This window comes from Melanostigma gelatinosum (assembly GCF_949748355.1).
Source record: "Melanostigma gelatinosum genome assembly, chromosome: 18".
In the NCBI taxonomy this organism is placed as follows: domain Eukaryota; kingdom Metazoa; phylum Chordata; class Actinopteri; order Perciformes; family Zoarcidae; genus Melanostigma; species Melanostigma gelatinosum.
Window position 1 is genome coordinate 1,897,396 of NC_136651.1, and position 140,094 is coordinate 2,037,489.

At 42.4% G+C, this 140,094-nt stretch overlaps 13 protein-coding genes across 25 annotated transcripts in view; 7 read left to right on the plus strand and 6 right to left on the minus strand.

Annotated features, from left to right (window-relative positions):
* The window catches only part of ptpn11a (protein tyrosine phosphatase non-receptor type 11a), a 16,505-nt gene extending 14,480 nt beyond the window's left edge, over nt 1-2,025 (minus strand). Inside the window, exons 1-2 of one of the 2 annotated variants that reach the window (XM_079289570.1) lie at nt 1,761-2,025; nt 94-216 (exon numbers count right to left, since the gene is read on the minus strand). In XM_079289570.1, coding sequence (XP_079145696.1) covers nt 94-216; nt 1,761-1,774 — 137 coding nt within the window. In that variant the 5' untranslated portion in view covers nt 1,775-2,025. The remainder of the gene's footprint in view (nt 1-93; nt 217-1,760) is intronic. The other variant, XM_079289571.1, reaches the window with a different exon arrangement.
* Nucleotides 2,026-2,725: 700 nt separating this feature from the next.
* tmed2 (transmembrane p24 trafficking protein 2) lies at nt 2,726-6,151 on the plus strand. 2 transcript variants are annotated; one of them, XM_079290087.1, is made up of 5 exons: nt 2,726-3,094; nt 3,752-3,944; nt 4,132-4,149; nt 4,471-4,578; nt 4,663-6,151. In XM_079290087.1, the coding sequence occupies exons 1-5, from the start codon at nt 2,915-2,917 to the stop codon at nt 4,785-4,787; spliced, it is 624 nt and encodes a 207-aa protein (XP_079146213.1). In that variant the 5' UTR covers nt 2,726-2,914; the 3' UTR covers nt 4,788-6,151. The 2 variants fall into 2 exon arrangements, with proteins under 2 accessions (XP_079146213.1, XP_079146214.1); XM_079290088.1 differs by lacking the exon at nt 4,132-4,149 and having other exon boundaries at nt 2,730-3,094.
* A 937-nt stretch (nt 6,152-7,088) lies between these two features.
* On the plus strand, nt 7,089-12,534 carry ddx55 (DEAD (Asp-Glu-Ala-Asp) box polypeptide 55; the record flags this gene model as incomplete). Its single annotated transcript, XM_079289167.1, has 14 exons — nt 7,089-7,264; nt 7,339-7,389; nt 8,046-8,132; nt 8,281-8,372; nt 8,687-8,749; nt 9,676-9,825; nt 9,941-10,133; nt 10,337-10,419; nt 10,938-11,069; nt 11,157-11,249; nt 11,462-11,576; nt 11,716-11,884; nt 11,979-12,271; nt 12,361-12,534. The coding sequence occupies exons 1-14, from the start codon at nt 7,157-7,159 to the stop codon at nt 12,532-12,534; spliced, it is 1,803 nt and encodes a 600-aa protein (XP_079145293.1). The 5' UTR covers nt 7,089-7,156.
* Nucleotides 12,535-12,545: 11 nt separating this feature from the next.
* On the minus strand, nt 12,546-17,134 carry eif2b1 (eukaryotic translation initiation factor 2B, subunit 1 alpha). 2 transcript variants are annotated; one of them, XM_079289169.1, is made up of 9 exons: nt 16,815-17,134; nt 16,623-16,724; nt 14,961-15,097; nt 14,675-14,791; nt 14,304-14,416; nt 14,156-14,224; nt 13,992-14,067; nt 12,810-12,935; nt 12,546-12,740 (listed from the first exon to the last, which is right to left on the minus strand). In XM_079289169.1, the coding sequence occupies exons 1-9, from the start codon at nt 16,825-16,827 to the stop codon at nt 12,585-12,587; spliced, it is 909 nt and encodes a 302-aa protein (XP_079145295.1). In that variant the 5' UTR covers nt 16,828-17,134; the 3' UTR covers nt 12,546-12,584. The 2 variants fall into 2 exon arrangements, with proteins under 2 accessions (XP_079145295.1, XP_079145294.1); XM_079289168.1 differs by having other exon boundaries at nt 12,546-12,935.
* Nucleotides 17,135-19,601: 2,467 nt separating this feature from the next.
* On the plus strand, nt 19,602-25,482 carry bcl7a (BAF chromatin remodeling complex subunit BCL7A). Its single transcript, XM_079289969.1, has 6 exons — nt 19,602-19,714; nt 21,887-21,968; nt 22,076-22,172; nt 23,722-23,871; nt 24,893-24,996; nt 25,178-25,482. Exons 1-6 carry the CDS (start codon nt 19,623-19,625, stop codon nt 25,250-25,252), a joined length of 600 nt encoding a protein of 199 aa, XP_079146095.1. The 5' UTR covers nt 19,602-19,622; the 3' UTR covers nt 25,253-25,482.
* A 2,215-nt stretch (nt 25,483-27,697) lies between these two features.
* clip1b (CAP-GLY domain containing linker protein 1b) lies at nt 27,698-51,605 on the minus strand. The gene is made up of 23 exons (XM_079289687.1): nt 51,487-51,605; nt 47,660-47,844; nt 47,124-47,504; nt 46,909-47,039; nt 46,308-46,432; nt 45,994-46,195; nt 45,666-45,863; nt 45,412-45,515; nt 45,260-45,320; nt 44,023-44,127; nt 42,239-42,400; nt 41,992-42,087; nt 41,058-41,115; nt 40,827-40,912; nt 39,007-39,081; nt 36,210-36,316; nt 32,828-32,867; nt 32,593-32,636; nt 31,754-31,859; nt 31,509-31,674; nt 31,367-31,419; nt 31,181-31,293; nt 27,698-30,967 (listed from the first exon to the last, which is right to left on the minus strand). The coding sequence occupies exons 2-23, from the start codon at nt 47,766-47,768 to the stop codon at nt 30,730-30,732; spliced, it is 2,760 nt and encodes a 919-aa protein (XP_079145813.1). The 5' UTR covers nt 47,769-47,844; nt 51,487-51,605; the 3' UTR covers nt 27,698-30,729.
* A 1,175-nt stretch (nt 51,606-52,780) lies between these two features.
* LOC306792004 (hydroxycarboxylic acid receptor 3-like) lies at nt 52,781-54,128 on the minus strand. The gene has a single exon (XM_079288979.1). It carries the CDS (start codon nt 53,922-53,924, stop codon nt 52,923-52,925), a length of 1,002 nt encoding a protein of 333 aa, XP_079145105.1. The 5' UTR covers nt 53,925-54,128; the 3' UTR covers nt 52,781-52,922.
* A 193-nt stretch (nt 54,129-54,321) lies between these two features.
* Nucleotides 54,322-60,038, minus strand: denr (density-regulated protein). 2 transcript variants are annotated; one of them, XM_079288983.1, is made up of 8 exons: nt 59,882-60,038; nt 58,953-59,065; nt 58,343-58,362; nt 57,909-57,993; nt 56,104-56,184; nt 55,658-55,774; nt 55,423-55,562; nt 54,322-54,648 (listed from the first exon to the last, which is right to left on the minus strand). In XM_079288983.1, the coding sequence occupies exons 2-8, from the start codon at nt 59,053-59,055 to the stop codon at nt 54,604-54,606; spliced, it is 591 nt and encodes a 196-aa protein (XP_079145109.1). In that variant the 5' UTR covers nt 59,056-59,065; nt 59,882-60,038; the 3' UTR covers nt 54,322-54,603. The 2 variants fall into 2 exon arrangements, with proteins under 2 accessions (XP_079145109.1, XP_079145108.1); XM_079288982.1 differs by having other exon boundaries at nt 56,104-56,192; nt 57,908-57,993.
* Nucleotides 60,039-64,340: 4,302 nt separating this feature from the next.
* Nucleotides 64,341-75,820, plus strand: hip1r (huntingtin interacting protein 1 related; the record flags this gene model as incomplete). Its single annotated transcript, XM_079288981.1, has 33 exons — nt 64,341-64,421; nt 64,695-64,747; nt 65,348-65,498; nt 65,584-65,640; nt 66,042-66,122; nt 66,208-66,284; nt 66,368-66,429; nt 66,936-67,076; nt 67,170-67,227; nt 67,316-67,391; nt 67,668-67,805; nt 67,898-67,990; nt 68,066-68,249; nt 68,729-68,817; nt 68,888-69,004; nt 69,107-69,208; nt 69,446-69,640; nt 69,787-69,897; nt 69,984-70,178; nt 70,268-70,415; nt 70,654-70,740; nt 70,960-71,067; nt 71,168-71,304; nt 71,579-71,689; nt 71,773-71,831; nt 71,917-71,947; nt 72,056-72,118; nt 72,282-72,382; nt 72,487-72,592; nt 73,973-74,096; nt 74,193-74,254; nt 74,596-75,543; nt 75,635-75,820. 33 exons carry the CDS (start codon nt 64,341-64,343, stop codon nt 75,668-75,670), a joined length of 4,182 nt encoding a protein of 1,393 aa, XP_079145107.1. The 3' UTR covers nt 75,671-75,820.
* Nucleotides 75,821-76,881: 1,061 nt separating this feature from the next.
* rilpl1 (Rab interacting lysosomal protein-like 1) lies at nt 76,882-89,074 on the plus strand (the record flags this gene model as incomplete). Of its 5 annotated transcripts, XM_079288956.1 has the most annotated exons (9): nt 76,882-76,963; nt 77,064-77,406; nt 79,584-79,731; nt 80,172-80,290; nt 80,579-80,824; nt 81,622-81,798; nt 82,807-82,961; nt 83,044-83,148; nt 85,447-89,074. In XM_079288956.1, exons 2-9 carry the CDS (start codon nt 77,119-77,121, stop codon nt 85,577-85,579), a joined length of 1,371 nt encoding a protein of 456 aa, XP_079145082.1. In that variant the 5' UTR covers nt 76,882-76,963; nt 77,064-77,118. The 5 variants fall into 5 exon arrangements, with proteins under 5 accessions (XP_079145082.1, XP_079145081.1, XP_079145083.1 ...); XM_079288955.1 differs by having other exon boundaries at nt 76,888-77,406; XM_079288957.1 differs by lacking the exon at nt 81,622-81,798 and adding an exon at nt 82,658-82,711 and having other exon boundaries at nt 76,888-77,406.
* Nucleotides 89,075-89,447: 373 nt separating this feature from the next.
* kmt5aa (lysine methyltransferase 5Aa) lies at nt 89,448-97,213 on the minus strand. The gene is made up of 7 exons (XM_079289197.1): nt 96,542-97,213; nt 95,582-95,726; nt 95,163-95,457; nt 94,954-95,041; nt 94,284-94,343; nt 93,693-93,883; nt 89,448-93,139 (listed from the first exon to the last, which is right to left on the minus strand). Exons 1-7 carry the CDS (start codon nt 96,548-96,550, stop codon nt 92,929-92,931), a joined length of 999 nt encoding a protein of 332 aa, XP_079145323.1. The 5' UTR covers nt 96,551-97,213; the 3' UTR covers nt 89,448-92,928.
* Nucleotides 97,214-98,628: 1,415 nt separating this feature from the next.
* Nucleotides 98,629-118,919, plus strand: sbno1 (strawberry notch homolog 1). 5 transcript variants are annotated; one of them, XM_079289659.1, is made up of 35 exons: nt 98,629-98,909; nt 101,383-101,502; nt 101,594-101,692; nt 101,820-102,047; nt 102,125-102,257; nt 102,665-102,762; nt 102,886-102,982; nt 103,216-103,376; nt 103,707-103,840; nt 103,929-104,019; nt 104,104-104,265; nt 104,411-104,546; nt 104,659-104,764; nt 104,860-105,013; nt 105,118-105,300; nt 105,904-106,001; nt 106,078-106,220; nt 106,336-106,536; nt 106,630-106,794; nt 106,883-107,052; nt 107,135-107,266; nt 107,943-108,078; nt 108,181-108,293; nt 108,385-108,456; nt 108,535-108,634; nt 108,788-108,862; nt 108,979-109,125; nt 109,325-109,419; nt 109,533-109,619; nt 110,166-110,303; nt 110,386-110,462; nt 110,863-111,056; nt 116,893-116,993; nt 117,489-117,615; nt 118,285-118,919. In XM_079289659.1, exons 2-35 carry the CDS (start codon nt 101,383-101,385, stop codon nt 118,350-118,352), a joined length of 4,341 nt encoding a protein of 1,446 aa, XP_079145785.1. In that variant the 5' UTR covers nt 98,629-98,909; the 3' UTR covers nt 118,353-118,919. The 5 variants fall into 5 exon arrangements, with proteins under 5 accessions (XP_079145785.1, XP_079145781.1, XP_079145783.1 ...); XM_079289655.1 differs by lacking the exons at nt 116,893-116,993; nt 117,489-117,615; nt 118,285-118,919 and adding an exon at nt 111,594-113,563 and having other exon boundaries at nt 102,122-102,257; XM_079289657.1 differs by lacking the exons at nt 116,893-116,993; nt 117,489-117,615; nt 118,285-118,919 and adding an exon at nt 111,594-113,563.
* A 727-nt stretch (nt 118,920-119,646) lies between these two features.
* Nucleotides 119,647-134,968, plus strand: mphosph9 (M-phase phosphoprotein 9). The gene is made up of 24 exons (XM_079289664.1): nt 119,647-119,727; nt 120,732-121,003; nt 121,405-121,546; nt 122,037-122,126; nt 122,210-122,685; nt 123,402-123,570; nt 123,693-123,765; nt 124,428-124,531; nt 124,630-124,746; nt 125,149-125,603; nt 126,618-126,767; nt 127,317-127,404; nt 127,759-127,974; nt 128,578-128,625; nt 128,714-128,778; nt 129,905-130,006; nt 130,256-130,483; nt 130,593-130,756; nt 131,584-131,868; nt 131,970-132,090; nt 132,328-132,416; nt 133,207-133,391; nt 133,672-133,740; nt 134,094-134,968. Exons 2-24 carry the CDS (start codon nt 120,768-120,770, stop codon nt 134,193-134,195), a joined length of 3,774 nt encoding a protein of 1,257 aa, XP_079145790.1. The 5' UTR covers nt 119,647-119,727; nt 120,732-120,767; the 3' UTR covers nt 134,196-134,968.
* The last annotated feature ends 5,126 nt before the right edge of the window (nt 134,969-140,094 follow it).

Genomic DNA, 140,094 nt, shown 5'->3' on the forward strand with positions numbered 1-140,094 from the left:
CTTTCATTTCTACCGTGCTTCCCCACTAGAAAGTCTATTTTTAAACTGCTGACACAGCGTCACACTGTATCCTGTAGTGTGTGCATCACTCACCGTACTGAGAGGGTAAAGTCTCCCGGATTACTCTTACTGGGTCGGGCTAAAAAGCTCCCATCCACTCCTCGAGTCAGCAGGAGGTTTTCAGCCTCCACTCCTGTGATGTTGGGGTGAAACCACCTGAAAGAGAGCGGAGGAGAAACACCGATCAGCCTCCGTGTGACGAGCACGGCTGCTTTCACTTCTATGAATAACACGTTTGCTCCTTTTTCATCTGAAAACAACTGATGGATGCAAAAACTGGAGCTGCACCATAACTTCACCTTTCAACTGAAATACAACATATGAAACATAGAACAAACATGAATCATATCACGTGTGCTTTTCTGTCTTTTTAAGTCCTATGATTCTTTTGAACAGAACTATCTTAAGACTTTTCTCTCTCATTCTTCCCCCCCCAACACTGTTTGTCTGTTTGGTTCATAATATCTGTGTGTCATCCTCCAACACACTCGGCCAGTGTTTCCTTCATCACTGTCCTCACACTGCATGTCGTCTTCCTCTCTGTGTGGAACATAGTACCCGTCAGTGTTGTGTGTACAAATAGTCCGACCTCTTTCCACGTCTTCAGTACTTGCTTCTTCATTCTCTCTCACTACGTGTATCATTATGCACCAAAATACCACAGAAAATGTCCTTGTATGTGAAAACCTACATGACAATAAAGCTGATTCAGATTCATGGGGCTGAGGAGGTTTAGTAATCTATCATATATTATTAATATTTACGTTAATGATATGTTTGTGCATCTAGCCAACATTTTCATTCTACTTCTCCATCGTAGTTGTGCTACTGGAATTACTTTCTAATGTGTATAAATGACAGATAGTAATAGTGTTTACCAGTGGTGGACAAAGTACTCTTCCCTGAAATACAAATTAGTACCACAGAGTAGAAATACTCTATTACAGGTAAAGAAATCCTGCATTCAAGACTTTACTTGAGTAAAAGTACAGATGTATTAGCATTAACATGTACTTAAAATAGGAAAAGTAAAAGCACTCATCATGCATAATGGCCCATCCCATAATCATATACATTATATGACTGGATTATAATCATTGATGCATGAATATGTTTAATAATAATATAAATATAAATAAATTTTACTTAAGCTATAATAATACCAAATACTTTATTTGTTGATTATATTATGCAAGTAACTAACAACTTAAATTCACAAATAAAAGTAGAGAAGTGAAAAGTAAACACTACCTCTGAATTTGTAGTAGAGTACAACTATGAAGTACCTCGAAATTGTACTTAAATACAGTATGAGTTACATTTCTACCACAGCTTGTGTGTGAAAACCTGCTGATTCTTTATTACCATTACTTATAAACTAGTATTTCCTTTCATTATGAGTGTGTGCTTTATTTACCTAATATTATCATTCTGGTTCTCCATAATGTAACTACTACTAACGTTATTGTAGATCTACTCAGTGACAGATAGTAACGGTGTTTACTAACCTCAACATCTAACTTAACTTACCAGTGTGTGCTATAAATGAAGCGCTCTCTAGCTAACTAGCTATTCAGTTGTTGTTGTTTTTCCAGAACAGTCTACTCACACAGAGCTTGTTTACAAACACAATCAGCTGAGTTTAGTTAAGAGTTAGCTTCCTCTGCTAACATAACTAGCAGACATTGTTGTCCTCTTACCTCCGAGATGTCATCTTTTTCTCGTCCCTCCTCACTTCCTCGCTGGCAGTTAGCAGTTAGCTACAATTAGCTAGGCTAACGTTTTCCAAACCTTTCCGCTTCGATCACAGAATAAAAGTGCTTCATCGGTTTCACACCCGGTTTTTAAAACGGGCACCGAAATCCAGGCATGGAAACCAATTTTTTTTTGTGTGCGTTACAAAAAAAAAAAAAAAGTCTCTTTTAGGCCTCGGCCTCGGAGACTTCACAGCAAAGTCGCTTATTGGGACGTCACCAAACATGCGACAAAATAGAGGGGCGCGCGGATTGTTTGGCCGTTCTTCGCTGCCGCTTTTCCGTTTTTTTAAAATAAAGCACACAGAGTTCGGCCAGTCCGGCAAACAGCGAGGCACAAATTAAAGAGTCCTATCACTTTCTCTTCGCGCATGCTCAGTGGCAGCATATTTTATGATTCCAGCGGCACGAGCGGTAAGCGGTAGCGTCTACGGGAGGTTTTGCCGTGGTAGCGTTTCAGGGAGGTTTTGCCGCGCTAGCGTCAACAAACGCAACATTCCGCAGCCCACCACGGAGACCGCACAAATCACGTGGTCTAAATGTTAATATAAATATCCAAGCTGGGAAAAAAACCGGAATACTCTTATTTAGGATGTTAACTTCGTTACTTTAGTTACTTTACTTAGTTACTTACCATCACTGTTTTTCTGTATGAATGATTTAATACAAGGAATAATTATAGAAAGAAAACATAACTAATATTATTGAGAGAAAAAATTAGCCAGTTTTGTTTTTCTTCATTTTTGATACTACAAGTACTAGACATCCTGATCCACACTCCATACCAGCTGATGGCGGTAATGCTCAAATTCATTGTTTGCCAACCGCCAATAAACCTCAAAAACAAAGAAGAAGAAGAGCAGCTTCATTTTGACAAGTATTTTGTGCCGCGTACTCTCTCAAATTTGGCCCTCGTCGGATCCCGTTTAAGCCTGTACGTGGCAGTCCGAGAGCAGTGTACACAGCAGCCGAGGCTGGTGCTGCTTCTACAGACTGACATCCTGCACTTCTTATAGGATACACTGAAGCGAGGACACTCCGAACAACATCCCAGACTTTTGTTGTGACACCCCGCTATATAAAACATTAATTCAACAACCATGTTTACCGTGTCGGAGCTGATGGTCCTGCTGGCCGTGCTATCTGCCACCGCGTCCGGCTACTTCGTTAGCATAGACGCCCATGCCGATGAGTGCTTCTACGAGCGGGTCAACTCCGGCACAAAGATGGGCCTCATGTTCGAGGTGGCCGAAGGAGGCTTCCTGGACATCGATGTGGAGGTGAGAGGACTTCACCAAAATATAAACTAACAATCTAACGTGGAGAAATGTGGTTTTATTACTTAAAACATGGTTGTGAGACATAAGGCCTGTGCTAACTAACGTTAGCTTCAGATAACGGCTCTCTGCGTAACGTCAACCTAACTAGTTATCCAGGTTAAAGGCTATTAACTACATTAAATATTCAAATGTATATAGTATAGTATCTTAGTATTAGTCGGCCATTTTTTTCTGTTAACTAGTACGTTAGTGTTAATTTAATTATTCATAAGGCTACAGGAAGTGCAACATTAGCATTATCCGGCTAAGTTATGCTAGCTATGTAGTCTACAAAATAACATCTTTTGACTTGTTTTGTGGAGACTTTGTTGTAGTTTCACGTGGAACTAAGAGCTAGTTGCATTAATTAATGCAGCAGTAATATTAAACCAATTTAATATATTTTTATATATATATTCTATATATATATTTGATATATGACATCTATACAACATTATATATTTGATATATATCTATATGTGTATATAGAACTAAGTTCATCTGAGTGTTTTGTGTGCCCAGATGTTGCCGCCATATGGTACAGCAGTGCCATCGTGTTTGAGTCATGCAGCTGTTGTCTTTACACAGATGTTGATGTTTTTTGTGTGTTCTTCCCAGATAACGGGGCCTGATGGTAAGCAGATTTACAAGGGCGACAGGGAGTCCAGCGGGAAATACTCGGTGGCGGCACACATGGACGGAACCTACAAGTTCTGCTTCAGCAACAAGATGTCGACCATGACACCCAAGATCGTCATGTTCACGATTGACATCGGAGAGGCCCCCAAAGGCCAGGACATGGAGACAGAAGGTAGATAAAGGAGCATATGTCTGCATACAAAAGAGAAATGAAGGAATACCATATCTCCTATACAGCCAGCTTTTCCCCCAGATAGATCACGCAGAGTGTCTGTATTCTGCTGATCTTGTGTCATTGTTCTGTGATAGTTTGATTCACCTTTTTGACTTTATTTTGAACCCTCTGTTCCTCTTCGTAGGTGGTGACAGCTGGGATGGTAGGGCACAGGGCAATAGGCTTTTATGTTTGTGATGCACTGCAGAGTCTCCTCTAACCAGTGTTTCCATAGTTTAAACTAATAATGTGCATTTCTACAACACAGAGGAAGTTGTATTGTTTGTGAATGGCTTGACGATTTGCACAGTGAGAACATGTATGATCTATGAATGTCTCTGGTGATGGGACGGCATCACCTGCGACATGAGTCACAATTGCAGAGTTGTTATGCATGTATTGCATACCTCCATGCATGTTTTGTTTTTGGCGCACATCCACTGTGTTGTGGCCCGTTACTTAAGATGACCTTTGCCTGTTTCAGCCCACCAAAACAAGCTGGAGGAGATGATCAACGAGCTGGCAGTCGCTATGACGGCTGTGAAGCATGAGCAGGAGTACATGGAGGTTCGCGAGAGGATACACAGAGCGAGTGAGTCCAGAGCCAACGACAACATGTACGGCATTCTCATCGTTTGAATGGAAGTTCTAAACTGTCATCTTCTCTCTCTTCCAGTCAACGACAACACAAACAGCAGAGTGGTGCTGTGGTCGTTCTTTGAAGCTCTGGTTCTGGTGGCAATGACACTCGGACAGATTTACTACCTGAAGAGATTTTTTGAAGTACGGCGAGTGGTTTAGTGCGACTAAATGATCCCTCTGTGTCCTCCACTGATTTCTCCCAACACCAAGACAGTTATTTACACTCTGGAAACGAGACCGGCAGATTCGAGTAAAGCCTACATATGATTGGATCTCAGATGTTTTGTTCTCCTGTTACCTGTTTGTTTCCTCCTTTATAAATGTGATTCGTGTTTGTTTGGAACGAATGGCCAAAAGATTCTGGGATAGTCGGTTTGTTAGTTTCTTTTTTTCAATTTTTTGGTTTGACAGATTTTTCTTGCCCACTGTTTGATAATTAGTAAGTGCAAATTCCTTGCCAGTCCAGTTTTGCCTTGGGCTCATCATTTTATGTAAAAGCAGTCTGATGAAAGAGTTTCCACATGAGAATGCAAAGATTTAGATGGGACCCGTCTCAAATAATGAAACTTATACAAACATGAGAACAGAATGTTGGATTATGTTTAGAGATGCAGGAGTTTGTTTCCAGCGTCTAAGCCAAGTCCGATAATATACTGGTGGATACGTGATATCTGTTCATTGTGTTCATGCTCTCAATCAACAAATTGCCCTCCTGGTGGATATATCTGAAGGATTTACACTGCAGCCAATCTTTTAAGGGAAACCGTACGGCTTCTAGCTCCGTCTGTTGATTCACAGCGATCCATGCTGCAGGGGGGGGGGGGGGAGGGAAGGGGGAGGGGGCGTGGCTTCAGTGTGATTCCCTACTAGTTCAGAAACAGACGAGTGGTTTCTTGGCCGAAGAGTCAACAAGTTGATTTAACTTTTACACTTTAATTTGACGACTTCCGCTTCGTAAGACCTGGAAGAGCCGAGGCAGAGGTTGATTTTAAACTGAACTAAGTGTCGAGGAATGCTGAAATACATGTTACATGTTGATTGACGCTGGGTGGGTATGGGGGGGGGGGGGTCTGATGCATAATGACTGCTGTGTGCTTTAGTTGCTTCTACTATAGTTCCTGTGTTGGTTTAGGGATTTTAAATTATGATTGTATACAGTTTTGAACAGTTTGTTTTCCGTGGAGCATATCCTGTGACATGCAACTGTTTGGATGAGGCCTTTCAAATGTCTTCTACTTGTTTATTTCCCCCGTCGAGGTTAAAAATTAAATAACTTTCGTCCAAGGCAGTAGCTTCACATCGAGCACACAGCTGCAACATCACAAGTGTTGCATGTCGCTGAATGTGTTCCAGTTTTGTATTAAAAACAATCTTCGGTGAGCTCTGGTGGGTAAACTGCTCTGTACACAGTCTCCTTTTTTGTGATTACACGCTACTAAATCTGATGAAATGGATCTGTACAAATGTAGAACCGTTGTCTGTGGAAAAAGCCCCAGGTTTCATAATAAAGCCAATATTCTGTACATTTACTTGATGTCTTTAAGCAGGTTTGACTGAATCATGTAGTTTAGTGGTTTGTGAAGGGGGTGTATGTAGGACTATTGTTTCACTGTAGTCATAATTATAATGTATTTATATACATACACAGCACTTACAAAGTGCTTAACATTGAACCAAGAACAAAATATATTCAAGACTACAATGAGATCAAATCTATGGAAGCCCATTTCATTAAAAGTTAGACTTGATAATAAAAACATCCCCATAATTATGAGATAGAAAGTCAAAGTTATGAAATAGAAAGTCGAAATGATAGTCATAATGATGAGATACTTAAACACAACAGTCATAGAAGCAGCTCATCATAGGTTACTCTACAGTTGACATATACATGGATTGTGAGTACATCGAAGACTTCTTTAAACGTGGCTTTACAACAGATGAAATATTTCAATAGCTTGATGTTTCACATGGATTGGACTGAGCAAACGCACCCTTGAATAGAATTTTAAGCAAGAAGCAGCTCTGGAGTATAAAGAATAAAACTAATGTGGCTGAGGTGAATACCTTCAATAAACAGCAACTGGAACTTTTGTTTCCTTTCTTTCTGCCAGCAAAAAAATGGAAATCTTTTTTTTGGGTTGATTTTTTTTTGGGGTGGATTTTATTTTTGCGGTGTATTTATTTTTAGTTACCCTTTTTCGGCTGGTGGAAATGGGCTTCCATACAATTTCAGACAATTACAACAATACAAAAAATACACTACCCCATAGTTGTATTTAAAAATTAAATAAAAAGCTGTAACATATATTCTTCTCCAACTTTTTTGTATCTACTGCAGTATAAAATAAAATAAACGAAAAATAAAAATACATCGGTACGCGGAACAATACTGGGGACCGCGCTTCAGCTGCCACCCGGGTTGAAAACATCAACGCACCCGGAAACCGGAACAGCGTGGAGGAGACGGAGCTGAGCGGTGGCTAACAACGTTAGCATTAACCTCAGTTTAGTGTTCCACTCTCAACATGGATAACTCGACAGAAGGGACGTGGGACAGTTTACCGATTCAACTCACTGAAGGGATTCTACAAACGCTCGAGGAAGTGAAGTTCACGCACATGACACCTGTACAGGTAACTTTACACTACCTCTCTTTAATCCCACTGTTCAAACACATCATTGATATATTATTGTTTTTTCTTTGCAGTCTGCTTGTATTCCGCTGTTCATGAGGAACAAAGATGTGGCTGCTGAGGCGGTAAGTGTAACTAACTGAAGTAACGTACTGTAACGTTACGTAGGTACCACTTTGAGGTACTTGTACATAACTTGAGTATTTCCATTTCATGCTGTAACATTAATATGATGAACACATTCATGAATCAATAATTATAATCCAGTAATATGTATGAATCTAAAATGTGCCGTTCTGTATAATGACTTACTTCTAGCAGTATTTTACACACTATAGTACAACAGTTAAACCAAACATACGGGTACTACTTCTAATTAACATAATAGGTGTATGAGCTATAACTAATAAATCAGTTATAAAGACATCAATAAATATAAGTTTTGGGTTGCCAGGTTGTCAACAATCCTCAAACACTCTTAGCACTACAGCTACCAATTTTCCTTATTGATTAATCCAACAACGAGTTTTCTTCATGAATTGTCTGTAAAATGTCAGAATGTGAGCGTGTTTTATTCAAGCAACAGTCCAAAATAAAGATTCAGTTTTAATATAAATTACAGCGTGATACAGAAGTTGGAACGAGCTGTTTTTGGGCATTTCTACTTCAAAATGTGACGGTTAAATGAATCCTCTTTTGATTGATTGCTACTTGTCTTCTGTAAAACGGTTCCAGGACACGTGGAACTATTTCTTCATAATTTCCTGTCGTATCGTTGTAGGTGACCGGGAGCGGAAAGACGCTCGCTTTCGTGATTCCCATCATAGAGCTGCTGCTGAAGAGGGAAGAGAAGCTGAAGAAGAAGCAGGTGAGGCCGAAGGCAACGCTCCAGAGTCTCGTGGCGGCTGAGAGTGACTCTGTCCAACGTGTAGAGGGGGGTACAAGGGGGGTACCGGGGACATAAGGGGGATTCGAACACCCGGCTGAAGCTTTAAAGGTTGTTTTTTCTCCTGCAGGTTGGCGCTCTGGTGATCACGCCCACAAGAGAACTGGCCCTTCAGATCAGCGAAGTGATGGAGATGTTCCTTCGGAAGTTTCCACAGTTCACGTGAGTACAAGGTCACTCTGACCCGTTTGAATAGTGAAACATCTTAACTCACGGTCCGCTTGCTGATTTCTTCAGGAGCTTTCAACCACATCTCAGTTAGAAAGATTCAGACGACTGTGAGATGTAAATAGCTCCAGAAAAAGTGAGATATGTTAAAACTTTGGTGTGTTAGCAATAAACCAACATGTTACACCTTTTCACTGGAAATGACAATATTGTAATCTTTCTTAGAAACATTTCCTCATTTGTGCTGAACGAGCAGCGCCCTCCTCCTATTTCCTGTCAATGAATCGTGTTTTTTGTTTTGTTTTTAGGCAGATTTTGCTGATTGGTGGCACCAACCCGATAGACGATGTGGAGAAGTTCAAGGATAAAGGGTAAGACTTAATGCGTGTTAATTAGGGGCTAGTAGGCCGTCTTTATGCTAAGCTAAGCTAACAGATTTAATTTTCTTATCAACGGACACACGTGACAGTGGCATCAATCTTCTCATCCATCCCAGATATTTAGAGGAAGAGTTCATTCGATTCATCGACATACAATCAATCACGTCCACTAAATCCACCGAATTAATTCAAATTAAGAGTCCTGATGCCAAAATAAGATATCCAAGTTGAATAACTTTTTAAAGAGGCGATGAGCAGGTAAGTGGCAGTGCCTAAAAAGGGTTAAATATGAGTGGTGATGCATGTTAACGTGAGGAGAGTTACAGGAAAGGAGACTTATCTCAACTTGTAGATCCAACAGACACGAGAAGTCCACAGCTGATTCTGAGCAGATAGTTTAAGATTCAACCAAACCTGCTCCAGATAATCCCGCTTCCTCTGTTGGACTCGTTTCTACGTGTGAAGACGTCCATGAACTGGACTCCTGTCTGTCCTCCTCCATGCTGCCGTTGTTAGTTCTGTCCCCTCCCCCCATCTCACAGGTGTGTCTGATTTATCTCCTCACCTTCATTTCCTGTCACCGTTGAAAAGGGATATTCTGCACCTTTTATTTTACCACTTTCTGCTACAAGCGTACCTCTCAAAAATGTCAAACTATTCCTGTAAAAACAAAAACAACTGCGGACACATTTGCATCGCCGCCGCCGACTTCAAGACGCAGGGCATGCTGGGAAACGCTTGGCCGTCACCTGATCAGAGAGCTGATTGGCTCTTAAAACACCACGTTTAGCAGAAACAATCCTCACTTCTGTGTCATTTTAATTTCGAAGGCGAGATTGTTGGCTGTGAGTCTCTTAAAGCAGCGGGCGACCAGGACGAGTGTGACGAGTGTGTGTGTGTGTGTGTGTGTGTTTCAGGGCGCACATTGTGATTGCGACACCGGGCCGTCTGGAGGACATGTTCAGGAGGCAGGCAGACGGTCTGGACTTGGCCAGCGCAGTGAAGAGTCTGGATGTTCTGGTTCTGGACGAGGCCGACCGACTGCTGGACATGGGTTTCGAGGCCAGGTGACGAAGAACCTTTTCATTGTTGCGGGAGAAGAAATGAGCTCAGCGTGTCCGGATGAGTTTTAATCTTCCTTTAGCCCGTTGTGCCGCTAACGGAGACTCTTTGTGTTTCCAGCCTGAACACCATCTTGGGTCACCTGCCCAAACAGAGACGGACGGGCTTGTTTTCAGCCACTCAGACTCAGGAGCTGGAGAAGCTGGTGAGGGCCGGCCTCAGGAACCCGGTACGCATCGCGGTGAAGGAGAAGGGCGTGGCGGCCTCCGCCATCGTCCAGAAAACACCGTCCAGACTCTGCAACTACTACACCGTGAGTCTCACACGGACTGCTTCACCTCAGTCCGGGGGGGAGGGGCCTATTATGTTTAGTTTATACGATTTTATACGTTATGCTGCATTATGTAGTAAAACAAGTCGTGCTTTGTGTATTAATCTGATTAAATCAGTTTCACATCAATCAGCCGCCAAAAATTTAATATGACACAAAAACAACCTTTTTTTTGCTCATTTCAGATTTGCAGAGCGGAGAAGAAGTTCAACAACCTGGTGGCGTTTATACGGCAACACAAGCAGGAGAAGCATCTGATCTTCTTCAGGTATGTTGAATGTTGTATTGATCTTGTAGGTTGTGACCAGCTGTTTCTAATCCGGCCAAATCAAACGAATGTCAACACAGAACCAGCCATCGGGTTCGTCTACTAAAGTTAAAACAAAGGAGACGACCGCGTCCTCAAAACTGGTGACACAAAGAGGAAGTCGGTGTTAATTTGTCGAATTATAATGAGAACCAAAAATATGGAGCTTTGCAGACGATGTGGTGTCTCTTTGAGCCACAGCGAGTAGTTAAGAACGGATCTTCTGTCAGCAGCCTTGAGGGAAACTGCTCAGACGAGAATAAAACAACTCGAACTGATGCGAGTGGACAGAAATCCAGCTGATCGTCCTGCAGCCGGATCGCTAATCATTCAGGCAATGAATCAGCTGTGACTCCTGCAAACTGCACGAACAGGCTGAAATATGGAGCAAATCTAAAATGAGTCCTAATCCCGACACGATGCCGTCCCGGTTGTTTCGTCCGATCTTTCGTCGTTGACGCGTCACTGTCTCCCACCAGCACGTGTGCCTGTGTGGAGTACTTCGGTCGAGCTCTGGAGACTCTGGTGAAGAAGGTCACCGTCCACTGCATCCACGGCAAGATGAAGAACAAACGCAACAAGATCTTTGCAGACTTTCGGGCCCTGAAAAAGTCTGTGTGCACGAAACCGCAACAATGACTCAATAAGAGGTTTGTGTGTATGAGTTATGAGTCATGTGTTCATCCGTTGTGCTGCAGTGGGATCCTGGTGTGCACAGACGTCATGGCCAGAGGGATCGACATCCCCGACGTCAACTGGGTGCTGCAGTACGATCCTCCCAGCAGTGCCAGGTGAGGGAGAGACAGAGTCTATGTGTGTGTGTATATATATATATATATATATATCTACACTTTATTTATAAGCTGGATGCCTGTGTGGAAGTGACTGGGATCTCTTTGTGTAGGAAAGCAATGTTGTCTTAACTAACTTAACACATAATGTAACAAGTAAATGCCTAGAAATAAATATGTATTGTGGTTTTTATTTTTCCTGCTCGTCTCAGTGCGTTTGTGCATCGATGTGGACGTACCGCTCGTATCGGCAACCATGGCAACGCCCTCGTCTTCCTGCTGCCGATGGAGGAATCCTACGTCAACTTTCTGTCCATCAACCAGAAAGTGAGTTTGCAAAAACTTGTCTAAAACCATCAAGTGTTTTCTGGCTGCTCTACTCCTGGTTGGGTCCATACACCACTGATAACACTGCAGATGTTATGTGATCACAGGACGATGAATTGGTCTCTTGTCGTGTCCTCAGTGTCCCCTCCAGAAGATGGTCCTCACAGGTGAGGTTGTGGACATGCTGCCTAAAGTCAAGGCCATGTCTCTGGCGGACCGAGCCATGTACGACCGCGGCATGAGAGCCTTTGTGTCGTTCGTCCAGGCCTACGCCAAACACGAGTGCAGCCTCATCTTCAGGCTCAAAGGTGAACAACAAACCGCCACTTCACATCTTCTCTGCAGTTCTTCACGAAGCACAGACGTTAACCTTTCAGCCGCTGCACCGCTTCCTCCGTCTAGATCTGAACTTCGCCACCTTGGCCCGCGGCTTCGCCCTCCTCCGCATGCCCAAGATGCCCGAGCTGAAGGGGAAGAACATTCCCGGTTTCACCAGGACGGCGGTGGACACGGACACCATCCGCTACAAGGACAAGAACCGGGAGAGGCAGAGGCAGAAGATGCTCATCGAGCTGATGGAGAAAAGGGTGACGCCCATGCCTAAAAGGAACTACATCAAGAATAAACCCTGGTCCAAACAGAAGACCAAGAACGAACGCAGGAAGAAGAGATCCGCCAAGAGGAAGCTCGAGGAGGTATTTCTGTCATTTTGAAATCTGCTGAGGAGACTTCAGATGTTTGGGTTCATTCACGACTCCTCATTGTATTTGTTCCGTGTCTGCAGGGCTCCGACGTGGAGGACGAAGACATGAAGGAGCTTTTAAAAGACACTCGCATCCTCAAGAGGCTGAAGAAAGGTCAAATCACAGAGGAGGACTTTGAGGAGCAGATAACGAGCGGAATAAACGCCAAACGCAGCGCAGGAGGAGCGTCGAGCAGCTGTGTTGCATTCAATTAAACGCCGAGACATTTGTTTACCTTGTGATGAAATGGATTTTTTTTATTGAGTTATAAATAAAGCTTGATGAGCTCGTCGCTGACGGCAGACGGGGTGAGGACTCCCAGGTCGGTGAAGAGGAGGGTGATGAGGGACGGAGGCGTGTAGTCGATCATGGGATGCTCCTCCGACAGGTTCTTCACGGTCTTCAGCGTGGCCGCTTTGTACTGCGGAGGCCAGCAGGACGTTAGTAAAGACAATAGAACGAAACAAAGGCGTCCTCTGTCCTTTCTTACCTTAAATTTATCGGGCACGTCCTGTTGGTTGAGCGGGTAGATGCGGACGAATTTGAAGCTCTCTGCCACGACGTAGAAGGGCTTGTTGTGAGCTTTGGAGCACACGGCCGTCTGATACGTGCCGATCTGTAAACGGCAACGGTTAAACATCAGCTCTGTGTTTGTGTCGCGATCACGAGTGGAAAGCAACGACGGACAAGTTTGAGGTACTTGTATCTTATGAGAGTACTTCTACTTTATACTTTTACTCGGCTACATATCAGAGACGTTATTTACTCCACCACATTTGTAGATGAACATGTTGAAAATGCCTCAAAAACATTAATTGAGTCTTATTTTCTGCCATTGATGAGATGATTTCAACTTGTTTATGAATTTCTTTAAATAAAGTGAGGTCCCTTCTACTCTAAAGCAGTGATCCCTTATTCTGTCATTTTTTAAAGGGGACATATCAAGAAAAACAGACTTTTTCAGTACTTGTGCACAAACATCTGGAGTTCCCACAAACTGAAATAAGACGAGTCAGTCAGGTTTGATCTCCCTCCTTCGTCACCTGCTGACTCATGAGAATATACCGCCCACGGCTTGAGAGCTACCTTTGCTACGGTGCACCATATTTTTGGGGCGTGTTTTCATCGGCTAGTCTTAAAGAGACAGGCGCTAACACGGAGCACTTCAGACTAAGGTTATATATATATATATACACACGCAGGTAGATTCAGACAGTATGAGCATAATATAATAAGATTCACTCACTACTTATGTTTTTAAAACAGGTTGTTTTCTGTCATAAACAGGTTGAAATAATCCAGTAGTTTAATAATCTTTTAGAACTAAATCACTAATCTTGACTTTGATCAACTCACATTAAAATGATTAAATATGTTACACATTAAAACACAGACTACTTTTACTTTTGATATTTGAATTACATTTTGCTGATAATACTTCTGTACTTTTACTTAAAGCTACCACAGTGAACTGTCATTGTATGTTGATTCTGGCGCCCCCCTGTGGACGTAAACGGTAGTGCTTCTGTGAGCGCGTTAATATCCACAGCTGCCAGACTCCATGTAGAAAAGCTTTCATTTTAGTGCAGCGGGTGGAACTTTACACACAGAGTAGTGTTGATACTTGAGCTTGTTTTGTAATAAAGGCTCCGGACGATTCACTGAAACTCACCTTGTTGATGATCCCTCCGCTCTCAACGACTCCCTCCGCTCCAACAATAACGAGGTCTACTTTCTCCAAGACATACCTGAGGGGAAGATATGAGAAAACACAGCTTTAAGGTCACGCTGATGAAAGTAAGACACGGATTTTCACTTCATGATGAATGTATTTACCCGACAGCTGCATCCAGGACCACTGTTACCGGGACGTTGAGCTTTCTCAGGGCGTCCGCCATCTCTCGCCTGCACGGAGAAAGAAACAATGAGTGTGTGTGTGTGTGTCCCTTCACAATGAAACAGTTTCCTGTCGGTGTTCACTCACCCGGCTGAGTCGGGCTGTGACTCCGTCACGTACACAGAGAAGCGTTTTTTCTCGGCTGCAGCTTTTTCCAGCACCCGGAGGACGACTCTGGAGTACGAGTGAGTGAGGATTTTCTGAGAGAGGAACATTTAAAAACATAAGTCAACGCCTTAAAGGGCCAGCGCGTATTTAGTGCCATCTAGTGGTGTGGCAGAGGTCTGCGCTCTCCGAGTGAAACCTAATAAATAAATAAAGCTGTGGCGACATTCCCAGAATTAAATACTGTATAATAGTTCTTCATTGAATACAAATTCTCCTTCAACCAGGACTGAAATCTTAAGGATTCCCACTTTGAGTAAAAGTAGAAACACTGCATTAAATAAAACACTTACAGCTCCGTCTTTGATGAAGGTGTGACAGAGTTTAGCCACTTTGTTCCTGGACATCGAGATCTTCTCCAGAAAAAGTTCTCCTCTCTCCTCCATCACCTTCTTACAGCGAGACAGATCCTGAAAGACAAAAGAGAGACAAAAGTTAAGAGTTTGTCTCGTGATCACGAGACAAATAAACTCTCTCGTTGGTTCTCCTTTCATCTCGGATCACTCATCATTTGCCTGGATTTCCTCCAGGGAGGCAGTCTTGTGATCAAACGACTGAAGCCGCACGTTGTCCGCTCACCTCGTTCTCCAGCGATGTGAGACTTATGAAGCGCAGGAAGAGCTCTCCTCCAGAGGACACGGCCACAGACGAGTCCACTCCGGTCAGGCAGTCTGTGGCCCACGTCAGGCTCTCCCTCAGGCCCTGGATGGTCTCACCTGAAGGGGGACAGCTGGTCAGATAAGAGGTCCTAGTTCACCAGGAACACAGGATGCTTCTAAACGTTGTACTTTTTACTGTACTACATCTCAGAGGTACATATTGTACTTTTACTCTAATACATCTCAGAGATAAATATTGTACTTTTTAGTGTACTACACCTCAGAGATAAATATTGTACTTTTTACTGTACTACATCTCAGAGATAAATATTGTACTTTTCACTGTACTACATCTCAGAGGTACATATTGTACTTTTTAGTGTACTACACCTTAGATAAATATTGTACTTTTGACTGTACTACATCGCAGAGGTACACATTGTATTTTTTACTGTACTATATCTCAGAGGTACATATTGTACTTTTTACTGTACTACATCTCAGAGGTACATATTGTACTTTTTAGTGTACTACACCTCAGATAAATATTGTACTTTTGACTGTACTACATCGCAGAGTTACACATTGTATTTTTTACTGTACTATATCTCAGAGGTACACATTGTATTTTTTACTGTACTATATCTCAGAGGTACACGTTGTACTTTTTACTGTACTACATCTCAGAGATAAATATTGTACTTTTTACTGTACTACATCTCAGAGGTACATATTGTACTTTTTACTGTACTACACCTCAGATAAATATTGTACTTTTGACTGTACTACATCTCAGAGGTACATATTGTACTTTTGACTGTACTACATCTCAGAGGTACACATTGTATTTTTTACTGTACTATATCTCAGAGGTACATATTGTACTTTTGACTGTACTACATCTCAGATAAATATTGTACTTTTGACTGTACTACATCTCAGAGGTACATATTGTACTTTTGACTGTACTACATCTCAGAGGTACACATTGTATTTTTTACTGTACTATATCTCAGAGGTACATATTGTACTTTTTACTGTACTACACCTCAGATAAATATTGTACTTTTTACTGTACTACATCTCAGAGGTACATATTGTACTTTTTACTGTACTACATCTCAGAGGTACATATTGTACTTTTTACTGTACTACACCTCAGATAAATATTGTACTTTTTTACTGTACTACATCTCAGAGGTACACATTGTATTTTTTACTGGACTACATCTCAGAGGTACATGTTGTACTTTTTACTGTACTACATCTCAGAGGTACATATTATACTTTTTACTGTACTACATCTCAGAGGTACATATTGTACTTTTTACTGTACTACATCTCAGAGGTACATATTGTACTTTTTACTGTACTACATCTCAGAGGTACACATTGTACTTTTTACTGTACTACATCTCAGAAGTACACATTGTACTTTTTACTGTACTACATCTCAGAAGTACACATTGTACTTTTTACTGTACTACATCTCAGAGGTACATGTTGTACTTTTTACTGTACTACATCTCAGAGGTACATATTATACTTTTTACTGTACTACATCTCAGAGGTACATATTGTACTTTTTACTGTACTACATCTCAGAGGTACATATTGGATGATGGAGTGAATGAACACACACCTTTGTCTCTCTTGAGGAACTCCAGCAGAGTGCGGATAGCTGCCACAGCGGAGGCCATGTCCGGGTCTGTCCTCATCTGAGCCCTGAAATACTCCACCAGCTCTGACCGGGGACACAAGCAACGCGGTTCATGTTTAATTACACCAACCTTCAAAATATGAAAGAAAAGGGGAAAACGTGAAACAAACGTACCTTCTTCATTCATCCTGACACCTACACGGGAGCCTAAAAGCTGCAGTCTTTCGTGTGAAAACAAAATAATGTTTACTGAATTCAATCAGACCCAAATATTTTGGCACATGCCAAATACTCTGCTGACTCTGTGTTCCTGCAGCCTTCGTTTGAATCAAATTCTACACTAAAAAATTTAAAAATTCAGTTCAAAATCAACAATGTCAGCTACACTTTTCTGAAAGCTGCCTCAGATTAATCCTCAGTGTGTGTAGAACGTTGTATTGTCACTATTGTCCGAGTTGCAGTGCGTTACGAGCTGAGAGCTACGTGTTGACGTGTCGCGGAGAGATGACGTAGACGCTTTTTTCCATGCTGAAAGTCGTGCCCTCTTCAGGCGCTGTCGGAAATATTGAGATTCATTTACATTTTCGTGAAAATATTTATGCTGAAATTGTTTATACTTGTGTGTCTTGTAATTTAGATGAGGAAACACCTTTTCTATTATTATTAGTATTGTTAATTGTAATACTTATTATTATTATCATTGTTACTATTAGTATTATCTTTGAATTTTCACTCTTCTACTTTGTATTGCAACTGCTCCACAGTAAATACAGTTTTGTCTTATTTATTTGGGTAGATATGAGGCAGATATGCAGTTTTATGAGTTGCATTAATAAAAAAAGGTAAAACACTTTAAGTCCCCCGACTTAGCATTCATTAGCATAAAATAAACATTGAAATAAATACCCATGATAATGTAGTTGTAAGCAGAAGTGTTTTTATGAATGTATCTGTCAATAACTCCTCCTGTGGGCATCCGTAAATGGAGGCTGCTGGACTAACATATAATAAACGACAATATTGTAAAACACACATGAAATAATATATATTTCCCAACATCAGGGGCCTAAGAAGTGAAAAGTGCAGAGTGGCTTCATAGCTAGACAAGATCTGTGGGCGGTATAATACTTTTATTTATATATTTGTTGGAATGCTGTTTTTTTTAAGCCACAGAAACTGTTCAAATATCAAAATGTTCAGCTCTTTCAGGAGAGGTGTGATATGACTTTTCATATTTGTAATCTTTAAACTCTTTGAATTATTAAGCTTTTTGCAATTTGTTTTTGAATTGGATATCTATTTTCAGCAATGTTTTTGCCATTAATTTCAGTTTTCAGCATTCCAACGCATTTTCAGCAGGAAATGCTTTTTCTAGTTCGTCTTGTTCTCCAGTAAGTCACGCATTATTCTTTTTATAAAATGGTTTACCTTGTTTTTTTAAATCTCACAAGGTCCTCCATCTTCCCTCAATCAGAAATCATCTGAGCTGCAACTTAATATAGACAGGAAAGTCACAACGCGGAAAATAATTCAACCATATGTTTTGTTTTTGTTTCGTGTTTAGGAGTCTCAAATATGCACTCTAAATCCATACAAGTAGTGATGTATCACAAAAATATCTCTCCTAATGTGTACCGTTAATTTTATTATTATGCTCATTCCATCACACGCTTCAAGCTTATATTTAGATCATAATATATGATTCTTTTATATTAATATTTAACTTCCCCCATTATGCCAAAAAATCCTGGTTAGAAGCAGTTATCCCTCTAATTACACAACATGTGGTACACGGCGATGACGTGACTCTAATGAACCAACTCTGCAGTCCACTAATGAATTTGTTTCTTAAAGGGCCAGTGTGTAGAGTTTGGCGACATCTAGTGGTGAGGTTGCAGATTGCAACCAACCAAAGCTTCTCCCGTATGCCAAGGAAAGGCCAAGAGAGCTACTGGAGAAAGATGGAGGAGCGCTCAAAATAAAAAGAATGCAAGAGAAGCCTGGAGAGGACTGAAGATGATCTCAGGTCACCGCAAACGAGACTGGGACTGGGACAAATAAACTGAATATGGTCTTAAAACAGATACGATTCTGCTATTCCTCAGTTATTTTAATAAACACGGTTATTTGGGTCGCGTCACATCCTTTCTGACATCTTACACATGAAGACAGGTGAGATTTAGGCCTTTCCAATGAGAATATAACACTATAACACACGCTTCAAGCCTTCAAGACAAGGCCTCCTAGAGAAAGACCCTTCATAGGATTACAGCAAATAAACGAATGCGGTGTTTACTGTATTTAAAGATAGCGTTGCTGCCAATAGGCCACAACTTTAGTCTACATGCTTATTTGTGCTTGAACTAATATTTACAAAACACAAGTTTGGTTCAGTATCACCTGAAGAGGCAAAAACGAGGAGGTTCACAACCAAAAGTCTGGAGCTGTGCTGTAATTGTATTGAGACATAATGAGCCTTTGGGATTTTAGAGTCTATTTATTCATACGTCTCCTGCTGCATTAATCACAATATTTTCCATTCAGATAGATATTAAGTCATTTGTTTAGCAAAAAAGGCCAAAACACTCACCAGCTCCAGCCTCTAAAATATGATAATTTGCTTTATATCATTTTAAATTTAATATCTCTGGGTTTTGTTGGGACAAAGCAAGTCATTGACGATGTTATAATTGGATCAGGGAAAATGAAATGGCAGGGTGATTTTTTTTACCAAAATAAAGCATCTAAGCCTGAAGTTTCACCCCAAACTTCCTGTAGTTTTTAGTTCTTTGTTCTCCTGCAGACACACAGCAGGGAGACAGAACTGCAGCTGCAGCTCCACCTCTCTCTCTCGCTCACTGTGCTCTATCAGTCCGCGCAGGCGCAGTAGCTCCTCTGTGCGCTCTGTACTGTTTGCATTGTGTCTGAACTGCCGGCGAGCTTTTAAAAAAAAAAAAAATATTATACCAAACCGCGGCAACAATGTCGGGCAGGTCGGTCCGAGCGGAGACCCGGAGCAGGGCGAAAGATGACATCAAGAGGGTTATGGCCGCTATTGAGAAAGTACGAAAATGGTAAGAGTGGAAAAAGAAAAGAGGGCTTCGTTATCTAACAACGAGGAGAGAAAAAAGGCTTCGGCTTGTTGGGGGGGGGGGAAGGAGACGAGAGTGAGGGATGAAATTAAAGAATTTGGGAGATTCACGGCAGATGTACTTGCAGCTCAGGTGCACCGGGGCGCACTACAGTGCGGTGCACCGCCACAGCTCCGTCGTCTGGCTGCTGACATACAACATGTAGCCGTTTTTCTCTCCCTCTGAACGGCTATAAACGGGTTGAACCCAGAAGCCATTTCGATGCAGTCACATGAAGCCATTGCTTGTAGCCGTTTTGTTTTCGCGTGAAGCGTGAAGCGGAGGGTGTTCTTTTTTACCGCCTTCCGAAAACCTCCAAATAACTGTTGACTTGGAAACAATTTGACGACGGCGGAGTAGTTTAGTCCGTCTGGGAGTTTTAAATTAAGCGCTTTGAGTCGCCCTTTAGGTCTGCTAGAGGAGGAAGGTGGGGGTTGGGAGAGAGGAAGTAGGCTAACTGAACACGTAGCGACTCGGTCCTGACGTTTAACACTAAAACACACTTTATACACACGTATCCGTTCAATTATACACACGTTTATGTCGAAGGTGTATTGATTTATTACATTCTAATAGAATGTAAAGAAGCTACATTCTAATACAATGTAGCTTCTTTACATTCTATTAGAATGTAAAGAAGCTACATTCATTGTATTAGAATTTTTTTTTCTAAAGATAGATTTGATTTTGTAGCGAGTAACGAAGGTTTCAGGGGAAATGTATCTGAGTAAAAGTATCAGTTTTCTTTGCAAAATGTAATGAAGTAAAAGTAAAAGTCAACAGAAATATGAATAGTAAAGTAAAGTACAGATATCCAAAAAAACGACTTAAGTACAGTAACAAAGTATTTTTACTTCGTTACTATACACCACTGCTTCAAAGTTATTGTATTTATGAACTCAAGAAGTACATTTTTAATATAATTGTACTTTACTTGAGTATTTCCATTATATACTACTTTATACTTTAATTTCACTACATTTCAGAGTACACATAAAATATATTGAAAGGAATATGAAGTGTTAAGTATTCTACCATCATAATATAACCTAGTTATCAATTGTTCCACCTCAACTAAATCAATGTGATAATAATAAAACAATATTATATCTTAAGTGCTATTACTTTGATACTTAATGTACATTTTGCGAATCTTACTTTTACTAAGTGACATTCTCAATGCAGGACTTTTACTTTAAATGAACAGTTTGATTAATTGTCATTTCTTTAGGCCAAAGTTTCACCATTTCTGACAGTTGATTGAACAAAATAAGAGACTTTAATACGTGATTGGTAATTTTCTTTGTTTCTGATATTTTACAGACTAACTGATCATTGGATTAGTTAAGAAAATATCTGTAGTTTAATCAGTAATGGAAATACACAATGATGACAGCACGAATCACAGCCGTCCTATATCGACAGAATTCAACTTGATTAGAAAATTAAATTGGCAAACATTTAGTGAACTGTAAAAAACAAATAAAAAAGAGCAATGCTTCTGGTTCCAGCTTCTCTAATCTGAACATTTGCTGGTTTTCTTTGTCCTTTAAATCATTGAACGGACATTTAAAGATGTCAAATTAGACTTTTGGGAAATTTTATAAACCAAAATATTTTAGTTTACTCCCTAATGATTTCCCTAATTACTCGTTTTGGTCTATAAAATGTCCTAATGTGATGCTTTAAATAGTATTGTATCTGCTGTACTGTAATTGTATTGAGAGACATAATGAGCCAAGTCTATTTATTGTTAACGTCATACGTCTCCTGCTGCCTGAATCACAATATGTTCCACTCGCAGACAAATATTAAGTAATTTGTTGAGCTAAAAGGCCAAAACACTCACCAGCCTCTAGAATATGATAATGAGCTTTCTATCATTTTAAATTTAATATCTGAGTTTTGTTGGGACAATAAAGTAATGTGACGATGTTCTAATTGGATCTGGGAAAATGAAATGTCCATTTTAACTAAGTGGTTAATGAAAGAAGTTATGAAGAGAATAAATAATGAGTTGCAGCCCGTAAACTCGTATCAGTATTTGTTTTGTTCTATTTCTACAGAAGTGTGAATGGTAACATTGCGATGTGCTTGTTTTCCTCTCTGACACAGGGAGAAGAAGTGGGTGACTGTTGGAGACACGTCCCTCCGCATCTACAAGTGGGTTCCAGTGACGGAGCCCAAATCAGATGACGTGAGTTCAGCCTCTTCATCACACTATGTGACCTCAAACTGGAGCTTTATCTGAAGCATGATGAAGACAAATGAACATTCAACACTGTTCTTTTTCTCTCGTTGTAGAAGAACAAAAATAAGAAGAAGGGTAAAGATGAGAAATACGGCTCCGAGTTGACTACTCCAGAGAACAGCTCCTCTCCAGGGATGATGGACATGCACGGTACGCACCGGACGCCATGCTGTCATTCTGTGTTTATACTATCAGCAACAAATCCCATGAAATGACCCAACGCTCATTGGTCTCAGCTCCAGAGCCCTTTGGTTCCTACTGAAGATACAACTCTTTAAAAACACTGATACCGTACTTTCCGGACTATAGAGCGCACCGGTATATAGGCCTCACCAGCAGATTTTTAACAGAATAAAGAATTTGTACATAGATAAGCCGCACTGGTCTATAAGCCGCAGGTTATAGCTTCCCCGTTGAACAGCAAGATGCTTTCAACAGTACTAAAGTTGTCTTCTTCTATGAACATCATAACATGTCGCTAGCTTCTAAACTAATTTTAACATTACGGCCAATGGGGAAATGCTAACCGCGATTAGCATTTGCGAATATAATATATATTCGTACATCTTTTCATGCAGACATACTTACAGACTAAGGTCTCTCAAGGCTACCAAACGGAAGAAGTAAAACGAAGCAGCGTGTCTTCTCATTAGAATCTAAAAGCAACGAGGCAATAACTGTTGTTGCTCGTAGCTCGTAGCTTCTGAATACCGTAGCTGTTGTGCTAGCAGCTAGCAGAGTTACGAGCAACAACAGGACTCAGGACAGTAGAGTTATATTGCAAACCAAGATGATTTATTTCTCTCACTCAAAAACACGCACACAAAAACACGCAATAACTGTTGGACTCTTTCACCCTGCTCCACGCTGAGAAAAAGCTGACCTTCTCATGCAGCGTGTCTACGTTGCTCATAGCTCTGAATAGCATTTACGGCTAACTGGCTTGGCCAGTTGCTGCTAGCACAACAGCTATTCAGAGCTATGAGAAACGTAGACACAGTTATTGCCTCATTGCTTTTCGTTTGGTAGCCGTGAGAGACCTTAGTCTGTAATGCAAGTATGTCTGCATGAAAAGATGTACATAGATATATTATATATTCGCCAATGCTAATTGCGGTTAGCATTTCCCCATTGGCGGTACTGTTAAAATTAGCTTAGAAGCTAGCGAGTCGAACATGTACTGTTAAAAGCATCTTGCCGTTCAACCTTTTCTGTTAACAGTCCTAGTGAGAGGTAGGTCAAAGGTCAAAGGTACTTCATCCATATTGTAGCGACCCTGTCAGTAACATCTGGTAGCAGAGGGGTTGCTGGTAGCAACTGTTCTGTGTCGGGAGCTAGTAAATGTTGTGTTAGACCGGAACCGGAAGTTGCGGTTGTTGTTGTGGCGGAGAAAAGCTACGGAAAAATCCGTATATAAAGCGCACCGGACTATAAGCCGAGGCCTCAAAGCGTGGGGTAAAAAGTAGCGGCTTATAGTCCGAAAAGTACGGTATATGGTTTCAAAGAAAGATTCTGTAATTTCCTCAAACAGCAACAACAAACATTTTCATCGGTGGATTAATACACACGTGGAGCACACAAAATACTTGTTGGTCGATACATTCAGTGTTGGTTTTAGACTTTTCATGGTAGTTATAGACAAAAGCTATTTAAAGAAAGGTAACCTAAGTGCCTCCATCTCTCTCTCTGTGTCTTCTAGATGACAACAGCAACCAGAGCTCCATCGCCGACTCGTCTCCGGTGAAACAGGAAAACAGTTGTAGCACCAGCCCGGCCCCGGAGCCCGCCGCCACGTCTCACCGCGACAGCAGCGAGGCCAAGACTGACCAGAGCCCCGACAGCAAGCAGGGTCAGACACCAGCGCACACACACACACACACACGTAACGTTACCACGGGTCTACGTTCTCTCTCAGTGGACGTCTAGCCAGTGGTAGTTCAGCAGCTGATCGGCCACTTCCTGTTTTTGTTTTGCCAGTAAAATCTCACCTCAGTCAGAACAGGACGACTTCCTCTTCTTTAAATACAGCTTCAACTTTCTTTCTCTGGTTTCCTCTAAAAGCCCCAAAAACATGTTGGAAACTTAACATGTTGGAAACTTAACATGTTGGTCTCACGTCTTTCAACGCGAGACAAGCTGTCAGATTAACGTAAAGGAAAAAATCCACAATCATGATCTCTTGTGTAGCAAAAAATGAAAACCAGTCAAATAAATAAATAAAGAAAGACTGCAAATGGAAGTTTTTGAGATTTTTCTCAAGTCCAAAATCATCCCTCGTACAACCACGACAGTATCAGACCACCCGTCTACTATTTAGCCATTTATTCCAACTGCATGAATGAATGAATAAATATCCAATGTGTGAGGAAATAGGACTTAAAGTGAAGCTGATAAAAGGAACCTTTTTATCTTCTGTTTATCTTGTGATTATTCTCTTGATGAATCTTTTGATTGGAGGAATAAAATGCCCATTACAGGCTCCTGAAGGAAAAGGTTCCTGTCTTCAGATTGGACTTTTGGTTCAACAAAATATGGAATACTACATAATCCCACAGGACGGAGAAAACCAGCAGGATTTCAGTTTAAGAAGCTGGAACCTGTGGATTATTTGTGTTTTTGCTTTAAAATTGCTTTCAATGAGTCCCATCGCAATATATTATGTTGTGACACTTTTGCACTGTCAAATATTTTAAGATAAGCAGCAGAATTTACGATCTGATCAACTGTTTGGTTTCGGAAATGTAAGAATATTCGAGTCTCTCTGGCTGACATGCAGTACCTCCTCACCACCACACGGTGTCACTACCGTGTCAGACAACACGTGACCTCTGTGATGTCTTTACTAACACACTGTATGTTCCCCTCCTCAGCTAAGACCCCCCCTTCATCAGAGTCCTCAGAGAGAGCACAGAGTGCCAAGAGAGACAGTCTGTCCTCGGGGGACAAGGACTCTTCAGACAGCAAAGCCTCTCAGGTACCAACACTCCCGACCCCCTGGGCCTGTTGTTCAAGAACCGGATGAAGTGGTCCTCACATGATGCATATGCAGTCGTGGAAATGGAGCTGATCTAGTGGAGATTGTACAAACTGTACTCTAGTTTTCACAAAAGAAGTGTGTATTAATATTTATTTTGTTTTCTTTATTTTCCCTGTAGGACCAAGAGGAGGAGGCCCCGCCCACCAAGAAAAGCAAAGCGGAGTCTTCGTCTCAGGACTTTGAGGAGAGTTAAATGTTTGGGGTCGTTCCTCTCCTTCACCCTCCTCCCTCCCTCTGCACCTCCCTCCATTAACTCTAGATAAATTAGGGCTAATGGACCCCCCCCCCCCCATCACACTCCTCTGCCACAATATTACCTCTATTCGCTGGTCCCCCTCCGTGCTTCCTTCCACTTCTCCACACTTCTTCTACCACCAATGCCAAGAGAAGCTCCCCTTTGTGACCAGGTGTGTGTCTGTGTGTGTGGGGGGGGGGGCACAGTCCCCTTTGTGACCAGGTGGGGGGGGGGGGGGGGGGTCAGCCACCAAACCCTGACCTGCATCTGTGACCAGAGAGAGTCAACACTGGGGATCTGAGGTCGATCCCGGCCGCTGCTCTGAGAGCGTTTGTTCGCTCAGGACACCCGCGAGGCTAACCTGGTCTCAGATCAGCGGCGGGGGGGGGGGGGGGGGGGGGGCCTCGGCCCTAAAACGACCACGTCACTTCAGCCCTCCCGATCCGCCTCCTGTTAGTCTGATGTTCTATATTTGTTTAGGAAACGTTTAGGGTTTTGTTCTCAGGAGGGTCAATGCACTGTTATGGTTATGTCACAATCGATCACAGATAGATTTTTGCTGCTGTCGTGGAAGTCTTTTTTCTCTATCCATGAAGAGTTCTCCATTCACATGTTGATGTTTTTTATTTTTAAAGTTAGTTTGTGGTTCGTAGAAGAAGACGGTACTGGTCAACGCGAGCTCTTGGATAAGTAGTGACAGGCGTCGGTAGCGTAGCTCCTGAAGCTGTGCCTTCAGTTGCTACGTTTCAGGTCAAGCAGGAATTTAAACTTTGGTGCCATGTTTTGTTTGCCTTATAATCATCACTAATTAGTATTCTCCAATATTTATAATCAACTGCAACGCTTTTTATTTGAAGGGACAGTTCAACATTTCTCGACACCACTCTGGTGTCGTTAGCTTAGCATAGAGACTGGAAATAAAGGGAAAAGGCTAGCCTGGCTCTGTCCAAAAGAACCCCTCCCCCAAAAACAGCGCCTAACTTTCTGTTTTTATACGGATTAAACACACGCGACACAATTAGCTGTTTCCGACTTGATGCTAAGCTAAGCTAACCATCCCCTGGCTGTAGCATCATGAAGCTCCCCCCCCCTTCCCCAAAACCTGCCGATCTATCCCTTTTTAGAAACAGCTGGAGACTGGAATTTGAACACTACCCAGAAGAACTTTTACCTTCTGGACATTTGAAACGTCTTCAAACCTCGTAACTCAAAGTTCTCCCTCGCTGGTTTGTTTCTACTTCCGCTGGCTTTTGGTTTGTTTCCCTCCTGAAGTAGAACCCGCCCGGTGACGGGGACCGGCCCCGTCTGGTCCACCATCATGGCGTCTCATCTCTGTGCATCACTGCTTCTCTCTGACAGAAGAGTCTTTCAGCTCATTGGTTCCGATCCTCCTTCAAGGTGCTGTCTGCCGGCTGAATCGCGTGGCATCGAGCGCCCGGTGTTTGTGCAGATTTGTGCAATTTACCTGAACTTTATATCCATGTATGTTTATATATATGCATGTATATACAGTGCGGATTCAGACCTGTGAACTCTAATGTACATCCTCACCCACGTTAGACGGAGTTTCATCACTATTAACTCGTGAAGATGGAGTGAAACCAATGACTTCATGACACAACAGGGGCTATTCAGAAGTACTTCTACGACGCAGAATTACTTGATCAGATTTCAGAGAATCAGCATTCACGTGGATGGAGAGAAAAGAAATAATAAACACACAACTGTCTCGGTTCAGAGGATGGATTAGCATATACCTCATTCCCAGTCCAGCAGCGCTGGAACTTAAAATGCTATCGTATCGACATTAACGGTCATCAAAAAGCATTATGTACACTCGGTTTAAAAAAGAAGAGAATAAAGATCTCACGTCGTAGCTTTCACCTGATTGAGCCGATTGCTTATAGTTTGCTCATAACTTTAAAAAAACAAAAAAAGAGCCGTGAGATGTTAAATCTTGTATTATTATTTTTCTTGGGACCATTTTGTTTCTTTGGATCTTTGTACAGATTTATGGTTTGGTTTGACTTATTTATTCCATCAGTAGTGCTCGGTTTTTATCATGTCCAATGGTTTTGTTTTCTTAATAAAATTCACAAAAGTTGTTTGTTTGTGTTCAGTGTTTGGAGCGAGTTAGATAGTACAAATATTCACCCTGAGTACTGATGGAAGTACTAGGTTTTGAGTCAGCATAAGGTAACCAGAGGTGTGTATATACATGCATATAAAAACATACACACACAAGGTTGCAGAAACAGGGAAGTTGATGCTGCCGTTAGTTAGACACTTTCAATTTAAGAACATTTTAATTTTATATATTTATATGTATATAAATGATGTATATTGTGGTATTAGTGCTGCTGCTAGAGCGACAAAAGGAACCGTGAACACAAGCTTGTTTCTTAGTATTTCTATTGTTCTGCTCAGGAGTACACAGCACATAGAAAACAGTTTACACAACGTCAACATCTGTCAAATAGTTTAGAACCCACTCCCTACATGGTGCCTGAAACAGTTACATATATAAAACATGACACTGATAATTAGACGCATCACTCAGAAAGTACACAATGTTTTAAAGTCTTTACAAATGGGCTGTTTCTCTTCTCCGTATACAACGTGAAAAATAAAATGTGGTACACAGAAAGCTACCGCTGGTCTCATGGCACTGTGTACACATCTCAGAAGGAAGCCTCCGATTAGTATTTACAAAGACTCGTGTCAACGGTTAGTCACATCACGTATTATATAATACACGGTTACACGAGAAGATTCAATATGATCCAAATACTGTGCTTAAGAACGAGAGCGGTCACACGTTGATTCAAAGGAAGGCTTCGACGTTTTAGGGAAACACGCTTGTTTGCTTCCTGACAGTCAGTTGAGATGATAGGTGACTAATATCAGGCCGTTAATTATTCATAGATCTATCAGTGCACTCAAACTCAGGATCAAGTAGAAACCGATGCTGCAGCGCCAAACATATAGTGCCAGGTGCCTACATTACCCACAATGCCATTGGACTTCGACAGGAGATTCGCGCGCTAGTCGCTAGCTTAAAGTAGTTCTTACTTTTTTCTAACTCCACACAGTTTTTTTTGTTTTATTTTATTTTCAAACTTGAACCCACGCTGACTCGAGTGACATCACTTGAGTCAACTCATCAGACTTACCGCTGCTCCTTCTGGAGACACTAAAAGGCGTCGATAGAACTTCTTTACACCTATTTTGCATAACATTGGTTGAGTTAAAAACATAAGATGACGTCACACCGCTATGCGTTGCTAGAAACGTGTCGCAACACAAGAACATTGTTTTTCGAGCAATTGTTAGCATAAAAGTAACAAATGTACCACTTCCTTCCTGTTTTGGTGCCGGTAAATGTGGTAGCAACAGTGTGAAAACGGCAAAAATATCGACATTATATTACAACTATATCGAACTCAATAGCACATAGCGACAAGAGCTAAGAACTAGCCGTTTTCTCCCCGTTTATAGACTTTGTGCTAAGCTAAGCTAACCTGACTAGCTTCATATTCTGTGTACACACACGAGTGGTGTCGATCTTCTCGTCTAACTCTCCGCCAGAAAGCAAGAAGTCGCGTGTTTCCCAAAACGTGAGCATCGTCTTCAAAGAGGACCGCATGAAACGTGACCGCACGGAATAACCTGCACAAGCTTTACCGTTAAAATCCCTTTTCTTTCAAAGTTATTTCGTTTTACTGCTGAATCTTTTAAAGTGGACAGTGCAAACCTAAGTTAGTAGAGCTTCTGTAGTTTCTATCTGGTGAGTTTTCATTAAAGTTTCATTAAAGCCCACCTGTACTACAGTAGTCCCAGTAGACTACACACCTTTACATCAGCGCGAGCTTATGTCCTGCAGCAAATATAAATCACTGGTTCGTGAAAGATCAGACAATAAATAACGAAACTTCATCATGAACGACAACGAGTCCTCGAGGATATCAACCTGCATGCTGATTCATGGAAAGTGGTCCTTTAGTAGCTGCTGAGGGAAGCTGCAGAGCAACTAATAAACCGACCTTTTGGTGAGATTATTTTGTTAAACACAAAAATGTTGTAAAGCCACTTGATAAAAAGCTAAATGTACTTCAATGAACTGACCTCTTTCAGTCGAGGTCCACTTCTTCTCCTGAGTGAGCTCCACTGAGGAGGACAGGGAGATGAAAGCTCTGGAAAAACAAATGCCAGAAACTTTGGAAGCTACAAAGTGGAGACTGAACTTCACTGGTTTCCCATAAATGAACATTCAGGTTGATACGACAGAGTATTAGGGCCAATAAGAAGACACATAACTAATCATTTTAAGAAAAAAACTGTCATATTTTGTTGATAGAATAAAGTTGTTATATTTTGAGGATACAGTCACAATATTTCAACTACCGGCACTAACTTGGGATATTTAAATAAAGGTCTGAACCTTTCGATGATAAAGTTGTAATATTTTGGAATCATGTAATCTTAAAAGTCAAAAATAAATTCATATTTTGAGAAAAAAAGTTGTGTTTATTATTATTTTGAGAATAAAAAGTAAATTTTCAGAATGAATTTGTAATATTTAGAGAAATATTGTACTAATTATAATATAATTAAATATAGTATGTAAATAGTAAGGTACAGTATTTATAGACCGTCAGGAAGTTATAAAACGTGCACATTAACTGCTACAGAAATGGCTCGAATAAACCCTGAAATACTCGTGTTCAGGGAAAACTGGAATTATTGTTTAAGTTCTTTGATTTCTACAGTACTATATACTGTATTAACTGTTTACTGTGATTCATGAATTTGTTGTTGGTGGAAATCTAAATATTAATTTCCTGATTCATTTCACCCCTTTTCCTCTAAATTGTCAAAAGTTTTACTCTGAAAAGGTTGCCTCTTACTTCTTGAAGTCCTGCGGCCCGAACACTCCGTCGCAGGTCGACCGACTTGAAGACTTGAACTTTACAACATTAAACAGCAGAACTGACATGGCAGTGTCTCTCTGACTGGTCTGCAGCCGTACCGACCGGAGGAATGCGATACAGAAGACGGGAATGTCGAGTCGAAGAGGTGCTTCGTTAAGTTGCATCATTTTTCCCCCGCTAAATTTAAAACACTTTGTTATTTTTGTAAACGAACGACAAAAAACGACGAGTGCAGCGGACGGATTCCTTTTTTCGCGATAAACATCAATATTGCACCGAAGCAGCATATTTGGACGAGCGTTCTGCATTTGAGTTAATCTGTAGAGAAAAGAGCTGCAGGGTAAAGGAGCTAGACGCTACCGGTGATATGCATAAATACAGTATAAAAATACAATGTGGAGCAGATCTGCAGGAGGCGAGTCGGGCTGGTAAGAGGCGAGTTGTGTTTGAGAGGAGAAGGGGAGGAGTTAAGATGCAGATGAAGAGTTGATGTTGTTGGCGCTGCTAGAAGGTCTGGTCGTCGTTGCAGGACTCCGTGGCGTGACCGAAGGCCTCGCAGATGTCGCAGTAGGGCCTCTCGGCGGCCGGGTTGCCGTGGTAGGCGGTGTGAGGCACCGAGTCCGGGCTCTGGGCCTGAGTGGGACAGTCCTCCGTGTCGTGGAGGTCGAAGCAGTCGCAGATATCGCAGAACAGACGCGGCGTCGCCTTCTTCTCCCTTTGCTTTGACACGCCTTCCACCAACCTGTGCGACAGAGAGAAGAGTGTTCTGTGTGTGTGTGTGTGTGTGAGACACATCTTGTTCCTCTGCAGAGGTGCAGAGGTAAAATATGGTGTTTACGTCCTTGATTTGTTGTTTTATTTGACCAGCATCCCAGAAACCAAATGTACAACTTACAACATAAAAACTGCAGAACATGCATCACAGTATATTTCTGTTATTTCATATCTTTCTTACCCGTCCGGCCCGTCGTCGCCGTTGAACTCAGCCAGCGCCAGCTTCTTCAGTTTGATCTTCAGCTCCTCGTTCTTCTGCTGCAGGTCCACGATCACGCTGTTCAGGAAGTTGATCTGAGGGAGACACGGATCCCCTTCACAGTGGGCACAGATACGGACGTGAAGGTGTGTTTTGTGACAGTCTCACCTGCCCCTCAGCGAACTCCTTCTCCAGCCTCAGCTGCTCCAGAGCTGCACCTCCTGCACAAGCATCGGAGAACAAAACAGTTGACAGAAGAAGAAGAAGAATGTCCAGAACGGCGTGAACGCTCTGATCCTCGTCTCCTCACCTGAGGGTGGAGCCTCCATGTCTTCTCCCTCCGACACCTGCGTTCCCATGAGCCTTTGCTCGAGACCGTGAACGCGGCTCCGCAGCTTAGCTTTGTCTCCCTCCAACGTCTCCACGGCCGCCTGCAGCGTCTTGGCCACGGCGTTCTCTCCTCGCAGCGCGGCGATCTGCAGCCACGGATTCAAACGGTCACAAAACACGGAGCCAAGTTCAAAAATAAATGATGAGAAAGTCACGAGCGGGTACCTCGTTCCTCAGAGTCTCCAGCTCCTGGTCTTTGTCTGAGATTAAGACTCCGGTGGATCTCTGGAAGTTTGCCTCCCCCTCCGTCCCCTGATTGGAGACGCTTTCTCTGAGGACAGACGGAGCGATTCAGAGTCATCGTGTCAAAAACAGCTGAGCGGTGAACCCAAATATTAATCAAGTGAAATCATCTCTCAGAGACGTGATTCTATGTTCTCGGTCGGTCCAGTTGTTTGTCCACAGGGTACTTTTATTAATGCATGTAAATATATAGTGTATATACAGTACATTTGTTTTCTACTGCAAAACATGAGACTTTACTGGAACATTTCACCATAAATACAATTTTAAGAATGAGAGCCGTGCAAAACACAATGTGTAGAATGACGTGTTTTGAGTGAAACTTCACGCTCATTACAAAGTTGATGCTGAATCGATGTATTGTGCAGCCTCGCGTGTGCACAAGATACAAAGAAAAGCCACTCAAGCGAGGCTTCATAGCGCTACGATGGTAAAAACAAACACCTTCAATGTTAAAGCAGGTAAATATAGAGCTTTTACATTTGTTTACGTCTGTAAAACATCCTCCTGACTTCACTAAATAGTATCCAGGTTCCAGAATAAATACAACTTAAATCGATAAATAATGCCGGATCTTTACATCAACACAACTCACTCACTCACTCACTCACACACACACACACACACACACACACACACACACACACACACACACACACACACACACACACACACACACACACACACACACACACACACACACACACACACACACACACACACACACACACACACACGGAACCCGTCTGCCGGTGTCTTACCTGGTCTTCATGTCTGGCTGCTGACTGTTGCGCTCCTCATTGTGCTGAGAGGCGAACACACACAGATATAGAAGCATTTAAATAGAAGCTGAACCCGTCTGAGCTTCAAGAGTTCAGTCACAGCGGGAAGTAAATCCTCGCTGTGACAAAACCCATCAATCAATTCACCGTTTCTGACTTAAACTCTGACCTCGAGCAGGCTGACGGAAGTCGTTTCTATAATAATCATTTTTACCTCGTCAAGAGACTTCTGGGAGGCCAGCTTCAGCTCCTCACTGAGAGGAAGGAGGAAGAAGAGAAGAGACATGAGACCCAAAGGAAGAACAGTCTGTGATGCATCTGAGTCACCATCGCTGCTGTACGCTCCAATCCGGTCATTTATAAAACGATTTAAGATCAATATCCGGCATCTTTTAAGTCACTTTTTCAGCAAAAATTTCAGAATTTGCGAAAACAAGAAGATATATTCTGGCTTTTATAGACAAAACAAAGCATCGATTTAATGAAGAAAATGATCGACCAATGAACCGATGATGAAAAGACGAGTACATTGCAGACCTAGTTTAACATTGCATCCGATAAAAAGAGTTGCAACTATCTTTAAAAGAACTGGAGAAATACTTTGTCTCCCTCAGTCGCACCTTTAAAAAGAGAGACAGCAGCGTTTAGAGACACTGCGACTGAAGCAGTGACACAAACAAATACAGCAGACTGCATCGTTTGCATCCAGATGTTCAAGACAAAAAGCATACGCCGCTGATGTCATTTAAATGATGCTATCATCACCTGCAGATTCAGTACATAGAGTTTTTGGCCACATTGGGAAACTTATAAAGTGTTATTTACACATCCAGCAGGACCAGAGCAGCATTAGCATCATTAGCAGCATTAGCATCATTAGCAGCATTAGCATCATCAGCAGCATTAGCATCATTAGCATCATTAGCATCATCAGCAGCATTAGCATCATTAGCATCATTAGCAGCATCAGCATCATTAGCAGCATTAGCATCCACCTCCTGAGGGAAATCTCTGCCTCTTTAACTGCTGAATGCTCCACCATGTTCAGCATGTTTTTATATTGTTTGGCTGGAAACAGCTGCCTGCAGAGTCTCAGAACTAGAGTTGAGCTCTTTCACAGAACACAGACATTTAAATATTGATGAAAGCCGCTTTAGAGCAAACAAAGACTCCTGAATAACGCTTCCTTTTACATTTTATTCAGGTCAACTCCTTTTTCATGAGCATTTTTAAAAGCAGTGTTTGGACGACATTCTGAAAGTAAACGTACTCTACGCTCTTTCTACTGATGTCATCCAAAGGATCCAGAGCCATCTGTTGGTCTGCATCTGCTGCTACATCGTCCTATTTTAAACATCTTAAAGGATTTACCAGCGTAAAAGCCCACCGTGCTCTACACACTCTGCAGCGGTGACGCAGCACGCAGCCATGAGGAACCATCAGGATGTTAGAAAGACCAGAAACATCATCACATTACAGCCACAGACAGCCGCACAGACTGTTGTCTGGGAATGGATGAACCTGGATATTTTGGGATGCTGGAACCGAACGATTTCTGCGGGAGGAATTGAAATGAGCTCCATGTAGGTCATGCTTCGGATTTGTGTCAAAGGAAGACGCTATGTGTGACGAACAGCTTCTCCTGGCAGCAGCTGGATGAAACGTCTGTCTGCCGGCTGTGTAATTACATCGGCCATGCCTCCATAGCATCCCCTCAAACACAACAGAGGAGTTTAAAGGCAGACAGACAGATGTGTTTCATTACACACGTTGTAAAGCAAACGTCAGTGCTGCGTCGCTCGCTCCTCTTCTCTCTGAGTGAGCAGCTGGGCGCCGCTTCTCCAATTGGACTTTGGAAATGTATTCGTGCATCATCTCTGATTTCACAGCGGATTCCTGTCGTCTCAGCAGAGAGAATTGAAAACGAAACTTTCATTTCTACACCAGAACACATGGAAGAGTTTGGTCTGTTTGAACACTTTGGTCCAGAATTGTCGGATGGATTGTCAGAGAATCTGGTGCAGAGATTCACGTCCCACAGAGGATGAATCCCAGTAATAGTTCCTTCAGTGCCGCCATGAGGCCAACATGTTTTTAGAGAAACATCTCCACAACTTTCAGATGGATTGCCATGAAATGTCCCTTTCAGGATGAAATGTAATAAATGTCCTTAATTACCAACTCATGGTGTTAGTTACTGTTCAAAACTAACAGAGTCCCATCAGCCCTTTGTGTTTACTGCTAATGAGTAAATGTTAGCATGCTAACACGCTAAACTAGGTTGGTAAACATGACGCCTGCAAAACATCAGCATGTTATCATTGTGAGCTTGCTAGCATGCTAACGTTAGCATTCAGCTCAAAGCACATATAGTGTGAAAGTGCAGCCTGTCGACTCTCTTTGACAGCATAATGTGTGAGTGGAGAATCATTCTGACTGTGAAACAAAGGCTTCATAAACACCGCAAAACAATATGAATTATGAAATATTTTTGGGGATATTAACATGATTTTAACAGACAAACCAACACACACACACACACACACACACACACACTCTCTCTGATGTCACAGTGAGAGCAGCCGCCATGTTGTTGCCAGGCGGTCCTAGGAGGAGACACGGCGCGATTACATAACAGCCGCAGACTGAGGACGGATGGAGGAACACATGGTTGAGAGGAGAACGGATGTTTAACGCGACTCCTCTTTGTGCAGAGCTTAAAAAGAATAAATTGGGCATTCACAGAGATGCAGACGCTGCTTCTGTTTCAGCGGAACTCAAGATATTTGTTGACAGCTCCATCTGCTGCTCCTCCTTCAGGACGCGACATACATGATGACTATAATTCAGCCAATTAGATCCATCTGGAGCTTTGACGTCACAGCTCGGGGCTCTGATGACTCAGGGGAGGTGTGGCGGGACGATGTAAAGACACCACACGCACACACACGCACACACACACACACACGCACACACACCCACACGCACGCGCGCACGCACGCGCACACGCACGCACGCACACACGCACGCACGCACACACGCACGGTCTAGAAACAGGCCTCGACATCCGGCCGGAGATCCACCAAAGACACACCAAAGACTAATAAAAACATGCTGTAAAGGTATTTTTACCTCCCATCAAAAACAGCTCAGCGATCAGTCAAAGCTCTGCCGGTAATTACAATTTCAATGACTTTGTTTCTATGCCAACAGCCATGAAAGGAGTCGGTCATACATCTCGCTGTTCACAGAGGTCTTAAAGGACTTTTACATCAAATCATTTTGCTGCTTTACAGGTGTGAGTGCATTTAGTTTTCCTTCATTCATTGTATCTCTATCGGAGCTCTTGAGTTGTGTCATGCGTCACACAGAGAACACATGAGGACCCTGCTTCTCCTTCTCAGTGCATCATGCACAGATGGAAGGAGCGGCACAAACAGGCCGGAGGTTCACTCACAAGAGGCAACACAAAGTGAAATCATGTCTCACACGTAGGGCCGGATATCAGCGCTCGACAACAACCGGCACCCAGTCGTGTTGTTGCTTCTCAGTCACCTTCAGGAGACACACAACCCAACAGGTACGCCGGTACTCACATCTCCTTGCAGAGGACTCCGATTCGCTGGTTTTCTGAGCCGCTCCGCTCCTTCGACAGGCTGAGCTCCTCCTGGTGTTTGGAGTTCTGCTGTTTTAACGCCTCAAGCTGAAGAGGAGCACACACACACACACACACACACATGCACGCACACGCACACACACACACACACACACACACACACACACACAGGTTTACGTTTCCTCTTTTGCTTTGAAAATATTCACAGCTGACATATTGCTGCACTGGATCCGCTCGAACTTGATTCATTGCTCCGGGGAGGTTTGGGAGAATTTAACATCTTGCTGGTCAGCGATTGTAATCCCATGCGGTACGTTTTCATGTACTTTTATTGAGTTTGCCAAATTATCTATTAGCAGTTCCTGTTTGCAGTGTAGCCATGGATGTACAGACCACAAAACTGGATGATTTTGACACGAAGAAAACTTAAAAATGTGATGATTCTCACAGTTTGGAAGCGTCTTTTCTTTCTATGAGTGTTTGCGACATTAGAGAATCGCACTGAACGATATCAATACGCTCCGTGAGTTCTTCGAGAAGGAGTGCAATTTTTGACTCTCCTGTAAAAAGCGTTTTGTAAAGACGTCCGTGGATCCGGAGGAAGCTCCCACAGACTTCAAATGTCTTATTTTGTTCTACGAAGAGTACAAAACCCAAAGATATTCAATGTTGCTGTACAAGATAAACAGAGGCAGAACATCTTCATGTCACAAAAGCTGGAACCAGCAAATGTTTGACTGTTTCAACCTGAAGTTTCGGGATTAAAACGCGGAAGATGAACCAGAAGGTTGCTGGTTCGAGTCTCATCAGAGACCCTTTGTTCCATGATGTCTCTCTACTGTCGGTCATAAAGAATAAACATGTTCCCCTTCCCCCAAAAACAGCTCTACTCTTCACCATGAACACACATTCAACATCAGATCCCGTTGAACCGCATCAGAAGAGGAGCTGCAGTCAGACGAGAGGAGTTCTGGGTCACAGACTGAAGCTGCAGTTCATTCTTAAAAACACGACACATTGAAGTGTTTTTGGTGAGTCAGCAAAGAGCAGAATTAATCCACGTGAAACGAACAATAAAAGCTCCAAAGACGTCACGGCCTCCGACTTCTCCTCGTGCAAACCTTTACTTTCTCATTGACTCATTCAGATACGCTCCAAAAGAAAACACTTCTCCCGGATCATCGCCCGGACTCGTGCAGCGTTCAAACAGCAGCCGTCAACAATGAATGAGGAGATCTAGTCTGCAGACACACACACACACACACACACTCTCTCAAGCCTGCAGAATGTAAACATTATCTGCTTGGGTCACGAGCACAAAATCTCACATCAAACACCGGTACGGATCCTTTCGGAGAGCTCATGAGAGAGGAACAGCACCTCTTCCTGCTCAGAGGCTGAGCAGAAGCACTTTCATCTGCTGCACTGATCATGTTTACATCCTGAGCGTGGAACAAAGACGAGCCTACCTGGCAGCGAGGCGAGTAGATGTTAGCGGAGTAGCCCTGATGCAGAGCGGCCACGTCCATACCTGCACCGCTCGCCACCGCCGGAGTTCAACGCTATGTTCACCTGTTTAACAGCAGCAGTGATGTCGCTATGCACCCCCCCCCCCCTCTCTACAGCATCACACACACACACACACACACACACACACACGGACTAAAACACTAAAACAAGCTGAGCATCAATAAACCAGCAGCTCTCATCCCCCGCCGAGCTCGGCTGAGAGGGAAATGGAGAGCATGTCGCCTCTCTGTCTCTCTCTCACACACACACACACACACGCACACACGCACACACACACACACACACACACACACACACACACACACACACGGAGCACTCCCATTATGTAACTCAGACCAGAATAAGCTCCTCCCCCCCCCCCCCCCCCTCCATGCTCACAATCTTGTTTCCTGACTTTCTGACAGCGCATGTACACACTCCTCTGAAAGATGCTCCTTCCATTCCTTGTTGAACATGAATCACAGCAAACAGCTGGCCAGTCATGCTGCAGTCCCTGATACTGGGAAACACAATCAACGTTTATTCGTCCTTCATATCGTCTCTGAACTGTTTGACTGATGTGTTTGAACATAAATGACCTCACTGAGGCTGCAAACTAACAATTATGTTCATCATCAAACAGTATGTCAGTTATTTTCCAGATGAATCGTTTGTTCATGAAATGGAGTCTGTTTCCAATGCTCGTCTGTCGATCTTTAGTCCAAAACCCAACGATGTCCTATCCACCCTACAAATAATAAGAATACATCGGCTATATATATATATATATATATATATGGAATATTGAATATGAAATCCCTTCAGGCTACAGATGTTGAATTATGTACGCGTGTGAATCTTTTCTTCCACATAAAGTAACACACGTGCCAGCGAACATGCAGCTTCAGGTTTCCTGCACACGATGAAGCTGTGTGTGTGTGTGTGTGTGTGTGTGTGTGTGTGTGTGTGTGGTGCTGCAGAGATATTTAAGAGTTTTTTAACCTTTCCAAAGTCAAAAATACTGTAAGGAAATGCTTATACAGTCTGTTTGTCTGCTACGAACGTCTAGACGCCAAGTAATTATAACAATTATAATGAAGTATCATCATTTTTCTCCATTATTTTGTGGGTCTTATTTTAAAACGAGTCACCTGGAGGCATTAAAGAGTCAACCTTAGAAGCACATGGCGCTGACGAGGCTAAGAGAAGAAGACTGAGGAATAAAATACTTATAAACAACGACATGTGACTTCAGGCCTTCTGCTCACCTTCGTCTCCAGCGTCCTGTTCTCATTGGTCAGCTGCTCGAGCGAGGACGACGTCCTCTCAGACTTTTCAGTCGCCTGAAAAAAACATAAAGATGTTCATAATACTCAGCTCCACACGGTGTGAGCAGCTCACTACATCAGTGTGAAAGGACCTTCTTTCAACTTATTTCAGTATGTTGTGTACATCTTATGGTGCCGTCTGTTCTGTTTCTTGTTAACAACAAATAAACTGACTCTTATCTCCAGAATTATCCACTTTTTCACATTTGTAGCAGTTTATAATTCATAGAACATCAATTTAAAGCTGTATTAACGGATGTTTGGCCACCTGGGGGCAGCAGAAACAAGCTGGAAACACAACATCAGCTTTATAAGGTGATAACATGCTTATGTCCACATCCAGTGGTTACAGAGCAACATGATTATCAAGAGTCTCATGTTTGTGTTTATCTGCAGAATGTAATATATATATATATAACACTATTCTCTCTCCAGAGGGACGTATCTGTGTCTTTAGCTGCTAAATGCTCCGCTATGTTCACCAGCTCACAGGTACCTGTACTTCACGTGAAGGTACCTGTACTTCACGTAAAGGTACCTGTACTTCACGTAAAGGTACCTGTACTTCACGTGAAAGGTACCTGTACTTCACGTGAAAGGTACCTGTACTTCACGTGAAAGGTACCTGTACTTCACGTGAAAGGTACCTGTACTTCACGTAAAGGTACCTGTACTTCACGTAAAGGTACCTGTACTTCACGTAAAGGTACCTGTACTTCACGTAAAGGTACCTGTACTTCACGTAAAGGTACCTGTACTTCACGTGAAAGTACCTGTACTTCACGTGAAAGTACCTGTACTTCACGTGAAAGTACCTGTACTTCACGTAAAGGTACCTGTACTTCACGTGAAAGTACCTGTACTTCACGTAAAAGTACCTGTACTTCACGTAAAGGTACCTGTACTTCACGTAAAAGTACCTGTACTTCACGTGAAAGTATCTGTACTTCACGTAAAAGTACCTGTACTTCACGTAAAAGTACCTGTACTTCACGTAAAAGTACCTGTACTTCACGTAAAAGTACCTGTACTTCACGTAAAAGTACCTGTACTTCACGTAAAAGTACCTGTACTTCACGTAAAAGTACCTGTACTTCACGTAAAAGTACCTGTACTTCACGTAAAAGTACCTGTACTTCACGTGAAGGTACCTGTACTTCACGTAAAAGTACCTGTACTTCACGTGAAGGTACCTGTACTTCACGTGAAGGTACCTGTACTTCACGTGAAGGTACCTGTACTTCACGTGAAGGTACCTGTACTTCACGTAAAAGTACCTGTACTTCACGTGAAAGTACCTGTACCTCACGTAAAAGTACCTGCACTTCACGTAAAAGTACCTGTACTTCATGTAAAAGTACCTGTACTTCATGTAAAAGTACCTGTACTTCATGTAAAAGTACCTGTACTTCATGTGAAGGTACCTGTACTTCATGTGAAGGTACCTGTACTTCATGTGAAGGTACCTGTACTTCATGTAAAAGTACCTGTACTTCATGTGAAGGTACCTGTACTTCATGTGAAGGTACCTGTACTTCATGTAAAAGTACCTGTACTTCATGTAAAAGTATGTGTACTTCATGTAAAAGTACCTGTACTTCATGTAAAAGTACCTGTACTTCATGTAAAAGTACCTGTACTTCATGTAAAAGTACCTGTACTTCATGTAAAAGTACCTGTACTTCATGTAAAAGTACCTGTACGTCATGTAAAAGTACCTGTACTTCATGTAAAAGTACCTGTACTTCATGTAAAAGTACCTGTAGCAGCTCTGTCTCTCTGCTCTGATTCTCCTCTTCCAACGATTGGAGGTATTTCTTTGACTGCTCGGCACTCTGCTCCAGCTCTGCCAGGAAACAGGAGGACGACATCATTCATCATCATCATCATCATTCATCATCATCATTCATCATCACTCATCCTCTTGAATACGGTGACACACTTTTCTAAATGAGCACAAGAGTCGGCTGAGACGGGTCCGGTGCGTTTACCTTGCATGGTCCTCGCCGTCCTGCTGCTCTCCTCCTCAGCTGTCTCGAGCGTTCGTCTCTGAAATGGAGAAACATCAGCGTGACTCTCGAATCACTCTCACAGTAACATTCTTGTTCATTGAGCTAATAATGACCGGGCCCAGAAAGCAGGCGAGGTCTGTGGCTGAAATAACCCTTTAATGAGGACGCGTTCACGATGCCCACGAGCTAAACACCTCACAGGGGGAATAATTAGACAAACAAGGCAAAGCTACACTTACAGATTGGACCCTCGCAGACGTTAAGTTCTCACAGAAATGTGTTTGAATGAACCCTTAGAGTCACTTTTCAGATCTAATCTCACTTCTAGAGCTGAAACATTGATGGATTGATTGATAAACTGAACATTTATCAACTCTTTCTCCTGAGGTTTGCCGTGCTTGTTCTGAGGAGCAGAATACAGCTGCAGATTGTTGGAAGATGTGCAGAGATTTCCAGCTTTCAGCACAACATCGTGCATGAAGCCACATAATGAATAAGTGCATGTTTAAGATCCTCTCTCAAGATTCTTATTTCATGTGCAAACATGAAAAAGCCAACTGTGGAAAGGAGGCACATTTCCATGCACCTGTTTTTATTCTTATTTTTTCCATTTGCGCATAAAATAACCGGAGGGAAAGAAAGCTTTCACGCTTGGCTGAAAACATGTTTTTTACAAAACTAAACAAGCAGTTTTGTTGCCTTTTTGTTTCAGTTCGTTCGTCATTTTAAGGTTCCTGTCGAGACTTTCACATAAAAATCAACTTAAGATGTTGAGACCGACGTGTAAAATACTTCCACAGACAGTTGAAGTTGTAGATTCATCGTCTGCGGCGCCCTCTTTTTAAACGGCACTTCATCTCTCGTCTGTTTATTTGTGATCATTATGAACATTACGAGTTTCCTCTTGTCTTACCAGGCTGGTCAGCTGCTGTTCCAGCGAGTTCTTATCCTGCTGCACAGACTGAAGCTCTTTCTGTTTGCTCTCCACATCGACGCTCAGCTCACTGATCTGTTGAGGACACACGGTGCAGGACATACAGTATCTGAGCAGAGCCGTAAATGACGGTGCATACGTCTATTTACATTAGGGACTAAAAGGAGGGTTGTAAATAGAAATGACACCAACTCCAATGATGCATAATGTCAGTGGGCGGCGTCACCTTCCTCTCCTGAGACTGAGCCTGGGCCTTGAGGCTGCCGATCTGCTGCTGGGACAGCGACGCGGCGTCCTCCTTCTGCTGGGACGCCCGGAGCCGGAGCTGGAGGTCGGCCACCTCCCTCTCCAGCTCCATGATCCTGGAGCGCTCCGACACCGTGGCCACCTGCACGGGAGAGCGCAGAGAGGGAGGCGTGAGGGCCGAGAGGAGGCGACCGCGGCGCTGCCAGAGGAGAGCAGACGTAGAAACGGCAGATCTGGGTTGTGTCGACTTTCAGCTGATTATATCTGAGATTCCACTGTTTCAAAATGACTCAAAGTAAAGTTTTCAGCCACAGTGGTGTGTGTTGAGTCACTGTGAACATCACCGGGCTGTGACTAACAATTTCAAATTATTTTTGATTAATTGTTTATGTCTAAAAAACACGAATAAAACAGTGAAAAATTGCCGTTAAATTTCCCAGAAGCCAAGCGGACACTTGATAAAAGTACGAGTAAAATAAAAAGATTCTATTTTATTTTGTAGTATTCTAATAGTTGGACTGTCCTGAAACATTTTAATTCTGGTTCAACAAAGTAAAGCACTTTATTTTGAAGGGGGCTGTATGAATAAACTTTATTATTAAAATCGATAAACTGACATTTGTTTCAGCCCTAAAAAGAGACAATAAAATGTACTTATTTTATTGCCTAATATATATATTCAAATATGTTATTACCTTACTGAAGTAATTCTACATTTATTAGTTTTATTTCCTGTTATCGCGGAGAAGTGAGTCTAAATGACAAAATGAAGCATTTAGTACGCCGGTAAGACGGTAAGAGCCGTCATTACATGACAAAGAGTTTGAGCTTTTAGTCGTAAAGTTTGGATGTTTAAATAAACCAAATATAGGAAATATAGTTGTCTACGTTCTATATTAGAATACAACTATTTATGTTTGACTCCTGAACATTTCAGAATAATTAAATAAACGTTAAACTGACAGACATCACTGCATCTGGACAGAAACAGACTGAATTAGGAGCATTACGATTCTGAAAGAAACGTCCCAGAACTACTTTTCGTGTGGATTTAAAACACGCACAAATAATAAATTCTAAATCCTGAATTTGATCCTGTAAAGCTCACATCGTCCATCGAATATGGAAACAGGCTCAAATAAACCGGTCTTGTATTTAACGGAGACAGAAGAAAAGGTTCGGACCTCCGACAGAGAACCTGGATTCACGCGTCAAAGCTCTGACGGGGTTCCACGTTGTTCTTATCGTCAACAAGCCCACGAAAAAACAAAACCAACAGCTCACGTGTCGTGTGTTTCTAAAGCCTGACATCTCCTCAACACTGCTGCCACAAACACTCACTACAGCACCAAGAAAGCTCAAACACGTTGAGCTTAAACGTCATCAACTGCTGGTTCTTTCTTTGAGAAGCAGCTGCAGAACCTCTACTTCCTGAGTACTTTCATGCTATTTGCATAAAGCAAAAGTATCAAAACATCGGATCAGATTCAAGGTTCTAATGGTCCTCAAACCCTGAATTCTAAGCATTCATCAGTTTGATGTTAAAAGAGAAATCAATATTGTTTATAACTGTTTAATTACTATGTTAGAATTGGAAAGACAGTATTGTCTGTTATGATTTGTTCTGGACTCGGTCTAGAATTAGTCGAGACTCCCTTTGGACTCAGACTGGACCTGGACCTGGTCTTGGCCCTGATTAAAAGACAAAGGAACACATTGGGGGGGACACATCACTCAGCCCTGCTGGGGGACTGCCAGCATTACCCTCGTGTCCTCTAAATCCCTCTGCAGCTTCTCAGCTTTGGTCTTTTCAAAGAGCAGGCTCTGCTCGAGCTCCTTTATGTGGGCATGCTCCAGTCGGGTCTGCGTCTGTTAGTAAGACAAGAGCAGGAAGAGAAGGAGAACAACACCAACGCAACACTGACATGCCAGCTGTGTGAGCCACGGACAGAGAAGACGAGCAGGTACGAGAACAACCGACGGGTCCGGTTACACCAGCTGGTCGTGAACAAAAGGGAAGAATCTGCTCTGAGGAACATCAGGAGCTCATTATCTCAAACTCAGATTCCTCACTTCTATTTGCTTCTATCCCAGAACTTAAATAAGAGGCCAAATCAGGCGCCAACTTCCTCTGAAGAGTGAGGAAGATGCAGACGAGAGAGGAAGATGAGAGCATGTCAAGAGGACTGAAGGAGCGAGAGATGAAAACAGCTTTCAAGATCAGACGTGTGGATGAAGGGATGACGGGCGGACGGCCGTTTGAGCGCTGCAGGCGGGTGGAAGAGTCTGAGAGGAGAGGGTGAGTGAATCAAGCATGAATGAATGAATGAGAGGAGCGGGAAGAGAGACGCAAATGAATGATTCAACGATGTGCGGGAAGAGGACAGGAAGCTGAGACAGAATGGTTGATGGGATCATCAGAGCTCGGAGGGAAATGCAAAGCAGACGTTCAGTGTCACTTCAAATATGAACAAGAAAAAACCAAAGAAATCAAACTCAGGTGATCGTTAGAAAGCAGAGGGTTCACATTAGTGCTGACCGGATTCAATATGCGCGTTAAAGGGATGTCGTGATGTTTAGAAGTGTGTTTGTATGAAGTTCTTCTCCAGAGTCAGATAAAGACAAACGAGAGTCGAGTGTTCTTTAAGAGAACGTAGATAACTTCTTCAGCTCCGTCAGACAGGTCTGTCTGACAGCAAAGTGAAGCGGTGAAGACATTCTAAACACAACGTTCACTTGAACGGATATAGATTCCTTTAGCAGGCTAGAATACGTCCACAGCAGAACATCTGCTGTAGTAGAACACCGACTGTGGAGAAGAACCTCCAACACACACTTTGAACATCACGACTGTCCCTTTAAAGTAAGATAAGTTATTCAACTTCCCATCGAGTTTGTCAATAATTCACACATTTCATAACTAAATAAAGCCAGAGAGACAGCTGCAGTGAGTGAGAGGATAATGTCGAATTGAGAACCAGGTTATATAACCGAATGTTACCTCCAGGTCTCCTCTGGTGATGCAGGCCTCCTCCACACTAAACTGCAGATCTTCCACTTTCCTGTCACACGGGCACAAAGTGTCTTTGAACATGTCAGACAGTCAACATCAACGCTGGGCTCCATGAACAGCAGCGAGGTCGCAGGCCTCACCGTTTCTCCTCCTCCAGCTGGTTGAGCAGCTCCACTTTGTCCCGGTCAGCTGCCTCCACCAGCGAACGCAGCTGATCCAACTTTGCCTCCATCTCCACCACATACTGTGAACACACAGAATGAACGACATTCATCAACGAGATCCCATCGCGGGCATTCGGACCGCCGCTTTCCTAAAGACGGCTGGAATCTATTTTCAGTCTGTTTTCTTTTGAGCTGAATGGGTTGTTGGACTGCAGATGATGATGTCTGACCTGATCCCGTCCTCTCCTCAGCACAACCATCTCCTGCTGCACCTCCCCCGCGTGGCTCGTAGCCTTGGCCACCGCGCACCTCTCCAGGTCTTGCTCCGCGAGCAGCTGCTCGATGTGCTGCTGCTTCTCCGTCAGGGCCTCCTGCAGCGCCGTGGTGCCGGAGATCTTACGGGCGTAGCGAGCAGACGTCTCCGTCAGCTGCACAGATAAAGTGAAGGGAAACAACCCAGATACACGACTTTAGACTCGCAGGCCGGTTTGGGGGATGCGTTTGCATGAGCAGTGAATGAACCTCCGCAGTGTTGTTGATAACAGCACGGAGTCTTACCAGTCCTGCTCGGCTGGGTTTGCCGCTGATGGAGGAGGTGGCGGAGCTGAGCGAGCTGATGGAGGAAGCACTGGGGCTCCTCTTGAGGGCGGACATCCTCCGCGAGATCTTCGCCTTGGTCGGCGTGGTGCACGGGAAGCCGATGCGCGTCACCTTGTGGGCTGGAGCGAACAGACCGTACCGGGACAGGCACTGGAAGTACCTGAGAGGAAAGCGGGTCAGGCACCAACCGAGCCCTCGGCACTGACCGGGGACTTTTCTTTACAGGTTACTAAATGTTACAACAGACGTTATGCTGAGTCAGCGCTCTTTACCTGGTCCCTGTGACGGCGCCATCATTCTTCCCGAGCGGTTCATCCAGTTCCACTCCACACCAGCCTCCCTTTGCGAAGTCGGTCTCTCCCAGAAAGCGCACTACTCCTGCCTTGTTACCACCAACCTACGCACAGAAAAACAAATCAAGGCAGCACACAGGGGACTCCATGCAGTAAGAGTGGAAAAGAAAGACAATGGACAACGGGAGCAGAGAGATGAAGCACACGAGGAGACAACGAGGGACCGGTGAACCTCGTGAAGGACGGGGAGGACAATCACACAGGTGGGAGACAAACACGAGGAGAAGACTTTCAAACTAAAACAGGAAACGCACTACAATGAAAACACTTGGACCGTGACAGAAAGACGTCCAGCTCTGCAGGGAGGAATTCTTTCTTCTTTACGCACCAAAAGCTGAAGCTGGTGATCAAATCTCACAGATGTGCACGATGTCATGAACAGATGTTGAAATCAGCAAGTTTGTGCAATCAAGAGTTGGCTGAATCGCACTTGAAAAACTTCTTTTCGCATTAGAAGACAAATAAATGTAGAATATCATCACGATGAACTCCGAGTACATCAGTGACGTTATACTCTTACCAGCACGCGGTCTCCCAGCCTCAGCTCCCTCCTCTTCTTCATGGACTCTGTGTCTGAGACGTTGGACACCGACTCGCTGGATGTGAGCATTCGGTTCAGTGCAGCACTCGTCTTAATGCCGGTGCCCTGAGCTGAACGAAGAACAATAAAAGGCCTTTACGTGCCTGAGAAACAGACAGTGAATAAGCACGTCGAACTGATGAATTCGCTGGTACCAGTTGAGGTAGAGCCAGCAGGTGCAGGCTCGCTTGTTGCAGGGGCTCCTGGTGCAGGACTGGCCTGCCCCCCGTTCACCTCCGTCTCTGGCAGTGCAGTCTTGGACAGCTTTGAAGGCCGTGTGAATATCCCCTTCCCGTCCTCGCACCGGAAGTACCGGACGCCGGCCACCGACCCGTCGTTCTTCCCGATAGGCTCGTCCAGCACGATGCCCGCCCAGTGGCCGGGAGCGAACTGCGTGCCCCCGATGAACTGCACTTGGCCGGGCTTGTTGCCGTTGACCCAGACCCTCTCGCCGACCTGGAAGTCGGCGCTTCCATCCTGGGTCGGGGAGGTCGCTCTGCCGGGGGACTTCTCCGGAGGAACCGACTTTGGAGCGCCTGCAATCACAACCAATGCTTTATTTAGTTTATGAAAGGTGTGTTTCGTTGCTTTGTTTCCCTGGATAGTTTGCTGCCATGGTTGTTGTCATGGCACTGAAACGAGTCCACGAATGCTTCCTCCCTAAATATAACGTGAGTAAATGCTTTCTTACCGGAGGACGGAGACGTCTTTGACGGCACCCCAGATGGACGGACTATTTTGCTCGGGGGTTTGAGCCCGCTGACCTTGCCTGGTGTACTCATGGCTCCCTGTTTGTCCATTGGCAGGGTTGGGGATCAAGGTGGGGGTCTAGGCCTTCCCCACCACCCCATAAAGTCCCAATGTGATGGAAGGCAGCTGGAAACAAGACAAAACTCCATGAAATCATTTCAAAATCAAACAGTTTGGTGGAATAGCAGAAGAATAGAAGTCGTGTTTGTTGAATGTGTGTGATAAACTGAAGGATGAAGTGTTTCCTTTATGTGTTGATGATGAATGTTTGTGATAAACTGAAGGATGAAGTGTTCCTTTATGTGTTGATGTTGAATGTTTGTGATAAACTGAAGGATGAAGTGTTCCTTTATGTGTTGATGATGAATGTTTGTGATAAACTGAAGGATGAAGTGTTCCTTTATGTGTTGATGATGAGTGTTTGTGATAAACTGAAGGATGAAGTGTTTCTTTATGTGTTGATGTTGAATGTTTGTGATAAACTGAAGGATGAAGTGTTCCTTTATGTGTTGATGATGAATGTTTGTGATAAACTGAAGGATGCAGTGTTTCTTTATGTTGATGTTGAATGTTTGTGATAAACTGAAGGATGAAGTGTTTCTTTATGTTGATGTTGAATGTTTGTGATAAACTGAAGGATGAAGTGTTTCCTTTATGTGTTGATGTTGAATGTTTGTGATAAACTGAAGGATGAAGTGTTCCTTTATGTGTTGGTGTTGAATGTTTGTGATAAACTGAAGGATGAAGTGTTTCCTTTATGTGTTGATGATGAATGTTTGTGATAAACTGAAGGATGAAGTGTTCCTTTATGTGTTGATGTTGAATGTTTGTGATAAACTGAAGGATGAAGTGTTCCTTTATGTGTTGATGATGAATGTTTGTGATAAACTGAAGGATGAAGTGTTCCTTTATGTGTTGATGATGAGTGTTTGTGATAAACTGAAGGATGAAGTGTTTCTTTATGTGTTGATGTTGAATGTTTGTGATAAACTGAAGGATGAAGTGTTCCTTTATGTGTTGATGATGAATGTTTGTGATAAACTGAAGGATGCAGTGTTTCTTTATGTTGATGTTGAATGTTTGTGATAAACTGAAGGATGAAGTGTTTCTTTATGTTGATGTTGAATGTTTGTGATAAACTGAAGGATGAAGTGTTTCCTTTATGTGTTGATGTTGAATGTTTGTGATAAACTGAAGGATGAAGTGTTCCTTTATGTGTTGATGATGAATGTTTGTGATAAACTGAAGGATGAAGTGTTTCCTTTATGTGTTGATGATGAATGTTTGTGATAAACTGAAGGATGAAGTGTTCCTTTATGTGTTGATGAATGTTTGTGATAAACTGAAGGATGAAGTGTTCCTTTATGTGTTGATGATGAATGTTTGTGATAAACTGAAGGATGAAGTGTTTCTTTATGTTGATGTTGAATGTTTGTGATAAACTGAAGGATGAAGTGTTTCCTTTATGTGTTGATGATGAATGTTTGTGATAAACTGAAGGATGAAGTGTTCCTTTATGTGTTGATGATGAATGTTTGTGATAAACTGAAGGATGAAGTGTTCCTTTAGGTGTTGATGATGAATGTTTGTGATAAACTGAAGGATGAAGTGTTTCTTTATGTGTTGATGTTGAATGTTTGTGATAAACTGAAGGATGAAGTGTTTCTTTATGTGTTGATGATGAATGTTTGTGATAAACTGAAGGATGAAGTGTTCCTTTATGTGTTGATGTTGAATGTTTGTGATAAACTGAAGGATGAAGTGTTTCCTTTATGTGTTGATGTTGAATGTTTGTGATAAACTGAAGGATGAAGTGTTCCTTTATGTGTTGATGTTGAATGTTTGTGATAAACTGAAGGATGAAGTGTTGCTTTGTGTTGATGTTGAATGTTTGTGATAAACTGAAGGATGAAGTGTTTCCTTTATGTGTTGATGTTGAATGTTTGTGATAAACTGAAGGATGAAGTGTTCCTTTATGTGTTGATGTTGAATGTTTGTGATAAACTGAAGGATGAAGTGTTGCTTTGTGTTGATGTTGAATGTTTGTGATAAACTGAAGGGTGAAGTGTTCCTTTATGTGTTGATGATGAATGTTTGTGATAAACTGAAGGATGAAGTGTTCCTTTATGTGTTGATGTTGAATGTTTGTGATAAACTGAAGGATGAAGTGTTTCCTTTATGTGTTGATGTTGAATGTTTGTGATAAACTGAAGGATGAAGTGTTCCTTTATGTGTTGATGTTGAATGTTTGTGATAAACTGAAGGATGAAGTGTTGCTTTGTGTTGATGTTGAATGTTTGTGATAAACTGAAGGATGAAGTGTTTCCTTTATGTGTTGATGTTGAATGTTTGTGATAAACTGAAGGATGAAGTGTTCCTTTATGTGTTGATGTTGAATGTTTGTGATAAACTGAAGGATGAAGTGTTGCTTTGTGTTGATGTTGAATGTTTGTGATAAACTGAAGGGTGAAGTGTTCCTTTATGTGTTGATGATGAATGTTTGTGATAAACTGAAGGATGAAGTGTTCCTTTATGTGTTGATGTTGAATGTTTGTGATAAACTGAAGGATGAAGTGTTTCCTTTATGTGATGATGTTGAATGTTTGTGATAAACTGAAGGATGAAGTGTTCCTTTATGTGTTGATGATGAATGTTTGTGATAAACTGAAGGATGAAGTGTTCCTTTAGGTGTTGATGATGAATGTTTGTGATAAACTGAAGGATGAAGTGTTCCTTTATGTGTTGATGTTGAATGTTTGTGATAAACTGAAGGATGAAGTGTTCCTTTATGAGTTGATGATGAATGTTTGTGATAAACTGAAGGATGAAGTGTTTCTTTATGTGTTGATGTTGAATGTTTGTGATAAACTGAAGGATGAAGTGTTCCTTTATGTGTTGATGTTGAATGTTTGTGATAAACTGAAGGATGAAGTGTTCCTTTATGTGTTGATGTTGAATGTGTGTGATAAACTGAAGGATGAAGTGTTCCTTTATGTGTTGATGTGGAATGTTTGTGATAAACTGAAGGATGAAGTGTTCCTTTATGTGTTGATGATGAATGTTGATGTACATACACAACATACACATTAATGCAGCAGAAACATCAGAATAAGGAAACGTTGAAAGGGAACAATCAGTACTTTTACTTGAAGTAAGTACAGCTTGATGGTACTGACTTTTTCTTTCGTTTTGAAGGCAGGACTTGTACTTGTTGTGGAGTATCTCTCGTGTGGTAATACTTAGTAAAGGATCTGAATACTTCTTCCTCCACTGACAGCGCTGCAGGTGCCCAACCCCAATATGTAACTTAGCTGGAATCTTCTCAGATTTCCATCCCGACAAAAACAAGCTTTATTTTATGGTCTTCGTTTGTCTTAGTGCATATGTTAAGACTCAACAGTTTATGGAAGGGTTGCAGTGTTTCAGGCTAATCTCAATGCAAATGCGCAGGTAACATGAGACACCTCGTCTGCTGTAACATTACCTCAATAAGCTGCAGCCAGACCAAAACAAGCACACCCAGAGCTGTCAAATCCACATCCTGTATCTCAGCTTTACCACTTATTAATCTTTAGCCTCACACAATCAGACAGCAACCATTAAATAGTACAAATCGTAGCTGCAGCTTTGTGAATATGCCCAATAGATGACGATGATGCTGGCCCGTGTTGTGTCTGGGATGAGCTCATTCTACTCTCTGCAAACATGTACGCCCTGTAATGGCGATATTAAAGCTTAAATGGAAGCGGACAGGTGTGTGAAGCTTACTTGGTCTCTGTTGGAGAGCTGAGTCTCAGTGGAGGACGTCGTGGCTGAAGTGCAGCGTCTCTTTTAAACCGTTATCTAGTTGCATGTTTCTTTTTTTTTCTGTGGCTCTTCCGTCTCCCAGCCCAGCCCCAGCATGACGTCACCTCTGGGAGCAATGCTGCCTTCAAGGACCAAGCTCTGAGCTCGGACATCCGCGTATCAATATTAGAAAATACGACTTCGGGGAAAAGACTCGGAACACAAACTGATTAAAAGGTCGATATGTACCAGTAGAAAAATCTGATTAAAACGCAATGTGACTGAAAGAAAAATATCCGGCATGTTATTCTACTTTGTATAAAATGATTTATTATTACAAAGCAAAGTAGTGACTTGGTATCGTGAAATAAGGATTTAGTATAGCAAAGTATGACTAGTTCTCACAAAATAATGACTGAAACCTAAATAATTACTTAGTATCGTAAATCAAAGTGAATTAATGTAGCAAAATTATTATTTAGTATATAAAAGCATAATGACTAGTTTTGATGAAATAATGAATTACCACAAAGCAAAATAAATTAGTATTTTCATGTTGTTCGGTGAAATAAGGACTTAAGACATCAATCTTATGGGTGAATGTATTAATTGTTGACGTGGAATAAGAGTCGCTCCTTTGGTTTATACATTTCACATTGAAAAAGAAAAGTACTCCGATACAGCAAGAATTATTTGTTGGGAAATACTTTGTATCTCGTCTGATTTAAGTTTGTTATTTTAGAAGTCTTTACTCTGTGATCGTTTTTTAATACTACAGTATATTTTAAGTAAGTTCTTGTTTTGTTTCATGTGTTCAATAAAAATGACAAACAGTAATATGTCATTTTTTGTTGCTTATTCTAATATTTATTTACCGAAACCAAAACTCGACAGGACACAAATATTGGCAATGCATCTATCTGCACACAGTGACAAAAGAATATACGGCTCTCACGTTGTTGGTTGGGATTACCTGCATGGTGTCTCAGTACATGTTTGGTTTGTGTGTTAATAGACAGTTAACACTGAAGTCTTTATAACCTCCTTCTGGCTGTTCAACTGATTTTTATACTGTAAATATTCTACTTGGTAGCAGATAATCAGTGATCGACTCTGTAAAGTATTATGTGAACAAATAACTGGATAAAAACACATCACATATCTGATCGTTACCGTTAAAAGCATTTGCAGTACGTTAGACGAGGAAACCATGCAACTGAAATTTTCTATCATCGTTAAAAATAATTGCTCTAATTAAATCCCTCCCAAGGGTTTGTGTTGGATGTGTACAAGTACACAGCACCTACAGCTAATTATTATTTTCGGTGGGCTAAAACCTCTTCCCGACATTATATTAGACTTCTAAACCAGGATAACAGTAATTCTATCAGCAGCCAGGCCTTTAACGCGTCTCATTATCAGGTATTTAAATCCTTCAAGCCATCAACAGTGGCAACAGCGTTCTTAGTTGAATCCGTCTGATCTTCGTCGCCACTCCGTCTCAGCAGTTTATTGAAGAGCTTGTTGAAGGCGCCGCTGAAGGCCGGGCTGGAGAAGTAGTACACCACAGGGTTGAGGACGCTGTTGAAGTAGGTGAAGCACACCGAGGTGTAGAACGCCAGGTTGGCCTCCTCGAAGTACCGGCACTCGTCGTACCAGACCTTGAGGATCCAGACGGCGACGCGCGACACCGTGCTGGGAAAGAAGCAGGTGATGAAAATCAGAGCCACGGCCGCGACGAACTGAACGGCCCGCTTGATCTTCCCACTCTTGTCCAGAGTGCGGACTCTGAGCTGCCACGCGATGCGCACGGTGCAGAAGGCCACGATGACGGTGGGCAGGGAGAACTGGGTGACATAGAAGAGGTTGTGCCAGGTGGAGAGCGGGCTGAAGCCCATGCAGATGTTGAAACTCTCACACTGCGTCCGGTTGCCGTTGTAGAAGAAGTGCTCGTTGGCCAGAAGATACCCGGTGGCGAGAAAAATCAGAGCCCAGAGGCCGAGGGAGACCCAGAGGGCGTAGCCCAGACCCATTCGGTTGATCCGGTTCATCGGGTGGACGATCTTGAAGTACCGGTCGACGGCCACGGCCGTGAGGAAGAAGATTCCCGCCGCGCGGTTGGCCGCCAGCAGGAAGAGATTGATGCGACACAAGACGTCGCCGTACAGCCAGTTCTTCCCACGCCGGTAGTAGTCGGCTCTGAAGGGCAAGCAGAACAGCACGATGGAGTCGGCCACGGCCAGGTGGGTCAGGTACACGGAGTTGGGCTTCCACGTGTCCATGTGGAAGACGAACATCCACAGGGCGACCACGTTCCCCATCAGGCCGAACATGAACTCCAAGATCAGAATCGGAGGCAAAACCCGGTCCAGGATGGCAGACTCGAAGGCGCAGCACTCGTCCGACGTCGAGAGATTCATCTTCGGCGTAAAAACAACGACCTGCTGCTCTGAACAGAGTCAGCACAGACGCTCCGTACCGGCCGACTGCTGAGGTGGGGAGTCGTGTTTGCGCTCATGCGAACGATCCTCAGACAAACATCTGTGCGGCGGGCGTTATCTTTGGGGAAGCGGTGTTGACCCAGAGGAGCGAGGAAACGACCGTAAATGTTATCCGTCTGGGGAGGGCGGCTTCATTATAAAACTATTATGCAGAGGTGCCGGTTCACTCGAGGGGAAACCTGGAAAACAAGTAGCCTGCGGCCATTTAAGTGACTCAGATAAAGCAGGTGACGTCATCCTCGCAATCCTTTTTAATACTTTCGTTTGTTTTTTGAAAAATAGACAGAAAAGAAAAACAAAGTTGGAAAGAAGAGCGTACAGGCGAAGGAGACTGACATTTATTAGGCTACAGTTTTTGCTTGAGTGAAGAACATTTGGGAGGGATTCACGTCATACCACACCTTTGGCGAACGAGAGAAAGCAGCTATTAATAACTAAAAAAAGAAAAGAAAAGAAGAAGCCAAGTGAGTGGCCAAGTCCGCAGCTTTTTATGAACAGTAAATAAAATAGGTATAAAATTACTTAATGTGTACATTTGGCCAGGTTGTTGTCGTCATTACAAGTCACATCCGTTTCAGTAAAAGTGCATATTTGGTCTTCACTTCTTGACTTCACCCAGATCATCAATGCTGTCATCGTCCACCTAAAACACAGACGCAACAATCAAGTCAAGAAATAGTCGGTATAAATACTAAAAATGTGGATTCATCCGCCGCTGAAAATAGTCCGCAACACATGGACTACTTCCCCTTGTTGTTATTGAGCCACTTTTAAAAGTGAAACCTTACATTGGTGACACATATTTAAAGATGTGGGGCTGAAAGCTACAGACAAACACAATGTTTTTGTTTGTTTGTCGACATTAAACAGACTGAATGATTCAACTATTGTTTGGGTTGCTTATTAGTGAACGACTCGGCCCCTGAAGCATTTTTAGAACCACCAGCAACCGTTTTCATGAGCAGAATATGAGAAACATAAAATGCGCCACAGGTACGTCGGTGTCACTGTTCATTTAGCGCGAGGCCGATTCGTGTCACTGCTCTCACCCTGAAACACATTTAAAGGGGCAAACTGGTGGATTATTTAAGCTTGAAACGCGACGACGTCGTTTCCACAGACTAGAGTTGAGATAAACACGAGTGCAGCAGCAGGAGATTCATACTCTCCCGAAATCAAACTCTTTAAAGTGAAAAGTTCCAAGTGTGAGGACAGATTTGAGCTCAGTAATCGGAGCCAGATCCCTCCTGTCCTACCGCCAACTCTCTTCCATGTATTAACAAACTGAGCCGATACAGAGAGGTTCAAACTCAGTGCAAAAGGACTAATTCACAGCTCTGCCTCATCCAGTGAGGGAGACGAGTACAGAAACAAACAGAACTGAAGAGATGAACCATTTAAATGTCCGCCGGCTCACCTCGGGCCACTTCTCCTGGATGACGTCGATGATGTCGTCTGTAAAATCTCCCTGAATGATTATTTCGTCCTCCGCTGTCACCGAGGCGCCGCAAGAGAACTTCTGGGCGAAGAACCGCTGAGCCTCTTTGAGTTCTATGTCTGTTGAGTCGATCCATGTTAGAGAAGAACAAAGCATGAAGAGGAAGGGAAACAGGCAACGGTGAGATGAATACAACACAATAGAAACCTCTTACCAAATGTTGCCATGCCGCACACTCTGGTCACGTATTTTTTCTTGGCTCTTGGGATTTTTGCTATTGTGATTTTCTGAGGAAGAGTCTTCTTTTTCTGCTTGATCTGTCCTCTCCCACCTTAAAAAACACAGATTAAAGTCTTTAATACACTTAAACTAACGTCACTATAAACATGCAACAACTAGAAATACATAAAGACAACAGCAAACGTATCGTCATTAAATCAAACACGGATACCATAATAATCTAATTGTCTTCACTTGCACAGAAAAACACCAGGAAATGTTTGTAGACGTCACCAAATCTACCAGCACTGAACTTTGAGGGATCGAGGCAGTTTAACCATGAAATGTACATTTCTTTGACACCAGGGAATGATGCATGTATAACTAACACAACAATACTCTATAACAGGTCTGATAAAAGGGAAACATGTGTGTCCCTACCTCTCTTCTGTTTCTTCTTCTCCTCCTCCTCGCCTGCAGGGGGACCGTCTCCAGAGCAGAGGTCCTGATTGGGGGCATTCGCTGCTGGGCCAGTGGTTCAGAGGGACAAGAGGAACATATCAAAACCAATCTGGCAACACAGCTTCCCACCTTTTGGATGAGTGCCATCTCTCTCTCTACAGCACCAGACCAGCCTCTCCGCTGACCCGTGAGCCCACAGTACACACAGTACACACAGTACACACAGGTTTTTATATTTCAGTCTGACGTCATGACAGACCTTTAGACCCGAAGAGATTTGACCTCGTTATGAAGTCGCTACACAATCGATTTATACTCTCAACAGCATTCATACATTTGGGTTCAGACTTTTGATGATGTTTATATAAATAAATGGGATTTGTGCTGAACATCACCGAAATAAAGTCAGTAACCAAAAAATAGCAGGTTCTAAGTTGAAAGTGTGTTTTTAAGCTGCTGTGCTGCAGGTGGGTCACTCATTAAAATCTCTTGCTGTTCAGACAATCGTCGTTCTGATTTCCCACAGACACCAAATGTGTTTTTTTACATATATTTTTAGGAATATGCGTCTGTAAAGGAAATATCTGTTTGATGGAATCAAACCTGGAGAGTTGGGTTCAATAGTTCACTCATTGTAAACATAACGCGGTGTAACAGTGTGATGCTGGTAATAAATGTGGAGGATAAATATTTCCGAACCTTTTGGAAAATGACCGAACAAGCAGTTTAATCTCCATCAGACTGTTTTGTAATTTGAATACATAAGCTGTAACACAATATTACAACATCAACATTTACTCTCATGCAGCAATACATACATATATTTACTCTTATGCTGCGTTCACACCGGTCGCGTTGATTTTTTGACGCGCGTCGAGATTACATACAAAGTCTCTGCACGGACGCGATGAGACTGACGCGCCGCGTTTTTGCGTTGGACGCCGCAAAATCGCCAACGCGTGAGTTGAAATTTTTCAACTTCTGCGAAATAATCGCGTGACGCTGTGGCGCGATAGCCTATCAGCGTTGAGTTGCTCCCCCTGTCATCACTGGCTTCCTGCCGTTGTTGAATCAGGAAATAAATCCTGTAGCCGTCTGTGTTCACCCAGAGCTCTACGATACCTCATATCAATAGAGACCGGACCAAACTATGTGTATGCATGCGTGTGTGTAAACCATACGGTACAAACAATGAATAGACGCTGCCGTATTTACGTCTACGTGACGTTATTGAGTGCTGGTGGAGCTGCTACGATGTTAGCATAGCCTAGCACCGATCCATCAGAGCTCCATTGAGAAGACAAGTAGCCTACAAATCGGCATCATTACGTCGTTATTTCGGAGTCCCTTTTGTCGGTTTATTGCCGTTGAATCACAGCCAAATCAGTTTATTTTGTGTTCCTACAGCTGTAGTAAACAGCGACCGGTGGCTTGCTAGACACAGTGAATACAGCTCGATACAATCCACGGAGCTCCTCTGAACAATATTATGAACCAGACATGACGGCGTTTGGCATTCCGACGTTTGAGGGACTTCCACAACACGTACAAAGCAGCAATTGTCCTTATTCCTTTCACGGTTGACAGCGGAAATAAATGGCGGCCAGGTGAACGGCTTCCAGTCGATAAACCACGCCCCCTCTCCGGCGCTACGAGATTTTGCGGCGTTTGGTGTGAACACGACCGGCGGCGCGTTGGACGCGATTTTGCAGTGCGTCAAAAAATCAACGCGACCGGTGTGAACGCAGCATTAGGCTTCGTCTGATATCTTGAATGATACTCACCGACAGTCATCCTGGCAAACACATCTGGAAAGTTCTTCTCAAGCCATTGCCTACACTTGGCTGGCTCAGGCATGTACTCACAGTACTGCGGACACAACAGAGTAGATTCAGTTATACCGTGAAGAACAGATTAACATACAGTCTGACTCGTGTATCGACACTGTGTGCATGTACATGATGGTTGTGTGCATTGTGTGCATGTACATGATGGTTGTGTGCATTTGTTATGTGTCAGCTTTGTTGTCCTTGTTTCAGGCCGTATGTCTTAATTCTATTTTTCCTGGAAACTGTTTTATTACTGTGTGACAGCAACTTTAAACCAGAGTCAACTTCCTTGTATGTGTTCACGTACTTGGCCAATAAAGCTGAATCTGATATCACAAATGAGATATTTGTAGATGCTTTAGAGAACAACAGAACATCCTTAAACTTACCTCCGTAGGCAGAGAGCAAACTGCAAAGAAACAAACAAGAAACACTTGTAAGGACAAGATAAACCTCCAATGATCCCCGGAGGGAAAACTCAGATGTTGCAGCAGCACAAAGACAGAAAAAACATATAAAAATATATGATAATAATAATAATAATAATAATAATAATAATAATAATAATAATAAGAAGAAGAAGAAGAATAAGAGGTATATAGAACTAGAATGAGAATAGAAGAAAGATTCATTCCAGAATAATATGTGCTAAAGTATCGCTGATGCTACTTATTGTAGTCTGTAAGAAACAATATTATTCTGCCCATCATTTATTACAATAATCGGTAATCGATTAGTCAATGAATCCTCAAAAAAAGGCCAAACACGATGCCTTTAAATGTCTTTACGGAGAAGTCTAAATACCAAAAATATTTTGTTTACAAAGATATCTGACAAAGGAAAGCAAGAATCCTCTCATTTGAGAGAAGAAGAAGAGTAGTGGAATTGTTTTATATTTCTGACTGAGGATAAACTAAATATTTAATTTGTTGATAATGTAGTCAGAGTCTAAGACGGTATGATGAGATGCCACACGAAATGAAGAGTGATATACTGTACCTCCGCAGTAAAGGACCTTCACTGGGTTCTTTGGGTCATGGTGAACGGTCACGTGTTCTGGTTTGCTTCCCAAAGAACCAGATTCCATCTCAGTAGTAGCCATCACAAATGATCTGAATAAAAGACAGAAATAAAGGACATAATTGTATGCACAGCATACGTATATAGACAAGGGACAAATTAAAGTAAAAACCTGAATCAAAGAGACAGATGCTTCCAACGTGTACCAGGGCTCACTGAATCTTTGAGGAGCATTAATATAATGTGAGTAAAATGCTGAAGCCTGTATTCATCTATCTACCCACCCATCTATCTACCCCACCTACCTACCGACATATCTATACATTTAAACAATATTGTGGATGAATAGTGTACATTTGCCTTTAATTAGTCACCAATCTGTAGGTTGGAGTAAATAATATCATTTTATAACTTCAGGATTCAAGCCTCCGCTCCACATCTAATAACTTCAGTAATAACATGTCTTCATGTGTGTCATTATCAGACTCTACTGTGGGCATGAGTGAACCAGGATCCTGCCAATATCTCATCATGCTAGCCTAGCTAACAGTTGCCTTAGTAGCATCAGAAGAAGTCAGCACAAGGACTAGCTTTACCTGGCTAACACACATGCGGCTGTTAAATTAATTACATCACTTAACGTTAGCTAAAAACACGTGTTGTAATGTATATTATTTAAATATCACAGGTACCGTAAATAATATCACAATGGAGGCACAACTGTGCCTTGTTTGTAAATACATATAGTTTATTTTTGCTTCATTCATCAGGTTAACCGTTGACTCACCCATCTGTCACCGTCAGTGGGGCTTTAGCTTAGCATGCTAAAGCTAAATAAGCTAACGCACTGCACGAGCTAACTGCTGTTAAAACAACCGGAATAAAAACACAGAAGAAGAGTTACGTACCCTGCGAAATATACTCTTAAAATTGATGTCCAGTCGGTGAATCCACTCGCATTATTATTATCGTCAGTTTTGACTTTTAGAAAACCATCCTTATTGAATATAAGGTTTAGTTGGCGTACTTTCAGCACGCCTAGTGGCGCTTCTTGTCTTTATTTGTCGTTAACTGGCTGACGCGCAGCAGCGCCCCCTGGCGACCGGAGGGTGAAGCTTGTCTTCACCCGTTTGATATAAATGTTCCAAATAAACTGATGACTTGTTTACGTTCAAAAGTTAAACTGTCCACGAAGCTAACGTTAGCTAACTAGCTAGTCGTTTACGTTACCTAACGTTACATCGACCCTAAGCAGCTCCAAGATGGACAACACACTCTGTCCCCCCAGCTTGCAGGACACCGAGGTAGGATTCAATTTAGCCCGAGGGACCCCCTATTGTTTTTCGTATGTTTATTATTATTATCGCGTGTCTTTCGTCGCAAAAAGGAGGTGCTTGGGATACTGGAAAACTTTTGAAATTTGGCACGCAAGCCAGAATTTACGAAAATTGCAGTCTGATTGGGGTGTCCAACTGCAGCTATGTGGACTGACGTTAACTGTAAGGATGTGGTGCATAGGAGAGATCTCTGCTTCATGTACAATGATATAGTAAGTGCTCTGTATAAAGACAGCAAGCCCTACTACAAGCATCACAATAAGACCCATAACATCAAACCTGGCTGGAACGAGTCTGTAGCTGAGTATCGTGCTGAAGCCTGTGAAGCCTTCAAATCATGGGCTCTAGCTGGTAGACCCAGACAAGGACCAGTGCTTGAGTACAAGAAGCTCACCAATGCAAGATATAAGTATGCCATTCGCTTCATTTGCAAGAATGATCAAGCCATGAGGGCTGACTCCATGGCCAAGAAGCTGCTAAGCAACTTCTTGGTGGTCGTTGAAGGATAAGGCTGGTGATATTCTATGTTTACACTTTGATACACGCAGTCAAAAATAAGCTCAAAGTTAAAGGAAAATAAAAGCCACACAATGCTGGTTCCTATGATAGTTGGTTTTGGTCTTTTCATGGGATTTGTTGACAATAAGAATTGCCTGTTTGGGGGAAACATAAGCTTGTAATATGTCTCTTTGTCGTAGAAAACAGTCTCAGTGTCTCTGCCTTCAGGGTGAAGTTTCTCTTGTGTCTCTTAGGAGAAGAACCAGAGTCTGAACTCCACCGTCGTGGCTTCGTCCACTCAAGCCGGCTCTCTGCAGGTCAGGGAGGAGGAACTGAGCTCCATGCTCAAACTCAAGGTACTTTTACTTCTTTGTATCGTCCATAAATATATGATAGTTTTGTGTCTTGTATGGTTTCTGATATCCTGGGACTTTTATTTTGTCCCCCATCAGGACAACGATGTGACGAGGCCTCTGGTCACGTGGTCGACCTCACGAGGCGCCTCGGAGATCTGGAGACGACGGTAGCGGAGAGTCGCTGGCGGGAAAGTGAACGCGAGATCACTCGCCTTAAAGGTACACCAGTGACATCTTCAAACTGTATTCAGCTGACTCTTATATGTGACAAAAAAATAAGCAAATCTGCACATTTGAGAAACTGAAACTGGACATTTTTAGTTTGAAATCAATCATCTGAAGACTTGGCTGTTGGTGTTGGTATTTGGTTGAAATATAAGTATCTATTGTCTTCATCTGTTTCAGGGTTTTATTCATCCACTGCATCTTTCTTTTTTCTTTTTCTTGTACGTCTACTGCTGTTATTTTACTTTATCTTTTTGAATCTGTTTCGTGATCCTTCATATTTCTCTGTATATTTTGTCTTACTTGAAGTTTTTTAACCTCTATGTTTTATATTCTTCGTGGTGCTTCTGTCTTTTGTCCTTTGCTGGTTAAACAAAGAGATATAAACACTACGAAAAATCAACAAAACACATTTTATTGATGGCCAACTCAACAGAATTCAGCCCTATAAAAGATACTCATCGTTTAAATGATACGAGGGCCGTAGATATGAATTCATGATTTAGTCTAAAAAGCAGAAATCCTCACGTTTGAGAAGCTGGAAACAAAACATCTGTCATTTTATTATGAATGAAAGAGCCACACGACAAGACAGCGTGATCGCTGCAGTGTGTGTGTGTGTGTGTGTGCGGTGAAGATGATATGAGGAGATAATCACCGTGTTTGTCTTAAGAATCGTGTACAATCTTATCTCTGCAGTCTCTTGATTTTGATCCGTGCAGTCGCTGAGTTTTTCAGCCTGAAAATGAAATGTTGCCGCTGAGATAAGAGCAGCTCTTTGATGTCTGTCACCAGGGGAGGAAAACAGCTGGAGACGAGCTGCCGGAGCCGCCTCGCTCCAGCTGTGCTGCTTTCAACAGGTACACTGTCTGATATGTGAAGTCTTACAGAGGGATGTTTCCAAGAAAAGAGTCGTATCCAACAAAACCACTTTCCCTCCGCAGACAGAAACACACAAAATGTTCTGCAACAGAAACACTTCTTCAGTTGTTCGATTACAGTTCAGAGAATTCGTCATTTCCTCATTCCGGCTGCTCGCTCTGAGGCGTCTTTCTGGTTCGACAGCGTTCCTCAGACTCTCGTCTCTGTCCTGCGTCACCGTCACGTGACTCACGTCAACCACACAAAGTGTGTGTGGTCACGCTTCTTACATGATATCACTATGAGGCTTTTAAACATTACATTACAAACAATAGGAGCAAAGTCAGCAAGGCTTTGTGTAAATATGTTGAAAGTAATGATACTAAGTGTTTGTATTAACATAGAGATATAATGTAACATAATGACATCATATGTTAAGTATCATTATGGGATTTAAGCTGTAGTATAAAGGGAAATGTTGTAATATAGTATAACATCATATATATAGTATAGCAGAGCAATATCATCATCAATATTCAACATCAACATTAAATAAATACATTTATTTCTTTACATCGCCCACATATTGGGTTGTTCTATATATATTGGGCCATACGTTACAGAAGATAAAGAACTGCTGTTTCACTGTGACTTATAAGTGTAGGACAGTTTGTATGTGACGCTGTGAAATGAGAATACATAACTCTGTTCCTGTGCTCTGCAGGAGTGTGAGAATCAGAGGAATGAGCTGCAGCTTCTGCAGCTGAACCTGGAAAGCTCTCGTGAGACCCTGAGGGAGAAGAGCGGTCAGGGGACACCGCCAGGTGAGGAGGGGACACACGGAGAAGAAAAGTGGATGCATGATGTCGTCGAGGGTTTCATATTTTGGCTGTAGACACTGTATGTATTCAATTGCAGTAAAGTGTTGACATGCATCTTGTAGTATCTACAGTTGTTTGTCCTCGTTTGTGTCTCAGGCAGGACGAGTTCAGGTGCGTCTGTCTGGACAGCCGCTCAGAAGTGCCAGACGTCCCTCCACCACCATCACCACCATCACCACCATCACCAGCCAGCCACGGCAGAGGAGTCTCATGATGCCGGTTTGTATTCATGGGGCGTGGCATCGAGGGTGTAAAACGTTCCTCCTTGTAGTTTGGGTGTGTTAAGACAAAACAGCTTTATTTTTATTTAGTTTTCATCCAACAGACCAGTGACACTCCACCCAAAGCCTGCCCTCTTCTAAAGTCAGCCACCTGGGCAGCTTGACATTCACTGAAGCTCAGATTTTATATTTTTCATGGTGGAAACTTTAGTATTTATTGAAGTGACTTCATGTCATAAACTGTTAAGCATTTCATTCAGTCAGTTTTTCAAAATCAGTGTTACAACAGAAGCTGTTTGCACACAGCCAGAGGTTGAACTGTCCCTCGGGGAAATGAAGTGATGAACATACTGTCATGTCATGCATTTGTAGCTTTTTATTCCCTTAATCTTCGGTGCCACTGCATACTTCTTGATGTGCATATGTGTTTTTTTAAAGCGTGTTTCAGATTGTTAAAGGCTGTATTGTGTGGAGTGGGTGAGACGTGAAACCAGTCCTACAGGGCTGTTGAGTGGTGTGTCTCATTGTCTTTCCAGTTTCACTGCCTCCAGATTCACCCGGTGACTCAAGAGGAAACGTCGATGGCTCTCAATAGTTTTTACATTTTATAACATGGTCACTACTTTTGATTAAAAAAATATTTATATGTAAAAAGCATGTCATTGGTCTTTTATTGCCGGTGGATTAATGCACTAATTTTGGCGAGTTTTCTTTTAAAAGTGCGCGTTTTTACGCAGTTGGAGAGCTTTTACGCGCAAGAGAAACGGCTTTGTTTACCTGTATGTCAGCTTAGTTTTTAGAAAAACTGCGATGGTTTAATTTGAAGCGGTGAACTTAAGGAGGAATATTTTGGGGACATGCGCGCGGAGCGTCTTGCGCAGCTATTATTATTTTAAACCGGCACCAGAGCACAGACGAGGAGCTGGAACCCGGAGCTGGACTGTGTGGATTCATAGACTTTTAGTGCGCGTGGTGTTTCGGGGACAACATGAGCAAAAGCAAGAACAAAACCGACAATAAGACGGAAAAATCGTTGGCTGCCGAGAAAGAGCAGTTCGGTAAACAACAGGTAAGAAGGTTTTTATTATTTATATAAATCTAACTTTAATACCGCGGAGAAGACGCCCTACCAGAAACTCTGGTGAAGCTCAAACCGTCAAAAAAACAAAACATTTTGAATATTTCAGTGGAAATATTGTACACGTTTTCATAGGTTTGCTTGAATAAACGTTTGCTCTCTTGGCTGTGATAAATCCATCTGATGTTTTTGTTGTTATCTTAAACGAAAGCCTGATGTTGGAAGTTGAATTGTTTGAACTGAGTGGAGTCTCTGTTCTCTCAGCTCCACAGCATCAGCAAAACTCTGGTGTCCGGTGAGACTCCGCCGAAAGAGAAGTATGTGCGCAGTATCCTTTTACCTGTGTCGTGTTTAGAAACTCTACTGCATCGCTGCTCCGGTACAATACCCCACAGTCCAGACCCCTTCCCAGGTTTCACCCCCCCCCCCCCCCCCCCATTCCCCTGGGTCCTAAGTCCCCCCATGTTCAGCTTCCATAACATCTATGTGACAACATGTATTTATAACAAATACCACAACCTTCAACAGCAGCTTTGATCATTTACTGACAAATTACATGCAGTAATCTACTCTGTTGGGCTGTACTCTGAGCAGAGAGGGAAAAGTCAGAGGATCACCAAAGTATTTAAGGTTCATCCTCTGGGAACCTTGAATGTCTGTAGGAAATTGCATGGCAATCTGTTGGAAAGTAATCAAGATATTTCTCTCTGAATCACAAATATGAATCTCATGGTGGAACGAAAGTCCAAAGTAATCAAGGTTCATCCTCTGGAGGACATGAATTTCAAGGCAATCCATCCGGTAGTTGTGTATTTCAGTCTGGACTAAAGTGGCAGCCAGCTGCTGAAATCCAAACTCTTTCTTTATTAGATGTAAAAACACATCTAATTGTCTGTATTTTGGAGTTTCCTTGACAGCTGTGATGACATCATCATGGGAACACATAAGGAGGGTGGAGCCTCCACCTTCTGGTCCTACACCCTCAACCTGCCTCTGTCCAGCAACTCCATGATCAGCTGGAAGTTCTGCTACCTGCTGCACAAAGTGCTCAGAGGCGGACACAGAAATGTGGGTTTGGATCTGAACGTCCTCCTCCATCTGTTTCTTCTTTGTCCTCTCTTTGTAATCGGCCTCCTCTCTGTTCCATCTGCAGGCTGTCAGAGATTCTCACCGATACTGCAGAAATGTTAAAGATATGGGCATTCTCTGGGTGAGTAGGCTTAGTGGCACCAATCCAACACTGTAAAAAATACTCCGTAAATACAAGTAAAAGTATTAGCAGCGAAATATATATCATATATGTATCATCAGTAAAAGTACTCATTGTCCACTAAAATGTCTTCGATGATACAGAAGAGCTACTTTATATACAGGCAGCTGGTTTAGTCCAGTGGTTCCCACCCTAAATAAATATATAAATGTTATATTTTTAGTTCATTTTTTTAGTTAATTAAAATGACATAATATGTGAAATATTGAATGCAAGACTTAAGAAATAAGTGTCTTCTTTTACAGCTCTTTTAAATAATGCAGCGTGTTCCCGATCTTCTAGGAGAATTTTATTTTATCTTTCGAATTTGTATCGACGACAACTTTGGATTTGTGTTGCAGGGAAGCTTGCATGATCGATACGGCCACATTGTTGCCTTGTCTGCCAAGTTCCTCTGCTTCAAAATGGAATTTCATGCAAAGGTAACACATGAATATTTGGTTTTGTGGTTCATACAACGATATGTGACAAACTGGGAATGATGATGATGATAAAATGAATCCACAGCACAAGATGATCCCGGGCAACCTGGAGGCCAGCGACGAGACGTTGGAGAGGGAAACGGGAAACGACGTGACCAAATTGTACGTTTTCTGTCCACGACTATCCCGGGCTCGGTGTTTCTCATTAAAGACGATTCATAAACGTGGTTTTAATGTTGTTGCAGGTTAGATATGACACAGGAACTGATGGATTACTGGGACGCTGGGCTGAAGATGGAGGACACAGGTGACGTGTTTTCTTTTTATCATACGACAGCAAAACTGTCTTGAAAGCGTTGGATAAAGCGAGTAATATTCTATATTTCTGTTATTGAAAAGACCAAAACCAACAGCGTGCTAATCCGTCTCAGTGCTCTCGATGTAGCTGCTGAAGATGTGCTCTCTAAACATGTCTCATAAACATACAGTTTCATTTACAAAGAGATGAATAATCTCCTCAAACAGCTGGTTTCAAACAAACAGGAGGAAATAGTGCATTTGTTTGGGACTATTTCCTGTGGCGGATGAATCCAGATTTGGTGCTCTAGCGAGTATTTGTATGTGTGATGGAGTCTAAATAAACTACAGTGTGTTGATGGTGATGGAGGAACAAGAGTGTTTTTAATGGAGCTCTGTGGCTCAGAGGAAGAAGAGACATCCTGTTATGGGATTGAGCGACAATAATAAAGATGTAGAACGCCACCAGACTTCTCCTTTAATTTGCATTTGTTTGTGTGTTTTTCGTGTTTAAAGTTCTGCGTCAGCTGGACGCCAACGGAGCCAAATCCACGACTCCGGCTGGCCGGTGCCGACTGACTCCTCTGATTCCTCTCATACTGGACTGCAGCTTCCTCTACCACTTCTCTGTCCTGCTGATGTTCAGACTTCACAGCCGTGCGTCACATGGAAATGTCAATGTCAAGGAATTATCGATTATTTGTTTATATTTTTTATTAAATCATAACAATGATATCCTCTGGTTTCTAGGCATTGCTCCGGATGTTCTTCTTGGACATCGAGAGCGGTTCCGTGATCTATTTGTCAGGTATAGTATCAGTATTATCATGAGGCACAAACACACTTTCATCCCTCTCATTGGTTCTGTTCGTGACCGTCTCGCTTCCGTTCTTCAGCCTCACTCAGTTCTTCGACCGAGCCAGAGAAATGGAGTTCTTTAAAAGTGTCATCCAGATCCCAGATCTCCCCGATGTGAGTATCCTCAACGTTTCCACACGTACCTTTCACTTGTGTGAAGTTGATAATGTGTTTAAACTGTTGCACAGTTTGATTATTTACAAAATAAATACAATTCATAAAAAAGACTGAAGCTGTAAAATATTTCGTGGAGTCAGAAATACATTACCTCTGAGAGAAGTTGAAGTATGAAGTACCTCAAATATGTACTTCAGTGCCGTACTGGAGTAAATGTACTTGGTTATCTCCCACCACTGTCCGTCATGCACGTGTGTTGTGTTTGTTACTCAGGCTCCTCCGAACTTCCTCCGCGCCGCTGCCTTGGGTGAATATAAAAAGCCGGTGGTGTCGATGCCCAACGAGGAGCGTCATGACGAAGAGGAAGTGGAGACGCAACCAGAGTTCAGATCAGCGTCACCGATGCCGCAGGTACGTGCAACTCAAAACAACATGATGAACGTTCGTGTTTTACCAGCTGTTTGTCCGGTCTCACGGCTGACGTTTCATTATCTCCTTGGCAGTACCATTCAGTGGATCAGAGGGGGACAGAGAACGAGAGTCTGAAGAGAGAGCTGGAGGCGCTGAAACCAGAGCTGCAGCTCCTCAAGACTGAGGTAAGCTGGTAAAGGACAGACTCGGCACACGTAGCCGCGGGACGTCCCGGGTTTGATCGCCTGTTCTCTCCTCAGGCTCAGAGGTGTGTCACCGAGTTGAGGGCTCAGGTGAACCGCCTGGAGGCCGAGGTGGAGGAGCAGCGCGGCCACAAGCAGATGGCCATGCTGGAAAAGGAGCACATGCGGATGGAGGTGGAGGCTTTGAGGAGCGCCAACGTCTCCAACGTCGGGGCTCATATCGGGTTCAAGGAGGCAGACAGTGAGTTCACAGATGTATCAGTGATTCACATGTACGATTCCACTGATTCATGGATTATCGGACAGACACTAAATATATAACACGTTCGAGTGAAACTTGGTCCTCAGATGTTAGAAGACGAAGAAAACACAACGAAGCACAAGACGTTCAACAGAAAAACTAAACAACAGAAAAACAATCCGGACGTTTAAAGACACCAACTTTTTAAGAAAAATAGAGAAATAATAACTCCCACTGCATAAAACTATTTTGCATTAATGTTCTAATGAATATTTTCATTATGGATTCATCTGCTGATTATTTTCTCGATTATCGATTGATTGATTGTTTGGAGGTTAAAAATAGTGAGAAATGCGTCACAATTAAAGTCTAAAGTGACACCTTCACAAAGTTTCTTTCGATTGATTCATTTATGAATCTGTTGCTGTGCTCCATTAAAACGTCTCCTCAAAATGTCTCCTCTTCATCGTCTTCACCAGCCAGAGCTCAGGCGGCGGAGCTTCGCTTCGCTCAACTCAAAGAGAGACACGCAGAGCTGATCACCAGCCACGCCGACCTCATGAAGAAGGTAAGAGAGAGTACGCGTGTATCTCAACGTGTCCAGCTGTTCTCTTATTAAAGGCGTCGTGTTTGTGCAGAATGCAGAAACAGTGAAGCTGCTCTCTGGTGCAAAACACGGTCAAGACGATTGGCTGAGAAACAAACAGCAGCTGGAAAATGAGCTGGAAAATCTCCGACAGCAGAACAGAAACACGGTGAGAACTCCTGACGAAGACAACGTCATCTTTTTGTTTCCACCAGAGGAACTCTTCTTGTGCCGTCGTGAGTATTGATCAGCTGTCTCCTCTCCCGGTCAGATGAATCAGCAGCAGCAGGAGGTTCAGCGCCTGAACAAAGAGCTGCTGGAGCAAAGAGCACAGCTGGCTCACGTCCGCGGCTCTCTGGACAGTAAAGTGATGGTGAGGCTGAATGTGAAACAACAAGAGGACGCGCTGTTAGTCAAAGCTTCGTATTTTTGTTGGAAATCAGGAAACACACCAAGAAGAAGAGCTTTCTAACAAACCCTCCATCAGGCCAAAGTTTAAGTCCCCTTTTGGCTTTTACAATTCTAACCCTTTCACTTACAACCCACATAAAAGTGGGTCCTCTTATCGAGAGGCTTGATTTAACCACTTCCATGTTTGCGGCGTCTTCAGGAGGGATCTCAGGCGAGCAGCAGCCTGGCGGCCCTGCAGGCGGAGCGCGATGCGCTGCTGCGCTCGGCCAGAGAGAGAGAGGCGGAGCTGTCCTCGCTGAGGCAGCAGGCCCAGCAGCAGCAGGGCTCCATGGACCAGGACAGAGACCGGCTCCTCCGAGACCTGGAGGCCCTGAGAGCTCAGCTACAGCAGCAGGTACGGACTCCTGACTGAGGACCAGCACTTATTTCTTCATTTCTTCATTTCAAGCACCGCTTTAAGTGTCTTGTGTTTCTTTTTCCTGTTTATGTCTTATGTAAAGTATTTTGCCTGTACATAAATGCAACTTTTCTTTCCAAAAGCTTGCCATCAACGCGGAGCAGAAGTTGGAGATCGACAGGCTGAGACGAGAGCTGGACTCAACGCGGGCAGAGTTGAACCGTGCAAACGACGCCCTGCAGAGCAAAGAAATGGTGGGAAATCATTTCCAGTTCCTTTTCTCACATCGTCTAAGAGTTAAGGGGGAACAAAACGAATTGATTCATGTTTTGATCCTCAGAGCGGCACCCAGCTCAGCAGCTCTCTCGCGGGGCTGCAGGCGGAGAGGGAGGTGCTGCTGCGCTCCATGAGGGACCAGGAGGCCGAGCTGAACTCCCTCAGGCAGCAAGCTCAGCTCCACCAGAGCTCCCTGGAGCAGGAGAGGCAGAGGAGCAGCACGGAGCTGGGAAGCCTCCACGCTCAGCTGCAGCAACAGGTGCTGCACGCACACACACACACACACACACACAACCTGCACAGTGACGCGTTAGTTACTGATGTATATGTGTGTGTGTGGTACATCAGGCCTGCCGTGAAGGAGAGCTTTCCAAGAAGCTGCAGGAGGAGCAGTTCTGCCTGCTGCAGTGTGCTGTGGTGGAGGCCGAGGGCATCATACTGGACGCTGTGGCCAAACTGGACGACCCCATACACGTCGGCTGCATCAGCTCACCTGGTAAAGACCTGTGCATGTATACAGAGACACAGTGTATAATACTTATATACATGTACACAATCAATGAAGTTAGTCCTCATCACCTTAACCTGATAACTTTACTATGTAGACATTTATAACACACTATGCTGTAGTTCTACGCAGATATAAGGACATTTCTATTGATACAAAGTCTTCTGACGATATATTACATTATAGTAACTGTGTTCCTCTCACCAGTTCTCCTTTTGTGTTTCAGAGTATTTGGTGAATCGAGCTGAAATCACTCTGAGTGCCATCGACAAAATGCAGCAGAGCCACGTGGTCTACCTGGGAAACACGAGCGGTGAGCTGAGTGTTGAGAGGACGAGTGTATTTACTGATTCTCTACTGTGAAGGAGGAAGTATTCAGGACAGGAAGGGGATAAAAACTCTCATCTGAAAAGTACCGCTGTCAGACTAATGTAGTGAAGTACAAAGTACAATATGTACCTCTGAGATGTAGGACAGTACACTAAATGTACTTTGTTCCATCTCCTCTCCTCTGTTGTTTGGGTGTTTGTAGATGCCAGTGGTTTGTTGAGGGCCGTCACTCAGTTCTCTCATCTCGCCGCCGACACGATCGTGAACGGATCGGCGACATCTCACTCTGCTCCCACCGACCAGGCCGACCGTAAGAGACGCACACTCGCACTGTTCGAATATAGAAGCATGAACTCATCGGCACACGATGCACAAACCGTAAACCGCTCCCGCGTCTTCGTCTCCTCCAGGTTTGACCGACAGCTGCCGGGATTGTGCGAATCACTGCCTCCAGTACTTGAAGGATCTGAAGCTTCAGGCCACTTTACAGAGAGCAGATCCCTCCGCCGTGCGCTACACCGTCCAGCGCATCCTCGCTCTGGGACAGGTGAGACGCGTTTCTACCTGAGAACGATGGTTCCTCTGTAAACAAACTCAAGACTAACCTTTTAGTCTGGCCTTTTCATTTAACTTCATTTACAATGTATTGCCTTTTGAGTCTGCCCTATGAATTGAGCTTTATTTGTTTATCTTTGTAATTATTTATTCTATTGCACCACGTTAGTCTGGCTTTTTGAGCTTTATTTATTTTCCACGGTTCATGTGTACTTTAACTGTATCATGTATTTTTATATTTATATTTTATATTTATTTATGTTTAGGATCTGCGTCCAAAAGGACAGGATGTTCTGAAAGAGGAGCTGGGAGCCATGGTGGACAAAGAGATGATCGCTACGTCGACGGCCATCGAAGAGGCCGTGCTGCGAATGGACGTAAGGACACACACACACACACACACACACACACACACACAGAGTGATGCTTCACGTTTCTGTTTTAAACGTCTGTTTCTCAGGAGATTCTAAATCAGGCAAGGAGAGAAACTACTGGTGTGAAGCTGGAGGTGAACCAGAGGTGAGACGAATGCTCCATGAAATAGTTTCAGCTTCTCTGCGTCTTTTTCTTTCCTGAAATCTGTTTTTCTTCTGTTTCATCTCAGCATCCTGGGATCCTGTTCAGACCTGATGAAGGTGAGAAGTCTGTCCACTATTTAAAAATACCTTTCTGTGAACTTCTGTGGTTCGTTGTTTGTGTTTGTTCACTCGGTGTTTCTTCTGCTCTGGTTCTTTCGTCTGCAGGCCGTTCACATGCTGGTGACGGCGTCGACTGACCTGCAGAAAGACATCGTGGAAGGAGGCAGGGTGAGTCAGCATCTTCTCCGGGTTCTGTATTCATCAAACTTCTCGGATTTAAGACACGTTCAAGAGCGCCACATTAAAGCTCTTTTACAGTTTCAGTTTGATTCATTCACTAAACGACCACGTGCTGCGTTTACTGACACACGTGTGATCGTTCTTTCTCTAGGGAGCAGCGTCCGTCACGGAATTTTATGCCAAAAACTCTCGCTGGACAGAAGGCCTCATCTCTGCTTCTAAAGCTGTGGGCTGGGGCGCCACTCAGCTGCTGTAAGTGTCCAACACACACACACACACACACACATCTAGTGTTGTTTACACGTCCTGAATATCGAACCACATCACGACGTTGTGCTTCACCTCTTTGCTGTCAGAGACTCGGCCGACCGCGTCGTGGGTGAAAAGGGAACGTACGAGGAGCTCATCGCCTGTTCTCACGAGATCGCAGCGAGCACGGCTCAGCTAGTCGCTGCCTCCAAGGTACGAACTTCAAACTGTGAAGAACTTTACTGGAGTATTTGTAGATTTCATGGGACTTTATACGATGCTAAATTTTAGAGAGAAATGTTGTCATTTTCACTCCACTGCATTTATTTGAGAGCTGTGGTTACAGGTGACTTTTCAAATTCAGATTTTACATAAAAACGTATGTTATGATAATAGCTTGTGGCCTCTTCCAAAAACAAGTTTAAGAGTTGTTACCAGTTCCACCAACGAGATCTGGCCCTGACCTACTCAGACCTGGTCTTAAACTACTCAGATCTGGTCTTAAACTACTCAGATCTGGTCTTAAACTACTCAGACCTGGTCTTAAACTACTCAGATCTGGTCTTAAACTACTCAGATCTGGTCTTAAACTACTCAGATCTGGTCTTAAACTACTCAGATCTGGTCCTAAATTACTCAGATCTGGTCTTAAACTACTCAGATCTGGTCCTAAACTACTCAGATCTGGTCTTAAACTACTCAGATCTGGTCTTAAACTACTCAGATCTGGTCCTAAACTACTCAGATCTGGTCTTAAACTACTCAGATCTGGTCCTAAACTACTCAGATCTGGTCTTAAATGACTAAGATCTGGTCCTAAACTACTCAGATCTGATCCTACACTACTCAGATCTGGTCTTAAACTACTCAGATCTGGTCTTAAACTACTCAGATCTGGTCCTAAACTACTCAGATCTGGTCTTAAACTACTCAGATCTGGTCTTAAACTACTCAGATCTGGTCTTAAATGACTAAGATCTGGTCCTAAACTACTCAGATCTGGTCTTAAACTACTCAGATCTGGTCCTAAACTACTCAGATCTGGTCTTAAACTACTCAGATCTGGTCTTAAACTACTCAGATCTGGTCCTAAACTACTCAGATCTGGTCCTAAACTACTGAGATCTGGTCTTAAACTACTCAGATCTGGTCCTAAACTACTGAGATCTGGTCTTAAACTACTCAGATCTGGTCCTAAACTACTCAGATCTGGGTGTCTTCTGGGTCACAGCTGTTCAAGTCTCAAAGGAGAGGTAGAAGAGGTCAAATTATCCAATATTTCATTCAAAAATAAAAATTTGACGGAAGTCCTAAAAATTGAAACACGTCTGTGTTGACAAACTTGTATTTGAGCAGCTTGAATCACCCAAATTACAAACCAGACATACCTTCACACTTCCTGTTGCTCTCGTGGTTGATGAAACATTTCCATTTACCGCCATTGTTTTGAGCTGGAGTCAGATATCTTTACAGATGGATTCAGGTTTGAATAAATGTTATATTTCTTGTAATTGGTCCGAGGTGTTGTTTTTTTTTGTTGAGAAGTGCCGACTACCCTCTCTTATGGAGCGTCATTAAATTCTATCGTTTCAGGTGAAGTCCGACCGCGGCAACAAGAAGCTGCACACGCTGAAGCAGGCCTCGCGTCACGTCAACGACATGGCGGCCGTGGTCGTCACCTCCACCAAACACGGGCAGCTGCAGATCTCTGACCAAGGTGAGAGAAGTCCTGTCCCTCCGTCTCGTGCTGCACAATTTAATGGCCGTCCATCAAATAGCGGTCGAAAGCTTTAACTCCGTGATGTCTTCACAGGTGCGATGGACTTCTCCGGCTTGTCTCTGATCAAACTGAAAACAGAGGAGATGGAAGCTCAGGTGAGGCGTTCAAGTCCCCGACATTTAATCGTCTGGAGAACCAGAAGCAGGACTGAGAGGGGCAGACTGTCAGACCCTGCTGCAGCAAAATGAGAGGTTTTCTAAAGGGAGTCTGGTGCTCAGAGACACTACCACTTTAGTCCACAGGGGGCGCCAGAACCAACACCAAACAAAAGTTCCTTATAGTAACTTTAAGTGACGTTTTCAATGCAGGACTTTTCCTTACAATGTAATTCTAGTACGTTTCCTTCAGTAAAGGATCTGAATATACTTCCTCCATCGATGGTGTTTTCTGTTGATTGAAAGCAGCTGACGTCGTTGTGTCCTCTGGATCTTCTCAGGTGAAGGTGCTGCAGCTGGAGAGCCAGCTGGAGCGGGAGCGAGTCCGTCTGGGGGAGCTGAGGAAGAGGCACTACGAGCTCGACGCCTCCGGTGTTGCAGCCGACGACGCAACCGCAACCGCCGCCGCTGACGACGGAGACGACAGCTTCCCTCCGCCGCCGCCGCCCACCCTGCTGGACTCCTCACAGTCCTTCTCACCGACGCAGCCGTACCTGAACACCCAGAGCTTTGCATCGACCAATCCCTTCGCACCGACTCAGACACAGCCTCAGTCCTTCACACCGACCAACACCTACGCCCCGCCTCAGACCTACACCCCTACCCAGGCTTCCACACCTTCTCAAACCTTCACACCTTCTCAAACCTACACCCCTACCCAGACTTCCATCCCATCACAGGCCTACACCCTTACCCAGGCTTCCACACCTTCTCAAACCTTCACACCTTCTCAAACCTACACCCCTACCCAGGCTTCCACACCTTCTCAAACCTTCACACCTTCTCAAACCTACACCCCTACCCAGACTTCCATCCCATCACAGACCTACACCCTTACTCAGACTTCCACACCTTCTCAAACCTACACCCCTAACCAGACTTCCATCCCTTCACAGACCTTCACCCCGTCTCAAACCTTCACCCCGTCTCAAACCTACACCCCTACCCAGATCTCCATCCCTTCACAGACCTACACCCCGTCTCAAACCTACACCCCTACCCAGACTTCCACCCTGGCTCAGACCTACACACCACCTCAGTCCTACACACCAAACCCGACCCAAACTTACTTAACACCTCAGACTTCCTCGCCCAGCCTCTCTCGGCCTCAGTCACCGTCTCTGCCCCAGACGACGACGCCGCCAACGCAGAACAACGGCGAGACCAGCAAACCGGCCTCGAAGAGATCCAACATCTTCATCAAATCTGGAAACCTGCTGAAGAATGCGGTGAGCGGCTGAAGATGCTGGATGTTCACCATCATATATGTTGTTAATAAGATGAAGTTTGTATAAATGAGTCTTTTCTTCTTTATTGCAGTTCAAACGAGGTGAAACAGGAACTGGGGAATCTTGAGGCCGAACTGAAGAAGAATCTGACATTTTACTTAAAAATCTCTGGAAATATAAATCTACTCATAAAACTTAAAATCACTCATTTTAATCTGGCCTGATTTCTGGCTCTGTACATACAAACGATTGTAGGAGCTGAAGAGAAACTTTGATAAATGTCCAAAATAATTTTTGTAATCATGCTGAAGCTTATATTATGTTCCTGATTGTTGTCGTATACCGAGTTGATTTATTAAAAATCATAAAATAATCTGAGGCAGAATACAGCGGTTTGTTTCATCTGATTTCTGATGTGCAAGGTTTTAAATATTTGTCACATGATCCACATAGTTTCAGTCAGAAGCTCACTGAGTTATGAGACAAGAGGTAAGATGTTTTACTTCACGACATCTCAGAGGTAAATATTGTACTTTCTCTACTGTACTGTATCTCAGAGGTACATATTGTACTTTTTACTCCACTACTTCCTTCAGCCAGTGAAGGTCTATTCACGCTGTATTACCGCGTGACAGCGACCTCATCCGTCTGTTATTTCTGTCATGCGCACTGCAAACTGCAATCTCACCACTATGGAAGTAGCCGCTGATCTCCCGTTGGGACCAAAGTGGAGCTGCTTCAAGTTAGAGGAAGGCAAGACAGATAGATACCGGAACTAGATATATATTACCTTCAAAATAAACGTAAAACATCTGATACGTTGACTCCATGTCACGTTTTATTATGTTTTATTATCTTCAGTAGTCTATTGCCTGGTGAAATGCTCCATTTCTGATTAACACTTTAATTTGTATACTTTTTATTCACAATGTATGTTTTGCATCATAATTTGAAAGTAAAAAAATACTTAAAACACTATTAATATAATATAAAAAGTAAGTAAGCCCAGAGACCCATGAACCAAGGAGTGCTCCAACCTGGCCTCAGCTTTAATTAAGAATATACACTACTCTAAGTGCACAATCTAAATGAATGTAATCACGTTTTTAAATCTAGATTTTGCCACATTAGGTAAAGGATTTGGTTTCAGTTTATTTTATTCGAGGATTTATTTAGACTACCTATATATGCACATATTGTGGACATATATTGAATCTTTAAAATAAAATAAAAAATGAAAATTCACAACGTCAACATTGGTTTTATTTTGAAACGTCTAGACGGAAGTTCTCCGTTTCACAATGGCGGACTTGACAATAATGTCAAAGAGAAGGGACAGGACAGCAATGGGCCGCAGCCGATATTTATCCCAAACAAATCAAACGACCACCGGGACTCAGCCGTTAGTGATGGATAAACGGTAGTTATTGTGCTTTTATGCGGTTATACGTCGTATTTGTTTGTAGTTTTAAAGGTAAAGCGGTAGAGTTTAGCTAAACTGAGCAGAATTCTTCTTCCAGTGGGAGGAAGTTTGCTGTGGCGGAGGGAAAAGAATCATAGGAACTATCCCCCGACATGGAGGACTCCGGCTCGGCCCTGGAGAAGAACGTCGCGGACCTCACGGTGATGGACGTGTACGACATCGCCGCGGTGGTGGGCCAGGAGTTCGAGCGGATCATCGACCGGTACGGCTGCGAGGCTCTGTCCCGGCTTATGCCCAAAGTGGTGCGTGTGCTGGAGATCCTGGAGGTGATGGTGAGCCGCAACTGCATCAGCCCGGAGACCGAGGAGCTGCGGCTGGAGCTGGACAAGCTGCGGCTGGAGCGGATGGAGCGGCTGGAGAAGGAGAAGAAGCACCGAAAGGTCCCCAAAAACACACCGATTAAAGCTGTACTGTTAGAGGAAATATACTGCTGACAAGTATTAGTAAATACATACACAGACTACATGTAGCAGGGACTCAAAGTTACTGTGATTTAACCGGAGGAGGAAGTTATCACATTATTTACTGTAGTAAAAGTACCACTACTACTCTAAAAATACTCCAGTACAGGTCCTGCTTTGACAACGTTACTCAGGAAAAATATCAGTACCACTGTCAAAAATAACCTCCATTACTAGTAAAAGTACACCTTTTAAAATTGTACTTTAGTTGAAGTATCAGTACCACTGTATTGAAAATATAAGTACCAACACTACGAGAAAAATACTCCATTGTAAGTACAATCCCTCCATTGAAAAGGTTACTTAAGTAAAAGTACAAGTACCACTGTAAAAATACTACATTAAAAGTAAAAGTCCTCTATTTAAAATGTTATTTCAGTAAGTACCGCTGTAAAAATACAAAGTACAAGTCCTGAATTGAACATTAAAAGTACAGAATACCACTTTAAAGTATAATGTAAAAAGTATTCCATTGCAAGTAAAAGTGGCGAATTGAAAATGGTACTTAAAAGTATTATTACCTGTAAAATGTGCTTAAAGTATCAAAAGTAAAACTACTCGAAGAGAAATGGTCCCCATGAGTGTATATCTAATTATATACTACATGTGTGTGTATATATATATATATATATGTATATTTATACATATATATAATTGTTTCATTGATCAGTTAATTTATTGTTTGGGTTTCAAACTTTAGACATTCGTGAGAATTACTCGTGACAGTTGCTGTAACACTTGTTTCGTCCGACCAGCCGTCTCACCCTCAGAATGAATCTGTTTCCTGTCATTGAAGACGAGACGTGTTTGTCATGTCTTAGAGATGCACTTGGTTACTTTATTTAACTCAGTCTGATAGTTCCTGTTTGTTTAGCTTCAGATGATGACAGACAATCAGAACTTTATCCCTGACTCGGCAGGAAACTCTTCACACACTTATATTTGTCGAGTGTGTGATTGTTTCCAGTTAGTCACCAACGTATATTTGATGGTGAGTTGAATTAAAGGGACAGTCGTGATGTTTAGAAGTGTTTGTACTTAGTTGCTTTGCTCCATCTGCTGCAGTAGAACAGTGACTGTGGAGAAGAACTTCAAACATCACGACTGTCCTGTTGAAGCTGCTGACGTCTCTTTAAACTCAGTACTGAGGATCTCACACACACCGGAGGGACGTGGTGCTGCCTTTACATCAGGAATGCAGCTCAGACGTCTATAAAACACTTGATGTGTGAGTTCCTCGTGACAGTGAGTGAGCGCTCACCGGTTCACTGATTAACTGAGTCTCATGGGTCTCATGAGTGTGATGAATAGATGAAATGATGAAGTGGATGTTTTACGGCTGATATTTTCATGTGGAAGACATCACAGCAGAAATACTGTGTTAAACTCTCGAACTCAGTATTCTGGTGTGGTACAAACAACGTAATGTAATGATTAGAATAACAGAAAACCAAAGATATTCAGTTTATTATCAGTTTATTATCACGTCTGACAAGAAAATAATTAGATCTTTTAGTTTCAGAAACAGGAAACGGATCAATTGGGGCATTTTTGCTAAAGTGTGTATTTTCACACAGCTTGAAGGTGGAGTACATTTTATCCTCTACAAACAAACTACAAGCAAACTATATAATAACTTTTCATGGGGCGGTGCAAGGGATTTATATTTATATTTGACTAACAGTTCGCAAATATTGTATGTAGCTGAAATAATCCGCACGACCACAACATGTGACATTCTGATAATTAATCAATAATTCATATTTTAAGTCAAACTGTATTTGGTTCCATCTTCTTAAATGTGATGATTTGCTGCTTTTTCTGTGTTTTAAATCATTGAAAATTCAATATTTTTGTGTTGTGGACTGTTGAATATATGTGCAGAACAACGTACACAAAGAAAACATAAAAACAGTGATCCATAACTAAATGCAGATTATCAAACAATACTAAAACAAACAAACATGATCGTTAATCATCTCGTCTCCACTGGCTCAACGTGAACGCGACATATACCCCGTTCTCTGCTCGGACATGTCAGCGACGTCTGACATCGTCGCGTGTGACAAAGAACCTGATCAGAGTCCCTCCTGCAGGAGCTGGAGCTGGTGGAGGACGTGTGGAGAGGAGAAGCTCAGGACCTGCTCACTCAGATCGCTCAGCTGCAGGAGGAGAACCAAAGCCTCCTCACCAACATGTCCAACAAAGACCCCATGAGTGAGGAGGACCTGCAGCGGCACGAGGGTGAGGACGGCACACACACACTAACACACACACACACACACACACACACACACACATAAAGGAAGCCTTCTCTAGTGTCTGACGGCGAGCCAGTCTTGTCTCTGCATCAGAGGCTCTTTCGTGGTTTCACATAGAGGACGCAGTCACCCTGACACACTGTGGACAGACCAGCCTCAGTGTACAAGCACACCTGCTCCACACACACACACACACACACACACACACACACACACACACGTTTGCACACAAATCAGGGTTCCCTCTGTACGGCTAAAAGACCTTTGTCTTCCAATAAAAAACAACGCTTATGAAGAATTCAAACTATTTCTGTGTGTGTGTGTGTGTGTGTGTGTGTGTGTGTGTGTGTGTGTGTGTGTGTGTGTGTGTGTGTGTGTGTGTGTGTGTGTGTGTGTGTGTGTGTGTGTCTCTGTGGTCTCCAGGTATGACTGAGAGAGAGAGGCAGGTGATGAAGAAGCTCAAAGAGGTGGTGGACAAGCAGAGAGACGAGATTCGAGCCAAGGACCGCGAGCTCACGCTGAAGAACGAGGACATAGAAGCAGTAAGACGTACACATATTATTCTTTCTTCTCCACGTAGAAACGTGTATTTCTCGCCTGCAGAGAGACTTCACCAGTAGATGAAATAATAGAAACACTTTAAACCGCTGCTGGTTTCACTCCTCAGTTTTAATATTTCATATTTCAAGAACAGTTCTCACAAGTGGCCAACACACACAGCACATGAAATGTATCTTCAGCTGTTTTCACTCATTCCCGTCCTCTCATACTCTGTAAATATTTTCATAATTTACCCAGACTCCCTTGTTTGTGTCCGTGTGTTCCTGCAGCTCCAGCAGCAGCAGTCCCGCCTCATGAAGATCAACCACGACCTGCGCCACAAGTTCTCCGTGGTGGAGGCTCAAGGGAAAGCGCTGATCGGACAGAAGGTGGAGCTGGAGGCCGGAGCGCAGGCGCGGGGGCAGGAAGTCGGAGCCCTTCGGCAGGAAGTCGCACGCTTGAGGGAACGACTTCAAGGAGACCTGCCTGCCCGGAACCCAGAGGAACCCCCACCTCAGCCCCCCTCACCTGCAGAGGTAACCCAGGAAACCATCAAAAGACCTTCATCTGAGGGCGCAGTCTGAATTTAATGTTGACATTAGTTTTCTGTTTTAATAGATTCTATTTTTATGTTAACTTGTCGACGGTAATGGCTTCCTTTTGCAATGTAAGTACAGTGCATTGTGGGTAAAAACCTGGTCTATTGTCTATTTTCATCCTCTTTCTGTCTCAATCTTTCTGTCCTGTTTAACATTTTGCTTTCTTGCTGAGACTGTCTGTTCAGCGTGAAGCTACAGCCCGCAGACCGTTAGCTTAGCTTAGCATAAAGACTGTCCAAAGGTAGAAGAGACCTGCCCTTTTCCACCACATAGTCCCCCATAAAACCACAACTACAAGGAACTACATATAAGGTGTTAACTGGTACTTTGGTGGTGCTTTGGAAAGAGCCAGGCTAGCTGTTCCCCTTTGTTTCCAGTCTGTATGCTAAGCTAAGCTAACCGTCTCCTGGCTCTAGCTTCATATTCAGCGTACAGACACGAGAGTTGAATCCATCTTTTCATCTTAACTCTCTGCAAGAAAGCGAATAAGCGTATTTCCAAAAATGTCAAAACTCTTCCTTGAAGTTAAAATATGCTCATAAATATCAATGCAGCCACAGAGGCCAGGCATATTATTGTTCATATGTTCCAGTTTAAAAGAAGTCTGTTCACTGATATTTTCCAAACCCATATAATATAAAGAATCCCTAAAGAGCCGCATAGCTTTGACCCTCAGTCAATAAACGGGAGGATTTCTTTGTAAAGGGATAATAAAGTGTCTCTTGCTCCACCAGCGTGGTAAAGCTCCTGCGGTGGGGGTGGTGGGGGCTGAGGGCTGGTCAGACAGACCCGACCCCTCTGAGCCGGTGTTGGGCGGGTTTGACTCTTCCTCGCCCCCCCTGCCTGGTTCCCTCAGCCCAGAGGGCCACGAGGATGAGGAGGCTGAGGACGAGGAGGCAGTGTTGCTTTGGGTAATACGGACGTGCTAGCTGGCAAACCAGAGTGGTGTGATTGTCCCGACTCTTAACTCCAAACCTGCACCTCTGAACAACCAGATCAGTAGAAACACAGCAAGCTAGACTAACATGAGTGCGACCCAGAGCAGGTCTGACCCGGCTTGGCGTGCGTGTTAAAGGACTAACGGAGTGTCGGCCAGCTGCCCTTTCTAAACTTAGATCCTCTCTACCAGCACTTACAGTTCTCCTTGAGATGCACCGTGATTCTGAAGTTGTAGTCTGGTGTCCCATATTTGCATATGAATTTGTTTATTCTCTGTGTACGTTGATGTCAGAACTAGTTTCCGTACAGCCGATCAAACTGCGTCTTTTGAAAGCATATTTGCATTCGTGACATCGTCGTCATCAGTCAAGTTTTCATCCCGATGCAGCACGAGTTTGAACAAACATGAATGAATATTAATGCATGCGTCCATCCACTACTGTTATGTTAATATTAGAAGTGGCGCTTCTTCTTCAGTGAGGTGCCGTTAAACTGTTGCAGAAGAAGAAGAAAACAGAACGAGATGAGGTCATTAAGCTCCAGTCAAACAACGGAAAAACATTTCTGTTTGTTTCATGTGAGGAAGAAATTACATTATTTTGAAAAGCAAAACGGTAAAACTAAATGAGACTTCTGTTGGACTGCGAATACGTATTAATGGTGTTTTTTGTGCTCCGTGCATGAGTGACTTCTGTCAGCTGCATGCGTCTTATTATTTAACGGTGCCAGTGAACGTCTCGTGTGTCTTAGCGTGAAGGGAGGAGGGAAGGGCGAACAAATGTATTGGAACAAGGCCCGATGTCTGACTTAGAGTTCACCGTTTGCCACCAGGAGGCGATGTGCGATGAGGAGGACATGCCGGCTGTGTTCCAATATTTTACAAAGGTATCCTCACTTCCTTCCCCCGCCTTCGTTCCTTCCTTCCTGCCTTTTCTTTTTTCTTTTGTTTCCCCTCTTGTGACGCATTTGTCTCTCTGCAGGAGGCGCTGTGCGAGGAGGACACGGGGGGCCTGGACCCCAAGGACCCCAACCGGCCCCGGTTCACCCTGCAGGAGCTGAGGGACGTCCTCCACGAGAGGAACGAGCTCAAGGCCAAAGTCTTCATGCTGCAGGAGGAGCTGGCCTACTACAAAAGGTGCTCACGGGCACATACTATACGTGTCAGTCACATGATGACGGCCGTGTTGTTGATAATAAACCCTGTTTTCTTTCTGCAGTGAAGAGACAGAAGATGAGATTGTGACTCCGTCTTCGTCTCCGTCTCCTGAGCTGAGGACTCGCTCCCGTTCTTCTGCTCAGCCGGAGTCAGGAATCAAACGCCTGTACGTTGAAAACACAGATCTCACTCAGACACAGCTGCTCGTGGAAACACTCGACTGAACTTTGAGATTAGTTCAAGTCAAACACACCCTCATTGCTTTGCATGCGCTGAGGAAAGGCTTGTTAAACAAGTCCCTGCATGCTCAAACATTCACAGTTTACTCTTTAAGAATTATACAAGTTGAACCTCACCAGCAGTACCCGACGGTCGGGACTCTCAGGCTGCAAACATTAGCTTTGTGATCATATTTTAATATCTTTTGCTGCGTGGATGTTAAACGAGATCACTTCATATTGAGTCTTAAACCTCGACAGGACAAAATGTCACCACCCATAAAAGAATCACATCAGCACCAAAGTTAAGATCTGACCAAAGCAATCGTTTAAAAACAACTTTCAGCGACTGTAACTGGACACAGATCATTCTGTGCATTCAGTTTGACCTGAAAAAACAAACAGCAGCCGTTTAAAAAGTGTTATGTTTCAGTGTCACTGGATCTTTTTTTCTCCCAAGAATAGATACATATACATACATATATATATATATATATATATATATATATATATATATATATATATATATATATATATATATATATACATATATATATGGTATATATATATATACCATATATATATATATATATATGGTATATATATATATATATATATATATATATATATATATATATATATGGTATATATATATATATACCATATATATATATATATATATATGGTATATATATATATATATATATATATATATATATATATATATATATATATATATACCATATATATATATATATATGGTATATATATATATATATATATATATGGTATATATATATATATATATATATATATATATATACCATATATATATATATATATATGGTATATATATATATATATATATATACCATATATATATATATATATGGTATATATATATATATATATATATATATATATATATATATGGTATATATATATATATACCATATATATATATATATATATATGGTATATATATATATATATATACCATATATATATATATATATATATGGTATATATATATATATACCATATATATATATACCATACTTTATACGCTGCTGAAGAAAAGTACTTTTATCGATTATTACAATTGACGAACCAACATAGCTCTTTTTAAAATACTCATTCGTTACATACGTGAACACAGTGCAGTGTAGTTCGGGACGTGATGATGTGTCACATCAGTCACGTGACAGTAAGGGAGTGATGTCAGACAGAAGTATAACTGTTCGACTGAATACTTGTTGTTTATCTGCATGAAGGATGCTTCAGCTCTATCGGACACGCTCGCTCACCTCTCTGTGTGCACGCTTAATGATTAGCATGCTTTGGTCATAGGTCAGGTATAGCACATGACACACACACACACACACACACACGCACAATCACCACGGTGCTGAACAAGGATTCCAATGTTTTGTCTTTAGCATGACTTCTTTTGGTTTAATGGGAACTTTTCATGAGAGGCCGAAGGTTGATGTGGTCCCTGTCTCCCCCCCCCCCCTGTTCTCTATACACCTCTACCTGTCTGTGCTTGTGTGTCTTTACCTTTGTGTAACAGGATCTTCACAGCCATTTTGCCGATGGTGGCAGCTGGTTTGATCCCAGATGACCCCACTTTACAGCCAATCAGACGTCTCGTATCTCTTGTATGACTCTCTATCCGTGTCCCTCCTTCAGCTCACAGCCTCCCTCCCTTTGCATGTGCAGCTTGTTGAGCCTTTTTTTCCCACCTTTGTAGTATTGTGATTGGCTGATTGTGGGGCTGTCTCGTTATCACTGTCCAATGGGACGATGGCGGATCATAAACATCAGCCAGTCAGAACTAACATGTAGTCTGTTGGAGCGACGACGTGTCTGCAGCTCGAAACTCGTACAAATCATTTACAAACTAAAGCGCTTTTAGCTCTTTTTCAAACAGTGATTGAATAACTTATAACAGGCAATGACCTCATCGTGTTTCACTCTACTTTGCTGCACTGATCATTCACTTCCAGTTAAAACATAACTTATTTTATTGTGAGAGTTCTCTGGAGCATTCGGGAAGCTGTCACGAGCAGATCAACTCATTTGTTTACAGTGTTAATACCAAGAAATCTCAATTAATTTGCCAAAAATAATAACAGTAACACGGCTTCACTGCCCGCACTACATACGTGTTCACTTCACGGACACGTCCGTCAGTGGACCTCACACTAAATCCTCTGTCTGCTCTCCACCGTCTCGTCTCTTAGGTTTAGCTTCTTCTCGCGGGACAAGCAGCGGAGCTCGCAGCGCGGCGGGCAGTTCGACGCCGGCCTCGGCTCGTGGACGGGGAAGGACGACGTGTACACGGAACAAGCCCAGGAGGCTTTACAGCACATGTAGGGTCACCGGACAAACTCCAAGAACTCTCAGCACTCCACGTCCATCACTCGAGGCCGGCTCGCTGGAGCGTTGGACTGCAAACCCAAAACCACGACAAGTGACTGAAAATAGCACGCGCTCCTGAGGTGAGACAGAAAGAGAATCCGTAGAAACGTATTTAAACACCTGAGAATACTTTACATACATGCTGCATGTCTCGGTGAGCAGTGGCACATACAGACTTTAAACAGATGTTGGAGAATATGTTGGAGGAGAAGGCAAACTCAAGTCGTAGGATGGAAAGTGGAACGTTGGTTCAGCGGGTGAAAGTGAGGACACAGATGAAGGCCGGGGACACAGACGTGTGCTGCTCATCTCAAGTAGTGTTTGCTCGTCGATGAAACACGAAGGTTTTACAGTTTACGATCGATCACAGAGAACAGAAAGCATTCAAAGATGAGAGCAAGCAGCACGTTTGTGTCCCTTTTTATTCGGGTTTCTTTAAAACGTCTCCTGGTTCACGTGAGCAGCTCGTCGGTTCATCACCAGCACTTTCACACGAAGCTGTGCCGCTTCAAAGAACATGCACAGAGTTCAACGCTTTGTGTGTAAAATGTTTCAGAGAATCACAAACAGATGCTTTTCATTAATCATCATGCAACATGCAGTAAGTATGTATGGAAGCCCACTTCTGCAAGAAAAGGAAGAAATAAACACAAACTTAAAGGGTTTGACCTGATCAAAATAAAATGATAAAAAATAGTTTATTTTTAATTACTGTCTCTCAATTTCTACCTAAAAAATCAAAACTATGATGATAAATCATATAATGTCATTAGAAAGACAAATAAAAAGTTTAAAATATTTGTAAATCATAGTTTTGAGCCGGTGACTCACAGGATCGTATTCACACAGGACTAGTATCACATGTGGACCTCTAGTAATTCATAATATCAGTGAATAATCGTCTGTGATCTGAATCGTGTGTGAATCACTCGTCTCCTTATTTGTCAAGTCAAACCACAGATTACCTTCCATACCACAACAAACACAGCGGTCAGAGACGGAAGCAGCGCGTCTTTGTCGTATTTTAGAAACACAAATAGACAGAATTATGTGTCATATTGATCATGTTAAATATGAGTATTATATAGTGTCATATGTTTGACATCAGCATATGCTGCGCTGAGCCCTGACGTCACATCTGAGAGATAATGTCGGAAAACTGAGCTTCTAATCATGAAAGTATCTCATAATTCAGATTTTTAATAATAATAATGATAATAGTAAGTTACGTGTCATAGTTCTGACTTAGTAACTCATCATTTTGATTATTTATGTTTAATCATTTGTATTTACCAAGTCACAAATATGGTGACTTATTGAGATTTGTAATAATAATAATGAGAGTTATTCGTTGTTATTATTGAGCAGAACTTCTCTTCTGTTTGTTCTTCTCTCTGGTTGAAATGGGCTTCCATCAGTAAACGTCCGCTTCTCTCCAACGATGATGAACACGAATGTCAAAGAGCAACAGACACGGTGTGTGAATTACTACTGATACCCAGCGTCCAGAGCCACTAAACATACATATACATAGATAGATATATATATATATATATACACACACATATATATTCAGACCTACAGTTTCATGATGACAGATGTTTCAGTATCACCAGCTGAACCAAAGCAGGTTCAAATACATAAACGTTCTCTTTTAGTAAACAGATGCAGAATAACGAGCTCATAACCTTTAAACACTCCAGACACATTTTACAGAAGCCGTGTGTTAAACTCCTTTACCTTGTTTTATATATTATTGAAGAGAAACTATTTTAATTATCATGTCTGTATTTAGAGAATGCTTAAAAGATAACTCTGATATTCCATGTTTTTCATGTTGTCAACAAATCCCATTAAAAGAAAACACACTGAGTCAATGTTACTGACGAGTATTACCTCATCACCATGAACACACTGCAGTCTATTACACATACCGACCTGAGCACCACATGTGGATTCATCCGCCGCTGACAATAGACCCAAACGGAAGCACTGCTTCCTCCTGTTTGTTGTGTTTTTAAACATTCATGCCTTCAGGAGGAACGAGTGGGATTCAGAGATCATCGAACACGGTTTTGGTCTTTTCATGAGATTTGTTGACAATAAGTGAAATATAGAATAACGGCAGCTTTAGCTTTGTCCTTTAAAATCACTCGTATCTTCCTGTAAGTTTGGCATTGAGACCTTATTTTTGCAGGATGAAAGGAAAACTAAAGAACTGGAAAACATGAATAATCATGTTCAGGGTTTACCACTAAGTGATGCAACATTAAACATTTTTGTTTATTTTTGTAATGCTACCTTTATCATATTTATAACGTCGTATTGAGGCCATTCAAATTAAACAATATAAATAAAAACGGACAGATATATAACAATTAAAAACAGAGCCGGGGGAATATTCTGATTAAAAACTTCTTTTGAAAATAAGTTATTTAATTTAGATTAAAGTGGTAAATTTACGAGAACAATTGACCAATTAGTATTCTGTGTTCTTATGAATACGCCCAATTCACAACAATGACTCTTCAAAGTCTGAATGCTGAAGATATGTTTTTATAAAATCACAATTTCTTTAATTTCATAAAGCGACAGCGTCTGGTGTGATGTTGATCCAATCTTGCAAAGTGATGTCATTTCTCGCCAAAAACCCCCCGAATGTTTTCTCATAACACACAAATGTATTATTTATTTATTATTTAAATGTATACTTTATAATCTCAGAAAATATCACATTTCTTTCTTGTAGATTTGTGGTATTTTATTGTTAATTGTGATTTTTTTGTTTGTTTTATTCTGTGAATTAACCGCCCGGCTCCATACTCTCTACTTCACAGCAATATGTAGTTGTACATTTAGGTTTGTTAAATGAACCCGTTGACTTGTGCTTTTATGCATCATTCATACAAAAACTCAAAAATAAACATGCTTCCAAAACTGTTTTCAAATCGTTACATAATAAGTAACATTTAGATGTTCCTGAGATTGTGTTGAGGCTGAGGAGTTGTAAATGACAGAAAGCTGAAGTGTGGTTTTACACTGAACTCTGATGTTCCCCTGAGAGGAGAGCGAGTCTGTGGAGTGTTGAACAGCAGAGGAACCTCGTTATCTTTATTTATACTCACTCTGACGTGAATCAGTGAATGCAAAACGACAGGAACACCACGACGAGTGTCTAAAGCAGCTTTTCACGTATTCACAGACACACAAGTGCAACGATGAGACGGCATCGTATATTTCGATTTCACCTGGAAGTCAAAGGGATCCGCACATTTTAGACATGAAGACACTAAAAAGGGAAACTGGTCAAAAATAAGATGTGTCCAAACTCTCCGGTTCTCCGGCTCAGTATTTCAGTCTGAGCTGCTCTTCATCTCTCGTGTTCATCTTATTAAAGATTAAACTGATATTTAAAAGATATAATGAATGGATCAGTGCTTTATTCAATGAGCTGGCTTCACATTCAATAATAAAATGATGTCCTGTTTGAGGAATTTGTCAGTTTTTTACTTCTTAGCTGTCAGCAGTACTTCACTACAAATACATATATTTTTACATAAATACATATATTTGTACTTAAGTACAGTACTTAAGTATATATGTTTATATATGTGTAAACATGTTTGTGTGTGGATATACATATATACATATACATATATACATACATATACATATAAATATATACATATGTATATTCCCTCTCTCTCTACTTTAATAATTTTGCATTTTTTATCTCTAACTACACAAATGACGAAATGATTGATTTGATTTATGGTCTTGAATCATTTATTTGAACACAAGAACAAATCGGATGCCAACTGGTGTTACTTGCATATTACATCTTTATTCATTGATGCCTTAAACCCCAGCATTCAGATTTATTCAACGCTACAACAGCAAAGATCTATTAAGTCCTAAAAATGGCCAACAGGTCAGTTTTGCCTCTTCTGGTATTATTCCATTACTTCTATGTTTAAAAGAAAAGTGGAATAATCCAAAATGGAAGAATAAAAACATTTCACATGTAACACAATGCTACTGTTAAAGGCGGCGGGGGGAAGTCAAAATGTAAATGTGCCTCCTGAAATGTGCTTTATTTATAACACATATGCGACTGGGCTCTACGTATTAACACAGAGTATTTATGATATTTAAAAAGCATTAAAACAGCAACTCCTGAAAGTCAATAATGTAAATATTTTGGAAACTTAAGAAGTCCTTTTCATGAGCTTTGAACACTTTCATGGAGAATCTGTACAACCTAAACCGCTACAGAGATGATGAATGACGTCTGAAAAATCCTATTTTTTTTAATTAAGTAAAATCTAAAATGATTCAAATGACAAATAGTTTGACATTTTGGGAAATACACCTTTTCTCTTTCTTGCTGAGAGTGAGACGAGAAGATCGATACCTCTCATGTCTGTCGGATGGATTTCAAGCTACAGCTACATGAGGTAATTAGCTTAGCTTAGCATAAAGATAGCTAGCATTGAGCCGTTGGCCAGAGTAAAAATAAACATCCTCAAAGTAATTAACACAAAATATTACATGTTGATTAATTAGTGAGCTTCACAGGTGGTGACTTATATTACCAGAGCCAGGCTAGCTGTTTCCCCCTGTGTTCAGTCTTTATGCTAAGCTAAATTAACATTCTTGTAACTGCTGTTGAATTTAAACGATCTTGATCTTCTCATCTCGGCACATAATTCCCAAAACGTCCAACTATTCCTTTAAGTCTGAACCTCAAAAAATGATACCAAACTAAAGATTAGTAATTCAAAGAACTATTATAATTTAAGACAATGATCATTAATACAAACAGCACTTATAAGAGGAGCAAGTGCTGCACAACTAAATACATATAAATGTGTTATAATGCTAGACTGACACTGGTAAGATATATATTTTTAAATTTATACTTCATTCATAAAAGACTAGAGCCAAATTATTGTACCGAACCACTGACGTCAAACAATGAATGTTTAAGATAATTTTAATTGTATTATGTCCTGTTACTGTATTTACAGAAACAGATGTTCCTAATATTTAGTTCAGTTAATAAATCCCATGAAAAACTAAACCAGCAGTGAATGTATCTCCTGTAAGTGTTGTGCGTGTTTATCAGAGTCTGATATCTCTAGAGAGACAAACACATGTTGGTTTGGGATTCATGGGATTTGTTGACAGTAACAAAAAAACAAATGTATTATTCTGATTCAAACACTTCCAGGTGATTCAACTGTAAACTGCACTACAAGTGGCCATTTTTAAATATATCTATATATATATATACACACTCATTTGCAATTAGTACCAAAGTATTTGACCAAAGTAGAGCAATAATTTAAGCTAAAATACTATAAATGTGGTGCGTAAATCGTAATGCGCAGAATTGGAAATTTCCTTTGAAAAATACTTTACGTACTTATTACCAATTCGCTAAATTAAGAATAAAAATAATTCGTCTCACAATGTATTTGTAGATGAGGACAAATAAAACACAAATCAAGATAAATAAGATAAATGTGACAATTTTGGGGCATATTTCTTCTGGCTACAATTCATGGAAAAAACAAACTTACTAAAATATTAAATAAATAAAAAATGACCTGTTGGCAGTTCAGCTGTTAAAATACTTTCACATGGAACAATATGAACAATGTTTTGTGAGGGGGAAGAACAGACTTGTAGAAAACCTGCAAAGATAAACACAGTGGGAGTGTAACGGTTCACCAAAGACACGGTTCACCTGAAGCTGGTGCAAATAAAAACATCAAATATGTGCGAAATTCCCAGCAGATGCTTTGACCGGTTTTGTTTTTGTTTGTTTGTTAGTTCGAGGAAGAGTTTGACATTTGACAAACACACTTATTCACTTTCTTGCCAAGAGTTAGATACCGCTCACGTCTGTACGTTAGCTGTGGAGACACCGCCAGCAGACAGTTAGCTTAGCATAAAGACTGGAAGCGGGGGGAAACAGCTAGCCTGTCCAAAGAGAACAAAATCTGCTAGTTATGCGAGACTGAGCTGTTTTAAACACGACTGAGCTACTTTATATTTTATGAGGAAGCGTTTAAGGCGGCTCATGATTATTTCTAGCTATGCTAGGCTACAAGCTATGCTAGGCTATGTTTATGAAGCTGAGTTATGAAGCTGAGTTTGGTGGGTTTGAAAACGCAATAACAAGACCGAGGAAACGATTGACACTTCAGTTCATTACGAGGCTGGAACTGTGTTATTATTTGGTCTTAGCTCTGAGATAAAAGCCTTGTAAAAGTTTACACCGGTTCATAGAACCGGAGACGTTTTACGTTAAATGTAGCGTCTGGTGGATGTGGTTGTGTTGGCTCAAACGGAGGCTTGATACTTTGATATTTAAAAACATGGCAAACTATTCCTTTAAACCACACCAAACCACAATAAATATATTTACACAGTGCAGTAATATAGACAGTGTAGTGAGTTTAACGTGAAATAAAAAGATTTGACAGCTGAGAGCGCCGACGAGTCAACCACGAAAGCCAGTCGAAATATGGAGAAACTTTAATTCTATTTATATTCGTAGATATTTACCTAATAACCGTCCATACACTTTTATTTTATCAGGAATAACAGAATATACTCATGTCTTAAATATTAAAAAATACAATATAGGTTTAAAAAAAAAAAAAAAAAAAAAAGGAAAGAGAAAGTGTAATTTGACGAATTCCTATGTCATCCTTATGTTCAACATGAATACTTGTTTTCAACACCCACTGAACCATGCCTTTGGTAAACTTTTACACTCCCACTAAACAACGGCAGACTGTGTTGAGTTCCGACGGCTGAAATCACAACAGAATATATTCATAATTTGCATCTCATAGTTCTTTGCTGATCCCAAAAAACAAACCAAACAAAAGAAAAGGTCTCTGGGGCCTTGTAAGTATTGCTAAGTATCTAACGACTAATTAAGAAAAACGCAGTATAAAAATGCAGAGCATTAACTACCACCTGCATGCTGTAGAAGCATTGGTCTATAGGTAATACAAAATGTACAAAAGAAATGTGCTGCAAAACAACCAGAATGGTTCATATACACATAAATAAAAAGTACAGATGTCATCTGACAAAGCAGACGGACATTAATCGAAATGCGATACGTACCCCGTCAACAAGTAACCCCCCCATCCCACCTCAATATTGGAACAAAAAGGGTCCACATTCTGTTTAAGGCATTTTGTACACTAGCTAACGAGAAACACAAGTGTTGCTGTGAGTTTCCCTTTTTCTTTTTTATATTTTAGTTTGTTTGTCGAGGATCAGTGTTTGAGCCACGGGTGCGCTGCGATGGAGGCCTTACTGCGGTCTCCGTAGTCGTAGAGCAGCTCCTCGCACTCGTCGATGTCGCGAGAGGCCACGAGGATGAGGTGAGGCACCCCGCCGATGTCGTGGAGTTTGGTTTGGCAGTTTCCGGTTTTACTGTGATTTATCAGCCGGCCCATCCGATCGGTCTCCCCCGTGGCGTCCACGCTGTCGAAAACAAACACGATCGGTATCTTCAGGCAAGAACATTATTCATCCCACACCAGAGATATTTAATTCAAAGTTCTATTAACTGATTTAATTCAAAGAACATAGAATGGTCTTCTCTACATGAGCTGAAACTTTCAGCAGCTGATTTTCTGCGCAGTATAATACAGAGTTTGGTGATGTTGTGAAGCAGCATGGGATCATGGGAGTTGTTGTCTTCATTGTAGTCTTTAGGATTCCTTCAGGGTTTGTAGTTCAGGAGGTTTTTAAATCACAGAGGTTTCCTCCTCTCCAAAACAAACAGACCAGCTGATTGAAACACTCAATAAACGTTAAAAATCGGTGTTTCTCTGACGACGTTCGGGGGACGCGGGACGTCCTCAGAGACGAGCTGATGCTAACGTTAGCTTAGCTTATTCCTCGTACAACTACGAGAATAAAAAATTTAAATGAGAAAGTGTATTTAAACTGGAGAAAAGTTCAATTTACGACAGCATCTGAGAGAAAAGCAAAAAGTGTTTAAATGTTGCAGAAGCGTTGACCTTCGTCGTACCAGTATGTTTTGCTGAGGTACTGGAAGTAGTACATGTAGCAGCCTGTGGCAGGGTTCTGAGCGTATTCGGCCTCCCTCGTCTTGGCGTCGGTGATCTGCAGCAGGTCTCCGTGGTACTCCACCACGTACTCGCCCTTCTGGAAACACCGCGTGGCAAACACCGCTCTCCCCTTTCCTTCTATATGCCGCACCTATAAATACAAAAATAATAAAACCGTACGAGAGGTTTCAGGTTAGCTAAAGCTGTTTATTTTACACATTTGATGATGATCTTTTTCACATTAATTAGCGGTGCAAACAATAAGAACAAAGCTGGCATTGATTTTATTTTCCTGTCAACTTCCTGTTATCTCATCCTCTTAATCAAGCCCTATGACAGAGTACATATGTTCCTGCCCTGATAATCATGTGACCACTCAAACGTCCCTCTGACTCTTGGCTGGAAGTCGGAGTGAGTTTCATTTCTCTGATTGAATTTACACGAAAGTGAAAGTGAAAGCACCGTGTGACCACTACGAGGGCGGAGCCATGTGTGAATCTCATGAATTACCTTCGTTTCAATTCAACTGTTTAGAGAACAATCATTTGTACCTCCATTCCTTCTTCTATTCCCTTTGTGATGAGTTCATCTGTGAGCTTCTTTTCTTCACACTGGGAACAAAAAAAGAAACACGAGACGACGTTACGGACAAGGAGAAGATTGGATTTCACTCACATTTACACCAAATCAAGCGCACTGGAACGACATTTACTGCTGCATAGTATCTACTACTGCTTCCTTAATGAATGAAAAACAGAGGAAAATTAAACTATCATACTTTACAAAGCAGAACAGTAAATTATTGAGCAGTGGTGAAATCGTTATCAAGATTTTTGTCCTGTGAAAAAGTCGTAAAATGTGCTTTGATAAAATAGAGTAGTCATGGTTTCGCTGCTGAAGAAGTGATATTGATGGAGAGATTATGTCCAGATTTAGTTGTAATCATAAAGCTTGTGTGTTGCTTTATTGATTACTTTAGTGGAAGCAAGATGTGCAATCTGTCATGAAGTCAGAATAAAGTGACTCTTTATACTAAACTATAAACAGACTAGCGTAGCGACATTAATGCAAACCCTTGTTGTACTCGTGTAACAGGATAGTTAAAGGAGCTTCATTCACAACATCTGCCGTTGTTAAATATATATCATCTTATATTCATGCCAATACGGTAATATATACTTTTAATAACCATCCCAACAAATATATAGAATATCAACTCACCTTAAGTTCTGTTTTACTCTTTCTTGAGCTTCGTCTTATTGGATAGTAGTCGGTAACTTTTCGGTTTTGGGAGTTCTTCCCGCCTGCACTGAAGTGGAAAAACAGAGTGCAACACATTCTTATAACTATATGAATAAATATGACTCAGATCGTGTCCTTTGATAGGATTTCCTTCTTTAAAAACGCATCAATATTCAGGACGTGCTTACATTCTTAGCGTGGACTTCTTTCCTTTGAGGCGGACGCCTCTGCGCTGGAGGCCGTGGAGAGCGACGATGCTGCTGCTGTTTTTATTGTTGTTGTTGTTGGCAACGTGGAGGGGAGCGTGAGCTAAGCTGTTACCCAACGGCAGGGGGAGTCCGGCGGGGGAACGAAGGCAGGTCTGAGCGCAGTGGAGCTGCGGAGGCGACCAGCAGGGTGAACACTGGCTGGAGCTGCTCTCCATCTCGGGGAAATCCGTCTCCGAGTCTTTTGGTGTCGAGCTGATGCCGTTTGTTCTCCTGCCTGGAATGGAAAAGGTATTTTATTCCTGGCGGTTCAGTGAAAGCTCGCTGCTCACTGTTACATAACCTCCCAAAATACTGAAATAATTAGATGTCCGCTTGCTCTCCCGATGGAGCGTACTTACCCTCTGCCTGCCTCTGGGCGTCATTTTGCTGGAAGCAGACTGGAGAGCCCCTCCCCTCCTGTGTCAGCTTGATATCATCATGAACCGGTGATCTGGACTTGGTGCAGCTGAAGACAGTGACTGAGTGGCTGTTGCATACGAGTGGCTGTGAATGCAGAAAGAACATGCATTAAGTCCACACTTCCTGCCAAGAGTGGTTTTATTGACACTAACCGTGTCCAAAGTTGGTGCAGCTGTATGCTTCGATCGTCCATGAAACAAATCAAATACAACGATCGAGCACATAATTAACAGTGAAGAGCTGCCAAAATAGATAATCAAGAATGATAAAGAAAAAGAATGCAAATAAAGAAAACACAGTCCGACCCAGAAGCTACTACAAAATAATACTGTAGGAAGTAGAGTGAACACTAGAAATGTTACGAACTTCTGCCCAAAAAACAACTGATCAAACAAACACATAAAGGAACACTTCATCCTTCAGTTTATCACAAACATTCATCAACACATCTGGAGCTGTGTTTTTTACTGGATAGGAAAACTGTCATCTGAGAAGTACCTAAAGCTTTCAGTCAAATGTAGTAAAGTTAAATGAAAAGTAACATAAAACCAATATACTCAAGTAAAGTACAGGTACATTACAACAGTGCAGTACTTGAGTAAATGTACTGTCCATTACAGGATTACCATGCTGGCTCCAGACACCCACATCAACTCTCCCATCAGCCCCTTTAAATCCACAGGCCTCTTGGCTCATTACCTACTGGTCAAACCCACTCAAATAAAAAAAATCACTTCAAACGTTACACGTTTAAACCAGCTTCATAAAAACAAAAAAGGGACAACTTTAATGTGTGTCTTCGGTGTAATCTGATATCATAAATACTGTTAATGTCCTCAACTAGCAGGCACATGTAACGTTAAGCTAATGTTAGCAACAATGTAGCTACTGTAACTTACCCCGTTCATGTCCGACTTGTTTTCGTGGCTCCCGCTCGGCTTCCGTCTCTCTGTCGCTCGTTTTCGAGGACCAACAATAAAATGAATGTGTCCGCCGGTTGAGAGATTAAAACCTCGGCAGTGTCCTCCCTACTCTCCGACCCCCCCTCCCACGGTGAAATGTGTGCCCTTTTTTTGTTGTTGTTTCACTGCCAGCAGCTCAACCGATGCAGCCCTCCACAGCTCCTCTCCGCCATCTTTTTCTCCATGTAAATGAAGGAGCCGGAGACGAGGCAATGTCGCCCCCTGTAGGCCGGCAGCGGTAGTGTGTTTGTAACGATTAATAATACAAAATATTATTGAAAAATATATTGTGATTTATGATTACAAATAAAGGCTTCAAAAAGAACAAAGGCTGCATGAGGACCAGCTTTAACATTAAAGTGATGAACACATTAATTCAAGGCAGTCATTGTAATATATATGGAGGGGGGGGGGGGCACATCCCATAATCATAAATAAACTTAACAAATGTACCTTATTATTATTATAAGTACCGGTTATATTTGCCGATTACAGTGTACTGCAGTTATGTGTGTGGTTGGTCCAAGTATTGTAGCTGTACTGTCTCTCTATATCATGACTTTTAAATGTATTAAAAAGTGAGTTTTGTGTGTATGTTTGGTTATGCTTGTACTTCATTTATTCATAATCTCTGTCATTAAAAAAATTTAAAAAACAGTGAAGTATTACAATACACTATTAGATATTATGAATGTTGATTATATTGTGGATTAATAATCTGAATCTGCAAAGTAACTGTAGCGTTAGCTGTCAAATTAATTTAAAAAAGTACCATATTGGAAGTATAAAGCCCACAATGGGCCATTCTGCACACCGATTACCTTTTCTTTTAGTATTTACTCAGGTACTGGACTTGAGTATAAATCCTGAGTATTTCTAGTTTATACTACTTTATAATTCTACTTTATAGTGACACATCTTAGATGGAATATTGTACTTTTTACTCCACTACATTTATCTGTCAGTGTTATTTCAGATTAAGATAAGGAAGAGTTTATAAAATATCTATATTTTGGTATAGATTAAACAACCACAGTGTAAAATACAGCTGAAATAACAGAAAATTAATTTGTATTTTGATAAACATACTATGGAAGCCCATTTTCGCCAGCCAAAAAAACAAAACAAAAGGTAACAAAAAAAAATATATTTTTGCTGGCGGAAAAAAAAGGAAAACAATTATTATTATTTATTTATTTATTTTAACATTTTTTCTGCCAGCAAAAAAATTTATATAATTTTTTAATGGTTTTATTCTTTATACTCCAGAGCTGCTTCTTGCTTAAAATTATATTCAAGGGTGCGTTTGCTCAGTACAATCCATGTGAAACATCAAGCAATTGAAGTATTTCATCTGTTGTAAAGCCACGTTTAAAGAAGTCTTCAATGTACTCCATTTATATGTCAACTGTAGGGTAACCTATGAAGAGCTGCTGCTATGACTCATCATTTAGACTTTCTATCTCATCATTTTGACTTTCTATAGCAACTGGAAACATCTGGTCAGTGTTATGGTTACAGATGGATGGACCAAAGGTGTTTTCTTCATGCTGGTGGAAAAATAAATTTTGTTATTATTTTTTTTAAAACTTTTTTCCACCAGCAAAAAAAATAAAAATAATTAGAATTTTTTTATTTTTTTGGGTGTATTGGTTTTTTTTCGTGACTTTTTTTTTTGCTCGGAAATGGGCTTCCATAGCTAATACTTACATACTTTTACCTTTGTAAGGTTTTGAATGCAGTACTTTTACTTGTAGTGGTGTATTTTCACAGTGCAGTATTAGTACTTTTACCTAAGTACGGTTTTGAAAGCAGTACTTGAAGTGGAGTATTTCTACAGTGTTGTATAATTACTTCTCTGGGGTAAATTATCTGAATACTTCCTCCAACAGAAGGGGGGGGGGGAAAGGGAAGGGAACCACGAAGAAGAAACACTTCACATCGTCACTTCCTATCAAAATCTCGCGCGGTCACGTGACGTCGTATTCGCTCGCTGTGACTCTTGCTTATGTTTTTACAGTTTGTCGCCAAACGTGTTTAGAAATGGTAACTTTCTCGGTTTTATCGGTTCATCGTGTCGGAGGGACGTCGCGCGGCCGCTCGGAGACCAACCGTTTTTTTTTTCACCGACGACCGGGCGAGAAGTTTGACTGCGAAAAATAAACGGGGCCTGCACGCGTCACGTGACCGGCACGCGGCTTTGAGCGTTTGATAAATAAAGATGGCGGCGTGAGCTCAGCGGAGCGAAGAGGACAACAAACTGAACGGAACCAGAGCTGCGAGAGCGGCCGCTTGAAACTGTCAAGTAAGTTGATTACAGCGCGTGGGGATCCGGTTTATTTAACGGTGACGTCACAGTTATCAAAAACACTAACTTGTCTCTGCGCAGTGATACTTAAAGTAAGTATTATTTGTCATTTTGAGGCTGTGACAGTGGGAGCTAACTACGTTTACTCCTCGATGCTAATGTTAGCTTAGCAACGGCAATGACACAGAGCGCCGTCAACAACATCATAACATTGTTAGCTAAACCCGACACGCTGGACTTAAGGTTATTAAAGGTGGTGTTATGTAAACGTAATGTTACTATACCCAATACGATGGACTTTAGGTTATTAAAGGTACTGGTATGTAAACTTAATGTTAGTGCTGTTAAACGGCGTTGTATTAGCAACATTACAAGCTAACTTAGCTGAACAAGCTAGCTGTGGATTGCACCTTATCATCAACCTGTTTATTTATACAGCACCTTTTAAAACAGTCTACAAAGTGCTTTGACAGACAAAAGCAAGACAATAATAAAAATAACAGAAAGCTCAGTGAGACAGTTGATACGGTAAAAATAAATTAAGAAATTAATAAAATAATATATATATATTTTTTATTTATTTCTAATGAATACAATTTTTATATATTTATTTATTTATTTATTTAGTAAAATAATATGATCGTGACCCCATCAACTTTTAATACACTTAAGTTTACTGGATTTTCCACATTGCATGTAAAATATACACTTCACATTGATTATAATAGGCACGCAAAAGTAGTATTAGTAGCTAGTTATTTATTTCGGTCCTTATAAACAAAAATAACACACCTAATAAATAATAATATGGAATTAAATAAAAAAACATGTAGGTTTAAGATTATTATACCAACAGTTTTTACATAGTCCAATAGGGAACACTTTAATTAGGTTTAACTTTAGGTTTAACTTTAGAAAACAAAAAAAGTTCCAAACGTTTCAGCAAGTAATATTCATCCCTCAGTGTTTTGTCTTAACCACCTTATATTAAAGTAGTAGACTACCCATTCTTAATTAATATTAAAGACTCACACTAACATGAAACATAAATGTTAAACATAAAGATTTTTCATTTAAAATTGCACCTTTCCGGCTACTAACCAGTTGTATTTAAGACACTTGTAAATAACCTAACATTTCTGACATTGTTACATTTGTTTTTGGGCACTTTACTGACTATTTTAATTGTTAATATATATTTGCACTCTTTGCTGCAGGACAACACGTTTAAATGTAACGTTTAAAGCTAACCTGTGACCATGTGAGCACGTTTCCGTTGATGCCCGTTAACGCTCAACGGTTGTGCGATGTCTTCCTTTTAAATGTGTAGTTGGTTGTACGGTGTTTGGTGTGAGTTAATTAGTGCCTTTCTGAGTTCAGTACGTTATCTCTCGGTTAGCACAGGTTAAAGCCGTGTCACCCTGATTCAAACCAGGCCAGTTTAGCTTTGTATGAGTCGCGAGGGACCAGGAAGTAGTGCGCACCACAGCGGCGCATTGCAAACACGTGTCTTGTTTTGGGTCACTTTGGACCAAGTATGACCTGGCGTGCAGACGTCGCTGTGATAAATAGCTATCTTTAATTCTTCTACCGCTATTGTTATGGAGTGGATATAGCTATATTAAATATATATATGTTAAATATATCGAGTCACTGCTACGTTTCAGGGGTTCGTTTTTGGCTTTTCTTCGGCGTGTGCTGAGTGAGGATATATACACGCAGAGGTGACTATTCTGAATGGGTTTAATATGTTGCTCACATCGACTTGAAATAACTGCTACAGTTGAGCAACATACGTTTGTTGTATACTGACTGTTAAAAATGTATCGCTGGTGTGCTTTTCATTTGGAAACTAGGCTTTAAGGTTTGTAACATCGCTGTACATGTGGGTCCTAATATTCCTCCCGTGATTTTTTTTTTTAATCATGCTTTTTTTTTGGGAGGGGTTAGGGTCACATTTCTGTGTTAGTTTTCTTTTTGTAACCATGCACAGTTGCATCTTTTAGCTCATGGCTATGGCTGTACATTATGTTACTATGTATGTGCTTCATGGTTGCCAGTCACCTCTGGATAAATAAGTATTTTTGGCTTCGTTCAAAGGCACATTGTGGATATAAAGTAACTTTGTGTGAGGGAAAGTAAGCATTAATCTCAGTGTTAAATGTTGAACTACCAAGTGTTACATTATGTTGTGGAGAGTTAAAATAGCATTAGATGAACATGCTTTTAAAGTGATACCTTTTTTTTCAGCTTACATATGGTTGAAGCCAGACATTTCTCTTTATTTTACTGTCACAATTATTGAACTAAAGCTGCAAATCTTCACATGTGAGAGGCTGCAAGTCTCTTTATTACAATGTAAACCTTTACATTGTCATTTGACAATGCCATTGTTTTCTGCAGTCACTAACATTTTTGTCATAGTTTTATCATCATTTTTTATTAATGTATCACTACATTTGTCCTGCAGATGGATCCTGGACAGGATTTACTTCTCGCTGCCCTGAGTGAGAGTGGCATTTGTCCAAATGATTTTGGCCTGTTTGATGTAGATTCTCAGGATGCTGCACAGCCCTCTACAATCCAGCAAGTAAGAGGGTCTTTGTTCTTTATAGAGAAGACGTGATTTATTAATGTGCTCATAACTTGGTGTTAATGTTGTGATGTTTGTCCACTTCCAGTCTATCTCCATCAGTGCCCTGGATGTTGGCGCTGGGACAGAGTCGGTGGAAGTTGTTCGCACTGAGCCTCCAGCTCCAGTCCCTATAGTTACTATCAGGGTGAGATTACAGAGCACTGGCTTCCCTTAATTCATTATTGAACACATAATGCAATGTCGCAGCTGATGTTTTTGTTTTGTGGTATGTAAAGAAGTAAATTGTACTCTCTGCTCAATGTCTCCAACAGCACAAACCTCAGCCATCAACCACCACGTTTGTCTTAAATCAGCTGAATCAGTTGCCGTCACTCGGAGCTAATGTGACCAAACAATCAGTTGCAAACCCTATCAAACACACCATAACCGTCACCAAAGTGGTCCATGTTGCGAATTCAGCCCTGCGAAGATGTTCGAGCCCTTCCACCACAACTTTTCCTCCGTCAGCATCCACAGTAGTGCCTTCTAACAGAGATCAGGTACGTTGGTCAGGATGTAACAGCACAGAGAAAAACATCTCTTTCTGTTGTGCTGATCATATATTTTCTTTTAGCAGATTCAGCTGAAAGACCTCCTTCGGTCCGGCAATGTGAAGAGCACCGGTCTAAAGGGCAACAGCCTGATGGAGCTCATGAGGCTGAAGCCTCCACCTAACATTGCTCCACCAGTAGCAACGGCAACAGCTACAGGTCATTTGTTTTTACATTTTAACTAACGGTTACCAAACAGTTGTGATGTATGGTTTTCAATCAGCTATATTTGGAGAAGTTTACAAGGTATTAAAAGAGGAATAAGAACGAGTTCATATGAGATCTGTAGAACCGAACCGATGAGCTAAAAGTGGTAGAGTTCGGTGTTTATTCTTGATGCCGTCAATAGTTCTTTAGGATTTGCTGTCTTTGTTTAGTCAGAGCAAAACACTTTCTCTGTTTCTGTAAAAGAGGAAAAATCTCACAAATAACATGCATGATCAAGGTCACGTTTAGTATTTTTGCTTGAAAATAATAGATCTCAACATCGCCAGCAGCCGATTACTTATCTGTCGATCCATATTGTAATACTTTGAAATTAAAACGTGTCTCTGTTGGTGTTTCAGGTGAAATGAACAATGGGATCAAGAAGGAAGTGTTTGGTAAAGATACCAGGATCTGGATTAATGACGACATCAAAATGCAAACCTTCCCGCATTCTCTGGTAGGTCCTCTAATATTGATTTTTCTTTTATATATAAAGCTCTTGAATGCTGCAGTGTGTTGGCACGTTAAAGTCGCTTTTGGCGAGTTTGGTATTAACGGTTACATCAATCTACGATGACAGAAAATCCCCGGGATGAAAGAGGAGGATGAGCCCGAGGAGGAGGAGGAAGACGAACTGGGCCATGCAGAGACTTATGCAGAGTACATGCCAATGAAATGTAAGTACGACTGTTGTGTTTGTTTACAATATCAGCATTATATTTCCTTAATCTCATCCAGCCACACCTCTATTTGGCAACAACCACGGTCTAAGACGTCCAGTCATGATTCGGGTTGAGTGAGTGTAACACGAGAGCACTGTATCGCCTTCAACGGCTCGGTCAAATCAAACAGAATCCATCCTGCTGCTGTTAATCTCCCGATCCACTGACGAGTCCGTTTACCAATGCAGTGAAGATCGGCCTGCGGCATCCCGACCCCGTGGTGGAGACCAGCTCCCTGTCCAGTGTCAACCCTCCAGAGGTGTGGTACAGACTGTCCATCTCAGAGGAAGTCATTGATCGGGGCTGCCTGTCGGCTCTGCAGCTGGAGGCCATAACGTATGCGGCTCAGGTCAGCAGAGTGGATTTTATGAAAGATAGATATTAGTTGACGACTTGTTTTCACAATGAAAAATGCAGATTTTCAACATAATACGGGGTTATATAAGTTATTATGAACAGCTGGTAAAATATACATTGATCGCTGTGGGGATGAAGGAATTCTGTATTTAACAAATGCATTTATAGCATCAATTAAGATTAAGGCTTCGAGACTGTTTGAATTTTACTCTTAAAAAAAATCAGGTGCCAAAATTGAAACTGCAGGTAAATACTTGATGCGTCTCTTTTCGTGCGACTCAACTTGTTTTGATAGTTGGTTTGTTTTCCTTTTGCACCACAGCAACATGAGACATTCCTCCCCAGCGGCGATCGAGCTGCTTATTTAATCGGGGACGGAGCTGGTGTGGGGAAAGGCCGGACCATTGCAGGGATCATCTTCGAGAATTACCTTTTAGGCAGGAAGAGATCTCTCTGGTACATACCCCAAATCCTGTAGAATCATATTTAATGCGGGGGATTACAAAGTGTGGCCTTTCAATGAATGTTGTTCTCTTCTGTTCAGGTTTAGTGTCTCAAATGACTTGAAGTACGACGCTGAAAGGGATTTAAGAGACATCACGGCCAAAAACATCTCTGTTCATTCACTGAACAAGGTCAGAGACATTATGACGGCAGCGGTTTGTCATCCATGCATCTTAACGTCTACGTGTGACTCAATTTAACGTTTATATTTTCAGTTTAAATATGGGAAGATCTCCTCAAAACACAATGGGAGTGTGAAGAAAGGTGTGATATTCGCCACCTACTCTTCGTTGATAGGAGAGAGCCAATCAGGAGGGAAGTACAAGACCCGGTTCCAGCAGCTTCTCCACTGGTGTGGGGAGGACTTTGACGGAGTTGTATCCTTTCAAGCCATCAGTTTGTAGAATAGATGTCAGGAAATGGTGATCACTCTTCTGTTGTTTTCACGTGGTCTTACCTGCATCAAAGCGTCGTAAACGTGATCTTCGTAGACCATCCTTCCCTTAACACGACGACTTTCAGATCGTGTATGACGAGTGTCACAAAGCCAAAAACGTGTGTCCAATCGGATCGTCCAAACCTACAAAAACGGGACTTGCCGTGTTGGAACTGCAGAACAAACTCCCCAAGGCTCGGGTTGTGTATGCAAGTGCTACAGGTTAGTAGACTCATTTAAAATTGAATGAGCTCGTTGACTGTGTAAACTCGGTTGGAGCTGGTTAATCTGTGGAAACGCTGTAAATTCAGAAAAATTTACTTTTTCTATCAAGGTGCCTCTGAACCCCGAAATATGGCCTACATGAATCGTCTGGGCATCTGGGGCCATAAAACCCCCTTCAGAGAGTTTGGCAACTTTATCCAAGCTGTTGAGCGACGGTAAGTTTCTCTTTCTGCAGGTGACAAAACAAAAGTCTTGATGCCCGACAGGTGATGTGAGGAAAATGTCCTAATGTGCTCGTGTACATTTTCAGAGGTGTTGGTGCCATGGAGATAGTAGCCATGGACATGAAACTGAGGGGGATGTACATTGCCCGGCAGTTGAGTTTTACAGGTGTGACTTTTAAGATTGAGGAGGTTCCCCTGACTCCGCAATACATCAAAATGTACAACAAATCTGTGAGGCTGGTAAGCACATAAACGTGTAAAGAAATGCATTGACAGCACATTTCTGTGATTCGTTTTTATTTGTCCGTGCCGTTATTAAGTCGATTTCTTTATGCTTCCACCAGTGGGTGAGTGCACGGGAGAAGTTCCAGCAGGCGGCGAACCTGATGGACGCAGAGCAGCGCATGAAGAAGTCCATGTGGGGCCAGTTCTGGTCCGCTCACCAGCGCTTCTTCAAGTACCTCTGCATCGCCTCCAAAGTCCGCCGAGTGGTGCAGCTGGCCAGAGAGGAGGTCCAAAATGGAAAGGTGAGAGGACTCTTGTAATACGACAGTATGCAAGGTTAAGATTTTAATTTCTAACGGGTTAAAAAGTCTGCTGCGTTGGCATTAGAGGCTGATCACACCGAGGCAAGAACATTGGTTTCCTTTGGCACAGCGTGCCTGGCGTGCGCTCGTCGCTTTGCCAAGAGGCGCTTTTTTAAGCGTCCGCGCCTGTTTCGGTGTGATCGGGCCGTTATTTGAGAGATTCATGGTGTCAAACCCCCCAAAAATGACTCTTAACCTGTAACTACAAGGACAAATGTGTTACTCCAGGTTACAAGATGATGGGAGTAAAATGTGGTGTACGTCTTAGGAAAAATACATTTGTCAGAATTGTGGAAACTCGGTGTTGGTGAGGAATAACAAGAAAAGCTATGATGATGATGATTAAGTCATCAGTGCCAGGAAAACTTGGTACTCGTCTGCTAAAAACACGACAGAGGCTACAACTTATTACAAGTTAGCCAGAGATCCTCTGGTCACCACTGCAGAACAAGATGTCGATGCTTTGCCAGAGAGAAGCTGCTCGAAGTTTTCCTGAAACCTGTTGCGCTTCCTGCTCTGACGATCTGCACACTTCCTCTGCAGTGTGTGGTCATCGGTCTTCAGTCCACTGGAGAAGCAAGAACGCTGGAGGCCTTGGAGGAAGGAGGAGGAGAGCTCAACGACTTTGTGTCAACTGCAAAGTACGGACTGACTAAAGCTGATTTTTAACCGTATAATGCTCATATGTACGTCACTATAATGTTGTTGTTGTTGTAGAGGTGTGCTGCAGTCCCTGATTGAGAAGCACTTTCCAGCTCCTGACAGACAGAAGCTTTACAGCCTGCTCGGCATCGACCTCTCGGCTAAGAAGACCCCGTCTCCCACTGAAACGGCAGCACAGAAGGGCAAGAAAAGGAAAGGTAATGAAGATTTTATAACCAGCGGCTTTGTCTTAAAAATAACATCCGTCTCCACTCTCGTCAACACGTTTATGAGCTGCTCAGACATGTTTAATGTTGGTTTATTTATTTTCAGGTTCAGAGTTAAAAAAGCAGAAGAAGAAGCCTCGCAAGCACGGCGGTCTGTCGGGTACCAGCTCGGAGGAGAGCCCGTCGGAGGACTCGGACCAAGAGTCGGGTAAAGACAGCGACAACAGCGTCAAGTCTCTCAGCTCGGGGGACGAAGACGACGACTTCAACCCGTTCAGAGACGAGTCGGACGACGACGAGGAAGACGGTGAGACTTCTACAGGGAGGTCGAGGGAGTTGAATTAAAACTTTTTATTTGTCCTGCTCACAGCGACCCCTTTGTGCCTTCCTCGTGTTTTAGATCCATGGCTCTTTAGAAAGGAACCAAAGAAAAGGAAAGAGAAGAAGAAGAAAAAGAGGAGTATTGATCCAGACTCCATTCAAAGTGCCTTGTTAGCCTCCGGGCTGGGCTCCACCAGGCCTGCTTTCACTGCCACTGTTATCCCCCCCAGCACCCCCGCTATAGGTAAGCACAAAACAGCGATACAGGATTACAGCTCTCTGATTCAGCCTTCTGAGGGATAACGAACGCCTCGCTTTTACTTGTTCATAAGTCAAAGCAGAGAGTCAGGATAGCTGCCTCACGAGTCAGGACGCAGTGGAACATGCTCAGAAGATGAAGAAAGATCTGCTGGACCAGCTCGAGGACCTAGCTGGGGATCTACCTCCCAACACCCTGGACGAGCTGATCGACGAGCTGGGAGGACCCGAAAACGTAGCTGAGGTAGAAACATTAAGTGTTTTATTTAAAAAAAAAAATGCTGGATCAGTATTTGCTCTGTAAATGAACTTCGACTGTGCTTCAGATGACCGGTCGTAAAGGTCGTGTGGTCAGCAACGACGACGGCAGCATCACGTACGAGTCTCGCTCCGAGCTGGATGTCCCGGTGGAAATCCTCAACCTCACAGAGAAGCAGAGGTTCATGGATGGAGAGAAGGTAAAGGCGAATAGAAACATGTCACTGAGAAGTTACACCTGTAGTTACCAAGAAAAAGACAACATCCCTTGTTAGTTTTGGCCCATGTTACGTTCCCCAGCCTTCATTTTATGAATGAAAATATGACTAAATATGTTCCTCAACTAACTTGACGAAGACGAGACATCCCAGCACACAATGAGCACAGTCAGGAGGACTCGGAGTAAAACTAAGATAACGACACAAACCAGAGTTTTCATGAATCAAAGGTAGGACACAAGCTTCGTCTTCTCATAAAGAATATACTTGGAGAATGAGAACAGCGTTTTGCTTATGTATCGAGCAGCAAATTCAATGCTGAACGATGTTTAGTGGAACTCTGGCATCTACCATCAAACGTAATCCTGTGGCTTTCACACAACGAACAAATAACTCCAGGCAGTTTGTTTTGCAGCAGCTCTTCAGGAGTTCTTAGTCCGGTAGTTTAGTCCACCCCAGAGTTTGATTGACAGCTTTCACACCCGCCCAGATGAGGCCAACTAAACACACCAGAGTGAGTTTACAGTTTGGGACCAGCCAAACGAAGGATAACTGTGGTTGATCTAAACTTTGGACTGACAGACTTAATTAAATATATAATAACAGCTGCTCATTCCACATTCCTGTGTGAACATGCACTGTCTTTCTTTTCAACCAGAACATAGCGATCATCTCTGAAGCTGCCAGCTCAGGTATTTCCCTGCAGGCCGATCGTCGGGTGAAGAACCAGCGGCGGAGAGTCCACATGACGCTGGAGCTCCCGTGGAGCGCCGACAGAGCGATACAGCAGTTCGGTCAGTAGAGGGATTCACCAGACCAGAGGCCTCGAAGTCTTTCACTTCATAAATAAATCATGAACGTGGTTCAAACGTTGTGCTGTGTTTGTTTGTTCTCAGGGAGAACTCACAGGTCGAACCAGGTCACAGCTCCTGAGTACGTCTTCCTCATATCGGAGCTCGCAGGAGAGCAGAGGTTTGCCTCCATCGTTGCCAAAAGACTAGAAAGCCTGGTACGTCTTAATCCAATGTACAATCAGGAACGTAGATACTTAAAGGACGTTACACAGCAACGATTTTTCTTTCATCTATCTGTCCTAATAGGGAGCGCTCACACACGGAGACAGAAGAGCAACAGAAACTCGAGACCTCAGCAGGTTTAATTTTGACAACAAAGTAAGCGAATCGAGCTTTTGTCTCAGTGACGTTCTCATCACTATCTGTTCAGTGTCTCACTCTGTTTGTCTGCTGCAGTACGGCAGGAATGCTCTGGAAATAGTGATGAAGTCGATCGTGAAGCTCGACTGTCCGCTGGTGTCTCCCCCCGCTCACTTTAAAGGAGACTTCTTCAAAGGTACTTTGACTTACATGTTGTTTACCTTTCAGTGAGTGTTCCAACAATCTAGTGTTTGTTGTACAACTTGTTCTCCCTGTGGATGTCTGTGTCAATATACCTCATAGATTTCTGTATTCGATGGTTCTCATCTGTGACTTTTTCCTTCTGTAGAGATTCAAAGTGGATTAATAGGCGTTGGCCTCATAAACGTGGAGGACAGATCGGGCACGATGTCACTGGACAAAGGTGATTATTAAATATTGTTTTTCCCTAATGGCAGCTGTTCTCACTGTTGAGTCCTGCGTACAGTTCAGTGTGAGTTTCCACATGAACGTAATCCACATACTCTGTTGCTGCTGCAGACTACAACAACATGGGGAAGTTCCTGAACCGTATTTTGGGCATGGAGGTGCAGCAGCAGAATGCCTTGTTCCAGTACTTCTCCGACACGTTGGCAGCCGTCATTCAGGAAGCCAAGAAGAGCGGCAGATATGACATGGGCATTCTGGGTAAGACCGCCGTCCTCCTTCACTTCCGTCACACAGAAGCAGAACTGGGGCAGAAGGCATTTTACCATGTTTAATTATTCAAAGTGCTTTCCGCTTTGAGAGAACGAGTGGAGGCATAATCATCCGTCTGCCCTGAAGGTTGGCTTTCAGCCCATTATTGGATCTGAAACGTATTAAAATCTCCTCCTGTCCTCTTTAGATCTGGGCTCCGGTGACGAGAAGGTGAAGAAGGTAGACTGCAGGAAATTTCTAACGCCGGGCTACACCACAGCAGGACATGTGGAACTCCACACCGTATGTTCATATATATATATTTATATATATATTTATATGGTGTTTTGAGCTCCCTCCCCTCTGGAGGATGAGGTGAGATCACGGTAACATCACCTGACTGTCTCTCCTCACAGGTTAGCGTGGAGAGGGGGATGTCGTGGGAGGAAGCCACGCATGCTTGGGCCGACCAGAACGGAGCAGATGATGGTTTCTATGTTCAGGTATGAGAGGGCTCTCGATCTCGCTCTCTCAAATCAGCTCTGCAACAGTTCCACTTGTTAAAATTACCTTTTAGTTAGTGACCAAAAATCTTGCGCTTTCACGTCATATTTGTATAACGGTTTATGGGGACTTGTATATAAAATATACATTTTAATGTCAAGGTTTTAATTACTATATGGTTTTCTTGACCCCGCAGCGTAATACATAATAAGATATCAGATTTGTAAAACGTGGTGCAGCAGGTTTTCCTGACTTTTTGTCCTGTATGAGTCCATAAATGCTGGATCCTTCATTTCCCATAATGCAACTCTGATGGTTTCTGTCATGAGACCCTTACTGACGGTTCCCATTTCTGTCAAACGTGACGTCTCGATGCCGGGACGTTGTGGCCAAGCCCGAGTAGAAATGAATATTTGTCAGACTTGACGAAGCTCCTCCAGAGCCACAGAAGACGTGACTCAACGGTTTTCAAAGCCCGAGTAGTGACGCGTCAACAGATCCGCATTGCGACGTAATGTAAAGCACGATGTCTACTTTGTTTTCAGATGAGGAACAACAAGAAGACGGCCATACTGGTCAAAGAGGTGAACACTAAGAAGAGGCTCTTCCTGGTTTACAGGCCGAACACCGGCAGACAGGTCAAACTGGAGATGTACACGGACATCAAGAAGAAGTTCAAAAAGGTCACAAAACAGTTCGTTTATTACTTTGAGAAGAACTCTTCATGCTCTACGAGGTGAAACATGTTTTTATTTTTGCTTTTAGGTTTTGTCCGATGACGCCAAGCAGCACTGGATTGATCAGTACACGTCATCAGCAAAGATCTGCTCTCATGCTTATTGGTATGTGCACTTAAGATCTCTGTGAACACACACACACACACACACACACACGGTTTAGTTGGACTCCGGGACACCATCCTGCTCAAAATAGTCTCAAACAAATGCACCATTTTCTCCTGTTGGATGGAGATTGAAAGTCACAAACAGGGTTGGGAAGTAAAAGGACTGAAAGACTTTGCTAGTTTTGGTCTTTTTCGTGGGATTTGTTGACGATAACAATAACTTTATTTATAGAACACATTTAAATTCAGGGTTTACAAAGTGCTTTGACAGACAGATAATACTAAAATAAAGCAGTAAAAAGACGACATCACTTAAAAGCCAGACTGTAAAAATGAGTTTTAAGAAGTGATTTAAAATCGACGCATTTATAGAAAATAGACTGATTTGCTTCTTGTAGGCGAGGGAACTGTAAGAAGGCGTCGGTGGGTCTGCAGTGTGACGTGGGTCTGCGCTGTCGGACGTACTACGTTCTGTGCGGCTCGGTGCTCAGCGTGTGGAACGAGCTGGAGGAAGTTCTCACTCCGGTCAGCGGAACCAACGTGAAGGTCCAGATAGTCCGACTCAGAACAGAAGATGGACAGAGGATAGTTGGTGAGTTGAAGGACTGCTTTAAAGGAAGAGCTCTGACTTGTTGTGTTGCAGAGAGCGTTGGAGGAGAAGATCGATCTCCTCAATTATCTGCATCAGATCTAAGCTCACAGATGAGTTAAGGAAACTGCATCCTGTAATAGATGAGGTCCTCCACCTGAAGAGGCGATGGATGCCTTCGTTTAGTTCATCTCTGTTTGTACTTTCAGATGTCTGCTTTATTTTACCAGAGATGGACGATACGATAGTTTGTATTTGTTTTGGTTCCAGTGCAAAGAAGAGCAACAGGCGCCATAAGTCATTACAACACAAAACATAAACGCATCTCGATGGTTTTAATTTGTAAAAGACCCAAAGTGAAGAAATTAGTTCATGTGCCGGACTATTCTTTCACTTGTCTACCGTCACCGTGATGTTTCCAGCTTCATATTTGCCGTACAGACTTCAGAGTGATGTCGATCCTCTCATCTAACTCTCGAGAATATCCCAAAATATCCGACCCGTTCCTGTTTGTTTAACCCTTCCTTTTGTTTGTTTCAGGACTGATCATTCCAGCGAACTGCGTGTCTCCGTTAAGTAACAAGCTGTCGATGTCGGACCAGAGCCAGCAGCTCGCCGTGCAGGAGCTTCAGAAGCAGCAGCAGCTCCACCCCCAAAGTCTCTGTCATGCACCCAACACATAGCCCGGGGTGGACCGCGTGAAAGCCCGTCTCGAGTTCACGTCCCGGTCTAAAGGGATCTGGACTCGTGAGTCTCTGAATCACCCCCCTCTCCATCGTCTCCGAGGGTCCCGAGGTGTCACACCGAGCTGTGAGCCGATTGTCAGACGTGAAGCTTGTACAGAGAGAAAAGATTTCAGGGTTTTTCTTCTTCCTTTCTTTTTAAATCTCCAGAGACTCTTGTTTTCACCTGGACAGATTTTGACGGGTGATGTTTTGTCCTCTGACATTCAGAGTGAAAAGATTTGTGACCTCTTGATGGAGACGCAGTCGAGACCTCGAGGGCGTGTCGAGCTGTCCCGTGCTTTAAGCTCTTCAGTCCCGGACCACCTGGTATGAGGCAAAGACTTCTTCCTGGTTCAGACCAAAGGTGGATGAGACGAAGACCACGCAGTCTTCTTAAAGTCTGATTCCAAAATATACAAAATGGGCATTTGATGCTAAACTCCAAACCCGTATTAATATATATCGGCGCACAGCTGCTCAGACGTGATGCAGAGAGAGAATTAGTTTGAAGCAGAAACTTAATGCAGAGAGCGTTCTGGTTATCAGTATCTAAAACGTCATTATTGTCAGAGTCCTCTTGCATCCGAAGTCTCAAATGATCGATTAGTTTGTTTTTATTTCACACTTCATCCTTTTGTTCCTCTGAGTCCGTATCGTAACATTAACAATCATTAACGTCCTTCTTAAATCAGCAGTCAGGGTCCCGAAACAGCATTTAGCAGACTTGTCTTTATGTAATCTTTCCCCCTTTATACACATTAACGGGACAGTTCAGCCCAAAATATAAATACATATTTGTCCTCTTACCTGTAGTTTTATTTACCGATCTACATTGTTCCGGTGTCTTTTATCTCTGATGGGACTCGTCGAGTTTAAAGCACCATTAAACGTGTGCTGCTCCCTTCATCCCCACTTTATTAAAACACTACTTCAGTGGTTTGGGTTGCAGGTGGAAACCACCTTTGGTCTGATTTAGAAGTAGACATGGAGACGTGTGATGTTCAGTACAGCAGCCACGGAATCATAAGAGATGTGAAATCTTTTATTTTGAAACCAGATGTTTGTTAAATGTTGCTCAAGGGTTTAAACTCGTACAAAGAATGTTTCACAAAGTATCTGAAAATGCATGAACGGAGCTCCGCCTGCTCGGTAACTCTGAGGCTAGCTGCTGTTTACGGCTCCTTTCTTCACAGTAAAACGTCTCAAAGCTCGTCTCTGCTGTCTTGAACCCAGTTGTGATTAAAACAAACATGGACGCCTGCTTCTGTCCCGTAGTTTACCGCCTCCTCGTCCTGTATTGCGTTACGTTAGATCTGCACAGGGAGGGGCGGACCAAAGTCTGGATGTCCTGATAGCTGCTTCATTCTATAAAGATGGGACATGTCGTTGTTGACCTGTGGATTAGTTCATGTTAGTAACCGTTCTCTCTTCTGTTCCTCATCGATTCATTTAAACAAGTGAGATAGGAAGAAGTCTTTGTGTCATGTGCATTTTGTACACTTTGTAAACATGAAAACAAACCTGCTGTGTGACAGACTTTCCCTGATCGGCTCTTTAACTGAGAAGTCTTTTAACTTGAATGTCCGCCGTATAGAAACGTTTTATTTTGTCTTTTTGAGATGTCAAACACGTCGCCGGCTCCTTCTGAAGCTGAAACACTTGAAGGACTTTTTTTTTTTCTTCTCTCCTTCCATCTTTGCACGAGTTGCACTACTGACCGAGTTGTACAAATATTCACCTGTACATGAATGAGTGTGATGCTCAATAAAGCTTGGTATACTTCTACCTCGTAGTACTGTTACTTGTACTACAGAGACACGTGGTCCCACTGGCTGATAACGAAGCTTTGCATCATTTTAATTATGATTCATGTGTTCAATGACAAATAATCACTGCGACTTATCTGCATCAGTGAGGTCTTTTAATTTGGGTTTATTCCTCTTAAATCACCACTTCTGATTCATTGCCAAAGATTATAGAACTCTTTAGTCACTATACCTAGGAAATACAAGTCATTTTGAATTTATAGTGTTCTTCAGCAGTATTCACATCTTTTATGTAAGGAAAAGTAGCAAACACACAAGATAGACTCAATTACAAGTAGAAGTTCTGCATTGTAAAGTTTTATTCAAGTAAATGTGTGTACATTTAATCAGCAAAGTAGGACATGGCCTTTGTTATACTGTTGTATATTCAGTGAATGATAAATATAATATGACTACAAAACAATTTGGCGACAACATTTTGAAGGTGAAGTTACAAGTTTAATAGTATAACTATTAGTAAATTATATTTACATAATTACTTGTTTAGTATTTTTTAAGTGTGTTCGCTCATCTCTTCGATGTTTGTTTATATGGAAAAGTGTGTTTTCTTTGAAATTATGCTTCAGAATAAAAGCATTTAAACTACAAAGTATAGAAAGAAACAGTTATATGCTATTGTTTTTAAAGTAAAATCTTACAATACATATATACTAATATATCCCTTTATGTACATCTGAGTACTTCTGTGTATTGTTTGTGTGTTTCATTGATACTATTACTTCAGTAACTGGTGTAAGTACTTCTTCCACTACTAACATGTTTTGCCAATACCTTAATTAATCTAATTACGTTGTATTTTCCCATCAACATTCTTTGAAAACAAGCAGCACATTGTCCCCAAACACGTCCTAAAGCCAGAGACCGTTAACCCGTTAACGTCCACTCTTTATCAGGGGCCATCCCACTGCCTCACTGAGGGGTCAGAGGTCATGACACCGGGCCAGGATTGGGCCAAACCAAGTCCATGCGGTCAAAGAGCGCCTGATGGGACATACTGGGAGGTTTAACTGTCTGCTTATTTGAATGGAAGAGCAGAAACAGCCACGTGCCTCCAAAATAAGAGTGGATCCTTTATTAATGTATTATTATTAATAAACCTCTACAGTTTTATATATATATATTTATATATACAGACGGAACAATGGACGCGCCCCCTCAGACAAAGACAGGTATCTACAAACCGGCTCTTATTTTCTCTTCAGAGGGAAAGTGTTCATATTTAACTAAAACAAAACAAAACATTTCTGATTGAATGTTAAATTAAATATACACACACAAAGTTCATTATCGGACTTTTTAAAACTACTTTTTTATTGTAGTGTTAAAAAAAAGAAAAAAAAGTGAAAGACTTTAAAATGTGAAGAAATAAGTCTAAACACACTTCACATGTTTACTTTTCAACGTATTTTAAAACAATGACTTAAAAAAAAAAGTAGACTTCCCGGTGAAAGCGGAGAAAAACGTGTCAAACGCGTGAAAACCGCGTGTGAATTCCGTGGTTTTTCACCGTCTAAATCACGTTTTAACCGTTTTTTTGTGTGTTCTTGATAGCCCCGCAATGGATAGTAGCAGTGTTAGAAAGCACAGTGGGTGTCAATATAAAGTGACGGCCATATTTGCCGGTGCCGCTGTTGTAAACAAAAAGTGAGAGACAGACGCTTCACTGAATTTCGGGTCATTTTTATTTCTTTAATTTACAATGTCTCTGGGAATGTCTTATAAACCCAATGTCCATCAGCACATTCCGGGAACTTCTGGGAACCAGGGTAAGGAGAAAAAATGGCGGAAAATCAAAGTATCCGTTCGTTAAATCGAGTGTTAAATTCGGGGTCTCGGAGAATACCTGGAGAAAGACCGTGTCTGTAGTTTTTTTTTGTCCAGTTATATATATAGGGTCAGATCCTGGGAGCTAGGCTAATTCATATCCGCCATTATTACTAATGTCGAAAAGAGCGCCGTCCGCGGTAACCGTCGGCGGAGGACGACGGTTGGTTCCTAACACGCGATCAACGGTCGTTCGCCGTCCCGGGTCCCGACGGTCGGTCGCCGTTACACGGTGACAAAAATGTATCACTTTGTGTCTTCTTGAGCCAGCCCTTGTTCCGTTTCCTCCTCCATGATGCTCCTTCGGTCGGAGCTGCTGATTGATCTGCCTCTGAATTCTTTTTATTTTTATGGCTCTTCGAGGACATCTCGCGTCGGAGGTTGAATATTACAGCCGAACAAAGCAGCAGGCGCGCCGAGGTGGCGGACAAAAAGATGCCTCGAGTCAGTGGTGGAAATAAGTATCAACGTCTATTTAAAACAAAAAGTAGAAATAACAGCATTTAAAAATACTTTGTTAGAAGTAACAAAAATAAAGTAGAAATAACTGTTTAAAATACTCTCTTACAAGTAAAACAAAAAAAGTAGAAATAACTATTTAAAATACTCTCTTACAAGTAAAACAAAAAAAGTAGAAATAACTATTTAAAATACTCTCTTACAAGTAAAACAAAAAAAGTAGAAATAACTATTTAAAATACTCTCTTACAAGTAAAACAAAAAAAGTAGAAATAACTATTTAAAATACTCTCTTACAAGTAAAACAAAAAAAGTAGAAATAACTGTTTAAAATACTGTGTTACAAGTAACAAAACAAGTATATTTTGATGCTAACACATTTTGTACTTATACTTTTGCATTTTTAAAACCATGACTTTTACTTGTAAAAGTATTTCTACAATGTAGTATTGCTACTTTTACTTCACAATCTGAATATTTTATTAGTCATTATTAGTTTTTAAAGGCTTCAACTGCAAAGTAGCTACAGGTACAAAAACAAGTACTTTGAAGTGGAGTAGAAGTAGAAAGCAGAATACAATTTAAGAAACTCAAGTAGAACAGAAGTAACTCAGACTTATGTACAGTACTTGAGTAGATGTACTTAGTCACTTACCACCACTGCCTCGAAACAGTATTTTTAATGGGAATTTGATTCATCTACAGTTAAATGGTTTGACAGTTGCAACGATTAATCGACTGGTTGATTAAACGAAAATTAATAGTCAACTATTTTGGTGTACAATTACTCGTTTGATTTATTTACGAAGCAAAATGCTGAATTGAAAATCTTTGGGTTTTGGACTGTTTGGCGGATTAAAACGAACAATTTAAAAATGCCCCCTCTGGTTCTTGGAAAAAATTATTATTATTTTTTTTCACATATTTTCTGACTTTCTGCACTGACCTCCTGCAGGTGTCTGTGCTGTAAGTCCTCACTGGTGTCATCTTGTGTTTTGTGAACAGTTGGAAGCCTCCAGTCTCCCTCAGCAGCTAACCTGGCCACGTTGCAGTCCTACAGGCCCCTCCTGAGCGACTATGGACCTCCATCTCTGGGATTCTCACAGGTAACTGACATTAAACTGATGTAATTAGTAGTATTAGTATAAGGATATTCACTGGTTTATTATAAGGATATTCACTGGTTTATTGTAAGGATATTCACTGGTTTATTATAAGGATATTCACTGGTTTATTATAAGGATATTCACTGGTTTATTATAAGGATATTCACTGGTTTATTATAAGGATATTCACTGGTTTATTATAAGGATATTCACTGGTTTATTATAAGGATATTCACTGGTTTATTATAAGGATATTCACTGGTTTATTATAAGGATATTCACTGGTTTATTATAAGGATATTCACTGGTTTATTATGAGGATATTCACTGGTTTATTATGAGGATATTCACTGGTTTATTATAAGGATATTCACTGGTTTATTGTAAGGATATTCACTGGTTTATTATAAGGATATTCACTGGTTTATTGTAAGGATATTCACTGGTTTATTATAAGGATATTCACTGGTTTATGGTATATGTGTTTACCATCAGGTCTCCAGTGGCAGCCAAGTGCCTCAGAACAAATATGCAGAGCTGCTGGCCATCATCGAAGAGCTGGGGAAGGAGATCAGGCCCACGTATGCTGGAAGTAAGAGTGCAATGGAGAGACTGAAAAGAGGTAAATACAACTCAGCACATTTACTCAAGTACTGCACTTAAGTTAAGCACAAGTACATCTAGTTTCAACTTAAGTATTTACATTTTATTCAACTTTATACTTCCACTCCAATACATCTCAGAGGTACATATTGTACTTTTTACTGTACTACGTCTCAGAGGTACATATTGTACTTTTTACTGTACTACGTCTCAGAGGTACATATTGTACTTTTTACTGGACTACACCTCAGAGGTACATATTGTACTTTTTACTGTACTACATCTCAGAGGTAAATATTGTACTTTTTACTGTACTACATCTCAGAGGTACATATTGTACTTTTTACTGTACTACACCTCAGAGGTAAATATTGTACTTTTTACTGTACTACATCTCAGAGGTAAATATTGTACTCTTTACTGTACTACATCTCAGAGGTACATATTGTACTTTTTACTGTACTACGTCTCAGAGGTACATATTGTACTTTTTACTGTACTACACCTCAGAGGTAAATATTGTACTTTTTACTGTACTACACCTCAGAGGTAAATATTGTACTTTTTACTCTACATTTGTCTGACAGCTTTTGTTTTTACTGAAGTAAACGATCTGAACACTCACTGCATATGCAGATGAATTTGTGTGAAGTGTGTGACTCTAAACAGGATTTGTGTCTCTTCACAGGAATAATCCATGCCAGAGGGTTGGTGCGTGAGTGCTTGTCTGAGACGGAGAGAAACGCGAGGTCTTAGCTACGAACACCAACATTCCTCCCTGCAAGAAAAAACTAACAGTGTGCGTCTCATGAAAAAAACAAAAAAACAACTTGCATGGCAGTTCCTTTGAGAAGAGGAATTAAAAGAACAAAGGATGGAAAAAGGAAAAAGCAAGCTCCTAGAGAGAGAGAGAGAGAGAAAGAAAGAAACGATAACACAATTCATGACTCCTGAGGTTTCTGCAGGATTCATTGAAATCATGTTTTGGGTTCCTGGAGTTCATCTGAAAGGGTATCATGTGTTTTTATGCCCCACTTTTGGGATCTTAGTTTTGACTTCATATTTAAAACATTTGGTTGATGCATGCGAACGGGCCCGGGGGTTATTGTAGACAGTGCATGGCTTGTACAGGGGTAGATGGAAACGACTTGTTTTTGATAGTACTTTGGTCTGTTTTTTCGGACCCTTATAACACACGTGGCAGAGTGAGGGAGGGGCAGAGATGTTTCAAATGCATCGGTTCATTCATGTTCAGGGTGGTTTTGGTATAAGAAAAAAGGAAAATGCTGTTACTTGCATCTTTGTATGTATTTATTACTCAATGTAATAAATTGTATTTTCAATACAGTTGTTGTCATTTGATTCAGTGCATTGTAGACATTCGTCATCCAGTTTTTAGTCTTTCCAAAGTGTTAGAATAACTCTGCTTGTAAGTGAAAATAAGAAGTAAGAACGCTGCAGGGATTGTTCTCTTCTCTCTGCAGACGTCGTTCATGTGATCTGCTCTTTGAGACAAATACTGAACTCCAGACTGCTCCAGATGTTCAGCACCTTGCATGGTAGTTAGTGTGTGTGTGTGTGTGTAAATGGACTTCGTAAAGCCCTTTCAATACAATATGAATTTGATTTCATGTAAAAACTGGCTAGTGAAAAGAAATGGTCAGTGTTGACACAAAAGATAAAAAGTCTCTACAAGAATTATGATCTTTACATCATGAAACTGAAGTTAAAATACTGTACGTGTGAAGAAAAGATGCCACGCTGTGAACCGTAAACATGTAACCGTCAAAGATGAGACAATTTCAGACATTTCAGCTCTAGTTTTCTGTGTGCATCGTACTTTATGGTTGCAAAATAATTGCAGTTTTGCAATGAATTAAATTTAAAAAAGAAAACTAGGACTCTTACTGAAGTGCTCTATTGAACAGCCAATAGAAACACAGAGTGAAAGTGACGACCAATCACGGCGCTGTATTTTTGATTAGAGCTCGACCAATAGCGACGCGAGGACCGTGAACGTTACAGCAGCACAGAGATCACTGCAGTGCAGCAGCCAACCAGCAACCAGCTAACAGCAGCTACTCGTTTACTCACACAGAAATATGGAGGAAGCGAAGATACAAGTCAACGGGTACGTTAACTATGTATTTTATGTGTCTGCTCCATTGTTTACCTTTTCTGTTTATGTGTGTTGTAATTTCCCGCGCGCTGTTTAGCTGTGTTTACAACGCTGTAATAAACACAACTTAGCTCAACTTAGCTAGCTAGCTAACCAATTGCTTGTCAGTTGTAGCTGTTTGGCTGTCTGACACCATAGCCAAAGAAGCTAATGTAGCTACATGGCTAATTATACTAACGTTAGCTGTCTTGTTTAATGTGTTGATTGTCTGTGGTGGTAAAATGAGCTATTCGCAGTGAAAACATGGCCAGTTCAGACGAGCTGTCACACAGGAAACGCAGGTCTTGACAGACAAGGAAGGGTGGTAGACGCTAATGCCAAATGTTGACACATTAGCTTGAATATTGCTGTTTATGTTTTGTTAACTGTTGCATGTTGACTGCAGATATAAGGTTAGAAATATAGCATGGCCTGGGAGCTTATTCTGAGCTATAACAGCTGTACAATAAGCTTATTTTGACAGTTAGTTTAGATTGTATTCAACATCATTGTCATTGCACATTGAGTTCTGGTTCTGAGACAACACAATACAGTTTAGAAGCTAACCAGGCATGCAAAAAGCAGAGTAAAGTGCATGATATTGTACAGAATAAATATAATGGAGAATAAACTCGGTGTATACAGTGTTATCGCTGTGTAGGAATAAGATATGTAAAGTATGAACATAGCAGACAGTGCAGGTATAGTATACAATATAAAGTGCAGAGTGTGGTTACAAGTAATGCTTATAGTAGATATCAGGAATAAATATCTGGAGGTATGATGAATATGTTGAATACGCTACAAATCTGATATGTTCTGTATAGACATTAGTATATGAATACTCTATAGGCGAGTAATACAGTAGTAGTATCAATGTGTGTGTATGGAGGGTGTAGGAAGGGCAAGTAAGTAAGTGTGTGTGCAGTAGTTAGTCCTCATCACATGTCTTGTTTCCTCCTTCTCTTGGTTCCTAGCTGTCAGACTGACCCCCTCTGCATGGGCCCATAAACATGTCCACAGATGACAGTATCTCTGAGGATGTGTCCAGCTCGGGGGCTCTGAGCCATTGCCATGTCAGTCCTGACGGGGATGGGGGTAAGGAGAGTGAGACCTCCTTGGTGTCCTCCGAGGGGACATCAGCCTCGGGGCTGGCCGTCTCAGAGGACAGACACACAGCCTCCCAAACAGCAGGAGGCCCTGTGGAGAGCAGGCCCACGGACATCACACCAGCACGCAACAAGATCAGGTGCAGCAACTGTAAACACGCTGCTGTTTATGGAAAACTGTCATTTCTCTGTGCAGAGATAAGATATGAAACCGTGGCCACCAGTAGACTAGAAGGCAATATAAATGTCCTCTCACATATATACTGTGCTAAATTTAATGCTACAAATATGAATCTATTTCCTGTGAAAGACCATTGTTGTAGTTTTCTGAATTTCCTTGAACTTCACAGAAAATGTATTGGAATTTAAAACTTTTGGAGCTTTAATTTGGTCATTGTTTTCATTTTGTGGCATCCAGAGTCCTGTGCATCTATGTCCTAATCTGATATTTAATCCTGGTTGGATGTATCGTGTTGCTACATACATATATCACAATCCTTTGGTTCAGTATGTGAATTCATATTATGTGCTTTTCTTGCAGGTGTCTGAGCACAGATGAAGCATTTGAACAAGGGAAGAGCCTCCCATTCATCAACCCCAGCTCCCTGGAGACCCTTAAAGCTTTGGTGCAGGAGATCCAGAGCAGCGGAGAGACCGACCCGGAGATCTGGAAGGATTGTGAGGTGAGAAAACACCACAGAGCCTGAAAGACGATAGTTACGGTAGGACGTGGACGTGAGAGTGTAAACACTCGCTGGTGACGTGGAAAGTGAAGTTGGGGTTAGCTGCTGTGGCAGTTCTTCTTGTGTGCTGCAGCCTCAAGTCTGAACTGACACTTTTGTTTTTTGTGTGGATCACACCTGACAGTAAGACACACACACACAGCACCTCGCTGCAGCTGATCTTTTCAAACACAGGAAGTGATTTGCATGGAACAGACAGCTGTGATGTGCTACGACACCAAAGTGTGCGTGTAACTGTGCTGGCTCATTAGGTGAGCTGTATGGGATGTTGTGCAGATGTTGTGTTTCCAGTTTGCCTCTGAAGATGAAAAGACAAGTCAAAGGCAGATATGGAATGTCAGTGTACGTGGACCGTGATTAAGATGCACCATGGCTCTGCCCCAGCTGCTGTGCTGTAGGTTAATTACACTTACATTTATTTCTGCATCAGGGCCGATGGTTGCATCTGTTTCAGCTGGTTGAGAAGCAATACCAAGGGCAAATACTCGCTCAGCAAGAACAATACCAGTGCCAAATACAGGTAAGACTGCATTCAGTTATGTCTTATCATGATAAAATATCTGTTTATCCGGAAAAACAATGTTGTTGTTTTTATTTTTCCAGTTGATTCAGGATGAAATTAAGGCCCTGGTTCAGCTCCAGAACCGCCAGCCACACACAGATTTCTCTCCAACTTCGGTGACCAAAACTTCCCCAAACACAAAGGACCATATGTTCCCCCTCATCTCCAGTGACTTCAGGCTCCCCAGAAACGTGGCCAGTGACAATGACGGCCTGGCAGCCCCGGCCCTTCTTCTCCCTTTTAGCTCCCCTTATCCTCCTCCGCCCCAGAGACCAGAGGCCGCCGACCAGGACGGGGAGCGGGCGACCACGGTGCTCAGCAGCGGGTACGGGACTCTGTCTGCTTGGGAAACGGGTCTGGAACCTGCTGGGTCTCCGGGGGAGGACGAGGGCGGTTTCCATGGGAGGGAGAAGCACCACTGGTCCCCTGACCTCCAGGAACATGTGATTGGGGCAGATGTGAGGACTGTGGGAGTGGATGAAACTCACCCGTTAGACCACCAGCAGAGAGCCTCTGGGTAAGGCCGACACACAGACTAGATGCTTGTGCACTTCTTGTTTAATTGGTTAATCCGTCCACGTAGTTTCTGCTTTATATCCGGCTGATGGTTCTGTTTGATGAGTTATTAAATCTGCAATAACTGTTTATTTTTGGGGAAACAAGTATGATCACCTTTTACGTTGGTTTTACAACTAGAGGAATATTATCAATGATTTGGAGTCTTTGTGTTTGTGTCACGTGATGAATGTAAGTTTAATATTCTCTCCTCTGGTTTGGTCTCCACCACCTCCTGAGTGAAATATGTGTCTCTGTAGCTGCTAAATGTCAGTAAATTCATGGATTTGGTCGATAACTGGAGGCCATATCGACCTACGGGTTTCCATTGTTGTCTTTCATGCTCATGACCACATGCTGTTTGGTCTTAAAAACGTCTGAAAACTATTTTTTTTAATTTGGCGAACTTTGGTGAGAAACGCTGTTAAGAAGAACACGTTGTCTGAAAAATGATATCTCTACTTATCTGTTTTATTATTTCAAACATCTACAGCCAGACGTGCCGACGTCCGAGTCATTTAGAATCACTTTAAACTCATCAGATGAGAGCGGCTCCTGGAGCGGATTTTGCAACCGATTCCAACCTGAAGGAGCCGCAGACTTAAACACCATTTAGTCAAGTTCAGAAGGGACTGAAGTGACGGGTGCAGAGACAATAACCTTCCTCTCTGTCGGCAGCACCAGCCAGCTCTTGACCTCCTGGGCCCAGAGGCAGAAAATCAGGTCCAAGAAGAGCAAAGCAGGACCGGCTTCATCCCAAATCCCTGAGTACGAGGAGCAGCAGCCACTCGGCATCAGAGAATCCCACAAACAAAACCCCCCGGAGAGCTCAGGCCTTCCAGACCAGGTACAGCTCACCACGTGCTGACAGATTGCAGAGATGCTTGTTTTTGATGTCGATGTCTCTGGTGGTCCTGAGTACATTCCCGCTCTGCTGAGTCTAATCCACTCGTCTCTATCTGGCTTCAGCAGCGACCGGCCGGGCCGCCGTCCAGCTCGTTCCCCCTGAGGAGGAGTGACAGCCTGATGTCCGAGGCCTCAGGTAACGATTCACTGCCTCAGACGAGAACACAGCGCGAGGCGTGAGCAAATCACAGTACAGGACATGTTGTTATGTTGCAACTACCTCCAGTGACAGTAAGATGGCGCTGTTGTGTCTCTCAGGGCTTTGTTCTGAGGAACAATAATCATTTCACACACTTTGACAGGTGTCACCTGAAATCATGATGCAGCTGAACTGTCTCTGACAGCAGGTCGCGGCCCATAGTTTATTTATTTATTATCTGAAGTGAGTCTGGTAATGTTTTATATGTTTCTTTCTCTCAACACATCCCATGAAAAGAGCACAACCAACATGTATGAGTGTCTCAGTGTTTTAAGACTTCCTTACTCTCTGCACATTGGTTCCTCCTGCAATCCTGAATCTTAAAATCTTTATTTATTTATTAAATCGATGGAATTAATCTCAAATTTGTAAGTCAACTTTTACATTTTCACTTTTCCACTTTCCAGTATTGATTTTTTTTGTAACTTTGTACCCGTCCTCTGTTTCAAAAACGAAACATGACTCAGATAAAGAGTCTCCATGTTCAGGGGTCTTTCAGTCTTGGCCACCGTACTTAATGTTTTCTCACAAGATATATTTATAAGTACATCTTTTTTTAAAGTAGATTAAATGCCACTACTTCCTCCACTCTGTCGTAGGCCTCACGTATTGGCGTCTGACTGAGAGTGAACTGTATCACCCTCTACCGGACAGCTTCGACAGCGGCGCCTACCTCCTCCTGCAAGAGGCCTCCTTGAGTCTCGTGAGTAACAACTAAAGGCACCTGTACGACGCGGTCGCCTCCCTGTACCCTGTTTGAGGAACCTCTCGTCCTGAATGTTTCATCTCCGTCTCTGGTAGACTCTGTCTGAGGAGCCTCGTCCGTCTCTCAGAGACATCTATCACAACAAGCAGAGATCTGATTGTAAATGCTCCGACTGGGACGGCTCTGTCACATCCAGTCCTTCGTCTCCACAGGTACGTCACACTTCTCATTGGTGATCAGTTCATTCCGGGGCTGAGCCTCGAACCCACTTATTCTCAGAGACTAGGTTAAGACCAGACGGCAACCTCCAGTTCTGCAGAGTGAAGCCAAAGCTTCATGTGTTTAAGCTGCATTCTCTCTAGTGTCCACCAGGGGGCGACTCCTCTGGTTGTATAGAAGTCTATGAGAAAATGACTCTACTTCTCTCTTGATTTATTCCCTCAGTAAACATTGTAAACATGAGTTTATGTCTCAATCTCTAGTTTCAAGTCTTCAGTACAGCATGATGTTCATTCAGTAACTTATGGTCCATTCCTGAATTGGGTCACCATAGTTTGTCATTTAATAGAAGTGGGTCCCCCACACGGCTCTAACCAACATTGTTGCTTTCTTAGGTGTTGACTTTGGACCCAGCAGCGAACCAGCGGCAGTCGGATCGAACCTCCGGCTTCACTTCGCCGTCTCACTTCAGCAGCCCGTCGTTCGCCGCTCAGCCCCCCCACTACCCCAGAGTGGGGACCCCCGACAGTCCCAACCCCGGAGACACGGACTGCATCTCCGACACCTCCGGCGCTTCGGCGGCCGGACCTTCCCCTTCTAACGTGCAGAGCTTGTGGGGAAACGCGTCCCCGGCTGCCCCGTTTACCCTGCATGGTAAGACCCAGCCCGGCTCCCGCACATCCAGCCAGCAACGCGGCGCCGGCGCCCCCTCAGCCAGCGAGGAGGAGGGCAGTCGCACCCACACCAGCACCCTGAAGCCTCGTCCAGCCTCTGGTGCTTCTCTTCGGCCTGCAGCCAGTCCACACATGGAGAGAGCGTCATCACCGGAGGACCCCGTCGTCCTTTCTCTGTGAGTGTAACGTGCACAGGTTGCTCTGCTTATTCACACTGCTTGATGTTAAAAATATTAGTATTATTTATTCAGCACTTTTCTTCAACACATTTACGATAAAATGACCCCAAAACCTGCCGGCGGGATTGAAAAGCATGTTTTCTTTAAACAATCGCCAAAACTACAGCGTTGATCACAGCCAGGAGCTGTGAAAACCGTCAGTACCGTCAGACTTTTATCTTTCCGACGGTCCTTGAACGAACGCCACCGTCAGTAAAAGCAGCCAAAACAAAGCTTAAAGTTGTGATATGTCAACAAAAACATTTTATTCTACATACCTCGTCCAAAATAAACCTTTTTCAGTGACCTGATTCTGTAAAACACATTCAATCTGTGCTCCTACAAACAAGTAGAACATTGGAAACATGTTGGACAAATAGAGTTTTGTAAAATAAATTATCAAATAAATCAAAGCGTTGTTTATGGTTTATGTCATGGTAACTGTTATTCTGCACTAAAGACATGTTCTAGTTCTCTACTTCTAGTCATGGTTCTGTTTCCATCGAGGAGCAGGACTTTATATTGAAGTGAAAATTAAGACCACAGAGAGAAAAATGAGCAAAAGGAAACGCTCCAACGCTGCTTGAGGTTCAGAGGGTTAAAACATTTACAACAAATAGAGAATGCCATGAAAGACAGTCTGATCAGACCCTGAGACCTGATCAGACCCTGAGACCCTGAGACCTGATCAGACCCTGAGACCTGATCAGACCCTGAGACCTGATCAGACCCTGAGACCTGATCAGACCCTGAGACCTGATCAGACCCTGAGACCCTGAGACCTGATCAGACCCTGAGACCTGATCAGACCCTGCCAGAGGATCTTAGTCATTTATCGACCGATAGAAGCGGCTTTAGAAAGTTTTTTAATCAGAAGAAATAGTTTGCACCTTCATCACTCTGTGTTGTTTAATCCCACAGAAGTCGTCAACGGTTTCATTCATCTTCTTCTTTTCTCTTTGTTCTCCTCAGACTGAGGCAGAACCTGCGAGAGAAGCACTCTCGACACGTTGCTGATCTGAAAGCATATTACGAGTCTGAGATCCAGATGCTGCGAGACAAACTGGAGCTCCGAGATCTGCCCCGTGGTTTAGAGAAGAGCAACCAGGCGCTCGCAGAGAGGTACCGCTTCACTCCTTCATGCATTCCCTGCACATAGAAACGTCTCTTCCTGCTCTACAACTCACTTGTGTACGGCATTATGGGACGGGGAGACACAAGATGGTGCGTTCATGATTTGTATTCACGGTGTTTATGTCGATATGATGAACAGGGCTTTTAGAGAAAAGAAGAAGTAAAAGGGCTCCTTACCAACCTTTCCTGGAGCTTTCCGTTGCATCTCACAGCCTTCCTCAGCTGATGGTTTATCCACTCCGTATGTTTACATATTAATCGGTGCATGAACAGATATAACGTGCGTTGCAGGAACAAAGAAGTCAAGCCATTGAACACGATGCATTCATTCCTGATTTTAACAATGTTGGATTTAAAGAGAACAAAGGGGGAACTCCCAGTGTTGATAAGTGTTGTTGTTGGCTCCACAGAATAGTTTTCCACTTCCTCTAGTGTATAGTAATATATAGTAACTGAAGAACCTACATTGAAACTGAGATATTGACGCCACATTTAGTTTCCTGACTCCGTGTTCACGTGATGTCTGTTTGTTGACAGGTGCAAACATCTGGAGGAAGCTCTGGCTGAGGCCACCGGTCACATTCAAGAACTGCAGGCAACAAACTGCTGTTTGGAGAAGAAACTGGTATCAGTCCTCGGATTCCTTTTTACATTATTTATCACAAGTGTTTTCTTTTATTGCAGCAAACGGCATCTGTTACGTTTACGTCTATGTAGAGATAAATGTATTCTGTTATTGTTTTCAATGTACTGCTCTTCAGCAAGGAAGTCCAGAAATATACAATGACTATATCTGAAGAAAACTAGTTTTTTCTTGTAAATTTGTGATTTTACAACTTTAATCTCAGAGACGTTTAGACACGTTTAAAATATCTTCCTCTACATCAAAGGTGTTTCTCTCCACTCACCTTCAACATATCAAGCGTATGCATTCGATCGGTATCCGTTCCCTAATTCTGAGGTGACTTCCCCTCGTCAGGCAGAGTGGCCGGAGCGCTACGTCGTAGCGGGAGCTGCTGTGAAGTCCTTGCAGCAGCGACTGGAAGACAGCAAGCGCTCGGGCAAAGAGAAGGACGGCCTGGCAGCACGATGGAAGGCCCGCGTTCGTCAGCTGGAGGAGGCGCTGCAGAACAGCTGCAGGGAGGCAGACGAGAGGGAGGCGAGGAGGGAGAGAGAGTACAAGACGCTGCAGGATGTGAGTCTGACATTAACGTTCCCCCACTCTGCAGGCACCGTGAAATATGTCTTTCTCTGTCGAGAGGATTTATTTTATAAGAGTTTCTTCCATGAAAGGATGCACCAATCAGATCAGATGGATGGATAGCTGCTCACACCGAGGATCTGGCCAGGCGTGACGTAACGTCACCGTTTATTTTCTGGGAAACATTTTCTGCACTTTTCGTTGGGACGTCGGTTTTAAACACTGGACGACATTTACTGATTTATAAAGCCCGATATAGAAGAATGCCTCATGCGTCTTATGAACAACAACGAGAGCACACACGCATTCTGGATGATTTTGGTTTCTCACCGACAGTCGATGGAGTTTAGAGAACCAGCGCGGGAGCAAAGTAATCTTCTGCTGTGGACGTATCTCAGACTCCTGAAATCAAACTCATCCACTGTAGTAAAACATCCCAAAAATCCCTTTTCAGATGCGTAACATCGATCCCAATGCCAGGTGCAGCGATGAATGTCATGCAGACGTTACGGTTGGGAGGCAGGAGCACTGGTGTCAGACCGGTGTCATCAACACCGACCGTCTTTATAACGGACGTCTGTTGTTTTGTGTCCTCAGCGGCTCGGACAATATGGCTCTCTGGTGAAGGAGCACGAGGGAATGAAGGTAAAGGATCTCTAACTGGAACTTATATATATATATTCATCATCATCATCATCATCATCATCAACATGTCTTCGTTGTGTATCCACAGAACAACCTGGTGTCAACAGAGAACAAGCTCGTCGATGCCGCCGATCAGATGTCAGAGCTGAAGAGGTGAGAGGATCGCTTGTGGATCATCCCGTCACTAAATTCTGACGTGTCATAAAACAAATGATCAACTTCAACAATTAGGACAGACATTTGATTTGATGCTCATCTTTACAACTAAGAGAGTAAAACAAAGTGACCGCGGTGATGTTTTTAAATAACATTGGACGCAGATTCACTCTTAACACAACAAGAAACTCTGCGTTTATGTCTCACAACTGAGATGTGACTTCACAGCTTTTTGTAGTGAAAGAGCTGCAGTGGAGGCTGGGCGACAGCGGGGAGATGGAGAGGATTAATCGATACAGGCCTAATGATGCTCTCTGTGCTGTCGACAGGAGTAGATAATAGCGTTCATCGGCTGGCGCTACGCAGAAACTTTCCTCTGCGGTTTCAGCTCCGCCTGCAAATCGGCAGCGATTGCAGCTCCGTGAACTCGGCGTCGATGAAGTGCGTCGAGTCGTTTCAGCGGAGTCACGGACAGATAACAGACTGCAGCTCGCAGAACGTCAATACGTGTGTCATAGGAGGGAGCGGCACGAGAAAACAAGAGGTTCAGGGACCTGTGAGTGGCCTCTTAATAAAGAGGGAATAGGAGGCAAGGAAAGAAGTTACTACAACGTACAAGCCAACTAGAAAAAGAGTGATTCCTTGAACGCACGGAGGATGTAAGTAAATCCTAAGAACGGATGAAAAAAGAGAATTTCTTACATTTAGCCGACTCTAAAAAAGAAAAGAGCAGAACGGAACACAGTCGACCTCGGAGCATCAAAATGGGAAAATACAGAAAGATCTGCAGGAACATTTCCAGCTTCAGGGTGTGATGGAGTCTCTGCAGGAGGTCATGACAGCAGAGTTCATAATAGAGTCGAGGAGGTGAAGAGATGAGGGTCAGCTGTGGGTTGTATTACTTCTGTTTGGAGAGAAAGTGCTTCACCCAGCGTCGTCTTTTCTGAGCGGTCTGTATTTGGATGTCAATTTTGGTGGACAAAATAATAGAAACACTGTCTCTCCGTCTATCTATGGATCTTAAACGATGTTGAATTAGTCATAAAGAAGTCAACAGAGAGTCTATCTGTATCTTTAAGCCTTGTGACCATGTATTGTCTCCATCTGCCCCCCCCCCCCACAGAGTAATCTCCAAACTGGAGTCTCAGGTGAAGCAGCTGGAGCACGAGAACCAGGCCAGGGCTCGTTATCCTTCCCACAGTAACACACAACCGTCTGGGGCTGGGTGAGCACCTCCATGTTCTGATGATCTGTCTCTCTTACGTATCTACTGTCGGTGCTGTAGGCCGGATATATATATATATATATATATATATATATGAGATCGTTGGCAGACAGGTCAGCTGCAGGACATCAGGCTACAAGTTTGATTACTTTGTCTTTCGTTCTCCTGCCGACAGCTGAGAGGAAAAAGAGCATTTCGGATATTGGACATGGACGTCTAAGTTTACATTTCCTCTTCCCACGTCCGCAGTCTCTTCCACCATCCTGACCTGCTGATGTCACCCAGTAAATGCACAGCGGAGCCAGACGTCACCCGCAGGAAGTCCCCCTCCGAGCAGCTGAACGGCGGCGGCAGGAGATCCCCGTTCCCTCAAACGAACCAATCGAGTGTCCGCAGGAAGTCCCAGTGTCCAATCACTGATCAATCGTCAGGACCTGGAAGCTCTGTGGGCTCCTCTTCAGCCGGTGGCAGCTGGAGGTACGTTGGGGATATAATCAGAATCAGCGTTATTTGGAGTGTTTTATAGTTTATAAACAACACAAATAGTGCCAAGAAATAAGAATGTTTTAACTGACCTGTCCTGCAGGTGTGCGTCTCCCCTGGAGTGTGAACAAGCTCCGCCTCAGCAGCGCCACCAGGAGCCGAGCCAGCGGGAGGCCGCTCGCCGGGAGAGCTCCTGCTCCCTGACGCCCATGATGAGGGCCCTGATCCAGCTGGAGGAGACCCGAGCCACGGAGAGCCGGGCCCCCTGTAAGACCACCACCCACAGTGTGACTCGCACTACCAATACATCCACACTGATCGATTTCAAAACACCAACGTTTAGCGTCCGCACTACTCCATTAGAACACAAGCGGAGACTACAGGGGTTGTGTTTTACTCCGGACGGGCAGAAACCCAGACCTGCGTCTCAGAAGGTTAGGAAAGAGGACCGGTAGTTTCAGAACACTTCTCTACTCGTAAGCTGTTCACTTTTATTTGCAACGGTTTTGAGATGCAACTTTTTTTGAGGCAAGTGAAACAGAAGATGAAGAGGAAGAGGACGTGGCCGGCTGTTCCCTGCAGAAGGGAACAATGGCTGCAATCACTTTTAAAGTATGCGACTGTGATGTGAAGCGACTGGCATCCAATCAGGACACTGCTCTAGAGGCTCGCAGCGCTTCATCACAGCAAAGACACGTTGCATAGTTTAAAGGAGGAAACAGTTCCCTTTAAAACAGAGACGGTTTTATTGCATTTGGTTAATTATAATAATGCTCATCACACTTTACCAAGTACTCCGATTGAATCTTCTTTTAGTTTTTGTTATTTTTACAGTTTACTTATTTATTATATCTTCACTGTTTTATAACTTATTCATTGTTCTCCTTTTGTTTTGTTTTGCTGACGCCTCTTGTTGTTAATCTTATCTTTTCTTGTAATAAACAGTTATTTAATGTCCTGTTGATTGATTAATGGACTGACTAATTAGGCCGATCAGACATCCTGATTACTGATGTGTGACTTTTGTACTCGGTCCTCTCGCTGAAGGTTTTTTGAATTGGACCTCATCACGTCGGTGTGGTTTCTCTCCACAGGGTTCGGCAATCAGAGGACCACCGTCGGGTTTGTGGAGCGGAGACACAAAGAGGTGATTCAGGAGCGAGGAGGGCTTCAGGCGGACTGGGAGGCGGTGAAACCTGGAGGAGTCACGGCCAGAGCTGAGCTCAGAGGAGGAGGGAGAGGAGGAGGAGGAGGAAGAGGAGCAGCAGCGAAAAGAGCTGCAGATCTGCTGAGAGCTCAGAGGAGTCTGTCTCCAGAGGGCCACAGGTCCTCGTCACTGCCTCCTCCACAACATCGAAACAAACCCCCAACTACGCCCAGTACGTCCTCCCAGTTAGACGTCTTCCTGAGACATTTCAGAAGTGGGTTTAGAGTTGTTTAACTCTTTAATTAATGTTGTGCTATTCTCTCTCTCCTCCAGCAAAGAGAGGAACTTTACTCATGCCCATGTCTGCTAAGTCCAGTCCTAAACGCTGCCCCACTGAGAACTACTCCACTGCCTTTGGTCACCTGATGCCCAGACAGGAACACATGCACAATAGGTGAGCAACACACAGAAGTAACAGACATGAAGAAGAAGAAACCACCGTAACATCTGAACTGTTTACTTTTGTCTATCGCCGATTTCTTTCATGGTTTTTCTGTGTTTTGAAAACGCTCTTCGGTAGTAAAAAGTGTCTCAGAGAGCCAGAACAGCAGCTTCCTCAACAAGACTTCTGTCTACCGGAACATTACACTGCATGAAGTAACAACAACATCCCACTGTGTGCCGTCTGCAGGACTGATGAACAAGTTGACCAGAGACGCCATTCATTCCACAGCAGCAGTCCCAGGAAGAGACTCCAGTTCACGTCAGACAGAGAGGACGGTAATATATTCCAGAGAATATCCAACAGATGTTTGAAGTAACAGAGGCCACAATGTGCAGCATTGAGGCTCTGATCTCCTCCTCTGGTTCAACCAGTTGATGCAACAGACCTGTGGAAGTAATACTTAACAACCCAGATGTTAGTTCTGCACTTCCTTATGCTTCATCTGTTTTTATATATCGGAGTATAGGACGACAGTTGTAAAGGTTTATCCTGAGACAGAGGAAACTGTCTTCAATTGAATGTCTGGTAGAAGTTCATGTTTCATCGGGTGCACACATGAAGGGACAGAGACACGGCGATGTGTCTTAAACGTTCAGAAGCAAACACTACAGCAGTTAACGATATTGAAGCAAATTAAAAAGATGCATCATGATTTTTTGAACAGTTGTGTCGCTGTGTTTTCCTCAGTGGTGAGGGAATGTTTTGTGTCCCTGAAGGTTTATAATTCACGAGAAGAACGTAGAACAGAACCTTCAAAGCGTTAACCACGGACCTTATATCTGACCGGAAACACATTAAAAACAAATCAAACATTGACTTTGAGACGAGGGAACTGGAAAATTCAAAACTGCTGAGTCATTTCTGGGTTTTAGGACTCATTCCTGCAAACCCCAAATGTACACAGTGCCAGGAGTATGAACCGGTGAAGGTGCACATCCAAACTGAACCTCGTATCTGTATTATTGAGGCTGTGATCGAGTGCTTTATATTTACAGATGTTGCCCCCCTGATGTATGTAAGTGTCTTCTCTTACATCAGACTATCTCGTCTCCTCTCTCTCTTCAGAGCTCCAGCACACCGAGTCGTCCCGCGGCGTGAACCCACCGGAGGGGAACCCCCAGCTGGGCCGGGACGAGGATCGGGGAGTCTGTGCCGGATCCGACCCGCAGGACTCCCGTGAGGACCCGGGACTCCACTCGCTGGCTGAGGCCGAGAAGCTGTTCGACGAGCTGACGCAGGAGAAGCTGCAGGTGAGTGTTTTTATTTTATTTATATATACACATTCTGAATAATCTCTCACCCGACCTCTTACGTAACACAGACTTCATTGTTTTTATACCACCGCTAAATGACTTCTATTGTTAGGAAGTTCACACCGAGTCCAGTCAAAGCGTTTCAGCCGGTCACGTGCCGGCTTGTTGCATCAATAGAATTATTTTACTTCATGAATCATTAACCTGTGTGTGTGTGTGCGTGTGTGCGTGCGTGTGTGTGTGTGCGTGCGTGTGCGCGTGTGTGTGTGTGTCTCAGATTGAGGCCGCTCTGAGCCGGATGCCTGGATCGGGAGGGAGAGTGACTCTTCAGACCAGGTTAGACGAGGTAAGACTCCACATATTGATTGTCTTGAAATCGTTTGCTTGTGTTGTAATTGGAGCTGAATGGTTCGTAGATTAATTATTGAACTCATTGTTTTTCCAGCTTCTCAAATGTGAGGGTTTGCACAGTTGGTCCATCACTTAAAATATCTCAAAAACGTTTGGATGAATTGACATGAAATATTGTGCAGACATTCATGTTCCCCAGAGGATGCATCCCGATCCTCTGACTTTTCATCTTCAGCGTGCTGACGTTAGCATTCAGCTTTTGTTAGAAAACAAACCACAGTTGCACACAGCAGCACCCGTTGTGCTCTTAGCTGCCACTTAAAGTTCCCGCTCCTCGTTCCTCCTCAGGTAGCCCTCGAGAACCGTCTGGAGAGACTGAATCGTGAGCTGGGATCCATCCGCATGACTCTGAAGAGGTTCCACGTCCTCCGCTCCTCTGCCAACACATAGCGACGTCTCTTTCTACATCACAGCGTAGCCGACGCTACGACATCCGTGTCTTGGTTTTAGACGCTGATAACACCAATTGTCTCCGTGTGCCATGAGTACCATATGTACAGTAACTCCTCCACGCCATCTTTTTTATACGTATTACTCTGGGATATTTTTGATATGTCTGAAAGATATTGCAATTTTTTGGAGTATATTTTTTAGTAATGCACAGATTTGTAAAAGTCGTTTACTTTTTTAGTCACAGAAATTATTAATACGATATGTTTTACTGGCCATATTCAGGTGTAGATTTTTTTAACTCTGCTTTGTGAATGATTCAAAAAGACATTTCATCCACTTGGGAAATATCACTGCCATCGTTGTTCATGTGTTTATGGACATTTATTACATCAAATATTTATTTTATGTTTCTGTACATATTTTTTACATGTTTCTTTCTTTTTATTATGTATTTCTTTTCTATTTGTTATGGGCCAAACATATCAAACTTGAAAGAAATGTTTTGTTTACTTGAATCGATCGCCTTTTTCTTTTGTTTACTTTTCATTCCTACCTGTCACTTTCTGTTCTTTGTGTTTCATATACAGGATTACTGGATTAGAACTACTTGTAATATCCAAACCAGCACACCTTTTCAGTCCACACACACACGTTCTCCTCTAGCGATGCTTGTGCATGGAATGTCTTGCACTGCTTCCTTTTGCCATGCATTTTATTTTCTACCTGACATGAACTTCACTGGAACTAAAATGTTATTGTTGCACAATAAATGAAGCTTTTTTAAATATATATAATTAGAAGTATTCTTCTTCTTCTTGTTATTATGACTGACTAGTTTATTATTCCTACAGTGAAACACAGTGCTGTGATTCATTGCACTCAAAGTCAAGTACACGAGTTTCACCGAAGCAGTGCGAAATGACTCAAAGACTCAGCGGCAAGCCAAAAATGTTGGTATTGTCGCAGCTAAATTAATCTACTCCTTTGACAAATGAAGACTAAACTAAAGCATATAGACTGGAGCGATAACAGTAATAAATGTAGTTTCTGGTGAGATATGAGTTCAGTTAGTAAGTTAGTTCAGTTAACGTTAGAGCTGCTGAACATGAACACGCAGACGGACAGAAACGGTTCGATGGTTAACGTGATAAGCTAACGTCAGCTGCTAGCTAGCTTATAGCTAACGTCTGTAGCCAGCTAGCGTATAGCTAACTGATCTAGCTAGCTAGTTTACAGCTGATGCCTGTAGCTAGCTAGTTTACAGCTAACTGCCATAGCTAGCTAGCTTACAGCTAACGTCTGTAGCCAGCTAGTTTACAGCTAACAGCTCTAGCTAGCTACAGTTGTTATATAAATTGAGTAAAAAGATGCATGAAAATGTAGTAGAGTAGATTTATAAAGAAGCAAACTGAAAATAATTTAGTTTTGTTACTTTTAAATATATGTTTGTACTTTTAAGTCTAATTTTAAATGCAGAACTTGTACTTGTGACAGACTATTTCTACATTATGGTAAGTAAGTAAAAGATGTGAGTATTTCTTCCACCACTGATTTAAAGTAATTTTTCAGCAGGGATTTCTTAACAGACAGACAGACAGTTATATAGTTCCTTTTATAATCCCGCAAGGGGACATTTTTTAAATAAAATAACAGAGTAAAAAATATGAAATGCACAATATATACAATGAAATATAATAATATTAAATTAACTAACTTAATAGTGCAAAGATTTAAACAAACAGTAACATTGTTATCGTTTTGTGATTCACGTTTTTTAACGCCTGCAGTTCGCCTGTGCACCGCTGGGCGGCGCTTCTCTCCTTCGTTGTCCTGGACATAGGGATGTGTCCTGTCTTCTGATGTAACTAACCGGTAACCGGGATATATACAGACACACAACGGACAGGACGGCCGTGTTGTGTGGATGATGATGGAGGAGGAGCGATGAGATCCGTCCACAAGCAGCGGGACTGTAGAATATAAACATCCATCACCGACGCCACCATCGGGCTCGTCTTCACTACGATCCGGTGTGAGCTGCAGAATATAATGCACCTGACAGCGTTCAGCCTTCATGAGGAGATCCAGCTGAAGAACCGGGACTGCAGATCACAAACTCAGAGCTGCAGGTGAGTCGTTGTTGTGTACCTTTATTACACGGTGTCACCACTAATTAACTCATATTTCTCATTAATTTACACGATGCAAATGTTAGTTTATTCCCACCGTTATTATTTGTGGCAGTGGTTGAATGAGCTGCAGTGGTCTCGTGGCATCCGTCATTGTTTTTTGCACAGCTGATCAACATTATCTATATATCTGATTCTGGTTGTTAGAAGAGAATAATAATATTGTGTTTGTGTGCTGTGCAGAGTCTCACATATCACCCTCTGGTAGGGAAATCATAGAATCCTATTTACATTTTCTCCTATTTTAAAAAACAATCATGTACTGTGATGTCTCTGCATGAAACACACCCAATATACTGCACAAAGCCCAGTGTGCATGTGCATTACATGTCTGTAATTCAGTAATGCATGGCTGGATTACCTGTGCACCATCAAGTAACAACAGAATGTGCAATAATTCACAACTAGAGTTTGACACTGGATTCCTACAGCACCTGATTTCGTGCTTTTAATTTTTATACATTTCTAAGTAATCAAACCACCAACTGGACCAAACACTGGGCATGCCTTTCATTTGCAATAATGAGCAAGGCAGCAGCTAACGATTAATCTGTTGATTTGTTTGTTTTTGATCAATTGTTTCGAAAAGAATGAAAAAGTGCCCGTCAGCATCACAAAAGCCCAAATCTGCAGACTGTTTGTTTTGTCTGATCAACGTTACAAAATGTGAATATGTTTAATTTACGAATATAAAGGACCAAACAAAAGCAGCAAATATTCACATTTGAGAAGCTGGAAGCAAGAATAAACAAAGAATAATGGCATTGCGGTTTTAAGAAATGGTTTCAGATTAATTATCTGGCGATTGACGAATCAATTAATAATAGTTTCAGCTCTAAAAGTGAGATAAAACTATAAAAAGTATAAAACTAAAGTCATTCCCATCAGACTTACATACTAAAGTTAGCATGCTAATGTTAGCTTTAAGCTTAAATGTCGTCTTGTTTTATACATGCGGCGTTAAAAAGCAGTATTTGATGTTGAAAGATAAAATAAATGAACTGTAAGTCTTTTTAATGTTATAATTCCCTGAAGTAATATTTATTTCTGCTCCATTTGTCTCCCTTCTCTCAATTTTCCGATCCTCTGTTTTTTGAATCGCAACCTTTACACGATTCATTTATTTGCTTGTTGCTCTGTGTGTAAACGTTGACCTGTCCTTGCTTCACATGTCCTGTACGTACCGCTAACATGCAGCCGTCCACGGAGATATTCTGAGACGCTGAAGATTCACAGCGAGCCTGTAACTTACACTGAGAGGATGCTGCAGTGGAGCCAAAAGCTTCTCGGAAGAGCACTTTAAACCTTGAAAGAGTTTCTCCACCTTAAGATAACCAGTGTCAGCACCTGGATGCGCTAAAGTGAAGCAAAACAAATCTTTTTTTGGGGATAAACAAAGTCGTGAGGGTTCAACCTCTGGGGATTATGAATGTCTGGATCATGGTGATCAACCTTTTCTGCTTTTGTCTTGGTTGCATGTCTTTGCATGATCAATATCTTTGGTATTTTAAGGTACGATAAGGAGTCAGGAAGAATCAGCGTGAGTTTTGGGATGTGATGGACATTCGTAGCCAACATGTTCTCATACCTAAACGACAGACGGCCATCTTGGCTTTTTAGCAACCAGGGAACAGGAAGTGACCATATATGGACTGAGGAGGAGCGACATAGAGACGCCGGATACGTCTCTGGTAGAGACCTGTCAATCACAGTAGCCCCGCCCTAAAGCATCCCCTGCTTTATGGTCTGTGTGACTCTAAATGGACTATAATGTACTAAATGAACATCATGCTGTATTGAAGAAGACTTGAAACTAGAGATTGAGACCATAAACTCATGTTTACAATGTTTACTGAGGGAATAAATCAAGAGAGAAGTAGAGTCATTTTCTATAGACTTCTATACAACCAGACAGCCTCATGTCAGAGTCATTCGGGTTCTACCTTTGGGCACCATGAATGTCTGTACAACATGTCATGATAATCCAACCAACAGTTGTTGAGATATTTCAGTCTGGACCGAAGTGGTGGCCGGTTATCCAAAGCCTGCTGTTTGAAGTTAAGTGTCTCATATCAGCAGCTTCGCTGTCACCACAGCCATCAGGTCCTCTGCGTAATGTGCTGGTCCTGGTTCAGGCCCGCTGTGCATGATTCTAATGTGCGCGTGTGGTTTGGAGTGAAGGAAGATGGAGCCTCACAGGATCTGATTATCGGGCCAAAATGATTAGGTTTGCTTTAATGAATGCTGTTAGGAAGTGGCCACCGCAGAAAGAATGAGTCATGGTATTGATTGCTGCCCCCTCCTTCAGTTACTCCTTCTTCCTTACCTCCTCTCTCTCTCTCTCTCTCTCTCTCTCTACCCATCCACCCTTCCTTCTCTTTTCTTTCACCTCACCCCTTTAAAATGCATCTTCTCCCATCTCATGAGACATGTCAGGATTCTTTCTGCAAAGATACGTCAGAAGGGATTTTGATGCATGCCGGGGTGAGCGTTGAATACCAATAACTCATGACTCGCTCGGCGGTACAGTCTGGATATAAGAGGGGGGGGGGGGGGGGTAACTGGAGAGGAGGGGAGGGGGGTCTTGTCACGAGATGCCACGTCATCGCAGTGTGTGTGGAATCTATTTTTAGCAGCGTAAACAGAGGGATTCCAGCCCACTGATCATGGCTTCACAGCCCGCGTGGTGGGAGGCTGGAGAAGACGCGCTGGGATGTGAATGAACTGCGTGTGTTTAGTCCCGACTGCGCCACAAATAGACCGTCTGTCGCTTTCTCCTCCTCCTCACTCTGCTTCACGTGCAGCCACACATGCACTGCGTCTCTCGTGCGCAGCGTTGGAGCATGACTGGTGGAACCATGACCCATGATGGGATGGTGACTTTATTAGTGAGGCGCACGCACCAGATAAATGATCAAATAAGAGGTACAAAGATATACACACTACATGGTAAGTCTCTGTGTCAAACCTGATGCAAATCTTTGTGCACACATTCCATATACTGTGAACATTTGCACACTTCTTAGTCCACATTTTGCACATTTGATCCTCATCATTTTCAACACTGTACAGCTCTTTTCATTCATTTAAACATATATTTGACAGTAAATAGTCTGGCGATGATTCCACATGAGAATGTATCGTCTTTTACTGACATCAGATCTCGTGATACACATTCATGTCGTCTAAATTGATTATAACAAGCACAGACGTACTGAGAATAATCAGAAAACCTCATTGTTCTGCACTGAAGCTTTTAATTAAATGAGCAATGAATCTGTTATCTGTCTACAATGTTGCCAATTCCTCCAATAAATAGTCCTTCAAGTCTTAAATGCAAATTTGTTTCATTTTTCATAATTCTAGTGCAGCAATGTATTATTTATTGTTTCACGCTACAGGCACTTCTTTATGTAATTAAACACCGTCAAAGAGGCTAGAAATACTTTGACTGACTGTTCTTTACATTTCTTGCACACAGAAGCAGCTGTGTACAGACTCAGACTCAGGCTTTGGGTTTGTCATGGTGCTCGTATACAGCGCTTTAAATGTGGATCCAGACCTCCACGATGTCCCCGGTTGCTCCGGTGTGGATTGTTCTGAGGATCTGAAGCCGTCACGTTTTGGCCACGTTGGCGGTGCTCGAGCACTCACTCTAATTAACAGTCCGTGGGCTTTGTCCAGGTCCAGCGAGGCGTTGTGTCCTC

What these genes read in the sequence shown, in the direction of transcription:
- tmed2 (XM_079290087.1), top strand. Translation starts at nt 2,915, where the DNA reads ATGTTTACCGTGTCGGAGCTGATGGTCCTGCTGGCCGTGCTATCTGCC. An exon ending in TCCTGGACATCGATGTGGAG is followed by an intron (nt 3,095 to 3,751) that starts GTGAGAGGACTT and finishes TGTTCTTCCCAG; the next exon opens with ATAACGGGGCCTGATGGTAA. An exon ending in CGAGAGGATACACAGAGCGA is followed by an intron (nt 4,579 to 4,662) that starts GTGAGTCCAGAG and finishes TCTCTCTTCCAG; the next exon opens with TCAACGACAACACAAACAGC.
- eif2b1 (XM_079289168.1), bottom strand. An exon ending in CCTTCATCAAAGACGGAGCT is followed by an intron (nt 14,417 to 14,674) that starts GTAAGTGTTTTA and finishes TTCCTCTCTCAG; the next exon opens with AAAATCCTCACTCACTCGTA. An exon ending in GTCCTGGATGCAGCTGTCGG is followed by an intron (nt 14,068 to 14,155) that starts GTAAATACATTC and finishes TCTTCCCCTCAG; the next exon opens with GTATGTCTTGGAGAAAGTAG.
- bcl7a (XM_079289969.1), top strand. Translation starts at nt 19,623, where the DNA reads ATGTCGGGCAGGTCGGTCCGAGCGGAGACCCGGAGCAGGGCGAAAGAT. An exon ending in CGGAGCCCAAATCAGATGAC is followed by an intron (nt 21,969 to 22,075) that starts GTGAGTTCAGCC and finishes CTCTCGTTGTAG; the next exon opens with AAGAACAAAAATAAGAAGAA. An exon ending in AGGGATGATGGACATGCACG is followed by an intron (nt 22,173 to 23,721) that starts GTACGCACCGGA and finishes TGTGTCTTCTAG; the next exon opens with ATGACAACAGCAACCAGAGC.
- clip1b (XM_079289687.1), bottom strand. Translation starts at nt 47,768, where the DNA reads ATGGACAAACAGGGAGCCATGAGTACACCAGGCAAGGTCAGCGGGCTC. An exon ending in TGGAGACTCTGAGGAACGAG is followed by an intron (nt 31,675 to 31,753) that starts GTACCCGCTCGT and finishes CCGTGGCTGCAG; the next exon opens with ATCGCCGCGCTGCGAGGAGA. An exon ending in AGGAGTTCGCTGAGGGGCAG is followed by an intron (nt 31,294 to 31,366) that starts GTGAGACTGTCA and finishes TGTCTCCCTCAG; the next exon opens with ATCAACTTCCTGAACAGCGT.
- LOC306792004 (XM_079288979.1), bottom strand. Translation starts at nt 53,924, where the DNA reads ATGAATCTCTCGACGTCGGACGAGTGCTGCGCCTTCGAGTCTGCCATC.
- denr (XM_079288982.1), bottom strand. Translation starts at nt 59,055, where the DNA reads ATGGCTACTACTGAGATGGAATCTGGTTCTTTGGGAAGCAAACCAGAA. An exon ending in TTTGCTCTCTGCCTACGGAG is followed by an intron (nt 57,994 to 58,342) that starts GTAAGTTTAAGG and finishes TTGTGTCCGCAG; the next exon opens with TACTGTGAGTACATGCCTGA. An exon ending in GTGCGGCATGGCAACATTTG is followed by an intron (nt 55,563 to 55,657) that starts GTAAGAGGTTTC and finishes TCGACTCAACAG; the next exon opens with ACATAGAACTCAAAGAGGCT.
- kmt5aa (XM_079289197.1), bottom strand. An exon ending in AAGAAGTCCACGCTAAGAAT is followed by an intron (nt 95,042 to 95,162) that starts GTAAGCACGTCC and finishes TTTCCACTTCAG; the next exon opens with TGCAGGCGGGAAGAACTCCC. An exon ending in GAATAGAAGAAGGAATGGAG is followed by an intron (nt 93,884 to 94,283) that starts GTACAAATGATT and finishes TTGTATTTATAG; the next exon opens with GTGCGGCATATAGAAGGAAA.
- sbno1 (XM_079289659.1), top strand. Translation starts at nt 101,383, where the DNA reads ATGGATCCTGGACAGGATTTACTTCTCGCTGCCCTGAGTGAGAGTGGC. An exon ending in AGCAACGGCAACAGCTACAG is followed by an intron (nt 102,258 to 102,664) that starts GTCATTTGTTTT and finishes TTGGTGTTTCAG; the next exon opens with GTGAAATGAACAATGGGATC. An exon ending in GACATGTGGAACTCCACACC is followed by an intron (nt 109,420 to 109,532) that starts GTATGTTCATAT and finishes CTCTCCTCACAG; the next exon opens with GTTAGCGTGGAGAGGGGGAT.
- mphosph9 (XM_079289664.1), top strand. Translation starts at nt 120,768, where the DNA reads ATGTCCACAGATGACAGTATCTCTGAGGATGTGTCCAGCTCGGGGGCT. An exon ending in CCAGCACGCAACAAGATCAG is followed by an intron (nt 121,004 to 121,404) that starts GTGCAGCAACTG and finishes CTTTTCTTGCAG; the next exon opens with GTGTCTGAGCACAGATGAAG. An exon ending in CAGATGTCAGAGCTGAAGAG is followed by an intron (nt 128,779 to 129,904) that starts GTGAGAGGATCG and finishes CCCCCCCCACAG; the next exon opens with AGTAATCTCCAAACTGGAGT.